The sequence below is a fragment of the Amaranthus tricolor genome, chromosome 3, assembly GCF_026212465.1.
Source record: "Amaranthus tricolor cultivar Red isolate AtriRed21 chromosome 3, ASM2621246v1, whole genome shotgun sequence".
NCBI classification, from domain to species: Eukaryota; Viridiplantae; Streptophyta; class Magnoliopsida; order Caryophyllales; family Amaranthaceae; genus Amaranthus; species Amaranthus tricolor.
Genome location: NC_080049.1, coordinates 25,354,831 through 25,487,205, shown reverse-complemented (window position 1 = coordinate 25,487,205; position 132,375 = coordinate 25,354,831). Strand labels below are relative to the sequence as shown.

Sequence of the window (132,375 nt, the reverse complement as noted above, 5' to 3'; positions counted from 1 at the left end):
CAAAATAAGAGGGGTACACGAAGTACTTTTTTCGTTCAGAAATATTGACATCCGATTGTGACATATTGCATGGGAAAATATCACTATCAGTAGCAAGTATAATGAAACAAAATAGTACTTCCTCCATTCTGAAATATGTGCTACATTTCGGTTATGGGTACTATTTATCCTTCAAACTTATTTTATATATTGCGGCTTATGTGCAAGTAAAAATATAGTCAAGTGGGATCTTATTTGAATCTACTGATCGTATATTTTTATAATATTAAGTTTTTATAATTTTTAGATGCGAATAAATTAATATATATACATAAATAAAATTACATATTAAATTACATAAAATATCAAATACAATAACTATAAATTATGGTGAAGCCTTGTGAGACAATGTATGTTTCACAAATTTGAAATAAACCATCGCTATTGAATTAGGCTGTAAAATAACTTTAAAAATTTTGTTTTTTTGTTTGTTGGTGTGTTGTTATGATTTAGGCTGTTTTCACAAATTTCAATTAAAGCTGCATTGGCTTGCATGTTGTGGTCCTTTTACTCCTCACTCCCTACTTCTTACTGACACTACTTGTCATCATTTTTGCTTAACACTTTGGAACCCAGAAAACACTCTTTTATTAAAGGATACTCTTTTTTCTCTATTATTACAATTTCCACCTCTATAATCCTCTCAATTTACAACACATTAATTATCATATTAATTACAACATGTTTTATTAATTTGTATTTGATTCTAATATTAAGAAACAAAATTAATTTTTAAATGAGATTGTAATTAGAAAAATATGATCATAATATCAAGTAAAGTAAATAAATAAGTAAAATAAACTCTAAAATAGAAAGAGGTGTAAAATCATAAACATGGGGTAAACTATTAATTTAAAATTCAAATTTATCACAATAAAGAAAGTATAAGGTTTTTACTTGCAACACTTTGACTTAACACTCTTTAAAAGCTTTATTTTGATTTTTTTGAAGAATTATGTTCAATATAAAATATATTTATGTGGAATTTTTAATATCTAGTACTCTATAGTTTAATTTTTTTAAAAATTTTTACATATATGCAATTTTACAATAATCTTATTAATTATTTTTACATATATGTAATTTTTACATTTGTATTTTGAAAGTATAACAAGTAAAAAGAAGCATAAAGTAGGTTTATAATCTAATTTGAGCTAGACATATATGTGTAACAATTAAATAGGTTTATAATCTAATTGTAATTTTGTGAAAAGGGTATTTAAGACATTTTGTTAAGCTGGTAAAAAAATTTTATTGGAGAGTTAAAAGTGAATAAAAATAAAATAAAAGCCATTGTCAGAAAAAACTAGGTAATAACTGGTAGCAAGTAATCTAAAATCAGTGTAATAGGCCATTAAATAGGTCACATGAAATTTAGAATTTGTTGCAGTACTTCAATTTGCATGACGTTTCTGTGCGACTTTGTATTAGTAATTCCTCAGTTTCAATTTTTATTTATTGGCGCAACTCTAATTTACTAATTTAATTTTTAATATCTTTAATTATATATTATATAATAAAAAATTATAAAAATTTGATATTAATGATTTTTGCAATGAGACGAATCAAATAAGATTTCACTTGGCTATGTTAAAAATTAATTACAAATTAAGAGTGATTAATGAATAGTGTAATTTTTTGTAATGTTGCAATTAATTTGAAACGGAGGAAGTATTAGATATTAATATAATAATTGTACTTCCAACAATAACCTTAACTTCCCATTTGGTAGTTGGTAATAAACAGTGATAATAAAAATGAAAAATTAGTATAATAAAAATCTCTTGGTTACCTTAATGGCTATGCTTGTCCAACTTCAATCATCTCATTTTTTCTTCATAAAATATATTCCAATGCGTTACCATTGGGAGAGGTGGTATTAGGTGGTAATAAAAATTTATAAACAAAAAATCTTTTTTATGATCAAAGTTTCATTACCATGAAAATAATATGGAACTTTTGATAAAATTTTACACTATAAACCTTTTCGATGTGATTCAAGTTTTGAGGTTTAATCTATGATTCTCCTTTCATTTTGCATTTTAAGTGGTTCTTATTTAACTTGGTAGTTGATCTTCTTCTTGTTGAGTGCCATTTGGAATAGGGCATATCACAAATTGTCATCCCCAATTCTTTTGACATTAAAAATTTTTCATATGTTTGGATTATATTTATTAAATTTTCTTAACAATCTCCCCCATTCTTAACCTTTGCTCGTCCTCGAGTAAATTAAGAATTGACATTGAAAAATAAAGGTTAAGACACAGTCTCTAAATCTAGTCTACTTCTTATGCCTCCCTTTCCTATACTCCTCTAATCCTCTAGTGTGACCAAGTGTTCCAAGAAACTCATACCACTTCCCTCCATACTTGTCACACTACAAACACAACAACAAATAATAGTACAAACAGAAAGTACCCAAGTCACTACGTTTCATCTTCCTTATAACTCCTAGAGAACATGGAAAATGAAAGAAATTTTACACTTATTCCTCCAATGTGGCCTATCCAAATACCCACCTTATAGCTCCCGCTTCTTATGTTGCTGGCTTTAAGAACAAATGAGATGCAAAAATTCAGAATCTTTCTTTATTTCACATTTTGCCCAGGAACTCATTTTTTGGTTCTCGTCCTAGCTACTCATTAACCTTTTCATTTCTCACTTGCTCACCCACTCATGTCGCTCTTTGCCTAGGTTGCCCTTTCGGGTTTTCAACCTAGCTAGATTTTTCTCTTTTCAAGTATGTTTTCCTTTTTCAATGAACAACATGTACAAACTTAGCTGTGAAAATCAAAGATACAATACAAATGCAGTGCTAAGATTGTACAAAAAATATACAAGACAAAACACATAGGTAGCAAGAGGGTATTCAGCAACCCTTATAGAAAATAGGGTCTTTAGAAACCTTGGATAAAGCAAATCAAAGCACATAAAGAGAACGCAAAGCTAACTAAAATACTTCAATGATGAACTGGGATAGCACCATCAGTTGCATCATTACCACTTATGACATGAAACATCGGCTCTCCTTATGGCTCCCCAAAAGAAAGAGACTTCCTATCTTAATCTTCTTTTCTCTCATAAAATAGTCTCACTTTAAGCCCATAAAAACCTCAAACCCCTGGTTAACCTCATACCCATCCCAACACAACATCATCACAACCACAACATAATGAAACCAAACAATCACCCAAACTCCAAACAATGTGGCTCAAATAATGGAGCTCTTGAATCTCGCAATCCAAGAACTATTTCGGACAAAAGAAGATGGGGGCTTTATGTTGGATAAAAATTTGTAGCTCAGATTACATGCAATGGTTGATAGAAGGTGATATGCGAGAATCTAAGTGAGGATGGTTAGGTGGGTTAAGGTGTGACAGTTTAGTAGAGCTAGAATTATAGAGAAGATGGAGATAGGAATAGAAGTATACCCGCGGATGCCGTAGCAAAGGATGAAGATCAATAGCAGCTTATGAACACTCACTCTCCTTTTGCCTAGACCTCCTTAACAGGTTATTGGCTAGCACTCTCAATTTATTTATTTATTTATTTTTGAATAAGGGTAACAAAAGTATAAACTAAAAACTTGATGTGCAAATTTTATTTAACCGCAAGCGCACGGTGTATGTGTAGTCGCGAGTCAAAGACAAGGAAATTTGGACAAGGAACTTGCTAATTTCTACTAATTATATTGCTCAAAGAGAAAAAAAATGTTTGATTGGTTGTTTTGTAACAAACTAAAAATGCAATAAGAAAATGTGATTGAAACTATATAATGAAAGATCTAGGGTGTCGGGAATCCCCTAAATTCTTGTATGATCAAACTCTCATTAGTGTCTATGAAATGTCGGATTAATTGTGTGATTAAATATGATCTTGTTAATCTCAAACTCTCGCTCTATTGATTAACTATTAGATTTAGACCCTACTAATTCAATTCTCACGCACTAGTTTTGTTGAATGAATTAATAAGAATTTAACTAAAATTTACCATAATGCAAAGTTGATCCTAATCTCACACACTAGTTCTATTAACTAGTTCAACAAAGCATATTTAATTTAGGGTTATTGGCACAATTTAACTACTTTAATCCTAATTTCATAGACACTTTCAATAATCAAATCATACTTGAATTGTAGGTTCAAATCCTAACCCTAGAAAATAAATCTACTCACTATTCATGATGGAAACAATGCATACATATCCTAAGATGTTACTAAACATGATAAAAGATGAGAATGATGAAGTTTGCAAGGTAAAAACAATAATTAAACTATGAGATAAACAATTAAAGATTCAAGAGACAAAAATAAGAAAAATAATACTACTTTTATCAATTGAAAATTTCTTAGAAAAACAATTAAAGTTTGACAAGGAAATACTAAACTAATACAAATTTGATAAAGAAAGATTAGACTAATATAATGAGAAAGTAAATCAAATACAACAAATTAAAAACTTACAAGAATTAAAATGGTGTTCAAATGGAGAGGAAGATGAAGGAGGAAGAAGGATAAGAGGTTTTTAGTCTCCCTCCTTGTGCTCCTCTAAAGGAGGCTTAACCTAAATGCTCCTCATTAACCCCTAAGAAGTTAATTAAAATAAAGTTAAAAATAAACAATATAAAATTAAAGTATTGAAAAATGGGTTGCACGGATTTCAGAAGAAAAAGCCTATTCGGCGTCCACTTCCACGACCAGGAAGCCGAGTCGGCGTTTTTGGCTGACAGTTACTGCAAACTTCAAACAGTCGTCATTTCTTACTTGGCTATCGTAATTGGACATATAATACCGTTGGAAAGCTCTTGAAGTCTAGTTTCTAATGCCGCAAACCTTGCATTAATGCGATCTTCCTATCAAAAGTTATGACCAAAAGAGTAGAAAAGTATCAAATTTCACCTCAAAACTTTTGCCTTATAAACACACTTTTACTCTTTTCTCATTTTCTTTGTAGAACATTCTCACCCGAACTAAAATCCCCTTAGTAAAATCCGTGATCATTAAAACCATAAGAATTATGCTTAAAATAATCAAAACCACTCAAAATCAACATGAATAACCAAAATGAGTAAAGTAGCATAAATCTTCAAAATAAGCACGAAATTACTAAAAACGACCATCATTAAGGAGTATAAAAGGATATAAATAAGTGCAAATAATTGCACTTATCATAGACATGACTGAAATAGTATTACATAATTCGCAAGCTGATTTTTTCAATTTGCAATTTGCGAGAAGATTAATGAATTATATGATACTAGACTAGAAAATTATTCTGACAAATTTAAGACTCTATTTTGTTCACCAAAAACATGTAATATACATTTTTTATAATTTAATATTAAAAATTCAATGTACGAAAAAAAAGGTCACTAAAACGATACGTGACTGAGATTAAACACAATATTTGTCGATGTGTTTTGAACTTAAGACATATTCTTTATAGAAAGCAATGTGATGTTTATTATTTTGAGAATGATTGCAACTAAATATAAATGATAGTACAAAGTATTTGTAGAAAGCAAGAAAGCAAGATCAAGATAAGCTTATAAAAACTAGGCAGAGGCGGTTAAGGAGGATTAGTTTCTGACATGTGAGAGACACGTGTAATATTATTAACCCCCCTTGTGAAGCAAATCTTGAAACTTAGATGCCGACAGTATCTTAGTGAACACATCGGCTAGCTGACTCGAAGTGGGGAGATAAGTTAGTTGTATTAGGCCTTCCATGACCTTCTCCCAAGTAAAATGACAGTCAATTTCAATGTGTTTAGTTCGATCATAAGGCACGGGATTACGAGCTATTTGAAGTGTCGATTGACTGTCACAATGGAGAGTCACAGGCTTGAGATCATGCATACCCAACTCTTCAAGTAAACGAACTAGCCAAGTAACGTCGGATGAGGCAGTACGATATTACACCTCAGAGGACGATCTGGATACAGTCCCTTGTTTCTTGAACTTCTAGCAAACAGGAGAGGAACCAAGAAGGATGGGATAGCCGGTGATGGATTGTCTAGAGTCCAGACACGCACCCCATTCAGAGTCCGAATACGCTTGAAGAGTTAATTTATCAGCAGCTTGTAATAAAATTCCCTGACCAACAGTTGAATGCACATAATGTAACGTGTGACGAAGAGCCTGGTAGTGACATTCAGTAGGAGACTTCATGAATTGGCTAAGGGTTTGCGAGGTCTAGGCGAGTATTAGTTAAGAAGTTAAGCTCCCCAACCAGAGATCTATATAATGTTGGGATGGGAAAGGTGGGGAAGAATCATGAAAAAGTTTGGTGTTGAGAGGTAAGGGAGTGACGACATGCTTGAAAGTTTGTCTACCACAATCATGAAGAAGGTCATGAGCAAATTTTGTTTGGGTGAGGACTATACCATAAGGTAAGTGATTAACCTCAAAGTCAAGAAAGAAACCAAGTTGACCAAGATCCTTGATGCTGAAGGAGGTGTGCAAATGAGACTTGAGAGCAGTAACTTCATGGATGTTATTATCAGTGACAATTATGTTATCAACGTATACCACGACAATGGTGATAGAGGATGTAGCTTTCTTGATGAATAAAGAGTAATCGTGCTTTGATTGTGTAAAACCCAAGTGTAGAAACTCATATGTTAACCGTGCAAACCATTGGCATGATGCTTGTTTGAGGCCATAAATGGACTTGTTCAATTTGCAAACCACAGATGAAGGGTAGCAGAGACCAGTAGGAGGAGACATGTACACCTCTTCAATAAGATCGTCGTTTAAAAATGCATTAATAGCGTCCAATTGAAACAAAGATCTATGGTTGGAGGCGGCAAGAGTAATAATGCAGCGGATGGTTGGCATTTTAACTATCAAGGAGAAGTTCTTATGATAGTCAATGCCATGTTGTTGAGTGTAGCCCTTTGCAACGAGACGGGCTTTAATCCTTTCCAAGGATCCATTGGCCCTCAATTTCACCTTGAAGATCCTCTTGCAACCAATAGTCTTTTTATCTGGAGGTAAAGGGACAATGTCCCAATTATGATTTATATGTAAAGCATCCAATTCTTTATCCATGGCTTGAACCCAAAGAGGAACTTTCAATGCTTGGGAGTATGTAGAAGACTCACGCCAAGAAATATTAGAATCCATTATTGATTTTTGCTGAGAGGAAAAGGATGAAGAGTTGATTAAGTTGCACCGATGTTGTTGAGTTGTTGTGGAATAACAGTGATAGTCTTGCAAGTATGAGGGTGGGTTGTGACATCTTGTGGACTTGCGTGGAGGATGGAAAATGACAGCAGTTAAGTCTTGAAGTTGAGCTGGATCATTATGTATGAAACAAAAAAGCGGAACAGAGAATTAGGGTTTTGAATACTTTTTTATTAATTATGAACAATGACTAAGCCAGAATATATACAGCAGCTAGGAGACTAAGTATGGTAACAAAATAAATGACAAAATAAATACAGAATAAAGAATATCCCTAAATATGTTAACTTTCCTACACTCCCCCTCAAGTTAGGTCTTCGGGTCACCGATACCTAACTTGCATAGTGTCTGTTCGAACACCTCAGAACTAACAGCCTTTGTAAGAATATCAGCAAGCTGGTCCTTTGATCTGACAAAAGGAAGGCTGATGATGTTATTCTCTAATTTTTCCTTAATAAAATGTCTGTCAAACTCCACATGTTTGGTTCTATCATGCTGAACTGGATTCTAGGAGATGCTAATAGCAGCTTTGTTATCGCAAAAAAGTCTGCAAGTTCGTCTTCTCGGAAAGTCTAACTCACTTAGGAGCTTCTTTAACCATATTACTTCAGTTATTCCCTTTGCAATGCCCCAGAATTCTGCTTCTGCACTTGAAAGAGCAACTACTTTCTGTTCCTTACTCTTCCATGTAACTAGATTGCCTCCAATAAGAGTAAAGTATCCAGATGTAGACCTCCTATCATCCCTGTCTCCCGCCCAATCAGCATCTGTGTAGGCAATAAGATCTAAGTGCCCATTCTTCTTATAAAATATCCCTCTGCCACTGGTACCTTTAAGATACCTTAGTTACCTCATAACAGCTGCCATATGGTGAATTTGGGGTTGGTGCATAAATCTGCTTACAACACTAACTGCATATGCAATATCTAGTCTCGTGTGAGCAAGGTAAATAAGTTTCCCGACCAACCTCTGGTATTGTCCTCTATCTACAAGTTTCTCTCCTTCGATCATCTGTAACCCGTGATGAGTAACAATAGGAGTTTCTGGTGGTTTACAATCAATCATACCAGTCTCTGTAAGTAAATCCAAAATATATTTCCGTTGGCTTATAAAGATACCTCCTTTTGCCTCAGAACCTCAATGCCAAGGAAATATTTTAGCTGCCCCAAATCTTTCATTTCGAATTCTCTAAAAAGTTGCTTCTTCAAAGTATCAATCTCATGTTTGTCATTTCCAGTAATAATCATATCATCTACATAAATGATTAAACATGTGATCTTTCCTTGTCGCCGTTTGAGAAACAAAGTGTGATCTGAGTTACTTTGTTTGTACCCAAACTTCCTCATGGCTGCTGTGAACCTTCTAAACCACGCCCTAGGAGACTGCTTCAATCCATAGAGAGCCTTTTTTAGCTTACACCCTTCTCCTGGCTTGTAGTCACTTGAGAACCCTGGAGGATCTCTCATGTATACTTCTTCTTCTATTCTCCCATGGAGAAATGCATTCTTCACATCGAATTGATGCAAGGGCCAATCCTTATTTGCAGCAACAGAAAAAAGGACTCGGATAGTATTAAGTTTTGCAACCGGAGAGAAGGTTTCTGAGTAATCAACTCCATAAGTTTGTGTGTACCCTTGAGCTATCAATCTGGCTTTAAACCTTTCAATCGTACCATCTTCTTGATAATTTATAGTGTACACCCATCTGCAACCTACCATTCTCTTTCCTTCTGGTAGTTCACATTTTTCCCAAGTTTCATTCTTGTTCAGGGCAGAAATTTCTTCTTCCATTGCTTTCTTCCATCTAGGATTCTGTAGAGCTTCTTCAACATTTTTTGGTATGTCATTGGAGTAAAGAGCAGCATTAAAGGCAATAGCTGAGAGAGAGAGATTGTCATTGTTTTCTTTATCAAGAGGATATTTCGATCTCTGTGCTTTAAACTATGGATCATACCTCTTAGGAGGTATACCTCTCGTACTCCTAGGCGGCAACTCATACCTGTGTGGCAACTCCACATCTGCAATATTGTTATCAGAAATGCTTTCAACAATTTCAGGAACATCAGAATTTACCTCCTGTAACTCCTCTGGATGCTCAGTGGGTTGGACAGAATCAATCCGAAGATCGGTATGAAGAGGAGATACTATGTTTTCAGTGACAACGTCAGTGATTTCACCTACTTGTTCTTTTGGTTCCTGATCAATAGTAACTGGATATAATAACCAGCTCAAGTCATCACTAGTATTCTCCCCCTGAGGACGAGGCTGGGTATAATAATAAGACTGTTCAAAGAAATCACAGTCCATGGTAGTATACATCCGATTATGTATTGGGTCATAACACCTGTATCCCTTCTAATGCATCCCATATCCCACAAATACGCACTTAAGAGCCCGGGGTTCAAGTTTGGTTCGGGTGTGTGGAGGAAGATGAACATAAACCACACATCCAAAGACACGAGGTTGAAGAGAATGAGAGGGAGGTATAGGAACAAAAGAGGCTAGGGTTGCAAGGGGGGTTTTATAGTGGAGAGGTTTGGAGGGTAGACGGTTAGTAAGATAGGTGGCAGTGGCAACAGCTTCAGGCCAAAAAGAGGCAGGGGTATTAGAATCAAGGAGTATAGCGCGAGTAATATCAAGAAGAGTACGATTTTTACGCTCGGCCACTCCATTTTGTTGAGGGGTATATGGGCAAGAAGTTTGATGTATCATGCTATGATCAGAAAAAAAAACGTTTCATAGAGGAGTTAACAAATTCTCCTCCATTATCAGAACGTATAATTTTCGGGGCGGGTCGAAATTGGGTGTGAAGCATATTATAAAAAGTAACAAACACAGAAAAAACTTCAGATTTGTGTTTAAGAAAATAAACCCAGCTCATACGAGTGCAATCATCAACAAACAGAACATAATAAGAATAAGTACTAGTAGCAAAACAGGGGCTGGCCCCCAAACATCAGAATGTATCAAAGAAAAAGGGGTACTAGTACGAGAAACACTCGGTAAGTAAGAATGTCTACGACTCTTAGCTAAAACACAAGTTTCACAATCAAGAGTCAACATATTGTTCTTAACTGAAGGGAACAAAAAATTTAAATAAGCTAGGGAAGGATGACCAAGACGTCGATGCCATAACCAGAAGAGCTGATCAGATGAACCACGAGCAAGCAGAGCTTGACCTTTTGGAGTCGTCTCATCAACATAGTATAATCCTCCTCGTTCAGTACTATGTCCAATGACCGTCCCGGTCTAAGCATCCTGCACAACACAACCAGTGGAAGTCATAAGAATAGTACAATTAAGTTATCGAGTAAGTTGACTAACAGAAAGCAATTTATGTGATAAACTCGGGACCAATAAACAATTTTTTAAATGCATAGAGGGAGACACATGAACAGAACCGGCACTTTGAACTTGGACACACTCTCCATTAGCAGTTTTAATATGAGATCGATGAATGGGTTTATGATGGGTAAAATCTTGTGGGTCGAAGGTCATGGTGTCGGTGGCTCCACAATCAAAAATCCAAGGTGAATTATTAATTATGGAGTTATGTGGGTTTGGGGAATGTATTTGGGCTTGTGGAGTAAAGGTGGGCCGGTTTTTAAGGGTTAAACAGGAAAAATTTTTGTTTTAATTTTCTTTACAAATGGGTCGTAGGTTTGAGGTGGGGTTAGTGTTCTTAGGTTTAGGATGTGTGTCACTATAAAAAAACCCAAAAAGGAAGGTTTTCACTCCCTCCCTCTCTTATGGTCGGTTTTTCCTTTCTCTCTCTAGATTGTGGGTCTCTCTCTTCTTCCTCATTTCTGGTTCCTTTTTCATGAGTATTTTCATGAGCATACTCCATTATTTCCTCCCCATACAAACCTCCATGGTTGAGATCCTCTTCGCCGGTGACCTCTACTGCACTGAGAAGGGCTTTGCCGCCCGCCCGGTGTACGGTGCCTTGGTGGCAGCCCTTTTCTTTTGTAGATCTTCCCACCAATCCAGATAGCCTACGAGCTTGAAACAAGTGTCCTTGGTGTGTCTTGAACCACCACAGTAACTACATTTTAAGTTTGTTCTATCCTCTCGCCGGAGTGATGATTTTTCCGACTGGAGATGTGCGATGAGGACACAACCAATTTCTGAGGGGTTATGCCCCAATGATGATGTGTGGACCATGATTCCACACCTTGAAATCTCCCTTCGAACCGCCGCATAGGCCATGTCTAAAGTTGGAAGAGGCACTTGATTTATCAAATCTCACCTCTCCTTATCAAGAGATTCATCTAGACCGGCCAAAAACTGATACAATCTCTGAGTTTGAATGAATTTGTTGAAAATGGTAATGTCCTCATCGCTTTTCATAGGATTCGGTTGCCTCCGATCTATTTCTTTCCAAATGGTATTTATTTTACTAAAGTAAATCTCAATAGTGTCATTATTCTGTTTTATTGCTCTTGCCCTTGTACTGAGATCAAAAATTTGAAGCTCGTCTCTTCCACTGCCAAGAAGAGTTTCAATACCCTTCCATAAATCCCATGCTGTATTGTAATCTAAAAATTGATTGACTAAATCAGACTCAATATTTGTGATAATCTATGAAAGGACTATCGGATCTCTTTGTCTCCATTGTTTGTAACTCAGATCTGCAGGTGCAGGAGGGGCGGCGATGATGTGTTTGAGCCGTCCCCTGCTGTCTAAGGCTATGTGCATTAGCTTGCACCATTTTGTATAGTTGTGGTAGGTTAATTTTTCGGATACTTTCAGATCTGGTGTTGAATGTTCGAGTTCTGGTTCTGGTTCAGGTTTGTTGGTTTTGTTCATCTGTTGAAATAAACGAAGCACATGCTCCATTTGTGCCATGATTAGAGTTTGGTTTTCTGGAATTTCAGAATCAGCCATAGGTAAGGTAAGGTTTGGAATAACAAAGGTAAATGATGAAGCCCCAAAAAAGGTGTTCGACAGCCCCGAAATCACCTTTCGGCTCTGATACCATGAAACAAAAAAGCGGAACAGAGAATTAGGATTTTGAATACTTTTTTATTAATTATGAACAATGGCTAAGCCAGAATATATACAGCAGCTAGGAGACTAAGTATGGTAACAAAATAAATGACAAAATAAATACAGAATAAAGAATATCCCTAAATATGTTAACTTTCCTACAATGTCAATTCGAGGAAGGAGGAGAAACAGTGGGAGTAATATGGTAACAGTCAATAAAGGAGGTATAAGAAGGTAAGGGAGTGTGAGCAGGGAGGTAAAAACGTGAAAAAGGAGAGGAAAAATCAGATGAGATATGGTAAGGAAAGTGATGTTCATGAAAAATAATGTCCCTGAAAGTGACAACTTTTTGTGTGACAAGATTGAAAGCTTTATAAGCCTTCTAACCATGAGGGTAACCAAGGAAGACTGCCGGTTGTGCTCTTACATCAAGTTCTGTTCTACCCTGTTTAACAATTGATACCATGTTAGAGAGAGCAATGAAAGTATAATGCCATAAAAGAAGAAAAGCAATGTGATGTTTATTATTTCCAGAAAGAATGCAACTAAATACAAATAATAGTACAAAGAATTTATAGAAAGCAAGAAAACAAGATCAAGATAAGCTTATAACAACTAGGCAGAGGTGGTTAAGAAGGATTAGTTTCTGACATGTGAGAGGCACGTGTAATATTATTAACAGTATTAGTAGTCCTAAAGGGATTACTAGTACGTAAAGTGATAATTATATACTACATGTGAATGTGTATTTAGTTGTCTAGCTAGAAGACCTTGGCAGTTTGATTATGATTCGAATCATAAGTTAGATCTAATTTATATATAGTAACTACTAAATTGGTAAAAAAAAAAAAAAAAAAGAAAGAAAGAGTTTAATTTTGCACTAACCTCATAAAGTTATTGTGAATAAAGAAAAATAGAAAAGCAATTATATTGTAACTTATAATGAATTGGCGAAGGTAGTGGAAATTAAAGGTTATGCATTGGTTTTTAGGGATAAGGATGATACACTACAAGGAAATGTGACGAAAACTGCAACGGTTTTGGCGATGGAATCAATACAATCAGTATAAATCAAATCAGTTTTAATCAGTTATAGATGGATTGCAATCAAAAATCAGTAAAATCAGGTAAATTAAAAATCAATTTAAATCATGAACTCGTGGGAGTCGTAGCACTAGATTCCATATACCATTTATATTTTTGGTTGTATATTTCATTTTGCTACAATTTATTATTTCAATTATTACATATCATTTTCTAATTTGGAATTAAACTCATCATTTTCTTTTAATTTTATTCATATATACAAAATTATTTTTGATATCCTCTATACATAATTTAATGTGTCTCTCAATTAAAATTAAATTTATCTTTTTTTTTCTTTCAGTTTGAGGTAACCATAAAGTGCCTCTATGATAGAGGGACATAGGAAGTATTAGAGGTGTTTTTAAAGAAATTTAAAACACAAATTCTTATGAAAGACAGTTTTTTTGAGAGATTATTCTTAATTTGATAGACCTATTATCATTTTTTAGTTTAAATTAAGCTTTAATAAAATAAATCTAAAAGACCTCTTTCACGAGACGGACTGAAATTGAAGTCAATAATGAAATTGAAACTACTCCTTTGGAAGTGTAATGTCAAGTGATTGCATTGGCTATTGCCTATGATTACTAGACCCATCATATTTTTGGACAAAATGTCAACCCCTTTGAATGAAGGGACATTTGAAGCACAGTACAAAAAGCAATATTTCTACGTAAATATATTTCCTCCCTTTCAATTTACGTTTAATATTTGCTTTTTTATGCAGTTTAATATACTAATTTAATTTTTAATATCTTAAATTATATATAATAAAAAATTATAAAAATTGGATATTAATAATCTTTGCATTGAGACGAATCAAATAAGATGCCATTTGACTATATTTTAACTTATAGATTAAACACTAATCACAAACAAAGAATGATAAATAAATAGTGTAATATTCCTAATGTTGCGAATAATTCAGAAAAGAGAAAGTATTTCATCAATGTTAAAAGTGAGCCATCTTGTATATCTAAATAAAGTAGTCACTCTATTTCTATTATTTTGTTACATTTTATTTTTTAATACTCAATTTATCTCTTTTAAGAGTTTTATTTATTTTTAGTCTTATTCATCAATTATTCTTAATTTATATTTTATTTTTAATTTATATGTTAAAACATAGTTAAATGAGATTTTATTTAATTTGTTTCAATATTAGGATTATTAATATCTATTTTTATTATTTTAACATTAAAAAGAATCAAACAAAATTGCAATAGATTATACTTTGACAAATAAATTAAAAATAAAATACAAATTAATATTAATGCCCTAGAAGTAGGTTTTTCATCCCGATTCTTATTTGTCGCCACCCTTTTCATTTTATCGCCACCCCCCTCCTAATGAAATTACGAATTTGCCCCTGAACTTTAAAAATTTACAAATATGCCATTGGAGTTAATAACTTTTCATTTTCATTTTTTTATTTTTTTTTATTATTTTTATTTATATTATTATTGTTATTATAATTATTATTATTATTTTTGTTATTATTATTATTATTATTATTATTAAACCACAATAATAATACTAATAATAATAATAATAACAAAAATAGTAATAATTATAATAACAATAATAATAATAATTTTATAAAAAACAAAAATAAAATTAAAAAAAAAAAGGTCGCACAAAACGTGCGACTCCAGTCGCACGGTCGACTCCAGTCTGGTTTTCCTTTTTTTTTTTTAATAAAAAAAAAAAATTTTTTTTTTTTGGACTTATAAAATTTCTTTTGTTTAATTAATTCATTTTGTAAGTTATTATTATTATTATTATTATTATTATTATTATTATTATTATTATTATTGTGGTTGTTATTATTATTATTATTAAATTATTATTTTTGTTTTAATTATTATATTTAATTTATATTTTTAAATGTTATTATTATTATTTTTGTTATTATTATTATTATTATTATTATTATTATTATTATTATTATTATTATTATTATTATTATTATTATTATTATTATTGTGGTTGTTATTATTATTATTATTATTATTAAATTATCATTTTTGTTTTAATTATTATATTTAATTTATATTTTTAAATGTTATTAACCCAAATGAATATGGCGGTAATATTGTTTACGGCCCCAGTAAGATTGATGACTTCAAGCCGACCACACCGTCCTACGTGGACAACTATTCCACCTCATTTAAATTTTTATTTTTTTTTTAAATTTTTATTATTTTTGTTATTATAATAATAATAATAATTATTATTATTAAACCACAATAATAATAATAATAATAATAATAATAATAATAATAATAATAATAATAATAATAATAATAATAATAATAATAATAATAATAATAACATTTAAAAATATAAATTAAATATAATAATTAAAACAAAAATAATAATTTAATAATAATAATAATAATAACAACCAGAATAATAATAATAATAATAATAATAATAATAATAATAATAATAATAATAATAATAATAATAACTTAAAAAATGAATTAATTAAACAAAAGAAATTTTATAAGTCGAAATTAAAAAAAAAAAAAAATTAAAAAAAAAAAAAAAAAAACCAGTCGCACAGAACGTGCGACTCAACCGTGCGACTGGAGTCGCACGTTTTGTGCGACTATTTTTTTTTTTAATTTTATTTTTGTTTTTTAAAAAATTTTTATTATTATTGTTATTATAATTATTATTATTTTTGTTATTATTATTATTATTATTATTATTATTATTATTGTGGTTTAACCGTTTAATTATATTTATAATAATAATAATAACAAAAATAATAATAATTATAATAACAATAATAATATAAATAAAAATTATAAAAAAAATTTAAAAAAATGAAAATGAAAAGTTATTAACTCCAATGACATATTTGTAAATTTTTAAAGTTCAGGGGCAAATTCGTAATTTCATTAGGAGGGGGTGGCGATAAAATGAAAAGGGTGGCGACAAATAGTAATGCCCCTTTTCGTTTGTTTTTGTTGAAGGACATAAAAGTTTGTACTCCCTTTGACATATGAATGCTTTCAATCATCTCATTCTATGGCCTTTTTACCTACTAGGGTTTTTATGTCCACGAATGTTTTAATTGATAATGTGTTTTTTATTGATAAAATTAATTATTTATTAAATAAGTAAATATATCAATTCATAAATAATGGAACCGAATATTGGCTTGTAAAGGATATTTTTGAACATAAGACGAAAGTTATAGAAATGCAAATGCATATGTTGAGGTGGATGTGTGGGCATATATTGATGGATCGAATTATTAACCAAGAGTTTAGAGACAAACTAGGGGTAGCCCCTATTTCTTAAAAAATGCGCGAAAAATAGATTGAGGTGGTTTGGACATGTGCAGGAAAAGACTTTCGACGTCCCTGAGAGGAGAGTAGAAAGCATTATAGTAGAGGGTAAGAAGAGTCGAGGAAGATCCAAGAGAACTTGGGATGAGCAAATAAAAGTTGATTTGAATGAGTCTCTAAGGCCCTGACTAAGGATAGGGGTAGTTGGAGGCACCATATCCATATGTTTAGACTACTGTTGTCCTCTTAAATTACCTTTTGGTGCTTTTGCACTCTTGCTTCTCTTGTTTCTTTTATTATTAGTTTTTGTTTTCTTTTATTTGGTAGTTGGTTCTACTTATTTATTTTATTTATAGGCTTTTAATTTATTTTTCCCATATAGTTACGTTTATTTATCTTTCTCGAATTGGGGGACTCCTTTTGCCGCGTTCTCCTTTATGAATATGAGTTGCCGCCGTCCTTCCCTCTCCAGATCCTATCCATAATTTTTCTATGAGTGAATACACCGAATAAGTTGATAATAATGATAGAAATAATGCTTAAAACTAACTGTTCTACGGTGTACGTAGCAATAATAAGAAAACACCTTTCCTGAACCATCTTTCGTCCTTAATATTTCATGTGAAAAAATTAGATGAATGAAAACAAATTAGAAGTCAAAGATTAAATAATTATGATTCATGCATGTGATAATTCATTTTACATTACCCAGAAATACTGCAGGTTTCGGTTACCTTTTGAGCCCGAGCCAACTCGGAAAAATTGTGGTAAAAGTTTTTATTATTAGATTATTTAATTTAAGTATAATTTGTGTTTTACTGAGACCGTTTTATGTAAATAATTTATAAAAAATTAAAGGGATCAGTGAAAAACTAAATAGTATTAATAATATATAATTAAAAATTTATAGAGGTCGAACTAAAATATAGTGCGCCAAAATAGATGGTAAAAGTACCCCTACATTACCGTCATTACAACAAATTTTACTTTTCGAGACATTAGATTTAGTGGCATAAAAAAAATACTATTGATTTATTTTTTTAGTGTAAAAATTATTAGTTTTTATTTTAAGTTTCATTATAAAGTGATTTAGCGACACCTTATTTGGTCTTTAGTGGCATATATAATTTTTACTATAGTTTATAGTGGCATTTATGAGAAATTTCACTAGATTTTATGTTGTAAAAAGCTATATATATACTATTAGAAATTTGAAATGTCACTAGATTCTTTAGTATAATCTGTTATTTTGCTGCTAAAGAGTTTAGTAAATGTCATTAAATTCTATATATATACCATTAGAAATTTGAAATAACGACATTTAAATTAAATGTCGTTAAATATATCCCACTAAAATCAAATTATATCATAGTGCGTGATGGTACATAAAACACTAAATATTAGGGAATTGACTATTGAGTCTTGTTTCATTTTACCATTAATATATATATATATATATATATATATATATATATATATATATATATATATATATATATATATATATATATATATATATATATATATATATATATATATATATATATATATATATATAAGGACTTGAAATATCTTTAGCAATTTTAAATTAGACATGATTATAAACTGTACACAATTGGACAAGTTTCTTTGAGCTAGGATTTTAAAAAGTTTTCATATAAACAATTAAAAATAGGAAAATTCAAAAAAAATGAAAAACTTCTAAGTATAGCGTAAATACGCTAAGATCAATCAACAATCACAAGTTACCATGAGTGTTTTTGAAAATTATTACAGAAATCCATGATTTTTTTTGACAAATAATTGTTGATATGTCCATTTGTCATTTGATTAAATGATTATTGTATTGATTATTTTTAGTAGATTTCAAAACTAATCGTAAAAGTTTATCGTTTATGAATATACAAAATTATAAGTTGACAATTTGTTAGGCATAATATTTGTGTAAACAAGTTAAAAGACATACAATAAAATAAATTGCTCAATGCAACATATTTACACAAGTTCAGAGTTTTCAACCAGTTTAGAGGGTCATTTTAATTATACATATCTTAAATTATAGAATTAATTACGAATTATAACTTTCAAGTTTAAAGTTTTTGTGAAATACAATCTTAATATTTGTTTTTTGAATTACAGGCTCGAAAGTATCAAAGTGTACACCATTTAAGCAAAGTGACCGCTGACCAACCCACATGACTTTTGACCAGCCTGAATGACGGTTAACCATTACTAATCACCTTTGACTTTTGTTGATCTCCCTTAATCACCTTTGACTTTCCTAATTACTAATTGTACTCTTGTGTTTTAATACTTTAATGTCATTTTTATCCATCAAGGATTTTTTTTTTCATTTAACAAATGTCGTGATTATTCTTATGGGGTAACTCTTTCGAAAATTCAGTCGAAACAATTATTTATTTGCCTATTTTTCAGCACGTACACCAAAAAAGATATTTAACGTCGTTTTTTTACCCATCAAAACGAATTGTGGTTATAGAGCATACCTGTTGAGGCAATAAATAAAGGTATTTATAGTGTAGTGAATAATTTAATTTGAGCCATCCAGGGATATTATGGTAAATTCACATCTAAAGGTGGGCTTGGGATTTGGGAAGGTCCCAATTAACCTTTCTAAATTTTAAACTTATTGACTTAGCCCATCAGATTGGGGCCCTTTAAACCCATAAAAAATTCAATTGAGTTCAATTTTGATTTTTTAAATCCATTGCCTTAGCATGTTGCTTTTCACTCGATATTTTTTTGTTTATTATACAAAAGTTTATGCAAGATATTGTGCGAGTATTGTTCAATGATGAAGAATGAATAGATTTGATTGGAAACAAGTTCCCTTGTGTTAGGGATGGCATTTGAGTCTTAATTCAGTTCCTAGAAAAATAATTTAATTTGATTGTATAATCCTTCTTCAAATTACAGGGAAATCTCAAATAGATTCCAATGCAACAGTTCCATTGGAATTCGATTTGTCCAATTATTTGATTTCCAGATTATTTTACATATATATATACATGTGTTTATTTTAATTGTTTTATTTGCATTTAATTATATATATTAATAGACATATAAATTTGCCTATTTCAACTGTTATCATTGATTATAGAATTATTGGTTCTCATCACAAAATACTTTGCTCATTCCTAAGACATTAATATTACCAGTTTGCATATTGCTATTAAAGGAAAAATCACCTTAATTAATATAAATTTTTGTTTATTTTCCTATAATAATCCCAACTTTTGATTAATCACGAATAATACCAACTTATAAGTGTGGTTTTATTAAATAATACCAAATTTTGTTTAATCATTAATTTAACTTTATTTATTTGTCAAATAGCCTACTATAAATAAGAGTTGGTATTCCTTTTAAGTTGGTATTATTCATAGTTAATTAAAAGTTTATATTATTGTAGAAAAATCAATAAAAATTTATATTATTTACGGTAATTTTTCCTAAATAGAATTAGGACAAATCATATAGTTTATAAAAGTTCTTAAGCTATATTACCTGGACTATTTCATGTGTCGAGTTTTATTTAAACAAAAGTCAAAAAGTATAAATTCCAATGAAAGTCCGATCTCTTGTCCATCCGTACCTTATACTATAGGAATCATCTTGTATCGAACGGGGGAGTAATAAAGGTATTTTTAAAGATCGCCACCTTTTTCATTTTATCATCACCCCTATATTAATAAAATGATAAAAATGCCTCTGGACTTAAAATAACAACAACAATAATAATAATAATAATAATAATAATAATAATAATAATAATAAATATTTTTAAAAAATTAATAATAATAATAATAATGATAGTAAAAAATAAAAATAATATTTAAAAAAAAAAAAAAATAATAATAATAATAATAATAATACTTGTCCAAGATTCTCAAAGTAGAAAGGGAAGCCGAAGGCTTCTCCTTCCACCCTCGGTGCCTCAAAATGAAGCTCAACCACTTTGTCTTTGCTGATGACTTAATGTTGTTCTACAAAAAGGATATGAAGTCTATAATGATTCTCAAGCAAGGAGTGGAAACATTTTCGGCAAGTTCGAGTCTATGCGCCAATAACTCCAAATCAGGGACATACCTTGCCGGGGTTGATCAGGAGTTTAGAAATCAAGCAGCTCAAAGCCTGGAGTTCACCTCTGAAAACTTTCCTGTTCGCTACCTAGGGATGCCCCTCACCTCCAAACGGTACACAATTGCAGACTGTGAATATCTAGTGGAAAAGATGACAAACCGGAACAGGTCTTGGTATGCTAGGTATCTTTCCTACACAGCTCGTCTTCAGCTTGTCAACTCTATACTCATGAGTATCTCCAACTATTGGAGCCAGACTATCATACACCCCAAGAAAGTCCTACACCAGATTAACAATATTTGTCGCTCCTATTTATGGCATGGTGTTGCAGACAGTAGTGCGCCCGGGAACGTTAAATGGGAAAAAGTGTGTAGGCCCAAAAAGGAAAGTGGCCTAGGAGTGCGCAACCTTTATTTCTGGAATCTTGCTGCAGTTGGCAAAATTGCGTGGCACATTAGCACGAATTTAGACTCCCTGTGGATGAAGTAGGTACACGAAATATATGAAAGGTCGCAGGTGGGACCTCTTTAACACCCCAGCTACTGCAAGTTGGGTGATCAAAAAACTCTGCAAAGTAAAAGAGACTCTAAACCAGTGGATGAAATCCCCCAACTACTCCATAGCAGAAGTCTACAAAGATATGATGGCTAATCAAGCTAAAGTCGAGTAGGCGAACACAACGTGGAATAGAGCTACAACACCCAGGAGCCGATTCATAATGTGGCTAGCGTACCAAGACAGACTGAAAACAAAGCAAAAACTCCTGAACATGGGGATGATTGAGGATAACATATGCCCCATCTGTTGCACCCAGACAGAAACGAAAGATCATTTTTTCTTCAGTTATGAATTTAGCAGACAATATATAGACATGTTGAGACAATGGCTTAAGGTGATGTGGAATGTCCGAAGCTTGAAAGACTTATACCGCAAATGTTGTATGCCTAGATCTAAGGTGAAAGTCATAGAAGCCATCCTTGGAAACCTAGTCTACGCCATATGGCGCGCAAGAAATGAGGTTGTGTGGCTCAAGCAAGTCATAACAGTTCGAAGAGTGTTTGTGACCGTTAAGCAGGAATCTAAACTGAGACTTAGTCACCTCTCGTGGAGCAGACCCATTCACAATTGGGTTAAGGAGCTATGAAGCTTTTGTGCTGGTTGCCCGTATTTCCAGCCCTTCTGCAGCTTCATGCACACCCCCCAGCAGCAGCCTTCACTGCAATGCAACCCCACACAGCTACACACACCATAGCAGCCCAAAGACTGCAGCTAGTGCTGGTGACTTGTGCAGCAAAAGAGCCGGCTATGCCTTCAGCAGCTCCCTCACCTTGCTTTTCCCATCAGCTACTTGGCGCAATCAGCCTTAAGGCAATGTTTCTGCTTTTGAGCACCTTTCTTTGTTGTTGTTCTTAGGAAACTAGGACTCATGCAAGGCTAGCTTCATCCTTGTCCTTTTGCACCTTGGGGGTATAGTATTGACCTGAATCATAGGTAGCTTTTTCTTGTATATCGCCGCATGTGGCACTTATTCTTTTGAGATATCCCAGTGTCCCCCGTGCACTTGAAGAGTGAGGTCGAGAAACCCTTCATTGAAGGTGGGCTCTTCTTTCACACTGATGCAATTGTAGAGAGACCCTTGGATATCTGGATTTATTTACCTCGTTTGTAAATTTTTTGATCTAGTGTTTAATAGAAAATCGTTTTGACAAAAAAAATAATAATAACAATAATAATAATAATAATAATAATAATAATAATAATTAAAAAAATAATAACAATAATAATAATAATAATAATAATAATAATAATAATAATAATAATAATAATAATAATAATAATAATATTTTTAAAAAATAATAACAATAATAATAATAATAATAATTATTATTATTATAATAAAATATATTTAAAAAAGTTTTTTTTTAAAAAAAAAATTAAGGGGTGAGTCGCACAAAACCCGCGACTCGGCCGCGGCTCAGTTGCACAAAACGTGCGACTAAGCCGCGGCCGAGTCGCGGGTTTTGTGCGACTCACTCCTTTAAATTTTTTAAAAATTTTTTAAATATTATTTATTATTATTATTATTATTATTGTTATTATTATTATTATTATTATTATTATTATTATTATTATTATTATTATTATTATTGTTATTATTATTATTATTATTTATTATTATTATTATTATTATTTTTATTATTGTTATTATTTTTTTAAAATATAATTTTTATTTTTATTATCATTATTATTATTGTTATTATTATTATAGTCCAGGGGCAATATCGTAAATTCATTAAAATAAGGGTGGTGATGTTTAACGATTGTGAGTAATAAACTTGTCCGGTGAATTGGAAGTACACATAGTTTGCAACATGCATACCCTTAAAAGCAATAAGACTACAAAATACTTTCTCCGTTCCGAAATAGTTATTATATAAGGATTATTGATATTATTTATCTTTCAAATTTATTTTATATAAAGTGGTTAATATGCCAGAAAAAATATAATTAAGTGAAATATTGTTTGAATCGTCTAATCGAATCATTTTATAATATCAAATTTTATAACTTTAAGTTAAACATATTTCAATATATAAATGATTAAAGTTACACATTAAATTGCATAAAAATAAAATATAGCAAGGAGAAATTACTAATAGATATTGCGTGTAAATCTGGTGAATGGAAAAAGAAAATAGAAACAGTATAATTGCAGGAGAAGAAGCCAAAGATTGTCCACTATACTTCCCAAGATTCGTCAACAAATTATGTCACTTTTGACAAAACTAAAAGAATTTTTGCAGTGCTCAGTAGGAAAAAAGAAGGGTGCAAAGTGACTAAAGAAAACCCAACAAAAAGCAAGCAAGAAAGCTACGAATTATTTTGCTTAGGCATTGCATTGAGTTGAGTTGGACATGGGCCGGTTTACCCAATGAGTGGATGGGACAAACCGTTTAAAAATCGTTCTTAATCATGCAAGTTGAATTAGGTTAAAAAAAAGAGTTAAACTGCTAAAAGAATAGAATTGAACCTGTTAGGTAATTTTTAATTATACGTAACTAGATTGAGATATTATAGACTAAATTAGAGTGTCGGTAAGTTTGCAAAACCAAGTGATATATTTGATTATCATAAAAGAAAGTAATCAATTAAAAAATCTAAATTAAAACATATATACATAAATAAATAAGTAATTAAAACGTATTTAATCACATAATTTTCAAGTCACAAGTCTAAAAGTCCATTACATGAAGCTTGTATATAAAGTTCAGCCCAACAAATTAAATTTTTAAGTACAAGTATGCAACCCAATAAACTCTATAGGCTAAGAATTCAACCTGTTAATTTTCCAAAAATATATCATATATATATATATATATATATATATATATATATATATATATATATATATATATATATATATATATATATATATATATATATATATATATATATATATATATATATAATTTATTAAAATCACCAAGGTGTTTCTATAAACAATTCATGTGTCTTTACGAAGTACTCAAAGGAATCTGATCATGTTCAACATGTTTTATCGCACAGGGTTTCAAAAAAATTGAAAGCTCTAATATTAAATTAAGTTGTATATATGTTAACTTGTTAAGTATTTAAAGATATAAAATGTTTAGAAAAATATTACTCCCTCCGATCTTATGAATTAGTCCCATTTGCTTGGGCACGGATATTAAGGATTGTGTGGGGTCCATTAAAAAGGGTAAATAGTAAAGGGTAAGTAGTGAAGAATAAGTAGTGAAGGGTAGTTGGGTAAGTAAGGTATATGGGGGTATATTCGTAATTACTTGTGTGAACTAAGGGTATTTAAGTAAAAAAAGATTGCCAAAAATAGAAATGAGACTAATTTAAAGATTTTGCCAAATAAGGAAATGAGACTAATTCATATGATCGGAGGGGATATAATTTTTAGATAGAGTACCTTCAAAAAAATTTTCTAATTATTGCTTCACTCTAAAAGTACTACCTATGTCCCTATAAGATTGATTTGATACAATGAAATAATACATAAAAATTTAGAAAGTAGGTTGATGTTTAATTGATTTGGATAATATATAAAGAGAGGAAAATAAAAACATAATCAAATTAAGGTAAGTGGTGAAACATCATCCAAAATAAAATTAACAAAGGAAAAAATTATCATTATATTTAGCGTATTTCACTCATAGGATTAACTTAAATAATGAAATGGTGGTTAATGGTTATAGAGCAAGTAACTGTTACGGCAGAGCCATCTTAGAAATTTTAAGAACTCTATACAAAATTTTTATTTTGCGACTTATTTATAATACATATATGTATATTTAATTAATAAACTTGATATGTTTCCTTTATTATTAATTTTTTCATACACGAAAAAAAGTTCTTATACGGTCCATCACCAAATATATTCTCAAAGACCCTCTGTCTTGTAGGCTGGTAGCGCTGCAGAGGACTTGCCAATCTGAATGAGTGGGGAAGGAAACTTAAAGCTTTGTGCCCAAAAGAAAGAAAAAGAAAAAGTGTATATGATCCCAAGAATCATAATGGACGCCCAGACATTCCTTTTGTCCTAACATGTTGGTCGTTGCGAGGTTCGAGACTCCACTACGGCTTCTTAATTCTTACTCCATAACAAGAGAGAGATATACTGTCAATTAAACCATACTAGTACTTTACAATAGGGCTCTCTTTTATTTTGTAGGACTAGATGTTGGATTCCTGGTGCCTCGTCTTAAAGCATTGCAACAAGGATCGTACACTTATGAATGATCATGGATTGGGTTTGGTTCGGTGTAATAAATTTGAATTTGGATAATTTATAATTTTTAGTGAATTTATATTTGAATTCTTATACTTTGAAAACTTTGGACACAATTACAGACTCGTCGTATTTAATGAGTCTAGGATTCGAAATGAGTTTTGATTTAAATAATTTTACTTAAATTTTTATAAATGTAAAAATAAATATAAAAATATGTTTATAACAAATGTAAATATGATGTTGAGTTATATAATTGGTCGGGTCTAGAGCGATTCTGACGGGTGTGGACAAATCTAGCAGATTTGGGTCTTAAATGGATTTTAAAAAGGTTTTGGTTTGGGTCATGGTCTAGACCCAAACTCAATTTAAAATTTTGATGTTTTAATTAATTTAGATAGACTAATTAATTCAATTTAAATGGTTCTATAATAAGACCGTTTTAGTGAGTACAAATTCTTGTGAGAGACGGTCTTTTTAAGAGATCATCTCTAATTGAACGGCCTATTATATATTTTGTAAAATATTGTAAGTAGGTATTAATATATATTTAAGATTTTGAAAGTAGGTATTAAAAATATGGAAAATAAACATTAAAAATAATGTAAATAGACATTAAAAATAAGATAAGTAAACGTTAATTTTAATGGGTTTGGCTTCAATTTTTTCATACATGAAATTTTTAGAGTGAATGGGCCTGACTTGGACCTACATAGATAGTAATACTTTTCCGCCCACATTAACTTTGTTTCTCCTAAATGTCCTATTATTTTTAGCACTATTTATAATTCATTAATTTATACAAGAAGTATTATGTAAAACTGTCTTATTGTGAAATGGGCTCATACAAGTAATCCACACACAATATAGTTGTCGTCGTTTTAAGAGAAAAAAATAATAAGCTATTTAAAAAACCTTTTTTTATAAATTGGAATTGGACCAGTCCTATTAAACCGTATCACAGTGAGAAGCTTTTAATAATGAATTTGTCTACATTTATGTTAAAACATAATTAAGTGAAATATTTTCTTTGTCTTAATGTAAATTTTCATCTAGAGCAACTTTTCTTAGAGATATTTAGGATTGAAATAGTGCATTGAAAAAAGTGCAAACCAAATGCAACATTCAATTAGAACATGAGCACAGGTGTTCAAAACAAACTTGATAACTTGACTTTATAATCGAAGCTAATTTCACCTGACTTTAAAAATGAATTTATAATTATATAAAAAGTAACATGGACATAAAATTCAACTTTAAATAGGCTAATAATCTGACTCAAAACTAACCCGAGAACACCTCTAAATATGAGGTGTATAACCTTTACCCGCCACCCTTTTCCCTTGATATGGGCTCTTCATCCTCCTCATTCCTAATTCAATTTTACAACCAACTTTTCAATTGAAAAACTTTGAAGTCAACATTTACAACCACCTTTATTTCTTAATTTTAATTTTGAAATATTGTATATGTAGCTTACATTGAGGGCTGACGCAACATGAAAATTGGAATGTAATACTCTTCTAGTTGATTAAATTCAGTTCAATTTAATTCATAACCTATTTTCACTTTCATATTTTCACTAAATTTTAGTTTAATTCAGTCAAATTTCATTTTTTTTAAAGAAACTTTTAGTGTATCAACAAAAATCCATTAAATGAGATTTGTATCACTCTCTCACACTTCATGTGATAAAGTATGATTACCCTGTGATTACCCTAAAGTTGCAATTGATCAAGTAAACACTTTTTAGGTGATTTCTCATTCAATGCTTACAAGTTAATGGATAGGTGGTGAATATGAAAATTATAGACGGGTAGGGATGGGGAAGGAGTATCTGCACCCGTCCACCCAATTTTGCCATCCCTATGCATAAGTAAAATATAGACATATTTTATGCAAGCGAAATGGGTAGAGGTATGCGGTAATTATAGAAAAATTTGTCGAATTAATCTTAGCTATCGTTCATTCACTCAAAATAATTTCAATTATATATTGTTTAAAAATTCATTAATTTTTATAATTGAAGTAACCTTCTCATAATAATCCAAATGTAGGTTTTTACCTAAAAGAATTAAAAGTATTTTGAGAAGGTTAGTAAAACCTAGAATTATTATGAGAAGGCTATTGCAATATTATGGATTATTTTGAGTTACACAATTGATATTATTTTGAACAAACGAGTTATATAGTTGAGATTCATTTTAACTAATTGTCCTTATATTTTGAGTTAATCAACAAAGACATGGACGCTCAAGTCATCGTTAACTCTTAGAGGAAAGAAAGATCATATATTTACCAACAACCTCAATATAATTAGGGAAAACAATAATGTTCTTCAACGAAATCCATACTCATACTCCTAAGTCATTTATGAAGGCTCTGTGCACTTTTAAAATTATAATATTTTTCTAAAATACTTAATATATACTATGTAATTTAAAATTGAAGCACCTAATTTTTCGAGACCCTTTGCTGTTGAATATGCTCTCAATATCTCCAATGCATCTAAAGTTCATTCTTATGCACCAAAGAGTAAGTTCAAGAAGGTATGCAAATGTCGTGAACAATCAAGATATAATACACAAAGTAATTTGTGTGTTGATATATGGAGTTGTAAGGAGGTTTGTGCTTGAATTGAAAAGGGCATCAAATGGTGGTTACCCAGTAGCTCGAGCAAACATGGGACGTATGTAACATAGCTCGGGCAAGTAACATTTTGAATGTAACTTTTGCGATAGTTGGAATTGATGCATATTGCTCTTGCGATAGTTGGAATTGATGCATATTGCTCTCACAAACAGCACTATGCTTGATATTAGATGATTTCGGACATTCTACATTTGCTTTATTATCGTCTTCATATTAATTATTGTCTTAGCTTTATTTATTAGTTTCATTTGCATTATTTTGATTTTTGTTCATAATAGTGTTAGATTCTAAAACCGATTATATTGTTTGTCCTTATCTCATAGTTATAAACTGAACAAATTTGTTAACTCGTTTTCCTGAGTTCGACGCGTATAACTACATGTACACCGTGCGCTTGCAGTTAGTTAACATTTGCACACATCATGCTCGCTCGAGCAAGAACAACATTTGTAAAGTCGTTTCCATCTCACTTGGGATGTTGTGCTCGGGTGAGCATTTAGACATTGCTCGCTCGAATACAATCTCTTGATCATGCTCTGTTTAACTAATTATAAATTTAATCCACTTTGTAACTCCTATATTTATTATCTCTTCATTAAGGCACCTTCAACTTCAAATTATATCAATGTCTTTTCCTTGAATAATAAATACTAGAACAATATTAACATTATATATTAACTTATTTCATAACTCATCATATCACATACATCATATAATAATGTAATAATGTAAGAGATTAGAAGCTTAAACCTTTCCAAACAAATAGTATTACGTAAATAATAACTTATAAAAAATAGTCATATAAAATTAAATTGTACATGAATAATTCTGACTCAAGACCGCATATAAAGGATTTACCCAATGTATCCTGCTCTTAAAAACTATGATTAGACTTTGAAGAAGAATAAAAAACGGCAATTCATATACCCATAAAGAAGAATGCCGGACAAAAGGTCCTCAAAGACCCATATGCATTTACCAAATACAAAAATAAATTTCAGCATAATATTAATTAAGAAACTCATTATAATATTGGGTATAAGTGTAACTTATTTAGAACCATATATTCTTATTATTTTGGGGTGATGGTGTAGATGATCTAAGACTATTAGCCCAATCAAATTTCTTTGTATTATTAGGAGTATTTATAAGATGTTGCTTAAGCATGGTATTATTTTTGATAATTTCTTTAACTTCAACTTTGGTCATTGACCCTCCATCCAATTTTATGGTAATGTTGAATCCTGAAACTTCCTTGTTGTTTTTGTAAGAATGGTTCCGAGCATGTGTTTGGTATTGATAAAGCCGATGAAGGCGAACCGCCAGACGACATATCTCCTCCTTGATCTCCACTTCTAATTCTCTTTTAATGTCCATCTCAAGCTCTCCCCTTATTTTCTCCTCTTCCTCTGATTTCTTCTTGTTCATTTTTTGTTTTTGTGATGAATATATGATGATCTCTAGCTTTATTCTACTTGCCTTTAATAATCCTTTAGCTGCATCATCAGTTACATTTCTTAATTACATTTCTTTATTATGTTCCCATTTATAATCTTCACGTGAGATACAATTATTAATTGTATATATAGAGAAAATTACATTTTATTTGTGTAACAATATGTTCTTAGTCATGTAAAGTTATCACTCTAATAAGACTATAAAAAGTGATCTTTTTATAACTATAAATGATCGCTTTAAGGTTATAAGTGATCAAGATAGTAAGTGTACATTGGAGTAGTTCAATAAAAATAGTCTTATCGTGAGACTGTCTCATTTGAGAAATTGTGTGACAAATTTGTGAAGGGGCCATGTACAAAAGGGCAAATCTAACTTGTATATTTAAGAGAGTACCAAAATTATGGGACCATTTTCAATATATGGATTATACATAAAAAAGAGAGCAAAGTTAGAAATTAAAATTAGAGGATCGTAAGAAAGCAAAATAATTCTAGTCGAATATTTAAAACACTAGTAATATATTTGTATAAAAATATTAAAATTCTTATAATTCTAAATGAAAATTTTTAAGAAACAAGTCTATGAATTTACAACAAAATATTATATTTAGTTTGTATAAAAATTCAACCCTAAAGTTGTGCGTATTTCTACTATTTTGATCAATAAACATTACTTAGCATTGTAATATTTAATTTGTTGTTGTATTATACTCTTTCAGAAAGAAGAAAGCCCAAACACTAGAAAACAATGTGACCCATAAATGCAAAAATGAACCAATTAAATATACTTATAGCAAAACAATAAGATAGTAGCAAAAAGAGAGACAAAAATGGAACCTATTGAGCCAAGATGAAGAAAAAAAGCCTGGTAAGCTCCATCAGCTTATGATGAGTGTATGTAATGTATGATTATTGTTCTACTCATAACTTTGTTTGATGGTCAACAACTTAAATACTTCTCCATTGGTTCGTCTTATTTTACATTATTTCTACTTCTGAAATTTGACCCATCACTTTCTTTTAACTGATCTATACATTCTAACTCTTTTAATATTATTTAATACAATTCAATTTCTATATTTATATATTATAAAATATCGATTTTTATCTTAAAAATAACTCACTTTCTCTTTAATTCTAATTCAAGGGGATGGAAGAGTACACCAATAGAATCAAGGATTGATGTGACTCCATGGCATGGGAAGGAAAAGGACATAAATCATGGCATAAGACACTATATTTACCTTTTACATTATGATAATTCAAATTTTAGGCGCCAAATATGTGTAGTTAAATAGTAAATTTAAGTGCAAAGTATGTGCAAGACACTAATTACTAAATGATGAGATAGTTGAGGAAACAAATCAAACATATATACTTCTACTTAACTTGTACTCTGCTTTGACTTTAGATTGAAGCATAATCTTTGTTCCATCACATGTACATGAACATGCACATGTTTTTGTATATGTCAACTTACATAATGTCATCTCTTTCAAACTTATTAATGTAATTGGCATTTTTTTTTTTGAGATGTTAATGTAATTGGCCTTGTAAATTGACATTATCTGTTTTCAGCCCACACTTATTGTTGGAATGGGGCTATGTTGATGGGCCTACTTTGCTGGATTTACTTTCTTTTCAACTTTTATTCTATTTAATTCATTTTACAGATTGGTGTATGAGGCGGTATCGCTATTAGGCGGTCTTATTATAAGAACATATAAGTTCTTTGTTTTAAGTCTATTTCATTGTGAGATAGTCTCTCACAAGAGTAGCTAAATTCATTTCTATTTGGGTTTTGTTTGATATTTATACGGAATCTTGATACTGTTTAATGTTAAATTTTGTCAGGTTCTCTAACGGTTGATTTTTAGCGTGGTAAAATATACTAATGAGGGAAAATATAATGTTAAATGACGTTTTGGCAATCACCTAATTCTACATGCATGGTTATCAGAATTCCAATTCTTATCTACGATTTACGACTCTACGATCCTTTGATCAAGAATATGGGTGATAGGATCATAACTCAATTCTACAATTCTATAATCTAATGATCCAATCCCACAAGAGTCAAGAGTAGTCTCAGTCATTAAAAAAATTCTTACATTCTAGCTTTTACTTACATAGAATTCATACAATTAATTAAAAAGATTGAAATTTTTATGTGGCATCCTTACAATGATTTGCCATATGTGATAATCAAATTGTTCAACTGCTATAATTATTAAACTAAATATCATACAATTACTGGAAAGAACTGTCGACGAAGATTTGCCGCATGAAATAATCAACATAGCTAATTGCTATATATATATATATATAAATATAAATATATATATATATATATATATATATATATATATATATATATATATATATATATATATATATATATATATATATATATATATATATATATATATATATATATATATATATATATATATATATAACTAAATGAGGTAAAGTTGATTTTATTCTATTACATGCCATAACTTATTACCATATTTGCACAAGAGAGGTCATCGTCGTCGTCATCATCATCATCATACCCAGTGTATCCCGCTCATAGAAAACTATGATAAGGGTCTGGGGAGGAAAGAACGACAACAGCTCATACCCATAGAGAAAAGTGCGATCAAAGAGTCCCTCGGCTCGAGAAAGGTCTTCAAAGAGAGAGAAACCTGCAACTTACAAATAGAATAAATAGAATACGTAGAAATAACTAAAAATAAAGATAAAAGTAATGAAGGAGGTAAAGAGTGATAATTAAAGGCAATGAACAATAATAAACGATGGGTAAAAGGGAGGGGTTTAGTAATTTAAGACGTGTATAAGGCGCCGCCAACTGTCCCTATCCCTGGTCGGGTCCTTGGAGAGGTGAAGTTCATGCATGTCACTTTTAATCTGTTCCTCCCACGTTCTCCTAGGTCTTCCTCGACTTCTCTTACCCTCCACTATAATGCATTCGATCCTTCTTACTGGGGCGTCATGTGTGTTTTCTCTCCACATGCCCAAACCATCTGAACCTGTTCTCTCGCATCTTTGCAGAGGGAGGTGCAACCCTTAACTTCTCCCTGAATTCCTGGTTTCTTATCCTATCCATCATATAATTACCTTCCACAAGAGAGGTCAAATACTCCTAAATATCACTCAAATTTTCTTTCCGAATAATTCAAAGGGGGAGATTGTATACTTTCGAGGGAAAGAAAAAAAATCATACAACTAACTTAAATGATTGGAAAATTCTATGTGATATTCCACAAGATTTGCCACATGTAAAAATCAAATTGATTAGTTGCTATATTTATTGAACTAAATATCATACAATTAACTAAAAGAATTTTTTTTTTTTTTACAAAGATTTGCCATATGGAATAATCTAAATAAATAATTGCTCTATTTATTAAGCCAAATAAGTTAAAGTTAATTTTATTCTATTATATAGCATAAAAAACATATATGAAATTTTCAATTAGTATAGTATAATATATCTATCATCAAAATAGTATAGTATGATTATATTTTAATTAATAATAATAATAATAATAATAATAATAATAATAATAATAATTTATTATTATTATTATTATTATTATTGTTATTATTATTATTATTATAACATTCTTAATATGAAAATTTCAATTTGATAACAAAAATATTTTTTTAAAATCATAATAATTCTATATCTTAATACTAATAACTCTGTGCATTGCACAAGATTCTATATTAGTATAGATTATAAAATACATTGTCAATACATTGATGCGAATTTATGTATTTACTAATTTACAATTTATAATTAATTATTATAATTATTTCTTTTAATTAATTAAAAAATTAAATTAAAAAATTTTTATTTACATCTCAAAACTTTAAAGATGAACTAAAATAAACAAATATAACTAGTAATTAATTATCCTACGACATTATCAAAATATAATTATGAATTTTATAATCTTACGATCTAATTTAGTAATATCTTACTCCTTATCATTTTTAGGTAAGATGATTCTGGTTTTAATAACTTTGCCTACATGTTTGCTAACTCATTCAAATCCATAACATAGAATACATGTCAAATTATATTTTGCCAATCACATAATTCATCATGTTTGCAAACTTATTTAAATCATAAAATATACATTCGGTCATAACCACATAATAATAAATGACATTTTATCAATCACATAATCCACATGTTTGCTAATTATTAAATAAATAATATAATATAATATTTGGCATTCCACATCAATCATAATTTTTAGCATTTAATCTTTTAATTAAAATTGTATGTATTAATATTAGGATTAATTCATTGTTGTAGATTTTGAAAGTCAGTTGATTTTGCTCTCCAAAGCTGCAAAACATTTTCTATATAATATAATTACACCATATTATGTTGTGCGAATCTAATTAAAAATTTAAGTTCTTTTAAATATAATACGACCTTGTTTAAATGATATATTCTCTTTGTCTCAATCATAGTTATCACATAATTTATCTAGATTGTTTCAATTTAATTATATTAATTAACATAATTTACATAATTTATCCGATTTACTCTCTATATAATCAAACCAGTTCCAACTCATAAATCCAAAGAAATGAGTTAAGACCCTCATGTATTAATTAAATTGAGCTATTTTTGTGAGATTGTATATCTTTAATGGGACGATAATAAAAGAGTCTATATCCTCACAATATTTATATATAAAATGTGCTATTTGACTCATATAGTAGCGGTCTGAGTAAACGATAAGCTTTAGAGCATGTCTTTACCTGAAGTTATGCCGCATATGCTCCAAATTGTATTTAGGCTCCCTTGTCAAGAATTTATAGAATTTAATGTGTCTTATATGACCTAGAAATATAGAATTTAATGTTTAGTTGTGGTATTAGGAGTTTGAGTTAAAACTTAATTTGGGTATACAAATTCTTTTGAGAGACGGTTTTTTGAAAGACCATTTTTAATTGGATTGGCTTATTATATTATTTATAAAATATTGTAATTAGACAATAAGAATGATGTAAGTAGACATTTAAGACATTGAAAGTAGATATTAAGGATACGATAAATAAGCATTAAGAATAACGTACGTAGGCATTAATTTTTAATGGGCTGGATTTGAGATACATCTCTCAAAGAGACGGTCTCTCTAGAGACTAGTTTATTTTGATATGAACTAAAGATTAAATGAATTGATTACGAGATGAGTGAATGAATACAATATACAAATGAGAATGTGAGGTTGTACTTAATTGGGTTTTTCACTTTGGGTTTTTCAGAGAATCTTTAGTTGTAGTGGGTATTATTTTAATTAAATAGTAGTATGAAGTAATGATTGTATTGAAAGTATAAAAGATAAAATAATTATAAATAAAAGAAAAAGGGTACATTAAAAGAAAACGGGGTTTTAAGGGGTAAAAGTAGGATAAAAACTTTCTAAAAATAAAAAATATTCTAAAATAGAAAAATTTATGAAACTACCCGTTATAATAAGTTGACCATAACTTAGATGGGTCGAATCCAATGTTGAAAGTGAAACATAAGTTGACCGTTTCCCGTCAGTTTAGAAGTTTACAAGTGGTAGGAGACCATAGGAGTCCGAGTAATATTCTTTTTTGTATTTGACTTTGAATTTTACTCCTATAATTTACGATATGTCTTTGGTTGTTTATGGCTTTTTCTCCCGACTTTTTCGATTTTCAGTTTCAGTTTTTGCTTTAAAACCCAGCTTCTCACATTCTCACCGGCTCTCTTCACTACCAATCCGTGCCCTTCTCTTCTCTCTCCTAATACCTTGTTTTCTCTCTCTAAAGTAGAATCAATGACTTCCAATTTAACCCCGCTTACTAATTCAGTTAACAATTTTACCGGAGATTTACGGTTTCCACATTGTTTTTCCAGAAATATGGCTAATTATGGAAATCGCACCAGAGTGTCAATGTCTTCTGAAGGTAGGAATTGGGGGAGTGAAGAAATTGATTTAAACGATCCACAATGGAGCATTAAATATCAACAGGATTTCGAACGAAGGTTTAATTTGCCCCATCTTAAAGATGTTTTTAAAGATCTCAAACCAATTCCTTCTACTTTTTGCCTAAGAATGCGGTAATTTTAATTTTATTTTGTATTGTTTGATTTTTTTTTTAGAGAAATAATTGTTTATTCAGTTGATTTATTGATTGCTTCATTAATTATCCTTTAATCTTTGTTTGTGATACTAGAATCGGGAGAATTATATTAGAATTTGTTGGTAATTTTAAGTTAATAGAAAATTATTTTAGGGTTTAAGCATCAATTAGAAGTCTTTTTAAGAATTAAGCGAGATTATGTTATTTGCGATTCGTTAATCAATGGGATTGTTTATGATTTGGTTTTTTGACGTATAATTTTCGCGGCTTAAGAGTTTGCTTTTAGTGATATTGATCATAATTTTGTCTATACCTAATTTTACAAAATATGTATTCAGGTGGTCCTTCAGAAAAATCCCTTTCGTTTTTTATTGATAATATCAATACTTAGAAATGCTCTCGGGTTGATTTTGGGTCGGTTCAGAATTGAATTTTGTGTCTACAAATAATTTTTTTATAATTATAAATCTATTTTGAAGTCGAGTCAAATTGGATTTTGGTTACAAATTCTGATAAATATCGGATCATCGATTTTGTTTTCTACCCCTCTACCTATGCTAAACCGCTTTTACTTGAGTTCATTTTGTCATACCGGCATTAACAAACTTCTAAATCAGAGTGGGAGTTATAGCCTTGTAGAAACCATTTACGCCGCTAATTTTAGATAGGTTCTAACTTCGTACATGAAATAAAATTGGGTCTTATTGGAATTTTGATTTAACTTTTAGATGGGCATAGTCTTGCAAGTAAAAAAGTTGTTGTTGAAATTCATCAATTTGTTTTGTTCACCTCATACTCTTTTTTCTTGTTTAGCTCTCCGGTGAGCAGAGATTTTTCAGGTGGCTATCCGTCGGACGAAAAATGGGATGGATACATTAATAATAGTGACAGAGTTTTATTAAAGGTGCAAAATCAATTTCTTTGTGTTTGGTATAAATGTTTTACTAATACAAATTAGTAACCATAAACTTGAAAATTTGGTTTTGCATTTTAGGTTATAAACTATTCCTCTCCGACTTCTGCTGGTGCAGAATGTATTGATCCAGATTGTACCTGGGTGGAACAATGGTACGTGTTTTTTTTAACATTTGATAATCCAACATATAATTTAGGTGCTCGTGCTTAAATGTAGTGCGAGTCATCTGTATGTATTTGTAAGTCACCAATATCAACCATGTTGTTTGGTGTTATCTTTGCGTACACCTATATTACTTGGACTCTTTATTTTGCTTCACGTACCCGTGTCCAATGGACATTTGTATGGCACTTAGATACTTCATTTTAGGTGTAAAATTGAATATTTAGACGTATTTGACATTTGGACACGTACCAATACCCGACGTCAGTGCTCGAGTCCAAATAACATAGGCTTACTCTTGCATATGTTTCTCTCGACTGTATTTCTAAATGATTTTGGCTTACTTAATGTTCACCATGAGTTTTGTTAATTTTGATACGCAATATGTTTTAGGGTTCATCGTGCTGGGCCACGAGAAGAAATATATTTTAGACCAGAAGAAGTTAATGCCGCAATTGTTACATGTGGTGGTCTCTGTCCTGGCCTTAACGATGTCATTAGACAGGTGATTTTATCTCCAAATCTCAAGTCTCCAAAAAAGTAAAAGGATGTTTTATTTCCTTTTATCTCTTTTTCTTCATTAGATATGTGATCTGAAAAATTATCTTTAATTTATAGACATAGAGAATAACACCTAGTTTATGTGTTGGTTATGGCCTTATTGATGTAGTGGTTTTTATATAAATGTGACAGTATGACATTCTTGGTAGATTTATAAGATTTAACTTTAGATAGTAAATGAGCTCGGATGATGAAAAACTCTGGTTTATATTATTAATACTATCCAATGCGTTTCTGATTTTTCCTTTTGATGTAGATTGTAATCACACTAGACATATATGGGGTAAAGAACATTGTTGGTATTCCTTTTGGGTATCGTGGATTCACAGACAAAGGTTTAAATTTGATGCCTGTAAGTTTTATGATATGTTAATTTTTCAGACTTTATAAGTGAATTGTTTATTTGTCTATGCATCTTGAAGTTCTAACATATGTATGTTATTTTCAGCTTTCGCGGAAGGTTGTGCAAAACATTCACCTATCTGGAGGTAGTTTATTAGGAGTTTCACGTGGTGGACCAAGTGTAAGAGAAATCGTGGATAACATGGAGGTGAGTAAAGTTTATATTTGTTGATTCATTCTAATTTATACTTGTCTAGAGTATGCTATATTTGATATTTGTTGTCTTTGATGCTTGCTTGATTATAGGAAAGAGGAATCAATATGCTTTTTGTTTTAGGTGGAAATGGAACACATGCTGGTGCGGTAGCAATTCATGACGAGGTTTGAAACATATATCAATTTCTTTTCTATAATTTTTTAATGATTGTTTTAGTCAAGTTGTGCTATTTGTCGAACTTCAATCATTTATGTTATTTCTTTTCCTTTATTTCCTTCACTAATTAGAGGAAACTCATTCAAAGAGTACCTATGCCCTTTCTCCACCCTTTTGTGAGTTAACACCTTCAAATTTGTATTATAAATTTTTGACCTTAGTGAGACTTTTAGTTGTAAACATTTCCTTTAGCTAAAACAACTAAAAAAATTGACCCTTAAATCCTCAATCAACCCTAAATGGTTTTTGATGGTAAAAGACATCAATCTCAGTGTTTGATTGACAAATTGATGATCAATTGAAGGTTATATTATGCATTTTTGTGAACCTATTGGAAGTGATTTTCATAGAAAGAAATGTCGTATTTAAGCATCTTTATGGAAAGAAATAGATGTATATGGTACCTGCAAGAATAGGTTATCGATGGCATGTACATTGTTTTTTCTACAAGAAGTTTTACATTTGTTTCATTTCAATAGATCTTTGTCTAATCTTTTAACTTTTAGGAATATCTTTATAAATTCTTATGTTTTTCTAATGGATGGATTATGAAGAAGTAACATATCAACAAGATTTTTGTATTTCTTAATGCAAACCTCCACCAACTGATGAGTTTGACATCCTCACACTTCATGCTATTTGAGGATATTGAGGAGTTATATCCACATTCTCCACATTTTTTCATTGATCTGTGTACATAGAGCACACATTTCTCTAATAAAAAAATTATTCACGAGCCTAATTGTCTTCAGATATTGACTTAAGCATTTTTCTTTGATTTTCAAAAACCTATTAACAAATTCTATCTGTAGGCATTGTTGTTTCCTTATGTCTCGTAAGGAACTCACATTATTTATACTTACTTTGGTGCACAGTGTCGAAAGAGAAGATTGAAAGTGGCTGTTGTTGGCGTACCAAAAACTATAGATAATGATATTTTACTTATGGATAAAACCTTTGGTTTTGACACGGCAGTTGAGGAAGCACAAAGAGCTATTAACTCGGCCTACATTGAGGTAGAATTACTTAATTTAATCGCGTTCATGTTTGTTTTATCTCATGCACTTTCTTTGTGGTACAATCAGATACGTATCACCTTTTGAAATGTTTTGATAATGTATACTTTTTTTGTTACATTTTGTGGATCATATATAACAGGCACATAGTGCGTACCGTGGTGTTGGTCTTGTAAAATTGATGGGTCGAAGCAGTGGTTTTATAGCAATGCATGCTTCTCTGGCTAGTGGTCAAGTTGATATATGTTTGATACCAGAGGTATGTTTGTTGAAATTTAACAATAATAGATTTTATGTGCGGTAACTTTTTACTGAAGATATTATCTGTTTACTTGTATAAGGTACCATTCCATATACACGGTCCACATGGTATTTTAAGGCATCTCGAGTACCTACTTGAGACGAAGGGATCAGCTGTTATCTGTGTAGCCGAAGGGGCTGCACTGGTATGTTTTTGTTGGCTTCATTAGTCATTTAATGCTCTTGCATGCACTTGGACAACGTTATAGAGCCACTGATAATTTTGGCCTTTCTATTAATGTTACATGTAACTGAGGCTTATGAATAGGTGTTAACAAACAATAGAGAATGTGTAATTCAATAGTGAAAGAAAGCTACTAGTGTATGAAATACTGAAATATATAATTAGTACATCTCATTACCATTTTCATTTTGTGAAATTCAGAACCTTCTGGAGAATACTAACGCCACTGATGCATCTGGTAATGCTATTCTTGGAGATATTGGCGTGCATCTTCAACAAGAGGTTAGTGTTGTTTTATTTTCCTTTCAAGTGTCGTTAATGTTTCAAGTTTAACACTTCTATAATCCTCAATTATTGAAGAAGTCTGTTCGAATTTTGCTGTAATCGAATTCATAAAATGCAAGCTTATTTGTATGCTTAGGATTCTTTCAAAAGGTGATATATTGCATTATTCTTGTGAATTAAGAAATTTCTCGTGTTTAGATTAAGGCTGTAGTCGAAATACAAATTTATGTAGCATTTCTAGAGAATCATGGTGGCTTTGCAGAGGGGTCTTTGAGGTGTGCGAGGTGATCGACCGCATAGGGCCCCCTCTTTCTCTCGTATATGAAAAAGTTAATAAAAAAATAAATATGTTAAGTTTATTAATAAAATAAATATATTTACCATAAATAAGTCGCAAAATGAAAGTTTTGCACAGGGCCCAAATTTTTCAAGACGGCTCTACTGGCTCATACATGTAAAACTTCACCTCGTTCATTTAAAATAGGAAATTTTGTGGACACGTCTAATGTATGTGAGTTTTGGCACTGTTTGCCTAATATATGTATAGATTTTGGTTTTGAGTTTCAAATACTATTTGTATAGGAGTAAATTTTCAGAGTAAACCTTAATCATTTGGCAAATGGCTGCAGTATCTATTTAAATGTTGCCTGTTATTTTGATCACAATCTTTGACTGATCTTTTTTACTTGTTGACTTATTCGATGAACCTCAGATAAAGAAATATTTTAAGGAGCGTGGAACTTCAGCTGATGTCAAATACATTGATCCGACATACATGATTCGTGCAGTACGTGCAAATGCCTCAGACGGTATTCTGTGCACTGTTTTGGGGCAAAATGCTGTAAGTCTCTGTTTCCTCTGTTTACCTGGTTATTTATCCTGTTCATTTTTTGTTGGACGTTGGATGTATGTATGTTAGGTATCCAGACCTTATGGTTGGTAATGCTTCATGACTGGGTAATTGTCCTGTTTTGGGGCAAAGCTCGATGAAAGATGGTGTTAAGTGTTAACTGCCACCACCAAACTGCTGACTGTTTTAGCTTGCGATTCAGATGTGTGTCTAGATGTCGGACTTAAAGGAGTGAATGATTTTTGCAGGTTCATGGTGCATTCGCTGGATTCAGTGGTATCACTGTCGGCCTGTGCAACACTCATTATGCCTACTTTCCTATACCCGAAGTTATAAAATACCCAAGAGCTGTAGATCCTAAGAGTCGTATGTGGCATCGGTGCTTGACTTCAACTGGCCAACCCGATTTCATATGATAGTTGATCTTGTATATACGTACAGAACTTTCACGTATCAAAGGGAATTTAATTTGTTAGAAACAGCGGAAGTTGTTTCATATTCAGCAGCAGCTACCATTGGCTGTTTTGGATATTAATTTAGTAGAATAAGAATTGACAGTAATCTCAGTAATTCTTTTATGTATTGTTTGCCACGCCAAAAATTTTGAAGGCGATTGAGTAATTGTTTCATTGAACCAATTTGACCAATTTGGGCTCTTCCAAAATTGTATCTATACAATAAAATTTAATTATCTTGATGCATATATTTTATTCTTTATACTATGAGATTACTATCAAAGGTATTAGATTTGATTATTTTAAGCAATGTTACACAAGCATATCAATACAATTGACCTGTCTCATTGTGAGACGGTCTCATAATTTGTTGAATGAGACAGTCTCATTGTGAGACGCGTCTTATATATAGGCCAAATAGTCCAATACAAATTATTAATATATGAATTTCTAATTTTGAGGTCGTCTTGATAAACAGTCTCCCACAAGAGTAGCTCTACGACTATTTAATTGACCCGGCCAGTAAGCAATTGGGCTTGCACCGGCACCTGCACAGCAGCACAGGATTGTTCATGCAACCAATTTATAATCAGATTTGACCAAAGAATTTACATGGAATCAGTTCAAGACGAGTAGAAATATATGCAAGAAAAGTTAAAACATCAAAATGGTAATGACAAAGTAGAATCAAACTGATATAATCATGTGTAAATTTGCAGACTTCTAGAAGTGGGGAGCCTATGCGGTATTCACGTTACAATATAATTGTGAGACATCCCTTATCTTTGCTTCTGATTATTCATTCGTCTCATTCTCATACACACATTTTCACACAATGTATAATAATATGTAAAATGTATAATGTATAATACCATGACAGGTTCTAAGCATGTTCAACATCTTCAATCACACATAATCGTGTAAAATTAGGACCTCAATATTAAATTATGTAGTATATGTTAAGTGTTTTAAGATACAAAGTTGTTAAAAATTTTCATAATATTTGAAATTGCACAAGGCATTAAAAAAAGTTGTTCATTTTGTTCCGCCTAGAGGTGTTCAAAACAAACCCGACAACTCGAAATTTATTCGACCTCGTAACGGAACCCTATTTGACTCGACTTCAAAAATGATTTACAATTATGTAAAAAACAATATATAGACGCAAAACCTGATTTCAAACTGACCCAAAATATTTAACCTAAAATTAATCCAATGATCTAAATAAACACCTCTAATTCCCCATATCAACTATGATGTATGTATAATATATAATGCAGCTCTTATTTCATTGCATTGGGATCTCGAATAGCCGAGACTTCATTGTATTCCATATGACCATGCCTAGCTGTCTCTTTCCTTGGTCAAATTATGCAAAATGACCAAGTAATTTTTTACGGTTATCTTAATATGACAGCAGTAAATTTATGTATTGTAACGAGGAAATGTTACTGCTTGTTATAATGCTACTCGTATTATTTTTATTGTTTGTACCTAAACGCATCTCTAGCGCTTTGTCAGTAAAGCAATGCTTTACTACCGCTTAATGCTTATTTGGCTTGCAGCTCGTTCGAACAAGTAAAGTTAAGGGACTAAATTGAGCATGAGAGTGAGCATCATGCAGGGTCGTCTTAGTTATTTTTAAGATTCTGAGTTAAAAAATTAGAAGATCAAGACATACACTAAGAAATTAGCTAGTTATAAAAGTTTGACAATTCGTATAATGAGGTTAGGGTGAAATTGGTAGTAATTTTTTTAAAAGTTAATATGTGAGTAGGGGTTTAGAAAAAGAGCCCAAGATGGGACCCTACGCGATCGCTCATTGTGCTTCTCTATTGAGACCCCTCTTGCATCACAAAACATCAATAGCAAAACGACAATGAAAGCCGAGATCGTTTCTCGATGTAACGGTCAACTCATAAGCCTAGTTCATTACCATTCAATTAAAAAAACAACTTCCCCTTTATTTCTCTAATTATTGTTATAATCATTTAAAAAAATAACATGCACAAATATAAAAAAGCAAAGATTCAAAAAACTGAACTCGAGCTCAATTGATTTTCTCAAAAATTCACCCTTTTAGAGAGATACAAACACAAAAACATATTTTCAAATGAAACACCTACTTCAAGTCTTACAATATCCGTTTTAGTACTTATAACACTTACTTTTATATCTTAAAACACCTACTTTGGATTTTAAAACACCGATTTTGAATCTTATAATACATACTTCAGATATTAAAACGTCTACTTTGTAACTTAAAACTCCTACTTTTATCTTAAAACACACACTTTAAAATTTTAAAACCTCTATATAGGATCTTATAATATCTATTTGAGATGTTAAAATACCTACTTTGTAACTTAAAAACCTACTTTCATTACATATTGTAACTACTATCAAATATTCATCTGTCATTTGTGTTTGCTACTAAAAATAACATTAAATTATGAAGAAAAATGTAATTTTGAGTGGTAAACTCAAAGAAAAAGATGTAGTAAACACAAAATAAATACACAAAATTGTATTTTGTTTTAATTAATTTAGACTTTTTTTGGTTCCAATCTACATAATCTAATATAAGTACTTTAAGACAGAGAACAGAGTAATTTTAAAGTAGTGGAGATGAACTTTTGATATAAACCCTTTCCCTGTATTTTAACAGCAGCGAACAGCTTTACTTTCATTACATGATATATTACGTCAAGTAAATTAGTGTTAGTGCATGTGGTGATAAAATGAACAACTCTATCTCTATGTATGTGTTAAATAAATAGACTACTGATGAAGGGTAACTTCCCAAGGCTTAAGGCCTCAACTGTCTTCTAAAATATTACCTTCTGCTCTGTGCATTCTGGATAAAGCATTTCACAGCCAAGTTTAGATTTTGACCAGTCTCTTTGTCCTCATTATCACAATTTTAGAGTGCTCTAATACTACATTTCTTCCATTACTACCACAAACAATTGTTCAAAATTATCCCATCATTCTATATTTGCACCATTTTTTAATTGAGTCTGACTTTATATAAAAATCAATATGGGTGTAAGACTATTTTTGAACTAACCCTAAACACATGATTTAAAATTGATCCGATGACTCGATTAAACACCTCTACTGACACTCCCTTTAATTTTATTATAATAGAGGAAAGCTAGTTTATTGTGGATTCGATGCGATTTAAAGGAGGATATATTTATGTAAGATTAGAAGATAAATGTAAAAATCACAACCAAAATTACAAATATAATAAAATCGTCTAAAATAATAATTATAGCAAAAGAAAAGAACAAAATTAAAAGTATATCGTGTAGGACGGAGCGAAAATAATATAAAAGAATGTAATTTTTTTACATTCTTTTACAATAATTCACCAAAGAACAAAAAAAAGATAACTTGTAAATAAATTCAAAGATTGAAATAAAAAGAAGGTAATTAATCTCAAAATCATAGTATATGTTTTGTGCTTGAGTTTTCAATAAAACTAAAAGTCTTTTTTTTATTGAACTTGTATATTTGGTTTAGAAAAAATTTACAATTCATCTCTAATTTATGAATTTTGAAATTTTTTAACAGTAAATAATAAAACTAATTTTGAATCTCTCTATCTGGGGATATTCTGTAACAATTTCAATTGTAGAGTCTTAACAGTTATCCGACCATTGACTAATGCCATTGTTTTTTGAGATTATTAGATATGGTAGTAAAACATGTTAATTTGACTATACATGACAATTCATTAACCTAGGCTTAATTTAACTAATTATTCATCACTTTATATTTTCTAATTTAGTTGTTAATTTAGTGAGATTATCATTATCATTACCATTATCATCATATCTTTGGATAATATCTTTGGATACTTGAAATGTATCAACTGATAGGATTTAACTTACGTATAAAATTATATAACTAAGATACTTATATATATTGATTAAGTTGATAAAAATTTTATTATGTTCAATTGAAATAAAATACGATTATTCTCAATTAAAAATATAATCTTGATGCTATCATAGAGTAATTTTTTATGCTATCATAAGCAAAACTGAAATCCTTATTATTATCTTATGTAATATCCCTTAATAAAATTGGATGATCAAATAGCAAATTTTTAGATTTCAAGGTTTGATGTTACGATGATTGCAAAAGAATATAGAAAATAACCAATAATAAATATGCACAAGATAACTTAAATAAAAAACAAACCACATTTATTGAAAGGTGGATAAGATTACATTTGATATATTTTTATTTTTACCAAGTTCACCACATACAATCAAACATAAAGAGAGAAAAGGTGGATCATGTAAAATTTCACTACAATGACTATTGCCTATAATTATATATACCTACAAGACACTACTTCCACTTATACTTTACTATTTTTGTCATTTTTTTTTTCCAAATGAAAATTTTGAAAAAATTAAAACCCACTTCATAATTTTGTTTGTTCTTTTCCCTCATACAAAAAGATTTCAACAATAAATTTATAAAAAAAAAAAAAAAAAAAAAAGGACATTTGTATTTCTAAAAAATAAAATTGTGTCTAGTCATGAATAAGATCACAATTCAAGCATTCACCACCCCCTCATCCTCAAAAACAGCTGGTTGTGGATACATTTTGTTTGTCGTAGTACAAATAATTATCAATAGCCCATAATATCATCATCATCATCATCATCATCATCATCATCATCATGCATCTTGCATGAAACCTCTACCTTTCATTACTAAGTTTCATCCCTAATTTCTTAGTTCTCCACTCTTCTTTCTATCTATCTCTACTTTTTATATATCTATGTTTTATTTCTATTGTGGGCCCATTTCTACAAGGACCACCCCATAGCTCTCTTTCACACCAAAACCTTTTTTTTTTTTTTTTTATTTTTTTGAGGGGATCATACCAAAAACTAATACACAAATAAAAGTTTAATTTGTCATCAAAAAAAAAAAAAAAAACTCATTTGATTGATGATTAGGAGTCTAATTTTTTCCTTTTATTTGTAGGATTTTTTGTAGTAGTAATTTGTGAAGAATTTAGACATGACCCAAAAACAATAGATGATGTTAATTCGTCACTTTTATAGCTAAAACATCCTGCTTCCAACACCCCATTTGGGCTTTGTGGCACCATTCTATTACTCACTATGTTATTCTTGATCATTTCCATACATTTCAAAACCCTACCCTGCATATTATAGATTAAACTTTCAAAATTAGATAATGGTAATTAAAAGAGGATTAATTAATCCACTAATATAATTAAAGATGATTAAATTGAGATTACCTTCTCCAAAAAACTGAAACAAGAACTGGCCTTGTCAATATCCACAGCTTGAATTTCAGCTGTAACACACATGGCTACAGCAGCTGCAATTTCTGATGGCCTGAATTCCAAGAAGTCAATCCCTGCATTTAATTTCACAACCATCATATAACTCCTTTTGATCATTGCGGTGATCTGAAAAATAGTTTGTTGGATAATTTAAACTTATTTAGATACTGTATCTATTTTGTTTTTATTGATGCATTTGTATGGATACAGAAATTAAAAAAGGTGGCACAGACAATATACCCTTCATTTTAATTCTAAATTGAAAAGAAAAAAAAAAGAAAATAACTTTTATACTAAAAATAGGAGTAGAGTAGATATAAAAGTTAATAAGGTATAAAGTAGGATAAATTAGGAGTCAAGTAGATATTTTTATATGATTGTTTTATTACTAAAAATAGAAATGTAGCAATTAATATGAAATTGCCAAAAATAGAAAATGATTCAGAGGCGGATCTAGCGTGATGTCAAAATAAAATCAAAAATTATACTTACACATTAAAAAATTATAAAAAATTAATATTATGAAAGTATGCGATTAGACGATTTAGACAAAATCCCACTTAACTATATTTTTTCTTTCACATTAGCCGCAATATATAAAATAAGCTTAAAAGAACGTATACTGTATAGTGTCACATGTAGTAAGTATTTCAGAACGGAGGAAGTATGTAAATATATCCTAGATGAGTTGGGTAATGTATTGCCTTCCACATATATGACTAGTGATCAAAACCCAATAAGTGTGTTTTACTTAAATCGACATCACTTGTTTTTTTTCCTTGAATCCGCCACTGGTCCATACGAATAGCAGATTTGGTGGTATAACCATCTAATGGCAGTGTTTTGAAAACAGCTCCTTGTTTTCACTTGTTAAGCATTTGGTAAATCAGTCGATTGAATCAGCTCCTTGTTTTGAATCTATAATAAGTTGCTCCCACAACGTCAAATCCCTCCCAGGTGTCAACTATCAACCGTTTGCCTACGACTCTCTTATTTATCAATCCTAATTTCTAAATGAATAGAACAGTAAAATTTATGGAATCAAACCAACCAAAAAAAAGGTACCAACCAATACCATCATAAATACAAAATCAAATGTAAAAGTACCTCTAATTGTACATGAGATGAGCTGCATTGATCTTTTGAAAACAGTACTAGAGGAGGAGAGATAACTGGTATTATTATGAGCATCACACAATTTCTTGAGGGAATAATCTAACAAGGAACATGGTGTGACAGCATTCATTTTCCATTTTAAAGTGTCCAACACCAAAAGTTCCATTCTTTGTATTGTTTTGGCTTCAAACACAAATTTAGGATCCCCCACCTGCCATCATCACATCATAATATCCCACCAAACATTATTATTAATTATACATCAATTTTTTTTACCTCAAATTTCACAATTATTATACTAAAACCATTTAGCCATTAAATCAAATCATCAATCACATCAGCATATCTCGCTCGTAGAAGTTATGTTTATTTATATATAGCTATATTATTCGGATTATTCATTTTGCTGCACGTACCCGTGTTCGAGATCCTTTATGCTCAGATATTAGTATGACACTTAGACCCTTTTATTTTAGGCGTAAAAATTAAATATTTAAATATATCCGACGCTAAACATGTATTAGTATCCGACATAAATACCGAGTCTAAGTAACATAAATTCAAAGAAGTTACGATCAAGGTCGAGTCGATGAATAGAAGAGGTTACAGACAGTAAAACCCGACTCGAGAATATAAGGTAAAGAGACATAAATTAAGACTAACCTGAAATTCTACTGAATGAGGAACACTAGTTTCTTCTATTTTGGCTGCAATTGACAAACAGGCCACAGATAGTAATTGCACAGCCCATGCTTTACCAATCTAATTAAACAATTAATTGTAATTAGCATTAACAAAAACAGATCAATAAGATTCAAGCAATTAAACACAGATTAATGGGAAATCTTTAATTTTTTTGGTTCAGTGAACTTACTGGTAATTCTCTTGTTGATAAGAATCTGTCCAAATAATTCACAGCTAAGCAAAAAGTTAATGGTCCAAAGCTATAGAAAGAATGAGCCTGCATATTATCAAACAAAAAGCTCAGAAAAACCCAGAAAATAATAACAAATTTTTTTTTTTATAAAAAAATACTATTAATTCAATGAAAATTACCAAAATCTTACTAAAAATACAAAACGCACCTTAAAAATCCAATCAAAAGCTTCAAGACGAACACTCAAATCTAAATCCCCACATCTTAATCTCTTAAAGTAATCATCTTTAGGCAAATATTGAGTTTCTCTCTCAAAAATGGAAGTAAAAAGCTCATCACTTTGTTCAGGAAAATCAATCAACGGTTTATGAAAATGATGATGATGATCATTATCATCATGAATGAACCCAACAGCAGAAGCATCAATATCATGATCATCAAAGCATAAATCTTTACTCTCATCACATAGAAGTGGTGAGGAAGAAGATTCAGAAGGGTCAAAAATGTCGGCCATTTAATTAAACTTAAACACTTTTTTAAAACCCTGATTGAAATTGAAGGGTTTTTATCAGAAAACATCAATGGTAGAAGCCATTGATTTGGTAAAGATATTGACTTAGAGTGAGAAAAAGAGAGACTTTGAGACACAGGACAAAGGCTGATTGAGGATGAAGAAAAAAATAGGGAAAGACAGAGAAAGTAAATTGCAACATATATATATATATACAACTAATTAATGTCTTTTATTTTGTATTATGTTTTTATTTAAAATTGAACTTGCTATATTTTTATTCATATAGAGTATATTATATAAACTTATAATTCTTCTTTTGATTTTATTCATATTATATAATATCTTTCTTTATTTTTATTTATCACCAAACATTCACAATCCTTAAAAATTCTACTTCTTAAATACTAATTTAAAGAGATAAAATAATATTTACAAATTTGAATAACATTTGATAAATCTAAATATCTCATATATTGAAAAAAACCATTCAATTGACTTAATAAACATTTTTAACGTTTTTATGAGTCAATTTTATTTTGAGTTAAATTCGATCAATAAAGTTTGAATTCAAGTTATTTAGAATCAAGTCATTTTTGTTTGTGTAAACTTTGAATTAGGTAATTAAAGGTTTGTGTTGACACTATATTAAAAGTAGGCTCAAAATACATTGCCTTCAATTAATTTTAGGTCATGTACTCATAGTTATAAAAGTGTGCGTTGATATTAGATCAATTTAATAGAGAATATGTTAAATATTAAATTGAAGAGATTATAAATTATGTAGATTTCAAGTTATATCATTTGCCAAATAAGGTTGATGCTAGGTGTGGTTAGTTTTGGTATTATTATCAATTATGTTGAGTCTATTGTGAGTCTTAGGTCATATTGAGTCATTTTGTGGAATACCTAATAAGTTAAAGTCGGATTCGGGTAAAAATAGGTTGGATGTAAATGAAATTTAAGTCTTTTTTAAGTTAATCCCAATCAATTACCGATCCAAATATTTAATATATATCTATAGGATCCATTGAGATGTGTTTCGAGTGTATTATCTTAAGTCGGGTCAATCATACTCGATTTCAGTTAATCAAGACAATTTTAAAAAATTTGAGATTACGGGTTAACAATCAACAATAGGTGGATCTCCGTATCAGTTCTTATCACCTCTTCCTCTATTTTCATTATTTGGTATTTACCTTATCTAAATCTTTATGCTTTAGTATGGGTTGATTTGATCCGATTATCTACATTCTTTGTTAGATTGCCATCAACCATGCTTTACATTATGACATAACAAAATATAGTGTAATATCAAATTAAATTTGTCAACAATCATAAATGAAGTACTTTACGTCATTAAATTAAGAAAATAAAGAGAATATTACTCGAACTTAAAATAAAAATCTATTTTAATTTGATTTTAAAATTAGATTAATAAATATATAAAAACTTCACAAGAAACACCGAACTCAAAATATAGTTTTTTATCGCTGTAGAATAAAGGTATTTGTAACTCGTTAGTAATGTCTTTAACTGCTTATTTATAGATCAAACATACTTTTTTCTCACTATAGAATAAGTTTATTTTTTCTAATAAATAAAATATTAAATAACTCAAATTTAATTACCTTGTTGTCTTTGTTTTTGTAAGTTCATTCACATAGGACTTGAACAAGTAAAAGTCAAATAAGTTATCAAAAAATTCGAATGAAACTTAGCCATTATAGATTTATATACATTAAAGTGGGGAGAGTTGAATGGTTGAGAAGCATGATTGTATTACTTATGAGAGTATATGGTATTTATGGCTCGTCTAGTTTCGATATTAAATGGTGGGAAATGGAAATGATAATAAAAAGTTAGTATAATTTTAGTAGGAATATCTCTTGAATTTTGACAAATTTAATAGTCATATTTATCTTTCTTCAACAATCTCATTTTCTTTACAAAATTTATTTCAATGCATTACCATCTCAAAATATGATATTAGGTGTTAATAAAAAATGGTCAAATATTTTTAATTAAACTTTCATAACCATAGAAATGACATGTTGCACTACAAATCATTCTCGTTGCGTCTAATTAGTATTGATAATCAAACGGTGCCGTTATAGTAAAAGAGCATAATATAAAAGATACATTGCAATAATTAATAAATCAATATTATAGTAATTACTATTAATAAAAGATACTAAAAATTACGTTATCAATACTTATGGATAATATGAACATAAATAGTACAAATTAATATCAATGATATTCTCAATTGCAAATTTGTAATACAAACTAATTTAACATCATGGCTATCATTAAATTTCGCCACCCCTTTTCATTTTATCGCCACCCCTAGAAATTACGAATCTGCCCCCTGAAGTTTAAAAAATTGTCACTGGACTTAAAACTTAATTAACAAATATAAATCACACTTAATAACGCTATTAACATTTTAATCTCGAAGATTTGTCTATATATATTGAATTCTCAGACGCGTTCTTGTATGAAGTACGAATTCATACACGGTACTATCTCTCTAAAAACTCTCTAAAAACGTTGTTCGGTTTTAAACAAGCTGTTACTTGTAATTGATTAACTATGGCTAACGAAAGCGATTTTGAATCGGATCTGGTACGTAAATTTTTCAATTTGAATCGTTGTAATTTTTTTTAAAAAAAAAGTCACACAAAATTGATGGATTGAACCATGGTCCAGTCGCCTAGTTTTGTGCGATTGAACCATGGTTTAGTCGCCTAATTTTGTGCGATTTAATTTTTTTTTATTTTTTTATTTTTTTATTTACATTATTATTTTTTTATTTGTTATTATTATTATTAATTTTATTTTTCGTAATTTTTTTTATTCTTCTTCTTCTTATTAGTATTATTAATATTATTTTTGTTATTATTATTAATTTTTTTTAGTATTAGTATTTTTATTAATTTTTGTTATTATTATTATTATTATTTATATTTTCATTATTAATGTAATTAATTTATAGTATTTTTATTTCAAATTTGTAGGAATTTGAAAACTTCGGAGACAACGTAGATTACTCCGATAGCTTTGTTACGGATAGGAAATTTGCTTCCTTAAATAAGTTACATAGTTGGGCCGATGCAATAGCAATAACAATTGGTTTTCAATTTACACGTGCTTCTTATAAAAAAAAGAAGGACGTTCTAGAGTTAGTGTGTATTTAAGATATCACCGCTATGGTGATATTATGGGTGATTTACATAATTTAGATAATAATGTCCGACCTGGTTCTAAAAGTACAAGTTGCAGATGTGAATTTATGATTGTAGCAAGTAGTTGTAACCCAGAAGAAAGACCTTGGACGGTAAGGGTGTGTGCTGGTGAAAAAGGAAAACATAACCACCCGTTCTTAGTGTACAGAGCTGGTCATGTAAGGGCGAATAGGATCAATGTAGACATTCGGGAGCACATACGACAGCTTAGTGCAACCGGAATGCAACCGGCCTTTATATGAATTCTATTAGAGAAAAGTTTTCTAGTTTTTTTATGAGTATGAATCAGATATATAATATTAGGCAAGCAATAAGGAGAGAAGAGATGGAGGGTAGGACTCCCCTTCAACACTGTCTTCATATGGCTACAGAACTTAATTACGTGGTCTGGACAGACTTGGATAGCGAAGGGGAATTGAGCTGATTATTAGTTGCAAATCCTACCTCTATCCAAATGATACGTACGTGGCCGTATGATGTGCTGATAGACTAGGTTGCACTAAAACAGACACGGACACGGACACGAACACGACACGGGTACGGGAAAACGCCAACTTAAAAATAGCGGACACGGGGACACGAAAATGGTAATATAATAAATATATCAAATTAAAGATAATTTTACAATCTTTATTAATTTATTCCAGACAAAATCATTCAAATCCAAAAAATTCTCAGAAATACCCACATCAAATTTAGAAATCCCAGCTTTGCCAACAATTCATACTAAAATTTCCTTTCTAGAAAAAATTACCTCAAATTCCCCACAAAATTAAGTGATTCTTATTCTTCTCTAAATTTTGTTCTTCTAACATCAAAACTGCAAACCATTTTTTTCTGTGAAAATATCAGAAGATTTTGAAGATTATTCAAAATCAGAAAAGAAAAAAAATCCAGAAAAATAAAATTAAAATTGATTTCTTCTCCATTAAAGGAAATAAACCCAGAAATTACCAACAGATTAAGAAGAAAAAAGAAGGGATTAAGTAAGAGTTTATTTGACCTTGAATTTGAAGAACTTAAAGGGTTTATGGATTTGGGTTTTGTTTTTTCTGAAGAAGATAGAGATTCAAGGTTGGTTTCAATCATTCATGGGTTGCAAAAATTAGGAAAAAATGATGATAAAATTGAAAATAATGATAATAAATGTGGTAATAATTCATCAATATCAAGACCATATCTATCAGAAGCATGGGAAGTAACGGAGAAGAAAAGAAAGGAAAATAGTTTTTTTTAAAAAAACGTGTCCTTGACTGCTTGCCGTGTCCCTTTCGTGTCCTTGCCGTGTCCCTGCCGTGTCCTTGCCGTGTCCGCGTGTCCGAAAAAATATTAAAATATTGGACACTTCATTTGGTGTGTCGGACACGGATTTTCGCGTGTCCGTGTCCGACACGGGACACGCCAGTTCAGGGAAGTGTCCGTGTATTCCAGCTGATAGATACAACGTACAAAACAAACAAACAAAAGTGACCACTGTGTGAAGTGATCGGAATGACGCCAACGAATCACAACTTCCTGGTTGCGCTCTGTTTGATGCGAGATGAGGCAGCTGTGTCTTATTCTTGGGTGTTGCAGGGACTGAGAGATATTTTCGACATAGCTCAGACTCCTAGCGTCATTGTAACCGATCGAGACGAAGGTTTAGCTACAGCTATTCTGACGTCTTCCCAGGTAAAAAGGTTTCGTTGATTAATTATTGTCATTCTATCTATTTAATATGTCTTAATTACATTCAATGTTGTATTTAATGTAGATGTGCGGCATTTGTTATGCATTTGACATATTGCAAACGACGTGGAGAACATGGTGGACAAGTTGTGTGGCGGAAAAAAAAATCAACAAGGGCAAATATTCAGGAAAGGTAGATGGAACCCCTTGGTTGAAAGTTCTACAATCGGCGAATTTGAAGAGAGATGGCAAGCGATCGTGAATACTTGATCGGTTAGGAACAAAAAGGTCGTTCGGTATTTGGCAGGAACATGAATTCTACTTAGAGAGAAATTTGTGCGTGCGTAGACGAATGATTGTTTGCACATAGGTAACCAGACTACCAGCAAAGTTGAAAGCCAGCACTCGTCTTTCAAATATTACCTGGGTAGCGGTAATAGCTCATTCGATACCTTGTTTAAAAGGGCACACGCACAGATTACAAATCAGCAAGCCAGGATCCAACAAGCGCTACAGGAATCCATAAATTCTATATTAAGGTCGCTGCGACAGCAGTTCTTTAGACCTTTATATCGCCACGTTTCTAAATATGCCTTGGAGCAGCTGCGGCTTGAATATAACCGTATGTTAGAATTGGGTGATTTTGTATTAAACAAATGCGGTTGTGTACTTCAAAACACCCATGGATTATAACATTAATAATAATCATAACAATAATAACACAAACAATAATAATAATAATCATAACACTAATAACAAAAACAATAATTAAAATTAAAATTAAAGAAAAATTTAATAACATTACCAATAACAACAACAACAACAACAACATCACCAACAATAATAATAAAAATAATATTCAAAAGAATATAAAAAAGTTAATAATAATAATAATAATAATAATAATAATAATAATAATAATAATAATAATAATTATTATTATTATTATTATTATTATTATTATTATAACAAACATATTTAGAATAATAAATTAATAATCAAAACAAAAATAAAAATTTAATAATAAAAATAATAACAATCACAACAATAATAATAATAATAATAAAATTAATAATAATAACAGTAATTATAATAATAATAACAATAATAATATAATTAAAAATAATAATAATAATTCAAAAAGATACGAAAAACAATTTATAAAAAAAAAGTGAAGTGAATCGCACAGATCTGGGCAATTGGACCCCGGTTCAATCGCCCAAATCTGTGCGATTCACTTCACTTATTTTTTTAAAAAATTTTTTTTAATTAATTAGATTCGAAAAAAAATTATCTCGATTAATTATTTGCGGATTGAACTTAGTTTTTGCTCTAAAAATCTGCTTTTGTAAGTTTTTTTTAGTGTGATAAGAAAAATTTTGTGAGATTGTGGCATACATAGGAAATTTTAAGTCTAGTGGCAAAATCACAATTTTGAAAATCCAGGAATAAATTCGTAATTTCATCAGGAAGAAGATGGCGGCGATATTTAAGGATTGGGTAACATCGTTATATCTAATATGTACAATATGTATTACTTCAATTACAATCCTAGCAAGGAGAGTACTAAAATAAGTCTAGAAACATCCGTTAGATTATTGTTATTTGTTTCCACATGTGCATAGATTAATAAGGTTGTTACAATAATTGGAGTTTTAAAAAATGAGCCATTATGGAGACTGTCTTAATAAAATGACTTTAAACAAAAAGTTTATATTCCCATACTTAATATATATTAGATGAGATATTTAATTTATACTTAATATTCTCATATCATAGACGCTTGTAGCTTAATGGATAGAACATCTGCATGTTGATCAAGATGTTTGGGGTTTGATCCTTACTGGGCGCAGTATTAGCTGATGGGTTTCTTGACAGCGCACATCCTTTTTACTCCCTTCTTGAGGGGAATAGGTATGGTTTGTCCGCATCTTTCAAGAAAAAAATACCTCCACCCGAATCCTGCCTTGTGCGGATTTCTGAAAGTGTCATTTACATTTACCTATTTAATTTATATATAATGTACGTTTATTTATGAGACTGTCTCGTGCAAAAGACTTGTATCCAAAAATAAGAAAAACACGAATTCTTACTTAAGACCGTCTCTTGTAGAAAGTCCGCCAAATGAAATATGTTATAACACTCAAATATATGTTGGTATAACACCAAATGTAATATGTTATATAACCCAAATAAATGTTGTTATATCTCCAAATACACTACAACAAATTTAACTTTTTGCGACACTGGATTTAGTGGCATTAAAAAAATGTCACTGATTTATATTTTTAGTGTATAGATTATTGGTTTTTATTTTAAGTTTCAATATAAAATGATTTAGCAACACTTTATTTGTTCTTTAGAGGCATATGTAATTGTTACTATAGTCTTTGTGAGAAATGTCACTAATAAGTAATAACTATGTCGCAAAAAGTTTCAGTGTGATTTTTTATTATGCTGTTAAAGGTTTAATAAATGTCACTAAGTCTTCTGTATACTGATAGAAATTTAGAAGTAGCGATATTTAAATTAAATGTCACTAAATATATTCCACTAAAAGCAAATTATATTGTAGTGATATATTATGTGACTTTTTAATTCCACTTGACACACGCACTTTAAACTCAACAGCAGTTTTTTAATTAATATAAATTAAATTTGACTGGACTTTTAAAAATCATTTTTACAAAAGACGATGTCTCAGAAAATAAAAGGAGGTGATAATACTCCTATAGAACCGCACCCATGTCTTCCCACGTACTTCTCTGCCTCCATCCCGCTCCTCCCAGAAAATTGAAAAGCCAACAACTTCAACAATAAAAGGCATTTTTAATTATAATAAGAAAGAATATTGAATAAGAATACTAAATTAAAAACCAACAAAACAAAATGTGCACATTGTGTATTCATAATACGGCTTTGCACTAAAAAGATACGGACACTGCCAAAAACTTTATTTCTCTCTTTAGTATCATTATTTTATTATTACGTTTATTATAACATAATAACATGTAATAGCTTTAGAAAATATAATTAATAAATGCTTGAAGTTTCATTTAGAATATTCTCTACAATATTATTATATTTACCAGCTATTTTTTAAAAGATATCTTCTATTGAATTTAAAATAATTACCAAATTTATTATTTAAACCTATACACTTGGTAACTTGGTACATAAGTTAGAAAAAATATATTATCATTATTATTATTATTATTATTATTATTATTATTATTATTATTATTATTATTATATTATTATTATTATTATTATTATTATTATTATTATTATTATTATTTATAAGTTGTTTCAATCCGTTTTGTTTAATGATTTTTAATTAACTATTGATATATAGTTTGATGAGTATTACTAGTTTGTTATATATGAGTATTGGAGAAGTAGTAGTAATTAATTAAAGAGAACATGGCATTAGCAATAATTAAGCATTACTAGATTCCCAAGTAATTCAACACTCAATACAAGTACTTTTATATAATAAAACTCTGAAATCTGAATTCTGAAGTTAGTTATGGACTAAAATTCCTGTTGTGTATGATAAAATAATAATTTGCACCAAAATTGAGATAATCAAACTCCAAATACAAATGACAAAAAAACATGAGCTCCAATATAATGACTCTTTATGTGGAACAATCCATGTCTAAAGCTTGTAGAGCCTGTTTCATGGTAAGTACTAACAGTCGGTTTGGTTAATGTACTAATTCGTGGTAATCGTAATAATTTGTAGTGTAAATTTGTATGATATGTATCATGTCATTATCATGGTAATAATAAAAGTTTTATCATAAAAAAGTTTTTTTTGTTCACAGTTTTTCAATATCACATAATACCATATGTTCAAATGCTAATGCATTGGAATAAATTTTGTAAAGAAAATGAGCTTGTTGAAGGAGAATAACTATAGTCATTAAATTTAGCAAGTGATATCTTATCAAAATTACACTAACATTCCATTACCATTTCCACTATTTACTACCGGTTACCAAACGGGCCATAAATGTGGGAAATAGTAATGAAAAATTACTGTAATTTTAGTAGGAAAATCTATTGACAAATTAAATGATCATAGTTGTCTATTTCAATCGTCTCATATTCTTTACAAAAATGCATTACATATGAAAATATGGTAATAGATGCATGGTAATAGAAAATTGTGAAAAAATTATTTTTTATGATTAAATTTTCATTACCATTAGAATATCATAGTACATTTCATGATAAACTATACTACAAAGCATTCACATTACCACCGTTTACTACTATAAACATGTGTTAATAACAATGGGATTGAATTAAGTGTGACTTTCCTCATGTATTATGGCTTGTTGATTAAGAATAAGTTAAATTTTAGCTCATTATAATTTAAGAAATGGGCTTGAACGATTCAAACAGAGAGGAAATGATGTAACCAACTTAATAACTAAAGGAGGTTCACTATTAAAATCAATTGATACTAGTCAAATTTACTTTTTAATTTTATAAAGTAATATATTTTTTTCTCTTTCTTCAATGTAGAACAACTCATATGTATGTGAACAATAATGGACACGTTTTGAGTCAACTATGAATCTTTTAAATTGTTTCTTCAAGTGAGACTCCTTTCAACTTTTACTCCCTCCGTTTCTTAATGTTTTTCCCATTTACTTTTTGCACAGTTTTCAAAAGAAACTTTGAGTTTTAATATCTCTAAATACGCATCATAAAAAATTATATAAAATATATAATAAAAAAGTATATTTTAAGACGAATCTAACAAGATCTCACATGGATATATTTTATCATCTATATATGTCTTAAAAATCTTAATCAAATTTCTCTTTCCAAAATAAAATATTCTAAATGAAAAGAACATTAAAAAAACGGATGGAGTACTATGTTCAACTTTGAAATAGAGAAAAAATAGAAACCATAAAATATGAATAAAGAAAGACTTAGTTCGTAACTTTAAGGAAATTAATCCTTAAGGAAAGAGTTTCTCGTGCCTTTTATATAATCTAAACTCATCAACATCTTAATTCTCAAGTTTGTGTTTCCCTAAAGTTGGAAAAAATTTGTAGTAAAATATTTTCAACAATTACTAAATATCATTATCAAATTATGACTTAAGGGAAGATGTACAGATTTCAAGAAACAAACGTAATTTTTAACGAAAAAACATCTATTAAATTCACTTTTAGTGGAAAATGGCGCAATAATTTGCGCACAAGTAGACAACTCCACCAATGAAAAAAAAATAGAAAAAATGTAAAATTACATAAACACACCCTAAAAACAAAAAAACGTAAAACTAAAACTTAAAAAATGAAAATTCATCACAATTGCTTGGGTTGTCTTCCAAGTAGTGCTTTCTTAATGTCACTAGGTACCGCTCATTTTTCTTAATTTTCCTTTCCTTTAGCTAAACCTCATTTTTCTTAATTAATAAGTACATAATTTTTATAATTACATTTATTGTTGCCTATAAGTAATACCTTAATTAGTGCATGTAAATTTATATTGGAAAACTCAAAATGACACAAAAGACTCATAACTCATACTCATACCATACCATTACCACCCTTTTTCAATACTTTAAGAACATAAACTTCAAGCCATCTTTATTATCTTTTTCCCTTTCTTCTTTAGAGATGCTCTTTTTTGTAAGATTTTTGAAGGTAAGGTTATGTTTACCTTTCTTGTTTCTACCCCATTTCACCCTCTTTTCTTTTACTCCCTCCTATTCATCTTAAGTGTCATATTTATTTTATGCACTCTATCCATTGCACTTATTCAATCCTTAATATATCGAGTTATATATAATTAAAAATTATAAAAAGTTGATATTAATAATCTTTACATCAAAACGAATCAAATAAGATCCTACATGACTATGTTTTAACTTATAGATTAATAATAAAATGCAATTTAAGAGTAATAAATAAATAGTGTCTCAAAAGTAAATGGGACACTTAAGATGAATAGGAGGAAGTATTAACCATTAGCATACCATTTTTTAAATAGAAGTTATGTAATCTCCCGAAAAATTCTTCCATACCTTTATACTTATTCTACTAGTGTCACGTTCGCATAAGGGTTAGTCAAAACTAGAGGCATTTAATATTTTCGATAATGCTATATTTGAAAACGATGATTTTATTTAGAAATTTAAAATTGGTTTAAATTTAATATTTGACAAATTAATGAAATTTAATTGAGGATTTGAGCCAATTCCTCTATTATTTTATAAATAGGTAAAATTAAGAATTTAAGAATGTCTTCTCAAATCTTGTTATTCTCAAATTCTTCCTTTATGATTTCATTATTCAAATCTACAATTTAAAATTATTTATTTATTTTCAAATACAACCTTAATAATTGGGTTTTATCTCAATTATAGCCATTGCCACTTTCTCTAAGTAATGTCTAGGGTTTAATTCATGATGTCTCACATTGTCTTTCCTCAGCCTATTTGTATTGAAAAAAAATTAGTGATGTTCAAATTAGGTTATAAGTTTGATATTGTATGTCAATTCCTTTATAAGGTTTTCTTATAATCAATATTTCAATTATATATTTGTAATCATGTATATTTTACGTTTCTTATTTTCAAAACACGCATATCAATGCACGTTTATAACTGCTAATATTTATAATTATTATATATAAGTAAAAAGTTAATTATTTACCAGCTTTTTGAAAAACACTATTAATAAGTTTTGATTTGGCATTATTTAGTGAATTATTTTTTTGATGAAAATAATTCACTAAACAATGCCAAAGCAAAACTTATTATTAAGTGAAAGTAAAAGTTTTGTAAATATATGACATTGTCAAAAAATAAAAACGGGAAAAATACATGACATTGTCGAAAAAAGTTAGCTAATACTCAAATTTGGTGATATTATCAAAACAACAAATATGAAAAATTAAAAACTCAAGTCAAAACCATTTTAACGGTCAACTCCATTAAACAATGGAACGTGAAAATTTTAATTAAAATAGATCAGGCTCAAATTTAGATCCTTCGAATCAAAACGACTAAATCTAATCAAAATCATTTTATGTGTCATTTTCATTTAACGTTATATACATAAGTACTTAAAAAAATTATATAGGAGTGTTTGACAATTATTTTTTAGATGTAGGTTGTTACTTCTTTTAGTTGGCTTGTTTGAATAACTGAAAATATTAATTGTAATTGTTAAACTAGCTGAAAAAGTCAGTTATTAATAGAGATGTTAGGTAAATAGGTATTTCTTGTTAGCTGTTTATTAGAAAAAGAGTCTGTCAACGAGCTAAAAACCAACAAAAAAACTAACTAGTATCGCCTTTTTATTTTGGCTTAATTATCAACCAACAAGCCAAAAGTCAAAAGTCAACAAAAAAAGTCAATGTAAAAGCCAACATCTAAAGTAGTACATTATAGAATGGGCGGGTGGGTATGTAGCAAGACGAGTGAATATAGGACAGGATGGATAAAGGCAAATACATACCCATCTAATCCAGCACAAGAGTCTCATTTGTTTTTTTATACTATTTATCGATCACTCTTAATTTGTATATTATTGTTAATTTGTAAATTAAAAAATAATAAAGTGTGATCATTAGAAATATATTAATATTAATAATTAAATAAATGCATTCAAAAAGTGTCTGAACTAATTGGAATACATGTGCCGCAAGAGACCAATTATTTACCGATATCAGTTATCTCACCATTGTTAAAAAAGTAAGAGATAGTAACGTCCCACATGTACATACACAAACACACCAGGACGAAAACTTATAGTGACGAGAAAACCAAGCAAGGGCTACTCATAATCACTAGAGAATGAAGTAGCACATGCCATATAGCTTTGTATACGCCTCATCAAATTTACATCCCTAATTTTCCGATGTGAACTCAGACTTAGACTCATACTCAGTCATGATGGTGATCATTAGCTATGTTTTGGGTGTTCGGATCCTGTCAATGAATCAATCAAATCAAAAGCTTAAGTAATAGTTAAGGTCCCAAGATATGTTATGTAGTCTAATACGTTCCCTTACATCAGAGCCATGTGGGCTAGAAGTGTGGATACAACACAAACCCTTCTTATACCTGATGCGAAATATTCCACTTGAATTTGAAGGGTAATTGAAAATTAAACCTATGACCTCTTATCACGTTGAAATCTAATACCATATCAAGAAATTAACTCAATTTAAAAGTTTAAGTTAATAGTTGAAATCTGAGGATATATTATATATTCCAACAGATTTTTAGATTGTCATGGATCAACATATGGTTAGTATATACATATCCTTTCTCAGCTGAGCAATAAACTCACAAGGAAATACAAAATCTATGTCCATGATAACTACATTAAGCAATACTATAACAGAGAACAAAATCTTGTCTTTCACATGTCCAAACTATTCGTTCGATTATCATCAAAATAATGATCCATCTACTCTTGTAGGAAACCAATCATGTATTAATCTAATCTTAACTGCGAGGAATATATGCATGTTTTCCTTAGGGGCTTACTTAAAGAAAAAATTTGTATCTGTATGTATAAATAGTGTGTATAAGTTGAATCAAAACGAATGATCCGAAAAGTGGCTTCACTAGAGATTTTAGGTCGACGTGTTGTTCTACATCGTTTGTAGTAAAACGTAGTATTGCAGATTCGATTGCGAATGCAATGCATAATCCTGTAGTGAGAAAGAATCAGTTGACATTCTAAAAAGGCTCACAAACTCAGTTTCTAGAAAAGAGTTTCTCTCTAGGTTGAAACAAGTTACAAGTATGCCCAATGAAGTATTCTCTTCGGACAACACTTTATTATCTCGATGCTGTTAAATGAATCTCATCTAGGTTCCAATCAAGGAGGTTTGGCAAGTCAAATGTACTCAACCTTATTATTCATGATCGACCCTTATGAAAACATGGCCAGCAGCTTTACATAAATAGGGCATTCTTCATTATCTTCATTCCAATGAGTCCCACCCAAGGTAGCTCTAGGAAGGGTGGAAAAGAAGGCGGACCAATACCCTCATTACGAAGAGGTTTATCATTCCAATGAGTCCCGCCAAGGCAGGGTCTAGGAAGGGTGGAAAAGAAGGCAGACCAATACCCTCATTACGAGGAGGTTCATCATTCCATTGAGTCTCGCCAAGCAGGGTCTGAGAAAGGTGGGAAAGAAGGCAAACCAATATCTTTATTACGAGGAGATCATAATCGAAGAGAGCCATGAATAGGACATTGATCATATTAGTAAAGATATAACTTCTTACCCATATAAAGCCTGCACCTCACAGAATAAGTTTGCTTTGTGCTTGTTAACAAGTACAGAACAAGGATTAAAACGGAGTAAACAAAGAAAACCTTAATAAGCCTTGATTCGAGCAACATGGCATTTTATAAAGCAAAGAGCTTATCAATTGCAGCAAACATGTTGGTTTGTTTCGACTCAAATGCTTCCTGATAGAAATAAACAACACGCACAGAGTTCAGAAACAAGTCCTTGTAAATTCTCAAAACTATAATAAAAAAAACAATGACCTGAGCTGCTAATATAGATTTTGAATTGTTAGCCAGGTGATCATTAGCTTGTAGAAGTTGTTTTTGTTGCTTCAATAATTCTTCATGTTGCCCATTTGCAAAGTCTACTAATTGTTCCAAATTAACCCTGACAAAAAGAAAAAAATAAAATATCTATGAGGAATCATCGTCATACACGGTGTACCTCGCCGGCCCGCCCATAGAAAACTATGATCAGGGTCCTAGGAGGGAAGGAAGGCGACAAATCCAGACCAAAGAGGATGCAGAAATTCAATTAATAATAGTTTATGGGTTTTTGGTTGCATGGTCCGTCAAACCATCTAATGCTAGTGTTTGATAAATTAGCCGGTTGAAACAACTAGATGTTATGAATGAACAAATTTCCAATAAGTTGCTTCCGCCGGCATCTTCAAAACCAGTCTAGTCAAATCAACTACCCCAATCAATTATCAGCAGTTTGCCAAACACGGATTTATTTTAAGCGATTTTCAAACTTTTTTACTACCAAAGACTTCACCTGCTCTCCTGAAGGGCTTGGGATAGAAACGTTGCAAGAGATTGAAGACCTTTAATGGCTTTAGATTGACCTTGAAGAAGCTCTTGTTGCTTATCTACAGAAATTTTGGCCATTTCAGTAATATCATCGGTTTTCCCTTGAAGATTTTGAACCTGTAAAAACATTTCTTCTCTAACTTTGTTCAATCCTTGCTTTACATCAACAGTTTTCTTCTGTAAATTACCTATTTCTTCACCTAAATTATTATAAGATTCTTGAACTTTTAATCATCCTCTAGTTTCTCTCTTAACCTCCCCTGTCCTTGTAGCAACTCTAACTTGAGATATCGCGATATCATTAGCCGTTTCATTTATCTCTTTCGAATGGTTTAACAAAACACCCATATATCCAAACATGTTCTTCAAAGTCTCCCAAACAACTTGGGATTGAGTATTGATGGATGTTATAGATTCTTGTATTTCGTTCGAATTATGTAAAAGATAATCAGATTTCTCCTCAATGATATTCAATTTGTCTTCTGCAAACTGTGCTGAATCTTTAAGATCATTCACTAAGCCTTCTAACTGAGACTTGAATGCTTTAGACCTGTAGTAATCATATTATAACTGTTATCAGATTTCACATTTCGTAGGAATCCGCAAAAGATATTATGTGTGAAAACAATAAATTCGAGGTTCTGTCAAAGATGTTCGATCAAGCCACTCACTTGCTCAATCGAGCCGGCTATCAAAATGCCACTGCCTACTGCTGACACTGACTGCTCGATCAAGCAGTCCTATTGCTTGGTTGAGCAGCCCTGTTTCTTTATGTTTTCCCACATTTTCTTGCATAAAGCTCTTGGCATGTGAGTCCCCTTATCTACTCAACATTGTCCTCATCAATACAAGCTAATACTTGCCCCATTAGATTGCCAAATGCATCATCATCATCAGTTAAATTGATTTTTCTCTCAACAAATAACAGAACACAAAACTTAATAACCATGAAAAAATGTATTAATTCATATAGAATCTGCGCTTATTCTAATAAAATTAAGTGATTAACTAGTATCTTACATCAACAAACACATTAGCATAAGTTAGAAAGAGAGCCAAATCAGCTCCTAAATTTGCAAATTGCCAATTAATGATAAAGCATTCAAAGTCATTGTTTTTTATTACAAACTAATTGCATTTCAACCAAAATGGTCCCTTATTTATATGACACCAAATGTTTATAGTGCCTTGGTTTAGGATTAGTAGAAAACGTAAAATGGCACATTAAAAACGTGCACATATAATTATAAAGTTGAGATCAATAAAAAACAACTTTCTAATTACTAACAAGGAAAAGATGGCGTACATCTAACTAATAAAATGTCATTACATCCAACCCTCATATATTAAACGACGTCTCGTACATTGAACCCATCTAGGTGGGAGCCAATACTTAATGATGTTATATTGAACCCATCTAGGTGGGAGCCAATACTTAATGATGTTAGGGTAATGAAATGGTGCTAAAGCAGATTTCATTTCAACCATTAAAATAAAAGCAAGGAAGCAAACTAAATGCAAGAAATCTGCTACTTAAATGTAACTGATGGCAAATAGAATTTGTCTGGAGATAAAACTCTAGGTAAGTTCTTAAGCAATCAACCATGGCAGATTTTCCACTACATGAAGGAAAAGAATTTCTTCCTGTATCCTTCTGAAAACAATCACTTAAATGCCAAGCAAGCCTTTTTCTGTTTTCTTCAGCAGCAAAAATCTCAGAAGAAGTGGAAAATAATTGTTGATATGATCTAAACCAACATGGATTGGTTCCCCTAAGCTTTCTCTTTGCATTTTCAACAAGTTGAGCAGCTTTTGGATCATTCATAGCATCTACAGAAAACTCTGCTACCAATCTGTTAGAATTAATATGCGGAAGTTAGTGGGTTATTGTTGCAAGTTAGGGGAGGAGTAAAGATGAGTTGGACAATATTTTTGAATTGTTAAGTGAATATAGCTTACATTACTTACTTTTCCAAAGTACAAGAAGTGGCTATTTATAGCCTTGGTAAGTCGGTGATTGTACCGACATTGCAAGCTCCTAGTTTCTAGGCTATTCTAGCCAAGCTTAGAGTGTTATACACGATCTAGCATATTATATTCATATCTAGATAAATCTTGAGATTATTCTAGGTTGCTAATTCTAGATTTTTACTAACAATATTCTAGAAACATGTTCTACAAGTTTCTTGTTTAGATTTTTTAGATAGATTTTTCTAGATTAACATCTAATACAATCTTTGTGATTTATCCTTATTTTTTGGTTGATTTTGATTCGAATGGGAGTTGGAAGAAGAAAATAAACCCCATGATTAACCTGTTTGTGAAATTGACAGGAAAATTAGTAGGAAGAGAAGGTTTTGATCCCACATTATCTTCAATTGTACCTGCAATTGAATAAATTAGTTTGCATTGTTATAAATATTACAACCTCTCATCTAATGCACAAATCTCATATTTTAATGTGTGTGCATGTTTTTCTATATATGCACGATTATGGTTTTTGGTCATAATACGGTTTGCGGTCTAGTATAGTTTGAAAAATAAAAAATCGAGATCAGACCGTAAACCATAATTTCTTTTGAAAAAAATCAGATCAGACCGTTTAGACCGTGGACAGACCAAAATACTAAAATTACGATTTAATCCAGTTTGATTTACAATTTAAACTAAACTTTGTTCAGCGCTAATTATACATACTGTAATTTGTTGGATATAAAAAGGAAAGATGGTAAGAAATAAAATCATTATATAATCCCAATTTCTTTGTAAAGACTTAAAACGACTGCCCTTCTCGCCTTACCTCAGATACGACTTTAATAATCAACAAAAGCAAGAATTCAATTACCTTTGAATAAGTTGAGAATGCTGAGAACAATTTTGTATATGATTATTTAATTTAGTGTTTACATATTATTTATATGTGGGTTGATTTGGAAAATTATGAAGACCACAAATGCTTAGCTAATTATGGATGATAAGTAGATAAGTAGGGGTGGTAAAATGGGCGGATAATGCGGTATGTCCTTCTCCATATTCATATTCAAGTGAAATTTTTCTCGCCACCTACCTACCACCCATTAATATAGCTATAGCCTTATGTTGTGTCGGTTCTTAGGCTATCAGTGGTATCCAACCACCTAGGGCCCCATAAATAAGGAGTCTCAAATATTAAATGGTGCCATTTAGGTTCGATTCTGAGCAATATTTTTTAAGTGATTTGTTTGTTTTATTTTTCATTTTAGTCAATTTAAATGAACTTATCTATTTTTACTATATATTTTCTCTCCTATTTTAATGATGATAATGGTAATTTCTTCTTAAAATTGAAAAGAACGATGATCATGTTAACACTGCTTTTTGGGTTCAATTTTTTTAATTAAACTAATTATGGATGATTAATAGTGATTTCGTATTAATTTAACCTATATTTTATTATTTTCTCTCCTATCTCGATAGTACAGTAATTGCTGGTACAATCATTATTTATAAATAATAGTAAATAAAAAAATAATTAAATTAAAACTTATACCATTATAATTATATTGTTGAAACAAGAGCCAATTCTCATAATATTAAAGATAACTTTGAGCATCTTGTAGCTCATACGACGTCTTGCCCACTTAAGAGTAGTGTAGGATGTGTAATGTGAAATGGATGCTAAGATTTAGATCACTTGGTGAAGTGATTAATATTGATGATTTGGAGTGATATGGGCAAGGCATGGAGTGTCTTGATAAAGGCATGGCTTGAGGAAGGCATCGCACGCCTAAGACAACACCACAGCACGAGGCAGCAGGCTGCTGACTGAGGCACTCGACCAGGTCAAGCATTGCAGCTCGGTCGAGGGAAGATCAGGTCCAAAACTCACAGACATTTCTATTTTGTGCAGGAAAGTTTAAGGACTTTGGTCCTAGGGTTTCTAATATATCTTAAACTATATATAAGCTAAGGGTCTTAGAACATACCTAGAATATTTGAAAGAGCCTAATACTTTGAATCAATTAGGGTTTCAACTAAGAGAGTTCATTCTACTACTTGTATTAGCATTTGAAGGAGATTGACATCAAATGTTCTATCTTTACTTTGAGTTAGTGTTCTCAAAGATTGTGAGGCTTGTCATTAATGTATTATTGAGTATATTAATGAAAGTAATCTTTAGGGTTTCTTTGTCAATTTGTTTGTTGATTGCTGTTCTCCAAACATCCAAATCCATTCACAACATTCATAAATAACACAGTCATTAAATTACACAAATGATAAATCACACAATGCCCAAATTAAATTCATTAAATTAACACTTATACAATTATAATTTATGAATGCAAATAACACAATTACACAAATCTGAATTGGATGATCTTATTTTTAATATAATAATTCATATTCAAAAAAGAATTAATGGATTATCCAATTTGGAATTACAGTTTATAAAATTAAATTACAGCTTTTGAATATGATCTTATTTTGAATTTTAATTCTGAAAATCTGAATTGGGGAGAAACTAGCAGATGGTGATGTGGCGGCCTGGCGGCTGGCGGTGGCGCAGTGCGTGAAGGTTTCAGGGATCCGGGGTCGGAAGACGGCGAACTCGATGGCCGTCGAATGCGGAATGTCGACGGCCGTTGAATCACACTCCTTCCATTTTAAGACGGTGAACTCGTGGGTGTTTAATTCAAAAAGGCGGAAAAGCAGAAGTAGAAGGAGAAAGGGTGTGAGTGTGTCGATAGAAATCCATTCCATACATGAGGAGCATGTAACGAAGCAAGTCAAATTAAATAAGGGGAAATATTCAATAATAAATCAACATTGACTCACTATGGTGTGATTAGTTTTGATTTAGAAGTGATAATTTTAATGTTAAAAGTGATTAGTTTTCACTTAAAGTATATATAACTTTAAATAGATTAGGCCTTTTAAAGTAATTAATTTTGATTTAAAAGTGATTAATTTTGTTAGAGCAAGAATCTACCAAATGTGAAGGTGTTATGAGCAATACAAGAGAGTCTTTGGTGTGTCATAGTGATGATTCAACAAAGGACACGAGTGTGGTGCATAAGAGATGCATTGATCAAGGCTTGAGGATGCACCAAAGGACTCTTAGAGTGTGTCTTGAACGAGGCAAGACACAAGGGAGGAAGAGCTGCAACAGGTGCACGAAGGCAAAAGTGCCTAGGATGAGCCGCTCATTTGAGCATGCTTGAAGCTCGTTCGAGCATGTGCAATAGGGCCAAATTGCGAGTTTCGTTCGTGGGCTGATTACTTTGGGATTAAGTCTTAAGTTGTCCTAGGGTTATTCTAAACATAAGGGGTATATATATGGCCTCTAATCAGGTTAAGAATGATATGAGAGGGATCGTAATACACTAGAGAAAGCTAGGTATTAGAATACCACAAGAGTTTGCTTTTTCATTGTGTTAGTTTATGGGTGATATTCATTGTTGAATGAATCACTATCTTGAGAGCTTGTTCTCAAGTGTATGTGGTTAGTCATTAGTGTATTCTTGAATATATTAATGAAAGTAATCATCTTTTGAGGGAGTGGTATTATTAGATACCTCATAAACGCATTGTATTTATTGTTTGTTGTGTCTCTTGTTCATTCTCTACTTTTCACTAAACTTCTACTTACTACTTTACCATTGTTGGTCCGAGCTATTCTCTATTAATTTTGACCTTAAAGTGATCAATTTCAATTTAAATTATACTCCATAACCAATCAATTATAACTTTTTAAAGTGATCAACCTATACTAATTATTTTTTCCAAAAGTTGACTTACCAGCTAGTTTAAAGCCCGAAAAAACAACGCAACGCCTCCGAGTTAGTTAAACAAGCTAACAGCCAACGCCAATTTACCGAGCACTCTGATGTTTACGAATAAAACTATTTTAAATAATTGTTACTCTACTATTTATTTATAAAACTTATTTTATAAACGTTTTACTTCTAAAATTGAAATTTTGACACGCTAAGTTTCCAAATCCGGGTTTACTAATTTATATTGGTTTTGTACCGCCACCATTTTCTGAAACTCATTTGAAGAATCATTTACTATCATCGGAAAAATGGTCGGAGAAGGCGGGTGGGAGAATGCCGCCGCAGGGTCCATTGCCGGTTTCGCAACTGTCGCAATTATGCATCCTCTCGACGTCGTCCGCACTCGTTTCCAAGGTCATATAACATTTCTCTTACTTTTTATCATATTTTGTTGTTTATTTGTTATTTTTGGTTTTGTATTGAATAAATGTGATTTGTTCTGCAGTTAATGATGGGCGAATTGCAAATCTTCCAACTTACAAGAACACTCCTCATGCTCTCTTCTCCATTGCTCGTTTGGAGGTTAATTTTAAGTTTGTTTTCTTCTCATTGCTTTGATTTTTCACGAAACCCTAAGTTTAGCTTATTGATGTATGCTGAAATGATTTTAGAGCCCTTTAGTTATGTTATTTGATTCGCATGATGTTACACTTTTTAATTTGTTTGATGAAATGATGGTAGAGCCCTTTGTAAAACCTTTATGGCTCATTTGGTTGATGGTACTAAATGTAAATTTCATTATGTGTACCATGTCATTTCATGGTGAGAAACTTTGATCATTAAACAATTTTTTTTTAAAATTTCCCAATGCTACCTGATGCCACCTCTATAAATGGTAATAAATGGGAATGTATTTGTGAGGAAAATGAGATGATTAAAGTTGAACAAATATGACCATTTAACTTATTAAGAGATTTATACAAGGCTGCACGTTCAATACATGTACTTTTTTTCCAGGGCCTGCGGGGGCTTTATGCTGGATTTTTTCCTGCAGTTCTTGGATCATCTGTTTCATGGGGACTGTTTTTCTTCTTGTAAGTAGATGCTTATTACCCTATAGTTATATGCTTTGACATGTTTGAGAAAGTGATTCATTCTGAGCTATCTCATTCACATACCGCTGTTACTTTTATTAAAAAAATTCTCAATGCATTTCTTTGTAAAATATATATTCAAAGTGAGAAAGGATCTCTTCTTTTTGACAGCTACAACAAAGCCAAGAATAGGTATTCTCGTGACATGGAGGAGAAGCTGAGTCCTGGACTTCATCTAGCAGCAGCTGCTGAGGCTGGAGCACTGGTAGGTTTTGCAGAATAACAATGAATAGTTGGATTGATGGAATTTGGTTCAACAGTTAGATTGTGAGTTTATTGCTTTCAGTTTTATTGGAAATAATAAATTATCAACTTGCTAAATACATAGCTCAGATGAACAATAATACAGTCTAATAGGACGCCTGTGTTGAAATTTTTTAATCAAAAAACATTTAGCGTAAGTAGCAGAGTTTTTCTTCTGAATTTGTAAATGAGCCACTTTATTTTAGAACAAAGAAAGATACCCTTGGAGGCTGGAGCACTTTGTTGTTGTTTTCTCTGTTAAGATCAATTTTCTTCTTTACTTTGGAGTGCTATTTTCAATTCAGAAAAACCAATTGGATTTTAAGGTACCTATATCCACATGTATCCATATTTTCATAGTTTTTCTCGTTGCATAGTATATGTTGTATACTTGTACGACTATCAACTAAAATAAAAAGATAGTGACAACTTACAGCCCGCTGTTCTCCTAATTTTATGTTGGAATTTTTAGGAACCGAAAAATAACAAACTCATCATGTGAATGACAAACTATTATGAAGCTTTTGAAACCATAAATTTCTTTTGGTCATATGTCTTTATGTCATGAGGGTTTCAATTTTTATTTCCGTTTTTTAACTGATGCTATCAATGTTCTGTTAATTGTTTTTTAGATGTCTATCTACTCAGTTTTGGATTCCTGCATTTTTGCATTAATGTATGAGAATAGGTTGCTTTATTCATCGTGACAGATTGTATTATATTTGGTAATGCATTTACTTGGAGTGGCATCTTTCTTACCGTAGAGGTGTAGAATGCTTGCTATCATTTTAGTGTCTTTGACGGTTTGACCCCTATGTTTATATAAGTGATGTCGAATTACTACATGTATATTCATTTCCAGGTTTCTTTTTGCACAAATCCTGTTTGGCTCATCAAAACAAGATTGCAACTTCAGAATCCTCTTCATCAAACTCGTCAGTATTCTGGTGTCTATGGTGAGCTTCATTTCTTAGTCAGCTTATGACCTGAAATCTGGGTGGTCTTTACGTGTTTTTACTTTTGAGTTGTCAAACCTGTGAATTACTTATGAACAGAATGGAAGATAACTAATTTGACTAGATATTTAGATATTTTTTATTTCTAGTCTATTGCAATAAGCAGTTATTAATCCCACGGAAAATTGTTTATTAGTACAATTGATAGTAATAAGTTTGAATATTCCCTGGTCAAGTGCAGCTAAATTCTTTTTTCTAATGTCTTAATGTGGCTCCCACTAAAGGTGTTTAATGGGCAGGGCGGGGTGAGTTAAAAGCTGGTCTGTAAAATTTATTTTATGGTGCAGTGTGGGTCATGAGGATCGTAGGGTGGGTGGTCCGTTGTTTCCATGCTAGTCTTTATCATAGTGACAAAATATGGTACAAGTCATAGTCACGGTAATGGTTGCTAAATGGATTTCACGGCTAATGCAGATATTTTCGCTGTCAATGTGGTGGTCGATGTAAACTCGAACGTCTTTACAATACGGCCGCGATGCGTTGATTCAACCTTATGTTTGCACTATGGTCACAATCACGTAAATGAACAAAACTCCAACAACTTTAAAACTTAATAGCAAGAAAATACCTTAAGGTATCCACACTAGTCACAAGTGAACCAAGGAACAAAAGCAACAATATGTCCTATATTATAAATTATAATCAACACAAATTCTTGCGATGAAGTTCCCATACAGCCTTGTTGTATAATACCTAAAATTCCAAGAAATTAAACCTAAATTATTGATCAATTCAACAATTTTAAAGAGATAATTAAAATCATCAGAAAAGATAGTCGTACCCGTTAGAAAGTAGATTGTCGAAGAGATTCATGCGAGCTTTGGAGGAACGTGTTTAGCTTGAAGATGAGGTAGTAGTTTAGCGTTAGGGACACTTCTAGAATTCAAAAGGAGATAGAGGCAATAGAAGGGATTGACTGTTAAAAAAGGAATACAAATGGAGATTTTGAAGAGAGAAAGGACTAGGGAGAGAGAAGCAAATGAGAAAATCAAAAATTTAAACCCCAATTACAACAAGCCCCATTAAGAAACCTTATTTTTATAACTTAGCCCTGGACCTAATGTATTGACCCACCCCATCAACCTTCTATCCCACAGTCCCACCTAGAGAATGTGTGGGGTGTCGGATGTATGCATCTTACCTTTTTCAAAACAAAGAGGTTGTAGTTGTACTATTAAAGATGTTGCACATGATTAGCAAGAAGTGTAAAATTAAATTAATTAATAAGATGTACAAATGATTAAATGAGTTATTTTACGTTAATCTATCATAATTTGAAACCAAATAACTACTACGATGTCCTCCTTTATTAGCATCATTGGAAAATGGAGTGTTTTAAGGAATAGGTGGATGTTCGGTTATAAATGTATTGACATGTTGAGTTGTGTGGATGAAATTAAAAGAATTTCAATTTATAGATGAGATTAACAGAGAGTGGTTGGTCCACTTTTAAATAAGGAAATAATGTAAAATGAATGGAACGATCCAAAATATAAAATGATTCAAATTGAGTGGGATAGAGGGAGTATAAATCTTTACCTCCATTAAAGTATAGGTTTTGTATTGAAAATCAAAAGTTTTGAAGTTAATGAAAGATGTGGTTTAGATGGAGTTCTGACTAATTTTTCAAGTGAGGCGAACAAGGTTTTGCTTACATGGTGGTTTATTTACTGATGCTTGTTTGTTTGTTATTTTGTGTTGATATATGAGAGAAAGGAGGCAATAGTTTTTTCCTGTATTTGATTGTACAGGATTTTCCATTAGTTGTCGAAGTTTGTGTCAATGAACCTCATGATGTCAGTTGACTGTGTAGAGTAATGCCTTTTCATAGTCCTTGACATGTTTAAATTAGATCAATTGTTTCTAAAAATGTTATTAAAATGTTCTTTCATCAGTTGAACGAGTGGAAGATTGTGATTGTTTTTCTTTTTTTGCCACTTCAGATGCTTTAAGAACCATATTGAAAGAGGAAGGTTGGACTGCACTCTATAAAGGAATTTGGCCAAGTCTTTTCCTGGTTAGACTCTACTTTTTTGGTCTTTTACCTTCCTAGACCCAATTCATTCGGTATTCTAGACCATTCAAAATTAAGCACGCCAAGTGCTTTTGTTGGAGATTGTTTATTGTTTATGTACATATATTCTCTTTGAATGCGCCTTTTCCCCTTTGTTTAGAAGGAGAAATACTTACTGGGGGACTTAGCCAACAATCTTGATCAGTTGCTTTTTGCTTAGCTTGCTGATCTTGGTTGCTCTCTGCTTAAATTGCAGCGTGCTCCTTATTATACTGAAGATTTGGAAATAAGACAAGGTGACTTTTGCAGTATGTATTTTCAATTGTTAACAATTATTTAGCTTGGAATTTATAGAGAATTGGTGGCAAAGGAATAGTTTGACCTTTGATATCTCCTATACTTGATCTCTGTCTCGAATCACCCAAAATATACGTTAGATCCAAATGAAAACTATGTTTTGTATAGTAGAAAAACTTCTCGAGAATCGGAGGTCTTTCATTTATCTGTTTTTATAATTTGAGGCTGGAGCTATATTCGTAGAAAGAAAATGTCATGAGATTCTCTTCCAAGTTACTCTCTTTAATTTTGCACCACTTTCTATTTTAGTTGTCCTACAGGTTTCGCACTCTTTTATTTTTGACAATAGTCTCACTTCCCTTTAATCTTATCTATAAACTTATATTCTCTCTTCATATTAACCACTACTTTCTATTATCAATTAGGTTTTTATCTCATTTTCCAACCCAATTTTCTTTTTCACTAAATTTCACCCATTTTGCATCTCGTGCAATATGAGAGGGATAGAGGGAGCATAAGTTTATTTTTAGCGGTGCTAACGTTGAGTCAAAGGAATTACAATAATACTTGCAACTTAATGGGACACACATGGCCCTCCTTTTCCCGGGACCATATTGACCTTGTTTTGGTTCTTAAGACTCTAGTTTTCTGTTCCCATTATTGCAGCCAATCTTCTTTTTTGGATGACCCAATGAGCATGCTTTTCTTGACTGTTTCTTTTTTGTGTATTTGCTCTTGCTGTAGCACATTGATCGATGTTTTAGATTGGATGAAGAATTATTGTGGGAATTACATTAGGAAGAAAGAGTTGGTGAATGTTTTCAACTTGATTTTTCTGAATTGTGTTGCAATGTTCTCTAATCTTCTATATCGCTTCTTCGTTATGTTGTATATACCTTTATCAGTTGAAATCATGTATTGATTTAAACCCTAACGGCCCGCTTAGTAGGTGGTAATAAATGATGATAATAGGAATGAAAACTAGTGAAATTTTAGTTGAAAAATCTCTTGGCTACCTTGATGGTCATGCGTGTCCAATTTCAATCATCTCATTTTCTTCATAAAATTCATTCCAATGCATTACCATTGGGAGAGGTGGTATTAGGTGGTTATGGAAATTTGTTAACAAAAAAACTTTTTCATGATCGAAGTTTCATGACCATGGGAATGACATGGAACTTTTGAAAAAAATTTACACTATAAATCATTCTCATTACCACCATTTAGTATCACTAACCAAACGGGTCGTAAGAGTAACGATCATCTAAAATATTCTTACTCTTTCCTGCTAAATAGTTAACAAAAGAGGGTCTGCCACTGGTGTTCATAGCTCTTGAACTCATAGTTATCAGAATCTCGATTCTGATCTACGATTCTACGATCTTACGATCCAAAAATAGGCGACCGATCCGGATCGTAGGTAGAATCTTAATGTGGTAGAATCGTGCGATCCTACTTATCTCGAGAATTTAAGTGGTAGGATCATAACACGATTCTACGATCCAACGATACGATTCTACATGGGTAGTTTTAAACGTAAAATATTTTCATATAATAGAGATATAAATTACGTATAAATATATATTTAAAATAATTATATCAATACCTTTATAAAATTCAAGTTTTTTTTTTATTTGCAGTTTAAAATGATTATTAAAAGTATTTTTTTTTCAAAACTAACTATATATAAAGTCAAAGAAGTTTTTGCTTACACCTTAAAACTTAAAAAGAGAACAAATATAATTGTTAATCAGTAATCCAAAGCACATTAATGCATATATGTAGGATCACACGATTCTACAATCCGATTCTACCGATTTCGATCCTACCCCTTTAACGATCCTAGGTAGAATCCCGATCCTAATAACCTTGCTTAAACTTCTTTCTCTGATATTATTGAGCATTGTGTATTACAGTATTAGTATTGTACTATAAAACTAAATCTTTAGGGTTAAACTCTGGAAAGTTTATTCATTGAATTTAATGTTTCCAGCAGGTCTCTCATGGTGCAATTCAGTTCACAGCTTATGAGGAACTGCGCAAACTTCTCGTGAATTTCAAATCCGAAAGGGCCAAAAGCAAAGATGTTGATGTATTGGTAGGTTTGCATTTGATACGTTCAATACGCAGTATCTTTCTGTACTTGAAGCTCAATTTCCAACTTGCAAGTCCTTTCCTCTTTTGTTTAATAATTCTAAAAACTTTGTGCTGATTTTAGAAACAAATGCCAAGTTGGTGGGGACTAGTTTTGACATAATTTTGTTTGAAATGATTATTGTGCAACTCTATTTGACTCTCATTTTCTGCATCCTGGAACAGAATTCACTAGATTATTCCATTTTAGGAGGTTCTTCAAAAATCTCTGCCATCCTCATTACATATCCATTTCAGGTAATGTTTACTTGTAATGGTTCTTCATCATGTAATACTCCTATCTCAAGTTGTCCAGAGATAAGTAATTTCTCCAGTGTTTTTGCAGGTCATCCGATCAAGATTACAGGTAAACTAACAAGGATTTATTTTATTTAGTTTTTGGTTTTGAGGAGAGAGGGAATGGCTTGTGCTACTTTTCTTTTAACATCATGTTTAATGCTTCATCTTTTCATCTGATTGATACTTATCAAATTTGTTTTTACTGATTGAAGTTGTTTTTCCTAATTCAAGCTCTTTTTTTTTTTACTTAAGGAATATATAGACCTAGTTATGACAACTTCTTTTTATGTTTGCTTAATTTTCTGTGTTTGATGAGTGATGACCTTTATGCTGTCTATTCCAGCAAAGACCGAATGCTGATGGAGTTCCAAGATATGCAGATAGCTTTCATGTGGTGAAAGAAACTGCACGGTAAGAATAATTCTGTATATATGATGATTTTAAGCCTGAATGTAACTGTTAAGTAATTGCATATTATGTTCTTGATGTGTAAAGTCGTAAGTAGTTGTGCTTTTTTCGGTACAAAGTAGGCTAAGGGAAGGGGCAGCAAGAATTGGACCCTTGTTTCTCCTAGGAAAAGTGATTCATGCTTCAATTGAGACAAGGCCTGATTTTAACCTTGTTTCTTTCACAATTTAAGGTGTTATGCCATTTTATGACTCTGCCCAACGCTAATTCTATGTTTTGAAAGAAAGGGGGGATTAAAAGGAATGTGTTTGCCTTTATTTGGATGATAAGTTTGGAGGGAAAGGATTTGAAAGGAAGGAATTTATAGGGATTTATTTTCTTAATTTTATTAATGGTCAAATCTTTCAAAAGTGGGAAGATTAGGAAGGAAAATGAGTTTTCTCTTCCCCTCCCTTTCTTTCCCTCCTAAAGAAACAAGAAAAATTTTGTCATTATAATCTTCTTTTCTTTTCTTTCCCCTCGTACATAGCTATCCAAACAGTGTAAATGGGTTGGAGAAGGAAATACTGTTATGTTTTCTTGAGAAAAGTTTGTCAGAATGGCACAATGCATCTAACCATGCATCATGTTCTCCGAACCTAAACAAGAGCTGTATTTCCAAGCACGAATTCTTGTGAGCTAATGCTTACTGAAAATTCACATTAATTTCGTATTACTCATCAAAAACTTCCAAAATCGGTTCATTGAAATGTGAGGAGTGAGAACAATTTTCTCATTCACTATACGGCCTCAAGTTTAATTATCTTATTGAACTTGTCATTTATATGCATCGAATTCATTGCAGGTTTGAAGGTCTTCATGGTTTCTACAAAGGTATTACTGCTAATCTATTGAAGAATGTACCTGCATCTGCTGTAACATTTGTTGTATACGAGAATGTAATAAAGTTGTTTAAATTGACTCGAAGAAAAGATTGATTCTAATTGCATTCGCTTATATATGTTAATTGTTTTTACTAATGCTACCATTGTTCTTTGATGTTTTCTTTACTTTATCCCCTTATCCTGGAACTTTTTCGAATCACCATTCTTCCATTAGTCGACTGTTATATACAGGATCGTCGAAGAATAGGCCAATAAGCATTAGCAGTATGAGCTCAGAGTTGTAATTCTGCTGGCAAAGTCATAAGCAATATAATAACTAAGATTGGTTCCTCCGCCTCCATGTTTTGTATTTCATGTATCATGAGTTCATGTAGCTTTTCTTATGTGTTCTTCATGTCTAAATTAACTTCCGTTGGTGCTTTTGGAATTATTGGTGCTTGACAAGGTCTTTACAACCCTATTAAACACAAAAACAATAATAATGTTTTCTAATTATTCTCTCTGTGTCTCGGGAATAGCACCATTTGACCCAAAAGCTCTCACATAATTGAGTCGAATGGTGCTATTCGCCAATAAGGACATGCTTGATGCTTGAGTTTACATGATATCCTCTGTACTGCCCTATATCAGATCAAGAGTGAAAAAATAATGGCCTTATGCAATAACCCAATAGAGATTGCTTTAAATTTTATTGATATGTAGAACAATGGGTATTGTGTGAGATTATCTTTTTGAGAAAATTTGAAAAAAGTAAGACGATTTAACAACTTTTTTTCCAAAATAAGCTCCGTAAAAACTTATTTCCCAAAATAAGCGTCCGTACATCCAAGCCTAGCCTCGGGAAGAGTCGCTGTTAGTGACAGCGAAAGTGAAAAAAAAAAATTAAAAGCCCAAAGTCGCTGTTACTAACAGCGACTTAAAAAAAATAAAAAAATAAAATATATAGTAACAGCAACATGTCCCGTTTGACATGACCAATTTTGTGCAGCAGCGTAACCTACATTTTAGAAAGGGAAATACTAAGATGGGGCCATTTGTACATGCTTGTATCGACATGAATGAACTTGTCCAATAGATAGAGTTTTAGGATTGCATATGGAGAGAATGAGATGTGTAATTCCTCCTTGAATAAAGTAAAAGGATCAGAGAAATCATAACCTTGGTACTAGAAACTTTTCAAAACTTACCACTATTTTCAATAAGCTTGGAAGTATTTAATCTCTTGGACGGCATAAAACTCAATAATCTCTGATATCTGAAAGCAACGACTGAAAGAACAATAATAAAAAGACATACAAAAAGAATTGTTGTCATCTTGAGGACCAAGTAGCCAATTCATCATAATTTTGCATATGTAAGAAAATCGTGCTTACTAACAATTAAATTCTGTAGCTATTTTAAAGAATTTGACTATAACATAAAACGACATCATACATAGAAAATATGTGATACCTTTGGAATTGAAGAAGTATTTCGGAGTTCTTCTGTCTTGTTAAGCTTCATACCAGCAAAGATTTCATATATCAGACAACCTGAAAGATAAAATGAACAATTTTAGAAATGCAGACATATATAAGCAATAAATTAAAATACAACAAAGAAATGCATGGTTTATTAGTGTACTAAAATAGTAAACATTTAATAAAAAATCTTAACCACCTAGTAACAGCGACTTTGAGGTGAGCTGAAAACTTAAAACGCATTAAGTCGCTGTTACTAACAGCAAAAAAAAAAAATTTTTTTTTAAGTCGCTGTTAGTAACAGCGACTTTGGGCTTTTAATTTTTTTTTTAAGTCGCTGTTACTAACAGCGACTTTGGGCTTTTAATTTTTTTTTTTTCACTTTTGCTGTTACTAACAGCGACTCTTCCCGAGGCTAGGCTTGGATGTACGGACGCTTAATTTGGGAAATAAGTTTTCACGGAACTTATTTTAGGAATTAAGTTGTTAAATAATCTTATTTTTTTCAAATTTCCTCTTTTTGAGAGATGACATTTATAAATGGTCCATTTATCTTTTGAAATAAAGCAAACATTTCCAAAACGGTCCTTTTCTTGCATAATTAAAGCGATATTTACTAATTAAGTACAACACACCTTGCTAAAACTGATCTCAATCAAGATTATCAACATTAAACTCTAATTTTACAGGAAATTTGCACAAAAACACATTAAAATCATGATAAACAATAATTAAATCGTCAAGGGTTCGTTATCATCATCTGGGTTCATCTTTATCATCTTTGTTCATCATCCCCAACAACAGTATTATTATCTACTTTGGATTAGCGTCATTGTCATTCATCATCCATAATAGGTTTGATTATAAAAAATTGAACCCAAAAATAGTGTTAACATGATCACCATTCTCTTCAATTTTAATAGGAAATCACTATCAACATCATCATCCAAAAAAAAAAATATAGAGTAAAAGTAATTGTGTTACTTATATCTAAAATAAAAATAGATAAGTTTTTTAAATGGACTAAAATGAAAAATAGAAAAATTGAGTAGAACATGAGAGTAATAATATTTTAGAACCACTCTTATGAAAGACCGTCTCTTGGTAAGATGATCTTAAAACAAGAAATCAATATACTAATACTTTGTATTAGCTGAACTATTTAACGTATATATGGGGTGCGTCTCACAATAAGACTTTCTCATACAAGATATTATGATATTATTTATACACATTGCTATATGAAACGTCTCAACAGTCACGCCTCATATATGGGTTAAATAACCCATCTCATAAGTATTATAAGAACACAAATTCTTGTGAGAGACGATCTCTTTGAGAGACCATCTCTAATTGGCCGATTATATATTTTTTAAAATATTATAAGCATTTATAATGATATAAGTAGACAATTAAGATATTGAAAGTAGGCATTAAGGATACGGTAAGTAAGCATTAAGAAAAATGAGCATTAAGAATACGATAAATAGGCATTAATATTTAACGGCTTGGGCTTGAAATGCATCTCTCAAGAGACTAGCTATTATGAGAATATACACTCCTTACTTGTGATTTAAAAAATAGTTGTTCTAACTAAAAGTCCTTTTTAGTAGGCCAAACTGGTCACAAACTAGCCCATTCTCTTATCCCATCATTTCGAGAAAATTTGAAAAGGTTAAGTGAAAAAATAAAAAAAATTAATAAAATAAACTAGTTATCAAAAAATTTTCAAAAGTAAGCGTGAAAATTCCAAATATGATGTTTGGAGCTGTTTGCAGTTACTAATTGTGAACAGTCAAATAGGACAAAATAGTTGTTCGCAGTTAGTAACTGCGAACAACTATTTGACTTGTTTTGACCTGTTCGCAGTTAGTAACTGCGAACAGATAGCTGCACAAATATACATATAGCTGTTCGAACAGGTCAAAAAAAAGTCAAAGTTGTTCCCAGTTATTAAGTGGGAACAACTATTTTTGTCTTTTTTAACTGCAAACAGTCCTAAACTTTAAATTTAAAAACGAATTTATTTTATTATTTTTTTTTATTTTTTCACTTAACCTTTTCAAATTTTCTCATTTGGAGAATATTCTCAAAATCCAATTGAAAGCCCAAGTAACTTCACATAAACAATCGCAGTTGAAACAGAAACCCTAATACGTTCTCTTTGCCACCTTCCTTAATATAATACCACCATTTCATTCTTCCTCCTCAAAAGCTTTCCAATTTCTCAGGTTTGCTTCTTTTCTCTTTTTATTTTATTTACTTTTCATTCTTAATATGTTCCACTTTATCTTATTATTATTGGAGCTTGCATTTTCATAAACTTGTTTTATTTTTATTTTTATGATTATGTATTTTGTATAATAAATATAAATATACTTTCTTGAGGATCTTGGGTGAAACAACTTTCAATTTTGAATGTAATGGGTATTTTTTAATTTCATTTCGTTGCTGAAATATTGTTGGTTAAAAGTTTTCTTTTCATGATTGTTTATGATGTTGGAATTATAAATTCACTTTGAATTTGATTTTTCATTTGCCAAATTTCCAAAATAATGCTATAATTGAAACTTGGATTTCAATTGAATTGAAAAAACTGAAAAAATTTACAATTTTATCGTAATGGGTTTATTTTTGAGGTTTTGTTTCTAATTAGCTTATTCAACTTTTTCTAGGCATCTTTTGCCATGATTTATCATAACATGAACATTTTACATACAACAGATCAGGTTACGTTCTGATTTTTGATCCAATTTACTAAACGGGTTATGTTCGGGTCAAGGTTTTTGTGATCCGTTTTTATATAACTCGAACATGAACCCGACCTGATCTGGCTATCTAGGTGGGAGCCACTAATGGCATTGTTGGACGGACATTGACATTGTCTTGTTTTGTTGATGCTGTCTGATGTTGTTGCCTATCTTTTTCTCTCGATTTTTCATTTGGATACTTTATTTTTTAGAAAATTGTCGAAAATAATCCTTTTTTTACTTATCCGCTATTGGTTATTTTCTATTAATCACTTCTTTAATATGTATTTGCTCTCAACATACTCTGTGGGCTAGGGTAGGGTGGTTGTGGTGGATGAGGGATGAGGTTATGGTGGTTCAGGCACTGGGTATGCTAGGAGAAAAAACATAGTAAAGGTTGGATTATTAGAAAATAATTTAAAGGTGATATTATTTGTAGCGGATGAGTTAAGGTTGGATTATTTTCGATACTTTCTTATTTTTTTAGTTTTTAATTCTTAGAAACTGTATTTTTAGCACTTTATCTCAATTATCATCTGCTACTGGTTTTTAACTTTCCTTCCTTCTTTTATTTACTTCTTTCATTTGCTAAGATGGTGTTGCCATGATGATAACGAAAGTAATGAAAAGCTTTGTACAAATGCTTCATGATAATTCGGCGTAAAAGGCCGACCTGAGCGGTTACCGGAGCATCATTATTGTTTATATATGAATAATTTGCGAATTACATATTTAAGTTTTTGATTTATACGAGTTAAAACCTTAATGTACACCAAAATATCAATGTTTATAGCGTTCAGGCCAAAACATAGAATTTCGACCACTTAACATAAAACTCTGACCACCAAAATGGTCGGAATTCTGTGATCTAGCCTGAACGCGATAGACTTTGAGACTTGAGTGGCTGTAGTTTGCAAAAATGCTAAACGTTGTAATTTACAAATTATTCTTTATATATTCTTATATTTAGAGAAGCAACATAATTCTCATGTGTATAGCTTTTATAATTTTAGCATATGCAGTTTCCTTGCTCTATTCTTTTTCAAACCTTTCTTTATTGTGATAGTTCATTACACACAGTTTTGTTGCTATGCTGTCTGCACAACTTATTGAGTGTTTTTCTTCCAAATCTGAGCGGTTACTTGAGCAAAATTGTGCCTTTTTTTAAAGTATTTTGTATCATGTGATCTTGTTTGTCTAAATCCTGTTTTCTTCATCATGTTGTATGAAAGTATGGGGGCATAAAGTTGATTATACACCCGTATTGATTTGGCTCTAATTATGGTGCCCATAAGGCTCTTTTTTCCTCAAAATTGATAATCACCTTTCTAATGAACAAATCTTCACATCCTTCCAAATTCAAAATGCTTGGTGTTACTTCTGATTTACTCTTTGTTTGGATCAAAGGGATATGAAGAGTGTGAAAGGAAGAGTATAAATAAATGGAGGCTTATGGATCCTTCCATCTCCTTCCCTTTCCTTTTTCCAACCCCGTATCTCCAATTCCTCTTAATCCAAGCAAAGCGTTGAGCTTTCTCATTCTTGAGTTAGATGCTGCTGTGATGAGATTCATTGATACATTAATGAAAGCAGCTAATGCTTGATGTTCGATTGACAATGATGTCAATCCTGAGCGGTTAACTGAGCAGCATAGGTGTAATTTTTCTTTGTCTGGGATGTGATTATTTCACGCCGTTTTCTACCGTATGCTTGGCACTTTGCCACTCTCCGTTTCATTCGGGCGAATTAGTCGATTTCGAGTCAGGTGTTATATATAATTTTTATTTTTATTTTTAATTTTTTTTTAATTTTTTTATTTTTACATAATTGTGAATCTATTTTGAAGTTGGTTCAAAGTCGAATTAGTTATAAGGTCGGGTAAATTTCGGATCGTTGCTTGGGTTTGTTTTGAATTCTGCAATGGCCAACTTTTAAGCATAAACATTGCTAAAACGTGTAGCATGAACTTGTGTTTTCTGATAATCAAGAAATTGTCCAAATTTTTTTGCTGTTTGATGTTGAAATACAGTCATTTCTTCTATATGGTGGTGGAGTGGTGGTACTTGTTTCTTTGTGGTTGCTTTCAGTAGAGAAATTTAAGTAGAGAAATTCAACTAAACTTAAATTGTGATTTTGATAATCAAAATTCTAAACTTTATTCAGGAAATTTTGATTATCTGTACTATAGGTGTTCATTTTGTTCATCAGGTTAATTTCGAGTCGTGTTTTGAAATTAGGATTTGCGTCTACATTGTTGTTTATATAGTTTTAACCTCATTTTGAAGTTGGGTCTTAAGTCATGTTGGTTACAAGGTCGGATAAACATCAGGACGTCGGATCTGTTTTGAACATTTCTATGTACATTGAAGATATTTGTACTAAAATCGAGGAAAACAAAGATTCAGCAACCAATAGGTGTGTGTAGAGGTGTTCATTTGGTTGATCGGGTCGGTTTCGGACGGGTGTTATTCGGTTCGGTTGCATTTCAAATCGGTTATTTTTCGGCTGTGTGTTACAACGGGTCACACGCGGGTCGAGTCGGTTAGTCACGGTTCGGTTGGAGATTGGTTATTCAAGCTACCGGGTTAGCATCAGTTCGATGTCGGTTGAAGTTCGTGTCGAGTGTCAATCGGTCTCGGGTTGTCATCGATTACTAATTGGTTCGGTTTTTTCGGGTACAGATCGGGTTCGAGCTTTATTTTTCGAGTAGTTATCGGTTACGGACAACTATCGATCGGGTCAATATCGAAATAAGTTAATAGTCGGGTTTTTAATTGATGTATGCTCATTTTATGGCAGATCAATTTATTTCAATTAGTTTATATATATATATATATATATATATATATATATATATATATATATATATATATATATATATATATATATATATGAGACTTTTATTTAATAATGCATCATGTTGCTACTTTTGATAATTGGTTGAATATTAAAACTCAATAATCGAAACTCGATTTGTTTGAATGAATAAGAATAATCTAAACTATCTCGTAGGCTATTAGTTACGTACTTAGACTTATTAGCGTTATTGACTTATTGTCTTATTGAGTACTCTAAAGTATAAACTAATAGTCTCTTCAATTCAGAGTAATTATCTCGATTTCTTTTTAGGCTTGTAATTAACCTATTAGAAATTTAGAATATATTACTAGAGGGGAATTTATGCAAATTCCAAATGAGACATTTGTTTTTTAATTAGAGGGAGTATAAGCTATTAGAATATACATTACTCTATTACACTAATAATCGATTGTATTTCTAAGTTTGATAATTGAAACTTATTATATATAATAAAGTGAATTAGATTAATAGTAATCATAACCATTTTATATGATATTATGTATTTATACTTATTAGTGACCATGAATACTTTAAAATAATAAATCTATTACACTAATAATTGATCGTATATTCGTATGTAATTTAAAGCTTAATAATGTTTGGAACTATATCTATTGGAGTGAATAAAACTAATACAAACTATCTTATAGAGTTATACTTTTAGAGTTATAGTTATAGACTTATAGACTATCATTGACATTTGACTGTTAACTCAATGTTATTACTTATTACTATTAGTTATTATTGATCTTGAATACTCTAAACTCTAAAGTAATTTATAGGCTATTATTAATAATCGATCGTAGATTCGTAATTCAAAGTTCACTTATCATAATTCGATCTATTATAGATTATAGTAAATGAAACTAGTGTAGTACTCCACCTTTTTTGTTACTTTGAATTAGATAGCCTAAATTATGTAATTTGACCAAATTCAATAATAAAAATATTTAATATTTGATATAAAATATTTATATTACTCAAATAAATTATTTTAGATATAATCATATAATTGTCCAATTTGATGATAAAATGTTATTGGTTATATTGATAGCACACGGGTTTAAGCCGTTGGATTTATAATGGTAATATCTTATCAGTGGTCAAGATTGTGCCACGTCGCCGGATAAAGAAGGGATTTGGTTCTTTTCCTCATCCTGAAAGTGAATCCTGAATTCCTGATACAATACTTCATTTCCCAAATCCCGCTCGACTAAACCCTAACCCAACTCTCTCTTCTTCATCCTCTCACTGAAACCGGCGGCCCTCTTTCAATCCCATCCGTTCTCCTCCAATCCGGCTGGTAGAACACGTTCATCTCCGGCAGTTTACACTTCACACTCTCACGGCCCAAATACCCAACAATCTTAAGGCAGTCGAAGAAACCCTAGTTTCTTCACCTTCACCGTCATAGCCGCACACACTGATTGAGTTTTGCTTTGAGTAAATTGCTTTGAGTAAATTGATGAGGAGGCTGTGAACTTGATTAAATTTGGTGAAGGAAGGTAAGGGCTTATGCTATTGTCTTTGAAAGTTATATTCATTGGGGTCATTTTTTACTTTCTTGGCATGCTTGAAGTCTGTATTTATGAAGATTTGGTTCAATTGTCTTCTGTATGCAACCTTATCTGCTTTGGAAGGAGCCCCATCGTGTAATTGAAGTCTGTATTTATGAAAGTTTAATTTCTGTATGCAATTCTCTTCTGTATGCAATCTAATCTGTATTGAACTTGTGTTCTTTCTTTTATTTTTTCCATAGAAGTGCCTTTTTATTTTGCAGTGTGAATTGTAGTTGTTATTCTTAATGGTAAGTACACACTTAGACATAGTTGATAGTTATGTATATCTTTATTCAGAATCATTTGTGTATAATGATGATGATGTCTGAGATTGGTTATAGTTGGTTAGGTTCACATAAGGATATAAACACTCAAATAAAATCTTAGATAGTAATGGATACTTCTAATAAGGATAACTGTGAATCTGTGATATAAATTCATAGAAAGGGGATTTGATATTATACTCTTAAAATGTATCTGACGTATATCTTGTGGCTTATTTCTAAAACTGACCTAAGGACTTGAAATTTACCCAACCAAATGTGTTGCTAATTATGAATAACATTGCAAGCTTCTTCCATGTACATGAACTTACTTTTTCCATATTATTACTTTTTAGGTTTTAGTCTGAATGTTTGATTATGCTTATGGGTTTTGAATTTCTTCTAGGTTTCATCTTGATGGGTTGAATTGCTTGTGAAAATATGCAAAACAATGGATGCTGAGGGAATGATCAATGTTTAGGATTGTACCTACGATTAGTTCATATTTTCTGGGCTTTTTTGTGTTGCAATTCTTTAGATTCACCTGCGATTGTACCTTTGTATATTACTTGTTTGATATATGGAGTATGAATGTAATTTGAGTGAGTACAGCAACGCATTACAAAGGGCAGTTGCAATCATAATTTATTCTGTGGCATGGGTATGAGTTAAGATTATTTGTAAACTTACAATGTTAAACTTACTTTTTCCATATTATTATAGCTTGGTTGAACAAACATTGTTTGTTGTTGCTGCACAGACCTGCTGAGCTGCTGCTGACTCTTGCTCTTTCGAGGTTGCTCATTCAGCCCACATCTACTAATACTAGTTAATAGCTGCAATTTTTTGTTCATGTAATTTTTTTTTCGTTCTTTATGTAAATTGTTTTTGAATATTATTGACTAAATTTTTTCTTTGTCACTCATTTTTAATAGCTTATTTATATATTTAAATTTTTGGTGGATGTATAAGTGATGGATGTAAATTTTTGGGGTTAAAAACTTAATATTTATATATTTAAATTTGGCGGATGTATAAGTGATGAATGTAAATTTTTGGGGCTTAAAGCTTGAAGAATTGGTGGAATCTTATTGGTTTATAGTTGATTTGCTAAAATATTTATATATAAACTTGTTTACAATCTTTCAATATTAGAAATTAGTTTTCAAATATTCAAAAAATCATAATTAGAAAACTGAAATTGGATTCGGATTTATAACAGTTCGATTAAGAATCGGTTCGAGTTGGTATCAGTTTGGGTTAAAAACAGTTCGATTAATAATCGATTTGGGTTTGTACCAGTTCGGGTTAAAAACAGTTCGATCTTAATCGGTTTTAGTCAGGTTGCATTCGGTTACGTGCATACTTCGGGTCGGATTTGAATCGGGTCGATCATTGTTCAGTTCGGGTAACATCGGTTAAGGTTTATATGTCGATTATAAAATTCGGTTGCAGTTCGAGTTCGATATTGGCCTTTTCGGTTATTAAACGGTTCGAGTGAAGTATCGGTTCGGGTAATTGCGGTTCGGTAAACCTAAAAAACTTACATTTTTTCGGGTCGGGTAATTATCGGTTCCGAGTCGGATTTCGGGTCGGGTTTGTTTTGAACATCTCTAGATGTGTGGGTGCCCGACCGGATAGAGGATGCGCATCTACAGAAATTTCCAAATCTTCTACTGTGCTAGGGCGCGCTCCTTCTGTTCTTAATGATGAATGTGCAGGCACGTTAACGATGCTTAAGTGTTCCTCTTGGTTCGCCTTTTGGACTAGAACTTCCAAAGGCCACCTCCGTTTTTCAAATCCTTAAAACGATTCAACTAGCAGAACGAAGAATTCTTCAAGGTATTTAGGAAATGTGAAGCGAACATACCGTTGCTTGATCTGATTAGGAGTATGCCTAGGACTTATTGGAGATGTTCTATTCATAAATTAGTTTTTCTTGTTGGTTTTTATGTGGTAAGAGTCTAAGAGATGCCTGATGATTGTGATGCACCTCTTATATATATATATATATATATATATATATATATATATATATATATATATATATATATATATATATATATATGTCAATAATAAGAATAATTTTATTCATTCTCAGTTGTACTGTCTCCATTTATAACATGTTGTCATTAGCCTAGCCAGATACTCCTTGAATCTGTCCCTGGAAAAACCATTCATCCAGCATATAGCCTAACCGAAAGATATGTTCGATTCAAAAACCTTGTAAGAAGTTAAAATCAAAATTTTTATGTTTCTAATATTCATGAATTCTTATCCTAAGAAAAAAATTTTGGTGAAGTTATTAAGAACCACACCTATCATTAGTTTATCATTTCGCATGTATGTTGAAAAAGTTAGTTGGATCATATTGAACTTCTTTGTATCAACTTTTAATATATACTCTGTTATTTCAAATTGTGAATTATTTGTCAATAATAATATATTATGAATTAATTTTAGGAAAAATTACTGTGAATAATACGATTTTATAAATTTTTCTATAATAATACGAGCTTTTGATTATTAATAAATAATACTAACTTTGGTCTCTAGCATCCTTAACTTGTTGGAAACCTACGATTGTAGATCAACTTGAAAAAATAATAATACAAAAAAAAGTAAATGCAATTTAAAAAAAGAAATAAGAAGTATGGTAATTGATTCCTCACCCCAGCTCCCAGCCCCTGTCCCTTGCCCAACCCACATCCCTCACCTCTGCCACCATACCCACTGCCACTGCCACCAATTCCCACCCATTTTCGGCCACACCACCACCTTCACCAAAGCCTACCACTAAACTTAACTCCCCCACCCTCATCTCGTGTGTGGCTGCGCACACAACTCTTCAAAGACAACAATTTGAAAATTTTCCTTATCACGACACGGCCTGCGGAATGCAGTTCATCAAGGAAAAATTAAAATACAAAATTGATTATTCTTATACAAATGTGAAAAATCAAACAAAGCCAACTGACAAATTGGTTTTAGATCACAGAGGTAATCTTGGTAGCATATAACTTATATTCAAAGGTGATACACAAAAAGAAGTACTCATAAATAACATGATATACAATTATCAATCACTAATTCACTATAGCTTCCATTATTTAAATATAGTTTGCAAATAATAATCTCTGGAACTAAATAGATCAAAAAGTTGCTATTTTTAGAAATACTTGTATTCAATAATATGGTGGAGGTTTAAAGGGGAGGAAATTCCAAGGGTGTTGATGAACCATATTGGTTCATGCAAGAGAAGCTAGCAGCAACGTCAGAACAAGAGAAATCCGACACTCAGCAAAAATTCCGCTGACCAGCCCACCTTGCAGCATGACCCAAGCCTTGACCATGGAGATATGGACCTAACCAATCATGAGGACGTCATCTCTATACATAGGCCTAGCCATAAAGGTCCAAGAACCATGCTAATAGTGCACACAGCTCTCTGAAATCCGTGCACAAGGTCCTCCAGTCAGCAGGTCGATGCTGAGATCAAAACTGGTGTTCTGACTTGGTGACCAGGTGACCTTGCAAGGTATTTCCAGAGCTAACCCACACACCTTGGGAGACATGGAGGATAAAAATGGAATCTCTATACTTGGACCTTTCCATCAAGACCTTAATCGCCTCTTATCCATCACGGGAAGACCCAAAGAAATGGAGGTGAAGGTCGAGCGTTCAGTTGAAAAATACTCAAGAAGAGCTGCTGTATTCTGTTATGTTTTGATATTTTAATTTGCACGTGTATTGCACATGAGCTATATGACCGTTATGGCCGTTAGTCCTTCATGTAATTAGCCTACTCCTTATTCCTAGCCTTATAAATAGTAGATAAATCAATGTAAAAAGACACGTTGTTGCTTAATAAAAGTTCTTCTCAAAAAATTCAGTGTTTGAATTTTTTCACAATTGCTTGCAATTGGGGTTACTAGGGCCAGTTTGCCCTTCGTGTTGGTGTGAATCCTTGATCAGTCTTCAAGGCCACACTACACCCTATCCAAGAACATTGAGTATTCCTTTGATTAATCGAAGGAAAGCACCGGTGTTGCATTGAAAAGAGGCTTGGTAGTCCAACTCTGATTCAAGGCATTGTTCATCAGTCTTCAACATTTTCGTATCAATTCCATTTCATTGCATTCACCACGCACACATACATCAGTTGAGCTGGTAGGTGGAAGTTTATGCGGGTTCCAGCTGATGGTGGTGTTCATAGCAACAATGATAGAAAGAGGGAGATGATGGCTGTGGTGATGAAGGAGGGAAAGAAATGGTGGGGTGGTAGTGGGAGGATAGGTGCTAGGGTATCGGTTAGGGTGGTGCACATGTGAGAAGAAAGGGAGGGGTGAGATTTTTAAATTTTATTTAATTTATTTTCTTTGGGTAAAATTGACCTATTATTCAGATAACGAGTTAAAATACATGTTAGTAGAAAACACACACTAAAGGTTGTATTATTCACGGTTAATCAAAAATTCGTATTATTATAGAAAAATCAATTAAAGATTGTATTATTCAAGATAATATTTCCATTATTTTAAAACGAAAATTATAAAAGGTTTTATACATCGGTAATTTTAATCATAAAAGTGAAATTGTCTAATTTAAACCTAACACCAGCCCCAAATTCAATTCGACTATATCATTAAAATTTTTGAGTGTCGGATTATCCAACATATATATTTAAATTATAGGAGACTATAATTTGCAAGGTGGAAGCAATCAACAAAATTCAAAGTTTTGATAAATCACATTACTTTTGATCCAACCTTAAAAAAAGAGACAAAATTCAGAGGGATGATAAGCCAAGTAGCCAACACGTTACACATTAAGCAATACTCTCATAGCTTTGGCCACAAGCAATATCCTAGTAAAAACCAAGATTTGTGAGGGGTCAATGGTGATACAAACCTGTTTCCTTCATTATCATCAGAAGGATAAAACAAAATGTTAATACCAGCAAAATTTAATATACATACTAATACAGAGGTTTAAAATCCTATTTCAAAGACTAACATTCCCCAAACCATACAAGTAATGTCAGGTGGAACAATTTATTTGTTTGTACAAGGAGCCAAACCACAATACTAGCATTAGTTTCCGCTAACCCCAGTCTTCCATCACATCAGTTGATTGTATCCTGCTTCAAGGCTCAGCAGCCTTATTGGAAGATGCAGATACCGAGCTACTACCGTTTTTCTTCGCACGTTTTCTTTCATAGTCTTTAACAGCTGCTTTGATTGCATCCTCGGCAAGCATACTGCAATGCAGTTTAACAGGCGGGAGCGACAAATGTTTTGCAATTTCCCTGTAATCATTAGAGGATAAAATTCATCAATGAATGACTCAGAATCCACACCTATATACACCTATATAGTAGAGTATATAATACTCTCAACATGAAAAGAGTATGTGAGTATAATACTCATAAACTCACATTAAGAATCAACATATTGAGACCAGAACCTCACATCCATGAAAATTAATGGATAATATCTAAACAAGAGCATACATAAAAAGCAAGCTTACGTGTTTTTAATGGTCAGCACCTCCTCCATTTGTTTCCCTTTCACCCACTCGGTAGCTGAAGAAAAACAAGACAATAATTTAGGAATTGAAGAAACATGCTGGAGTTTAAGAGAGATTTTTAAATGAACAACAGAAACCAATAGAGACAACAAGGCGCAAACAAAAATTCATGGGGATCTACAAGGCTCAAAGTTGTTCAAAATAAACATGCACTAAACTCAAAACCATCATTCACTAAACTAAAATGTAAATAAGCAATTAAATGTACACTGAACTGAAGAAAGTCATTTTTTTCAAACTAATACATAGGAACTCTCTAGTCTATATAATATTGCTCCATTTGCTTCAATTACTTTAGTCTCTTTGCCTCTTACAATGGATAACACTTGAGGAAGGAAAGTAAGGGTAAGGTAGGGGAGGGGAATACAAAGGGGGGAGGGGGGAGAGGAGGAGGGGAGAGAGTGATAAGTTCTCCTTCCAAAGTTTTGGAGTAATATGTCTTGTATAAAATAAAAAGTCTCCATCTCTCCAATTCCATTCTCCACATTTTTTGCCCTTCCTAATTGTTATCTAAGAAAAGGAAGCACCATCCTCCCATACCTTCCTTTTTGTTCACTCCATCTTCTCACATCCAAAACAATGCATTAACGAGGCAAGTGTACACGACTAGATCTAAAGGTCCCTTAGAACCTAGGCGCAAAGCACAAGGCAAACGTTCGAGCTTTTTGTAGGCAAGGCACAAATTTTTGCTAATAAGCTTTAAAATCAATTTCAAAACATGTATATTACTTGAAACAATATGACATTCATATTGAAATAGCAAAAAGCTTGAAAACATTCATTATCAACAAGTAAACACTACTCAAGCACATAACTTTTTACATGAGAAAATGAAGGATACCCAAAGTTTTTTTCTTCTTCACCAACTTTTTTATGGAAAAAACAGTTTCTCAAACTTCATATTCAAGTGAATTTGGTTTTCGAGTTTTATTTCCTTTTAAAACAAACAAGCTTTGGCTCAACCCAACGAGGAGGCATATCGCGTGCAAGGGGCGAAAAACATATAGAGGCGCACCGGACGCAAGGGGTGAAAAACATATAGAGGCACACTAGGACGCACACCTCTTATAGCGAACTTTACCTCACCTAGCCAAGATGCCTTCATCTGAGCCTAAGCTCGTGGCACACAAGACACAAATAGGCGTAAGGTATGCAAAATTTTAAAAGCTCTTCTAAAATACAATAAAGCTCTCTTACAGATAGCCTAAAATGGAAACTGAAGCAATCTTCTAGAGATCGAGTACCAAAGATATATGCATGGTTTTGGTCGATGCCAATCATCCAACTACACACTACACACTACACACTCATGGATTTTCATGATACATTAAAAATAATGATCAATATCCATTGATATGAAAGCAGTAGGCACAATGTGACTTAATATCACTAAAGGACTAGATCTATAGCAAAAGTCCTTGTTTCTTCAACAATCCAAGTACACCATACCAATAAGCAGTTCATGTTCCTCCAAGAAACTTGTGAATGGAAGCATATAACATGTAACAATTGAGGTATTTACATCCAACAGAAGACGGAAAGGAAGGAAAATATGGAACGGTGAAGTTGTTCTAACCATTTGCTATCAGCCAACAATTTCCACTAGCCCAAGCACCTACACAAGCAAAACCGCTTCTAGGATCTACTATCTCAAAGGGCGGATAACGCTATCTTTACTACTATCGAATTTTAAATTTTTAAATTAACCAAATAGAAAAAAAAATAGAGTAGACACGTACCAATCCACAAACAAAAAACCAAAAACCCTATTATATCTCGTAATTTTCACATTTATTCAAATATGCTCATCAAATTCTTGCTACTTTACTTAATTTTCAGTCTCATGCATATACCTCCAACTTTACTCCAATTATGCTTACTCGATAGTCAACAAGAACACTCGTGTCCTTGTTAGCATTAACTACATTACATTCTCTCTTTTCACGCAAGTATTTTTTTTAAAAAATTAAGCTATGGGGTGCATTCCAAGAGACGTAGGATACTTCTCAAGTTTATTATGTTAATCAAATCAAAGGCATGTCGATAAAATGTCACTTTGAGACCCTTGCTACTGGTATCCTATAAATAAAACCGTAAATTGTGACATGCAATAAACAAATACACATAAAATTTCCCTTTCTTGACAAGAAACATATAGGAACGTATATGTTCAGGAAATAATATTAATCTCTAATTATTCTATACTAGTATAAAACATGTGCAATGCACAGAGTTGTTAGTATAAAGATATATATAGATTAATGCAATTTTTATGATTTCTATTGATATATCTTCAAAAATTACAAACATGATAAACTGATTTTAAAAAGCAATGTTAAGATATTTATTTACTGCTACAAACACAATTTGCAAAAGATATTGCCTATATAATTTAGAAAAATTCTTTTACAACTAAAGATACTATTAATTAGGCATATTATTTGCAAAAAATCCTTTAATCATGAATCATGTCATTTATCATGTCAAATATTATGTTTTGATATTTATTACATGAATAAAATTGAATCTCATAAAAGACATTCCGTAATAAATTTTTAAAATAAACTATCATTTTTAGATGTAATTTATTTTTATTTCCTAGATTAATTCTCAAATTCTTGTATAGATAGGAACTATTATCTCTTTGATTAATTAATACAAAAACTAGCCAAATAACCCAATTTCCGCATTTATTTTCCATCATGTTATGATGGTGTTTTCCGGCGATCTATAACCGGTCTACCATATCAGTGTTCATCATCTACCTTAAACACCTCTTACATGCAATGGAAATCAAAATTTACCCGATGTCACCGACTCCTTTGTCGCAAAGACAATGGTTAAACACTAACAGAGGAGTCTCCATCATCAGGCTCCTGTATTGATAATCAAAGCCAAACCTAGAACCCCTAAAACCCAATTCAGACCATCGAAGAAACACGCATGATACTTATCGCATCCCTCTCCTCTCTTACTCCAACCTTTTTTCTTTTTTCTCCAGTCATTCCCACCATGACACTCGTCACTTGAGAACCGCCACCAAGAATCTGAAAATTCAGACTGGCGGCAAGGCTTTTTTTGTAACGACATCGTTCATCGATGAAAAATACAGGACTTCAGGGCTGTAAGGCTCGAAACCCGATTTCAAAGGAGTGAGAAATTGAAAGCTATAAGTAGTACAGTAAGGGAAAGGGAAGAAAGTGTACCAGCTGTGTGGATAAGGGAAGATCCACCGAAAATGAGGGAAAGGGAAGGAAGGGTTGTAGCCGTTTTTTTGTACATGGAAGCCAAAACACAAATCAAATCAGTAACCCAACACCCAAACAACCCAAACAAAAAACCCCAATGTAGAAGGATTGGGCCTTATTTGCAAACCACACTAACACTCTTTAATCGTTGATTGCGGGGCGACAAACAAAATGACGTTTGTCTCCTTTGATATTATTTCCGATGTTCCTACCACTCACACCCACATTCAAACTGCTAATGGGGAGTGTATTAGTGTAACTAAGACGGGAAGTATTAATTTTCCCCATCGATACACTAAAGATTTGTCCCCTCATCTCTAGCTTATCTAATAAACTTTTATCTGTTAGTCAGTTGACTAAAGAGCTTAATTGCACTGTTCTTATGTATTCTACTGTCTTCTGCTGATTGTGTTGTGCAAGTTGCTCAGACCGGGACAATCATTAGACGTGGTACTGAGAAAAGGGGCATATACTATGTGGACAAAGCGGTTCAAAAAGGTCACACTTCGTTTGCTCATGGGTCTCCTAATCATCAATTATGGATGTGGCACTGATGTCTAGGTCATCCTTAGAATACGTAAAACGTCTTTTTCCTTCTCTTTCTAATTGCTTGAATCCTTGATTTTTGAATCTTATGTCCAAGCCAAAAGCCATAAACACTCATATGCCCCCTAATTTGACTCATAGTATTAAACCCTTTGTTTTAAAATTCGGATGTTTGGAGTCCTGCTCTCGATTGTGATACACAGGGTTTTTCGTGTCTTGCTTGTGGAGGATTGTTTTTCGTGTTTTGCTTGTGGAGCATTATACTTGGATGAGTTGTGTCTATTTTTTGAAACACAAGTCTGAAGTCTTTAATGTGCTTGTCAAATTTTATCACATAATTCTTCTTCACTTTCAAACTCAACCACAAATACTCCGGTCTGACAATAGGTGTAAGTATGTTAACCTGAGCATAAAAAAATTTATTTCTTATAATAGCTTAATTCACCAAACCACTTGTTCTGATACCCCTCAACAAACGGGGTTGATGAACGGAAAAATCAGATCCTTCTCGAAATTACATGAGCTTTTTTGTTTAAATCACATGTTCTCTCTAATTTTTTGCCAGAAGCCATTGTTACTGCCACTTACTTGACCAACTGTCTTCCCACAAAAACTCTGAACTTCCAAACCCCTCTACATACTCTCTAAACTCACACCCTCATTTCTTCCACTCTTTACCTCCCCAAGTTTTTGGATGTGTTGTTTATGTTCATTTCCCCGACGAACTTGAACCTCGGGCTGTTAAATGTTTCTTTGTGGGATATGAGGTTACTCAAAAAGGACACCGTGTTTTGACCTGAACTATTTGTTAATGCTATGCCTTGTATTGTGTAAACTAGGGATGGTCATGGGTCCAGGACCCTGTCGGACCCGCCCCTTTTTTAAGGGTCTGGGTCTTAATTTGTGAGACCCATCGAATCCGGGTCGAATCTGGATCCAAAAAATATCTGACGGGTCCGGGTCCGGGTCCTAAGGTGAAGACCCGACCCTAAACTTTTAAATTTTATATTATGAATTTCTGATTTCTAAATTCTAATATTAATTTTTTTATTAATATATAATGCCTTGATCAGTTGATTGCCTTCTCATTCTCAATCCAGTAAGGCAGTAACCCTAACTTTTTTCTTTCTCCTCTTATCCTCTACTCCTCTGCGCTGCGCCTCTGCAATTTTAGTCGAGCACCTCCATCGCCAGCCATCATCATCGCCATCGCCGTCCTTCTTCTCCACTTCAGTCGACCTCCACGGGTAACCCTAACTTTTTAATTTTGAGCTGTTTAGAAAGTGAGATGGCAACCGTACACTTGTACCATTGGCAGACTATAGCTAGATGACTTGTAATCAAATATCCATGTTTTTCGGGATTACTTGTGATTTGTGAACAGGATGTCCACAGAAAATTCTAGTGATAAAACACTTGTGTCCTTGGCATGAGAGCATTTATCTTAACCATAGTTTTAATAGGCCTAACATGTATAAAGCCTAACTACTGCACTTGTAATGAAGACTCTTAACCTGAAGGCTCATCCACTTGCATTTTTTTGGTTTACAGACACCCATATGCTCTTTTCATATAAATTAATAAAGGGAAATGATTAATTTGACATTGACATAGCTGGCAGTAGGTGAGCACACCGTCCTAAAGAGGCTTTGTATAAGACCCATTAAGAACCCTAGACCCGTCAGATCCGTAGGGTCTGGGTCTGAAAATTTTGGACACTTAGGGTCCGGATCTATAAAAAATAAAAGGGTCCGGGTCCGGGTTTGGCCAGACCCGCCCCATGACCATCCCTAGTGTAAACTGATGAATTTCTGATGATGTGCTATTGATTAATGATGTGCTAAATGATATGCCCAATGTTGAGAAACAGAACAGATATGAGTTACCACCAAGAAGTACAAGGGGGATTCCTCCTAAGAGATAAGATCCTGAATTTGAGGCACAAAGGTCTAGATATCCAGTAAATAGAGAGAATATTGAGGCTCTTTAACAAACAATATTGGCCTTCAATAATTCTCTTTATTCCAGTGTTGTGTCTAATAATGTTGAAGAAGCTCTTAAGGATCCCAACTAGAAAAAGACAATGGAAGAGATCTCGACTCTTGACAAATGAAACATGGGAATATTGTATGTTGCCAAAGGGAAAGAAGACAGTTGGATGCAGATGGGTATACACCATCAAATATATAGGTGATGGTACTATTGAGCGGTACAAAGCCAGATTAGTAGCACAAGGATATGCTCAAACTTATAGGGTGAATTACTCTGAAACTTTCTTTTCAGTGACCAAAATTGACACAATTCGGATTCTATTCTCTATTGCTACAAACACGGATTGGTCACTACACTAATTTGATGTGAAGAACGCCTTCTTACATGGGACAATTGAAGAAGAAATGTATATGAAGGCTCCTTCAGGTTTCTCCAGTGATAATAATCCAGAAGAGGATGCAAGTTGAACAAAGCTCTCTATGGCCTAAAACAATCTTCAAGGGCATGGTTTAGAAGATTTACCGCATCAATGACAAAAATTGGCTACCAACAAAGCAACCCTGACCATACTTTGAACAGTTGTCTCGTGAATTTGAAATGAAAGAATTGGGACAACTTAAGTATTTTCTTGGCATTGAGGTTTTGAGGTCGAAAGGAGACATCTTCATTAGCCGAAGGAAGTATGTTCTTCAATGGCTAGCAGAAACAAACATAGTCGATTGTAAGCCTGCATAGACACCCATTGAGGACAATACAGAGAATTGTTGGTAGACTTTTTCTATTTCTCTCACACTCGTCCAGACATTGCATATGCAGTTGGAGTATGGAGCAGGTTTATGCATAAACCCCAGATATACCATATGATAGCAGTTACGAGGATTTTGAGGTACCTGAAGGATTCAAGAAAAATGATCACTTAGACTTTGTGGCTTATACAAATCCAGATTGGGCAGGAGATCGAGATGATATGAAATCTGGTTACATGGCAAAGCAAAAAGTGGTTACTCTATCAAGTGCAAAGGCACAGTTTCATGGTATTGCCAAAGGAAGAACTGCGATCATATGGATACACAAGCTCTTACTTGAACTACACTTCCTACAAAAGAAGGCTTGCAAATTCTTTAATGATAATGCAACAATCAGTATCTCTGAAAACCCAGTTCAACATGACCTCACCAAGCATGTTAAGATCGATAGACATTTTATAAAGGAAAAACTTGAGAAGAAGATCATTAGGATTCCCTTTGTAAGATCAAAAGATCAGTTGGCAAATATTCTTACGAAGGTGGTTACTTTGGAAGCCTTTAAACTTAGGTATTGGTGTTCCGAAGACCTAACTTGAGGGGAAGTGTAGGAAAGTATATATTTAGGAAATAATATTATTCTTTAATTATTCTATATTTGTTTTAACTCCTTGATTAGTTCTCTTATTCTTGTATAAATAGGAGCTATTGTTTCTTAAATTAATAAATAAAAAATAAGTACTCACTGGCAAAATAACCCAATTTCACATTATTATTTTCTATCAAAACAACCATAGGACACGTCATTAGAACAACAGCATTAGCTTAAGATATGTTACCAAGTTTTCAAACCAAAAGGGTATGCTGACCACCAGATTGCTAAAACAATTATAGTATCAAGTCCACCTCCAATCCACAATGCAAAAGCAAGCAAGTACACAAGCCATATACTAGTGAGCTAAGGCATATACTAGTGAGCGAAACCAAAGTACATATGTGTTCCATTATATACTTGGATTGATCATAAATGCTTCAAAGAACATCATCAAAGAACAATAATCAAGATAAATATAAGTACTTTTGACAAAAATAAAAAAAAAATATGAGTACCTAAACCATTTTAGACCAATAATATTATCTTCGTACCCAAATATACAGCTCCATAACTAAAATAGTGTTGTGTAAGAGCAACACGTCAATATCCCCTAATAACATGTACTTTCTCAACAGCTCTAAACAACGCCAAAAAATTCTCCTTAAATATGAGGTTGTTCTATAGTTTACACCAAAAAGTAATATAGATCTTCAAAATCTCTATAAGCTCAAGAATCTCATTTCACACACCTAAAATCCAATCCTGACTTCCACATTCTTTATCTTAACAATCAAAATTTTCAATTAAAATCTCTACTAGTTTTAAGGAAACTACTAAGTCCTCAAAAGCCATGTCTTAACAAATGTAACATTTCATCACTAAACACCTATTGTTACTCAAAACCAAGGTCACATAGAAGCAACCATACCTAATGATAGCCGAAGAAAAAACTCTGCAACAACACCACAAGCCAAGTGCTTAGTAGTTATACAATTTGCCAATCTTTGCATTAAATAACCTCACAAACATAAATTCTTGTAGCCATAATAGTTCCATATTAAACCTGATAATGCTAATCAAAGTATTGGAATCTCACAAAAAGTCTAAGCCACCATCAAAAGCTAGTATTACCTAATTTGTAGTATGAATTCAAAATAAAGTACACAAATGTTCCAAAATTAGCTAAAAATATCACATTTCAATTAGGGAATTAGGAGATTTTAATATAACCCCAATCTGAAAAATAGAAATGATAGCCAAACAAAAACCAATTTCCAACAATTTCACACAAGCTGCATGAGCTAAAAAATATATAAAATCTCAAAACCAACCATCAACCCATTAAAAATTTATAAGAAAAAAAAAAATCAACTACATCCAGAAGAAGCAAACCTAATCAACGAAACTCAAAAGCCAAAACACACAATAATAAAAGAGAAAAAAAAAGATTAACTTACCAACAGAAGAAGAAGCAATAGCAGAACCACAACCAAAGGTTTTAAAACGAGCATCAACAATCTTTCCAGTTTTATCATCAACTTTAATCTGAAGTTTCATCACATCCCCACAAGCTGGAGCACCTACAAGCCCCGTTCCCACATCCGGATCATTCTTATCAAAAGAGCCCACATTTCTTGGGTTATCATAATGGTCTACTACCCTCTCGTGGTAAAGACGAGTCAGTGATCCTTGCAATTGAAATTGGGTTTGACCGATTAACTTCTTACAGCTTTGACGCAACATTGTTGTCAATCAGATAGATGTATGGAGAAAAGACGAGTACTTCTAGCAGGGGTGAAACCATAAAAATAATAAGTTATGTCGAAAAAATACATTCAAGTGCGTGAAAAAATTACATTTACCCTAAAAAGAATTTGGATAATACAGATATAATACTGCTTTTGAACCATCAAACCAATTAATCACCATTCAAACATTAATTGAATATTATTTAATCATTACATCATCTAATATATATTCTCTATCTATAATCATCAAAATAACACAAAATTCAAACGCCCTAATTTAAAAAAAAAAAAAAAAAAAAAAAAAAAAAAAAAAAAACAACAACAAGAAAAACTAATTTATGAATAGAACATCTTCAATAAGTCCTAGGCATACTCCTAATCAGATCAAGCAATGGTATGTTCGCTTCACATTTCCTAAATACCTCGAAGAATTCTTCGTTCTGCTAGTTGAATCGTTTTAAGGATTCGAAAAACGGAGGTGGCTTTGGAAGTTCTAGTCCAAAAGGCGAACCAAGAGGAACGCTTAAGCATCGTTAACGTGCCTGCACATTCATCATTAAGAACAGAAGGTGCGCGCCCTAGCACAGTAGAAGGGAAGAAGAAAGGAGAACAAAATAAACATACCTGATGCCTAGCGGTTGACGGCAGAGAAGGAGGCTGGCGGAGAGCAGGGTTGATGGCGGCGAGCACTCGGTATTTAGCAGTAATACCCGTAACGATGGGGCAAGATGAAAATGGCGAGCAAGAGAGAACCTCACCTTCGAAAGTTTCTAGGGTTCGTGTACATAAAGAAATTAGAAATTGGGAAATGGGAAACGGGAAAAGAGTCTTGCAAGTTGTAAGTCGGTTTATGGATATGGAAGACAACAGGATAGAAATTTTGCACATGTCATTGTGTTGCCCATATAATCGGAACTACATAGGTTCTCGTGTCATACACGAAGATTAAAAAAAAGTTTTTGAGTTAATTTTATAGTTGTATAATATTTATTTTAAAGATTATATAAACTTTAAAGATTATAAAGATTGTTATTTGTTAGTGTTTTAAAGAAGGTTATGTTTATTTTTTTCATAAATATATTTTTTATGAATAAATTTTCTTTAAAGTTTTTTATAAATAAATATAAATTTATTTTTTTATATTAAAGCTTAATTTTATTGAATAACTGAATGTGTTTTTGAATTTTTTTTAAAAAAGAGTTTAAAATATTACAAATTTGGTCTCATTTTAAAGATTTTGAAAAAATATTACTATGCGTCTAATTATTTTCTTAAAAAAATTAATTTTATAGGTGAAAAGACCCATTTATAAATAAAAGTAATTTGTTAAGCAAATAGAATTATGAAGTTGATAAGTAGCATTTACATGAAATTTGCGTGTCAGTATAATTATGAGGATATAATTATTCTACAGCTGGTAAATAATCTTGATTAATAATTTTCCTATATCAAGATATTATTCTCTTTTATTATGGAAGTAATATTAGAAATAACATTGGAAAATAATGTTGGTTTACAAATTTAGTCATGTTTCATTTTGTCATATCAAGAAGTTATTCTCTTTTACCAAGGTAAATACTTTGGAAATAATACTACTTACCAAATCTTCTTATGCACGTTAAATTGTACTATATTAGGAAATGGTTTTCACTACAAATTCACCTATTACGTCAATACAAAAATGAGCGGGAAAATTTTCACAGAGAGTCTGACACATGTCAGTCCTGTTTTTTCGTTAGTAATTTTTATAGATTATAGATAGAAATTTTTTTATTATTATTACTTTTTTTGGCTATAGCATAGAAAATCAGTTGATAACAACTATTAAACTCAAATTTCTTCTACCTTTTATTGGGAGATAATTAATTTATTTTAAATCATAGATTATAAATTTTAATTAAAAAATAATAATAAATAAAGAATTTAAAAATACAAGGTTTAAATAGTTGTTTTTGATTCTCAACTATAACTAGGTAAAGATGAAATTGGTTCAAATTTAAATTTGAATTTTTATTTATTTATCAAACACTAAATTTGCCAATTTTAAATATCCAAATAAAATCTTAGTTTCCAAATACAACATTAAAGAATATAGTACATGTTGTCACTGAGGTTAAATTTGCTTCTTTAAATGGATTTTTAAATTTAAATAACGTGGTAAATTGTTTCTTATTGTTTATTATTTCCTCTGTTTCATATTACTTGTTACATTTTTTATTTTTGTCAATTTCATATTGCTTGCTACATTTTTATTTTTAGCAATAAAACAATCATATAAATGTCTATTTTACCCTTATTTTTATCTTACTTTATGCTTCATTAACTTTTATGTCTACAATCATTTAATCTTTATATATTCCCAACTAAAATTAATAATCCCTTTATATTTATTTTTCTTTTCTAACTAATATTCCTTCCAAACCATTTTAATTATCTCATTTGCTTGGGCACAATTATTAATGGTGGTGTTGGGTCTAGTTGGGTAAGTAGTGAAGGGTAAATAGTGAAGCATTATTTAATTAATTAGTTTGGGTAAGTAGGATATATGGGGGTATATTCGTAGTTACGTGTGTGAAATAAGGGTATTTAGGTAAAAAAAGATTGACAAAAATAGAAATGTGACAATTGATATGGTTTTGCCAAATAAGGAAATGTGACAATTAAAATGGTTTGGAGGGAGTATAATTTTACACTTCCAACTAACTAAAATGAAGAAATATCCTACATGGTAGCGACGAACTTTTATAAAAGGCTAGTGTTAGCTAATCTTGAAATAAGTTCCATAAAAGAGTATTGTACTTTGGGAATTTAAACTGCCGTAACACTAATGCCTAAAAAACGTTAAATTATACGTTAAGTTATGAAATTTCGTTTTAACCCTTGTCTTCATTCCATCTTTTTTTTTCATCCATGGCTTAAATCTCTAAATTTAACCCATGACAATAACTAAATTAATATATATAATATATGGAAAAAGGGAAAAAAATACAACAATAGAGAGAGAAAAATGCAGGAAACAACTTCAAAACACCTAAATCACTAAAGAAAAATTAAACCTTTAGTTTAATTAAAGAAAAACTAAATTGAGATATCAAGATAGAGTTTTCTCAAGAAATAAAGTTTCCACGGGCATCTAGTTCTCTTAAAACAATGGGTAAACTGAAAAATAGAACTTAATTTATTAGAATTTGCAGAAGAACAAAGAAAGGGAATCTTAGAATCTGAGAATGTTTGCAACTTATTGTTCAATTCATTATGTCGGATTTTGCAATCTATTGTTCAATTCATTATCTAAGATGAAATATTGGTGAAAGAAGATGGATAGAAGAAGATGGAAAGAAGACAAGGGTAACAAGTTAACGTATAATCTTAACAGTTTTTGGACATTAATGTTACGACAACTTAAATTCCGAAAGTACAATGCTGTTTTGTGAAATATTTTTATAATTTGCTACCACTAGCATTTCGCAAAAGTTCATTGCTACCATGTAAAATATCCCTAAAATTAATCTCCCTATTTACTCTTCCAACTAACTTCATTTCCAACAAACTCTATTAATTCTGAGAGCAACCTGAACTATCATTACGTTTTGATATTTGATCTACACCGTCCATTGCTACCCTTAAAAATCACCCCCCCCCCTCTTATAACCTCCATCCATCATCAACTTGATACCCACCCTTCTTCATTCATCTTTTTAAGCTTTTTTGACAATTATTCGCTTAAAGTAGTTCAAACTTGGTTTTTTTGGCATAAAACTTGGCACAAAAACTATTTGGTATATATTATTTTTTGAAATTATTAGAATTAAAAACAATAGTTATATACTTGAAATTATGTGCGTAGTTGCGTTTATTAGCCTTTTCAAATTTTTTTAGCATTTACTCGCTTAAAGTAAACTTAGTTTTTTTGGCATTAAACTTGGCACAGAACATTATTTGGTATATATTATTGTTTTGAAATGCTTAAAATTGAAAACAATAGTCATATGCTTGAAATTACGTACAAAATTGCGTTTTTAACGTTCTTTAAGCTTTTTTGGCCATTACTCGCTTTAAGTAGTTCAAATAAAGAAAACAATTTAAATCATTTAACAAATCACACCCAAGTAGTTCAACCAAATATCTTTCCATAAATAAAAATAAAGGTGTACTTAAATTACTTCTAAAAAAAGTTTCTAAACACAAAACATCTCTTAAAACACTCCAAATAAAATGAATACACTCTTTAATCAAATCTAAATTTTCTAAGTTTATTATAAATAATCCAATTTCCCAAATTAAATTAAAAAACTTTTATTTAAACCAAATTATTCTTTATAAAAACATATATACTTAAATAGCCTTAGTATATAAAAAAATAATTTGTATAGAATAAACTCAAAAGTATGTAACTAATAACTATAAATCATTTTCAAGACATATATTTTAAAACATAAAGAGTCTTTAATTACATCTTTAAGTTTTGGATTTTTACGAGTTAAAACCTTAAATGTCCACCAAAATATCAAAGCCTATAGCGTTCAGATCAAATCACAGAATTTCGACCACTTAACATAAAACTTTGACCACCAAAATTGTTGGAATTCTGTAATTTAGTCTGAACGCTGTAGACTTTAATACACTGGGTATTCTTTTTTAGTTATTTGTACGTATTATATTTATTCTATTTGTAAGTTGCAAGTTTCTCTCTCTTTGAAGATCTTTCTCGAGCCGAAGGACTCTTTGACCACACTCTCCTTTATGGGTATGAGTTGTCTTCTTTCTTCCCTCCCCAGACCCTGACCATAGTTTTCTATGAGCGGGATACACTGGGTATGATGATGATGAGTCTTTAAATACAACGTTTTAACAATATATAGTTATTTTCTTAAACATTGACACATTGTAAATAAAAACAACCCTTATATTAACCCAACTTAATGTTGAAGTTAATGTAAACCATTAGTAGTAGTTGTTATTAGGCTAGGAAACAAGTATTAAGTCTCGGGAAAAGGAAGGTGGCCATGTCTCAAATGCCATATCTCTAATTGTTGTAAAGTACTTGGCATTCATTAGTAATTAGTAGTGAACCAAATTTTGCAATCTTTATTTGCTACTAAATTATGTACAAAAATAAGATTAAAGTGCAATTTTGTAGCATACAACACATTTTGCAAAACTAAACCAATATCAAATTAACAGCAAATCTTGTATGAAACCATTTCATCGTGAAACGAGTCCATACAGGCAACTCATTAACAAAAAAAAAAAAAAAAAAAATCAAAGACAATGAAATTTGAATTCTACATAGAGTAGTTTTATTTAAAAAAAACTTTGGGCTAACCCAATTAAAACCGTCTCATGGTGAGACGGTTTCAATAAAGAATTAGTAAATTAAAAAATACCAATATATTCTACGTTATTTTTTCTACCATCTAGGACAATTATATAATCCGACTTACCAATTACAATGTAAAGCTTTATAACTATAAAGCAAATCAAGATTATAATATATAGTCAGTTTCACTTGTATCAATAATCCTACTAAACCCACAAAATTTGTTGATGTAGAGGTGTTAGGATCCTTATGTTTCAAGACAGAATATTGTTGTTTACTCAGCAGACTCAAAATCTATTAAATTTCTCAATTAGGTCCTTGAATTAACCCCCTCATCGGTGACAAAATTAACCATGCTAGATCGTCCTTCATCCTTCTTCCGAGTGTTAGACTTGAAGTTAGCGTAACGCATTAGTAGTAGTTGGTTGCCTACCATCAGGAATGGCGAAAATAAGCATCGGCTTGGAGTATTGGGAAAACCGAACATCACATCTGAAGTAGCCCTTCCTCTCCAACTGTATGATATCACCACATTTCAAACTCTTCATGTTTGAATCCCCAAATGCAAAAGTTTCCTTTTTGGTAACAGGATTATATTCAAGAAATCTTCCTCCTTTTGCGTCTTATCTGTCTTTCCCTTGTCTTTGTTATTAGGCTGAGAGCATGAGAAAACAATTCAATCAACAAATTGAATGAATGAAAGAATACAAATACAAATACAGTATTTAGTATCTAGTCTAGCCATTAGGAATGTTCAATGGGCCGGGCCCCATTTTGAGCCCTTAACCGGCTTCTTTTTAGAAGGGCTTTGTAAGTACTGGGCCGAAAACGAGCTCTACTATAATTAAAATGAAGTGGGCTATAAAAGGGCCAAATAAGGGTCGGAAATGAGCCTATGTAAATAACATAATTAATATATAATTTAAATATTATAAATGACAATGTCAATGGAGATTATTAATATTTTTTCAATTTAATTATCATAAATGATAGTTTAATCGGTATAAATTAATAAATAAGAGATTAAAATAAGTTTTAATAATAAAAATTAGTCGGGTTGGGCGGGGCTTTCCCATTTAAAGCCCATATTATGTTTAAAAGGCCTTTATTCGATCCGGCCCATTGAACACCCCTACCAGCATACATACCAGCTTTTTTGACGTAATCAAATAATCAAAGTACACGAGTCAACAAGCTCGTCTGTCTCAGGAAGCAATGTCAGTTTCAGCTTGGTTGTCTTGACTGACCCTTCAAGATGCAAGACACCCGATAATTGCACAAGACGACCCATCTTATCCTTTTTTATTTCTTGGATGATAGCATTTCCCCAATCCATTAAAGTCACTTCTTCATTTATAGATATACTTTGGCCATCTAAGTAATCAATCTGTATATTTTTGGTATACACTGTGTACTTATTCCCTGCTTCTTTACACTTTTTATGTCGAGGTATTTCCCGCACATAAGGCTATACTGGACCGTTGATTAGAGTTACTGAAACGCGGTTGAGCTCATACACAGCAGTATGTCTAGGACAAATAGGATCGATCATTCTTTTATTGATAGACCACAGTTTATCCCATTCCATAAGGTTTTGATTTTGTCGATGCCCCCTGAATTAGAGAGAACAAATGGGTATTATAAAGAGCAAAGAATTACTACAATTACCAACAAAAGAGACCTTTTTGTTTAAAAACTCCTAAAATAGCACGCGTAATGCAAAAATAGAAAGAAGGGATGGAAAATATAGCACATACCTGCTCTAGAATAAATTGTTTTAAAGCCTCAATCTTTAAACCTCTACGCACCATCCCTTGTATGATTGGCATACGAGGATCATCCCATCCATCTACTCTTCCATTTTGCACGAACCATAAAAGCTTACGCTTACTTAAAAGGGTATAGACCATATTCAATCTGCTAAACTCATAAAAGATAACTTTTTTGACTCCCATATGATCTTGGATCCAATGAAACTGGGCATCCCGATCACCATACTCATTTGAACGAAGAACATGTGTTATTCCTTCCAAATCATCTACATAAGGACTTGCAAAGTCATATGTGGGATAGATCTTATACTTTGATCCAACCCGATGATGTGGACCGAATTATATCTATAGTAAACAGTCTCTCAAACATTTATTTGGGCTTTCAAAGTCTAATTTTCCTCTAACGCAACAAATCATGCCCCTTTCAGATCCCATGCTCCAAGTTCTTCTCCACACTATTGTTCCTACACTTTGATTCAATCCCACCATCCCTTTCAATCCTCATTTGCTCCACCGGAGTATCATCCACATAGGCTTTATAATCAAGGATCAACATCTCAGCCATTTCCATAAGCTTAGGAAAGTAGTCAGATGTATAAGTTATTGCATCATAACAAATGCCCAAACTATCAATGTCTTTGAGAAGACCCGCCACAAACTCGTTGCTTTCTTTAGCTGGGTTTGTGTCATCCAAGCGTATGGTTAGTCGACCATTATACTTAGCTTTAAATGTTGATTTAGCAAGGCTGCTATTGAATGCCCTATATGAAGGTATCCACTGGGCTCAGGAGCAAACCACAAACAAACTTTTCCATATTCAGCATTAGGAAGATCAAGTTCATTGCAGTTAAACCCAGGTGCTTTTGTCTTCTCATGAATGTCGGCATTTGCATGAATCATCGTAGAGTTCAAATCTCTTGAGATTTTTGGGAAAGGCTTTGTTTACACAGAAACCATTCTCAAGAAACGATCAAAGGATGAATTGTACTCATATGTCAAAGAGTTGTACCAGCGCACAAGATTCTTGTACTTTATAGAGCTCCTCAAACTTTTCCACCTTTGACTAGTTCCTACAGGTAGTCAAAAATAGTTCATACATATAGTCCAGAATTGAGTAATGCATAGAAAAAAGATGCACATATCTTCAACTGATTTACAGAATAAGAAAATGGCTACAGCATTCATAACACAAACTAGCAGCAGAATTTGATCGGTACATTGGACAGAGAACATATAAGGTAACAGTACTGCCCTAAGTACTGTACTTAAGCTAAATGTACGAAATTCAGACAAGTACACAAATGAAAGTTGTTAAGTGTAGAATCTTACGTGCAAGAGCTGACCATAAGGCTATATCTGCAATAGACAAGTCCTGATCAACCAAAAAGGTACATGTAGACAGGTAACTATCTGCGTGTAGCTAGAAGCCTCTTCAAATTTAGATCCTTGATACAAGATGGGAATATAATCTAGCCACTCATCAATCTAGATGTAAAATGCAAAAACAGAAGTGATGTTAACCAGAAACAACATTAACAGCAGCAAATTTTACAGGGAAACAATGAAAATTACCTGTCCAGATTGAACAGCATCCTCCCCAAAAAGCTTCAAGCGAGTAATTGTGCGTCCAATGTATTGGAGAAGAGTGTACATGCTTTCCAACTTCGATCTACAATAATTTAAAAAGTTTTGCGCTCGTGAAGAATAATTGAACACTCCAAAGGAGATGAAATGAAAGTCAAGAACTAACAACGTGGACAAATCCAAAGTTTCAAGCGTTTAATCATATTCTTAGATCAATATAATCTTTAAACAAACATAAAAAACAGGAACTGTACTGATCCTACTAGGATAACAAATTCAAAAGATGTTAAACTGTTCATATTAGATGTAGGAATACCAAGAAAATTAAAGATAAGACCCCTAAGAATTCAAATAATCTATGTTATCAAATGTTGGACTTGATTTTAGATGATGATCTAGACTTTGGTCTATTTTTATTAAAATTTTAGCTAGATTAATAAAATGAAAACACAAAAGCCAACAAAGTATAAGAGAAAAGACCACCAGCAATCAGCCACACATAATCCACAATATATACATATAATCTTAGTTTTAAGCGTGAATTGCACTTAGGCGCAAAAGGTCCTTAGAGCCTAGGCACAAAGCACAAGACGAAGACGTGAGCTTTTTGTAGGTGAGGTGCTCTTTTTCACTAAAGCATAAAAATAAATATCGAAGACATAATACTTCAAGCAACAGGATAAATCCTTGAAATAAACACCATTTTCGCACAAAACTATTATAATGAGAATATGAAGAATTCCAATAGTTATTTTATTCTTCGTATGCTTTTTGTTTTTTTTTTTAAAATAATTGTTTTTTGAACTTCATATTCAAGTAAGTTTGGATTTCGAGTTTAATTCGTTTTTCAAAAAAGCAAGCATAAGTTAGTTATCCAGGCAGCCCAACAAGGAGGCGCACAAGGCATGAGCCGTGAAGCGCATCGAGGCGCCCAAGGTACACACCTCTTGTAGTGGGTTAAGCTGGTGTACAAGGTGCAAAGTGAGGTACGTTTTTTAAAACTAAGCATATAATAACTTATGAGATGCACCTGAACAATTTGCTACAAACATTTTTAAAAAGGAAAACTTAATTCTAAAGGTATGACATTTCTCTCTTCCGCTTTTAAAGATTCCGACTTTACATTATTCTCGCTTTTTAAGGTGTTCCAGTTTCCTTTAACCTAAAATAATCGGTTGTCTAATTTTAAAAATAAAAAAAGTTGAAATTAAATGAATTCTCCATTTTTAATCCTTTTTCTTCTCTTTTATCCTCACTTTCTTCCTCTCTGATTTCTTCCCCTAAATGATCTGTATTACTACATACATGCTTAAAAGGGGTATATATTTGCATGGCATTTCTGTAAATAATATGAACTTTCTTTCACAAAAATATATACACCCTATAAGATAGTATGTAAACGTTTCGCCAAAATATATATATCTCATCCTAATTTTCAAATTAGTTTTCACCTCTTTAATTGTTTTCATTTGATACTGCTTTTATATATATATATATATATATATATATATATATATATATATATATATATATATATATATATAAAAGAACTTATAAAGAAAAACCCATAAAAAAATTCAATTACATAATGACGAATACAAGGACAAAGTCGAAATCTTTATGATATGACCCAACAAAATATCACACTGAAATTACAACACACCAAAAACAAAACAAAAAATGTAAAATTTAAGATCATAATAATAAGTGAAAAAAAGAAGTACCCAAGCCAAGGAGGTAAATGCGTAGAAAAGTAACAGAATCAAAACCAGCAAGTTGAATGAGTTGATTTTCAGACATTTGAAGAGTTTGAGCCGTTGAGGCATCCCATTGAGGAATGTGAAATAAGTTTTGAAATCAAGATTAACTAATTTACCCGCAAAATTAGTAGACGCAAAATTAGTAGAAGCAGGGTTTTTGGCCTTTGAAGTATCATTTAGGGAAGTAAACTCTGTCATTAACGGGTTGAATTCTGAGAAGTGCAAATGCAAGCAAGAAAAAGCAGCAAGTATGCTTATGAATGTTGAAGCTACTATATCTAAAAGTGTAGCCATTTTTGTTAAGCTTCTAGAAGAATGAAGTTTATAGAGAGAGAAAGGATGGTGAAGAATGAAAATGTAGAAGATGGTGTGAAGTGTAAAAAGAAAAAGTCCTCTTTTCAGAGGGATACATAAATAAAAAACAAAATTAGCTTTCAACCGATAACAGATAAAATACACATTTTAAAACAGAAATGATAGAGCCTTTATAAAGACAAAGCAAAGGTACCATTAGAAAAATGTGAAAGCAACTTCTAAAGTTATAAATTAAGTGAGCAGAAGCATAAGTTACCCATCACAAAAAAAAAAGAGGGCGCAGAACCCAATGGGAGCGAATCATCCAATGACACGGTAATGCCTCCAACATCACAAGCAATGATAACCGGTAGTGGAGGATTATTGGCCGCAAATCGTAACTGCTTGATCACCATATTCCTACCAAAACGATCAAAAGTATGTAAAATGGATGTCATTGTGTATATTTCAAGAAAAATACGTGCAAATTTTCTTTCTCATCTTTTTTGTACAGCGAATTCAAAGAAGTAGAACTGTAGAAGGAAAAGAAATTCAAACAAATTACCTAAACAAAAGTGTGGGCATGACTTATACAATCATCATAGAATTAAATTACTAATCCACCAGTTGAAAATGTATAAACATCAATTATGAATGAACAAACCCTAAATTGAATATACAATGTTTAAGGTATTGTATAATCATCAATCATGAATGAACAAACAATGTTTAACAATTAACATTCAAAGAAATGAAATATCTATTAACAATAGCACAAATTTAAAACTTTTATGGAGAGAAAGAAAAAGAAAAAAATACATACTTTGGTGGCTGGATGGTGGCGGGTGCGGAAGTGCGGAAGTGCGGAAGTTTCGGTGGGTGGGTTTCCGGACGTCGGTGAAGGAGGTCTGGGCCGGGCGGCTGGCTCGGTTGCAGTTAATCTTTTAAGAATTTTGAAGGATGAAGGTTTAGGTTAGAAATATGGAGAGGAGAAGTGTGAGGATGAAGAGAATATCGCATGCTACTGTTGTTAACATTGAGGGTGTTTTTGGCACAGGAGAATAGGATTTATGAGATTATTAAATGAGTAGCCGGTTTTCAAGAGAAAGTGTACTTATTGTAATTTTAATATATATTATCCTTAAATATCTATTTATAATATATACTTAATGCATATTGAAAAAATACTTAAAATGTCTATTTATAATATTTTTAATGTCTATCGAGAAACTTAGTTTACTAGCCTATTTACCATATCCGTAATGCCTACTTATAATATCTTTAATGCCTACTGACAATATGCTTGATGTCTACCGAGTAAATACTTAAGTATTTACAATATTATAAATGTCTACTTACAATATTTTTAATATCTACTGAAAAACTTACTCTATATTTTTCTTTTTAGGTCAATCCAATTCGAGACAATCTCTCAAAGAGACCGTCTCTCACAAAAATTTATGTTAAACGGATCTTTTTTTACCCCTTATTTATCATGTTAAGGACTTTCTTATTTTTTTAATCTCATTCTCTATTCTTATTTTCTTTAAATAAATAAATAAAATTTGGCTTTTATTAGGCCAAGGTCTCATTCTATCCTTCAAATCTCATGTGCCAAAAGACCCCTAAAAAAAATCAGTATCAAAATGTATTTGTTGGGGATTAAACTCAAGTGACTAGTGTCAAACATTAAAATCTCTTCCAAGTGAGCCATCTAACTTTATAGTTTTTTTTTCAAATGTTTCAATTGCTTTTAGGTTATCATTTATTAATCATTTTAAATTTGTATTTTATTCATGCATTAAAACATAGTCAAATAAGATCTTGTTTTATTCGTCTCAATACAAGTTTATTGATATCTAGTTTTTATAATTATCAATTATACACAATAATCGCTATTAAGTATTGAATTAGTGCATAGGCAAACGTGCAAAAAGTAAATTAGACATTTAAAATGAAACAGAAAGAGCATCAATAAACATAGGTTTGTACATAAAACAAATGCTATCGGCTAATAGTATTGACTTATTGTACATTCGGCCTTGAATTTATTTTAATTAAAATTTGTCAATTTCAAATTATTCTTTATATAGTACAGAAAACTAAATTTAGAATTAAATGAATTTATTAAGGCACACACAAGCACACAACAATAGCATCATCTACTGAGTCAGTAGTGGGTTATAACTTATAAGTAACAAGTAGTGAATAATGGGTTATTTGACCCCATATAAATTTTAAAAATTAATATTTTGAATTAAATAAATATCAAATTTACTAATGTAAGAAGATGTAAAATGGTCTCAGTAATTTTCTAACAATTGTAATTTCACTCCACTTAACAAATTTTTAAATTGGCTATTGAGCGGATATTCCTTCGGTTATCTCATTTTGCATAATTTTTTATTTTACTTTGTTTCAATATTTTGCATCTTTTTCTTTTAAATTGGCTATTGAGTGGATATTCCTTCAGTTCTCTCATTTTGCATAATTTTTTATTTTACTTTGTTTCAATATTTTGCATCTTTTTCTTTTTTGACATCGGTGCTACTCTCATTGTTTTAATATTATTCACAAATTTATACTCTCTTAATTTTAACCACTTTTTTATTTTCTTCTTTCATTCGTTCTCCAACTAATTTTTCTTTTCACTTAGTTGCTCTAGGTGCAAATTAAAAGAAACAAAAAGAGTATACGTAATATGTTGCATGTTGTTAAAACTTAAAATGATGGAAATCTCGAAGTTTTAAGCAGCCATGAATATATACGCATGGCTATGTATTTTTATTTCTGTAAAAATTGAATGCCAATGTAGAAAAGTACAGTACGCCCTATTTATAGACTAACTAAACAAAGTTTATACTTCCTCCATTCTATATTATTTGAACTAAATGAATTTTTTGAACTATGCATTATGTTATGATAATTTATAAATTTCGGCTATTATACAAGACATAAACATAGTTATGTGAGATTTCGTTCTATACGTTTTGTCGCATATTTTTATAATATCAAATTTTCATAAATTTTAATTATGTATAACCTTAGATATAAACAATCCGACAAACATATTAAAATGTGCAAAAATATATTTGGTACAAGTTTTTTGAAATGTAAACTTGTTTCGGATATGAAACGAGGAAGTGGGAAACACTTGAAATACCGGTAGCAGAAGCGTTATCAAGAGCAGCGACTCGTGGAAGGAAGTGACTTGAATTCCTGCAAAACAACACGTTAGCCTTGTCCGGAGGTGATCTCCCGGAAAACCCCTCCGACGCTCAAGTTAGAACGTGGATATGAGAATATGGAGTAGATGATTATGAACCGAATGCAAGAAGATGCGGGGGATGATGTTACTGGAGTTTTGGTAGGCTAATGAAGTAGAGAATAAGTAAGGATACTTAAGAGAATTTTTTTTTAGCTGCCTCCTTCCTCTCTAATGGTTGTCCCTATTTATAATGGTGAAAGAGGAAGTTACATCAGAGAGGGGAAGTTGAAGATCATGGGAGCCATGGGCAGTTGTTACCCATGGAAGAAGGATAACCAAGCATTTGACGGAAAGGGGAGAGTTAGGTCAAACAGGAGGTTATTTTGCTGGAGGGAGGTTAAGGTATTTGGAGGTAATTAACCTCTGGGCCTCTCAAGGAAGGAGGGAATTCAGGCAAAAGGCCCATTGACCGAAAGTCAAAGTCAATCCGGAAAGTCAAAGTCAATCCGAAAAGTCAAAGGTTATTAAGGTAAAATGACATTAATAATTTAAACAAATAAATAAGTTAGATAAGTGATACCATGACAAAACTAATTAACAAATTGTTGATGACGTTTACAAAGCTAACAAATTTTTTATAACAGAAAGATCCCTTTTGCTATGTTATGTAACTGATTCGTTCGGACCAGCAGGGGCAGCAGCTTGAGAATTAGTATTTGGCGTAGAATGCTCAACACATGGCGTAAAAAAAAAATTTAATCACCAATCTTTCTGTATATTTTCCTTTATTCACATTATTTTTTTAGAAAATTTTGCTATCCAAGTTTTTTTCATTCATGAGTAAAAAAAAAATTTCCTTACCACTTTCTCCTATATTATTATTTATCTCACCTCATTTTGTCTTTCTATTCTAAAATATTATTAAGACAAAAAAATAATTTATAAAATATTATTAAGGCAAAATACTAATACCACAAAAAAATTAAAAATAATCAGACTAAACTAATAATATAAACATTAAACCACTTAAATACTAACTTTACGAAATTACAGAAAAAAGAGAATTTATAAAGTGTGTTAAAAAAAAATAAAAAAAATAGATGTTTATTTATAGAGATTTTTTTTATGAATGTTGATATATTTTAATATAATTCTGAAATTTTGGGTCAAAAATAGAAAAATGAATGTATATAATTTTATTAGTGGTGGGGCCACTATGATAAAATCCAAAAATTTCCCCCTATTGGGTGATTTTTTTTAGAAACATTTGAGTGTTTTTCTAGGTATTCATTTTTTTTATTAGTGGTGGGAATTAAGCCTTACAATTTAGTACTTATAATGGATCTCTTTAATTATTATTATTATTATTATTATTATTATTATTATTATTATTATTATGGAAGCATTGAACTCATCAAGCCGCCTACTTAACTCCATATAATACAACTCTTTAGAACAATTGTAATGTACTTCTACATTTTTCAACTTCATTTATTTTCGATTTCACATTAAGAAAATATGTACTTCTAGTTGTTATAGTACGTTGTAATATATTAAATCTAACAATATCCATATTAGTAAAACAACAAGTTTTTTTCATTTATTTTCTATATTCCTAAACAACCGGTCTCTTAACAGACATATTTCAAGCCCAACCCATTAAAGATTAATATCTACTTATCGTATTCTTAATGCCTTTTTACATTATCCTTAATGCTTACTTACTATATCTTTAACGCCTACTTTCAATATCTTAAATGCCTACTTACAATATTTTAAAAAATATATAATAGGCCAGCCGAATTAGAGATGATCTCTCAAAAAAACTGCGCCTCACAAAAATGTGTGATTCCCAAATTAAGTAGTTAGTACTAGAATTGTTTGGTTGCCTCCTAATTCTCTTGGAATTTCTATTTCTAGAAATTGCATTTTTACATAGTTATTTAATTGACAGTTTTCGGATAAGCTTAGGAATCAAAAATTGCCTTGAAAGGGCAAACAAATTCCCACAAAATGAAGCAATTTAATTACAAATGAAAGTGTCGATAACTCTAAATCCACGTATCAATTATAAATTCATGTTTAAACCAAATAAAAAAAATAATTCTAGTAAATTAAAAAAAGAAAATACAAATTTCAATTGTGTCAACCAAACGAGATCTTAGTGTACATCATACATATACAAGCGTAATAATTAAAAAATGGCATTATTTTTAACTAACTAGCAAAAAATTTTTAAAAAAAGTGAAAAGCTTAACTCCAAAAATGGATACCGTTGATAATCCAAAAGTAGAATAGAAGAGATTAATCCTGTTTGTTATCTGGAGAATGAGAAGGCTTTAATCGAGACTCAGAAAGAAAGCGCTTAGTGCTCTCAAGAACACCAAAGAATATAGAACCACCAATACCAATCCACAAAACTCTTGGTCCAATACCCTGTTTATTTTAAACCATTTTTAAGCATAAGCAATATACCAAAATGTAATTCAGACGAACATACGAAAACATTGTATATGGATCAAGACTTATGAGTATAGTCTACATTGTGTTTGGATTACAAATTAGGAGAGAAAAGAAAGGAAGGAAAGGAAGGGGAGGGGTAAGAAAGAAGAGTACACTTTATTTGTTTAGAAGGGAAGGGAAGGGAACAGAAAGAAAAATGAGTGTTTTCGCTACAAATATTTCTAAGTCGTCATCATCATCATCATACTCAGTGTATTCTGCTCATAGAAAACTATGGTCAGGGTCTGGGGAGGGAAGAAAGACGGCAGCTCATACCCATAAATGAGTATGCGGTCAAAGAGTCCCTCGGCTCAAGAAAAAAGTCTTCAAAGATAGAGAAACCTACAACTTACAAATAGAACAAATATTTCCAAGTAACCGACAATAATCTCAAATTCTAAAATGAAAGTTGGATAAATTAGTATTTCATTAAATTTACAGCTCCTCTTGTATAAGACCTCTCATTGTGAGACGAGTCCATAAACAGGTTTATTATGCTAAAAGTTTCTATTATTGGGCAATATAACCCAAGTATGGGGCGCATCTCACAGTGAGACCGTCTCATACAAAAATTTGTGTTAAACTTATTAGTGGCTGGCTATAAAACCCAACCACTGTAGAATTATTCCGAAAGATAAGAGCCCCTTTCATATCAAAAAAGAGGAAAGGCAAGACAATTCCAACTTCCTACTCCAATTCACTTCCTAGAAAAGGATCAAGTGGAAAAGGGGGTGTACATGTACCATGTTCAGGTAATATAGGCTTGTGAACTCAAGTGAAAATTCTCTAGAAAGCATCTTTACAGCTTCATTATGAAAAGTTCCTAGATAAGAGTTTAAATTTAACATTTTACGTTGTTTCTTCTCATTCTACATAATCTCATCCCAAACAGTAAAACCGATCGCTTTCCTCTAGTACTCTCTGTGAAGGGAGTATGGGTATGAATTGTCCGTCACCTCCCCTCACCCAGACCCAGCTTCCGAGCGGGACATTGGGTAAATATGATGAGGATGATGATGCCAAATTGAAAGATATGTTAAGAAGCAAAATACTGATATAGCGAATAATCATCTTAAATCTACTAAGTGCAGTATTTGCAGCATCCTTACCTTTAATAGGGCAGGGGGTCCCTCTTCCCTAACAATAGTCTTGACACAATTGACAATCCCTTTATACTGGTTTGCAGATCCCTGAGAGAGAACGCACAAGAAACAAACAACGCAAAACAAGAATGGGAGAATTAGACAAGTTGCACAAAGTATAAACGAGATAAGGAATAACAAGTATCTCACTGAAGATACCTGGATCATTAGCCTTGTCTTAATGACATCGAGAGGGGTTGTAATAGCACCAGTTAATGCACCTAAAAGAATTGATAGATGAGATCCGAAATATGCGTATGAAATGAAGATGACAAAAAAATTTGTACCCATCTATGTGCCAAAGGGATCATTTCAATGAGTCAGTAGTAGATATACGTATTACAAAAAGCTAACTTCTACGTCTTAGTTGGATAAACTTATAGTTGAGATCGGAAATATACTATACTTGCACACTGACACTCTCATTTGTCATTAGTTTAACGGCCCGTTTGGTTAGTGGTACTAAATGGTGGTAATGGAAATGATTTATAGTGTAAAGTTTCATCAAAAGTTCCATATCATTCCCATAGTAATGAAACTTTGATCACAATAAAGTTTTTTTTTTTTACAAATTTTCGTTACCACCTAATACCACATCTCCTAATGGTAATAAATTGGAATGAATTTTATGAAGAAAATGAGATGATTGAAATTGGACAAGCATAGCCATAAAGGTAGCCAAGAGATTTTCAACTAAAATTACACTAATTTTTCATTCTCATTACCACCGTTTATTACCACCTACGAAACGGACCGTAAAAAGCATACTGCATGCGAGAACAAAGCTAGGGTGCAAGTCAAAAAATAATGCGTCCTAATGTCACTAGATAAGCAAAACCAGAGAATTTATTCATTACCTGCAAAAGCACCTATGACTGCGTTCTCAGGATCATTTAGTTCTCTTTTGGCCTGTAAAAACCAGAGACTCGAGAGCATCATTGAAAAAATATTTGATGTTATATTTATTTCACAAACAAAAGGATAACGAAATACAAGTGTACAATCCATGAAATCCTAATGGAACGATTTGATTATAAGTGAAATACAACCAAGAGTGACTTGAAAAGTGGAAACGATTGGGTAGGGAATATATCATGGAATTTTAATTTTTAGTCTTAAGCAAAATTTAAATTTTTAAGCTTATCACCTATATTTTCCTTCTCTGTCCTTTAATCTGTCAACGCAGGCCAAAAAATCTTTCAACAATATTACTTATAAATCTGCTAAACCAAGACGACACACTGAGCGACTTGGGTTGTGTTTCTCTGGTGTTCTTGGAGGTTCTGGGGTCACAAAATTGGGCTACATCCCACGTTACCGATTTTTCTGATATTAGTACATGTTTTCCAATTCCCAATCAGGAAAAAGAATAAGGATATAAGAAAAGTCGCTACTATAATTGTAGAAAAACAACAAAGCGATAATCCCATCATCATTTTGATAGCATGAATATTATGACGATAGAAGTACAGATGTATAGGACCATGAGATTTTTATGTCCCCCACGTAGAATATTCTTGGCAGAATGAAAACCCTTATAGTTTTCTTATCAAGTTCTATAAGTCATTAACTATCAAAAGTTATTGATCCACACTTCATAATAGTAGACGACTAGACACCATAGCTACTATGAGCAGGATATACTAGGTATGATGTTGATGATGACGCTGAGGATGATAGTATACTGGAGCACTTTGAGATTTTATACTAAGATGTTGAGATTTTCAATATTTTTATGATAGTGCAATATACAATTACTTTACGAGCAGAGGAAAAGCACAATAATAATGCAAACCAAGAGATAATAATTGGACATTGAAGAGTATGAAGTTATGAGCCCATGATGAGATGGACATATGTTTACTTTGTCATTAACATGCATAAGGCTTGTCCATATATGATATATCCCTTGTATCCTTAATTACCAAGCCCAAATTCCTCGATTTTTTTCTTTATGCTAACAGTTGACAATTATTTGTTTGGATAAGAATATTTGAGGGTAAAAGAAGAGTGATAATGATTCGTTTTTCTTATTATTATAAACAAAAACGCTGAAGCCTTAATCTTATCCCAATACGTGGGGTAGGCTCAATGTGAAAGGTCATGCCATACATGATACATGAAACAAAACAATTCATTATTATTAAAAATACAGAAAGGAGAATATGGAAATAATCATTTTAACATCCTTTATAATAAACCAATCCTTTTACAGCTGGAAAATCTTTGAGGGAAAACACAAGCACTCTCTCTTAGCTCACCCCATCCCTCTCTTTCCCTCAAGATAGGCTACTTAGGGAAAGTCTATTAGAAGTAAAAGTTAAAACTTTCTATTTTGGAAAGTGTCTTGTACTATTAGTGAGTCCAATATCAGTCCGAGTTAGTCAAGCTAAGCCCAAGGTGGACATTAGTAAATGTTGCAATTTTCATGATTGGCGCCCAAATTCAAAAATTGAGATTTTGATATCTGAATTGAGAGACAACAGGCAATTTGTTGCTTTCAATCTTGAGATGAAACATTTAAAGCTATAATTGCTCCTAGATACATTGGAGATAGAATTCCGAGAGAATTAAAAGTTCATGCGGATTATTGTACTGAGGAATCTTAGTTAGACTAAAAGTCCAACTGGACCAGAACTCCAAATCTAAACATGTGACTCACGTCTAGCCTAGATAGTCAGTTAAAAAGTTTCTCTTTCCCTTTTTATATAGGTTAAGTCAAATTGTTAGTTATTTAAAAAAAAAAAAAAGCATTTTGTTTTTCAGTTGAAAAACCAATCTTGATGTATTAAAAATATTCAGTCTGATAGAATGAAAAGCATAGTGGATTATGATCAAAACTTTGAGAGCCTGTAGTTCTTGTTGGCTTGAAACTCTTAAGAGGATTGAGGAGTGACAAGTCGTCCATGGTCTTCATATCCTGAGCAAGTTAAAATGTGTTCTTCGAAACCTTGAATCTAAGTTTGAATTGATTATTTAAGATTAAGTTTTGCTGTTATATCCCTTCACTACAAACACCATTCATCTCTCATCCCTCCAATCTCACGCCATTCCCTTCTATTCTTCATCAGTCATATGCCAATCCCTAAATACAAAGCCCACATCCAACGTCCATAACCTTCTATACTCCTATCTTTTTATCTCTTGGATCCTTAAGTCATCTCCGAATCCCAAGTCCATCTCACAAACCCAAACTCCTTTAATGTTCTCAACCAGACGTCCCTCTCCAACAAAACCTACTAAAGGTTCAATCTTTGAACAATTCACACGCCCACACACAACCCAAAACCCAACTCTAAAAATCAGATCATTGACTAATTTTTCTCAATGTTTCTAACTTCCATTCTCTTCGCTGATTTCTTTCCCTCTCATCTCCCTCTCTATCCCCTATCTCAAAACCACAAGAATTCCCCCCTTTCCCTCTAAAAAACTTAATTTCAAATTTCTCTAACCTCTAACCCCAATCTTAGTCCTACTCCAATTAGGGTTTAACTAAATTTTCAAAGATCACTTGCTGCTTGTAAACCCAAAGAAACAGTCATTACGTAAATGCAAAAAAAACTCACTGCTAGTTTGTAACCGATCCGAAGTTGCTCATAGAGGCAGAACTGTATAGCATCAAAGGGCAAATCTCGTAGTAGAAATGATCGATATCCCTGAAATGTGCACATAAGACTGTATCAAACTTTGCCAAAATAAAAAAGCTAAAAGAAGTAAGAACTGCTGGATCAGATAAGAAAGGTAAAGCTCCATATAATGGAGAGGGAAGCTTAGTATTACATACCGCATAAAGACCTTTGAATCCCTCCTTTGCAACAATTAATCGCACAGCATCAGGAGCTGAGGCAAATTGCCCAGTTTGCATTCTCTGTTTGACAACCTGTGACAGATTTTCATTAGCCGTATCCTAGAATAGGAATTAAGAACCTAATGCTTTCACAGAAAGAGAATTATTACTTCTGTAGGAACACGAATAAAAGAAGCAGCGACTCCACCAACAGCACCTGCGGTCTGCACAAGATTTGATAAAAACATGGATGAACAATAAGACAATGGAGGCCAAACATGTAACAATTTAGAATGAATTCTCTTGACTTTGCAAATAAGTTTTCAGGAATGACCAGGATTGATCAGATTGACCATGATTGACCAGGTTTAACAGAATCAGTAAGGCTCGATGATTTAAATAATTGACTTTGAACGGGAATGAACAGGTTTAGGCAGGAATAATAAGTTTGAAGGAGAATAATAAGGTGTAGTTAACATAACTCTATGGGTAAGGAAACGGGATATTACTTCCTATTCAAAGAGACAAAAATAGATTTAGATAAAGTTATTTTTTCCTTACCAAATGTGCAACTGCACTTAGGTTCTCAGGAAGAAGCCTCAATAACTTTTGCTTTGTTGGTTCATAAACTCCCAAAAATGCTGCGGAAGCTCTGTGACGAAAAAGAAACATAGACCACTTTAAGATCATAAATGGGTTATGAGAATAAATTTTTTTTCCTATCTTTATAGAGAGATCAACATCAAAAAACAGGAAAATTGAATCATTATCTGAAGTACCCGACCACAGGTATCCATAACTAAGACAGTCCATATGTATTACTTCCACATCAAGCCATCCTTTTTATAATGTGCCAAACCAATCTTCATGCTAAATGCTCCTTCATATTGATAAATTTATTTAATGTTACTGAAAACACATTTAAAGATGAGTCTAATGGTACTGTTTTTATAAATGTGTGTTACGAAAAGTCTACTAATCGAGGGTCATAGTTATCCTCAAAATCCGTGGTTATAAAATGAAAAATCTCATAGGATGGAAATGAAATGCATAATTATCACTTCATAAGCAGTAATATGATATTTACACTAAAAAGAATTCTTACCCAAACTGCATTATAATACATTTCACATAGCAGTCATTCATAATTAATCTTTAACTGGTAAAGCATAAATTGATTCATACGGAAGGACTCCAGCAAGATTTCCAGCCAATCCAGAGTAAAGCCCTTTCAAGACAATTTGCCCTCCACCACGTGCTGCCTATCATAAATTTCAAATCCTTTTCAAATTTATAGACACAAAAAAGAAACAGTAATACAACTGTTCCGATTTATTTCATAAAATAATTAAAAACAAGAATTAAAAATCATTAAGGTTTTTAAAATGAACCAAAAAGGCAATCTAACAATTTAAACAAAGAACCAAATGAAAATCATAAGTCGTGCTCCATTGACCTGCCTGCAATCGAGTTTTTATTGTATCAATTGGATATAAAGCAGTCTCCACAACGACACCAGCCGTACCTCCGGAAATGATACCATCTACAAGAACAGAAATTAAGAGTGGAGTCAAACTCCCATAACACAGCACAACTAAAACAGAAGCAACAAATCAAATTCATCAGGTATACATCTTTTCTGGTATTTAGACAACTCAACATTGACAGAGAAACGGTTAAGATAGTCTCCGAGAGTTGGTTGATGCAAAGTAAAGACAGAACTTTCTAAACACTCTATTTGCAATACCATCAAACCAGGGAAGTACAAAATACACATTTCCTAGAGGCGCAAAAGCGTAGCAAACTGAAACCACTAGAAAGAATATAATCAAATTTTACAGAAGAACATGAAAACAGATCAACCAGCGTGAAAATGACAGTCTGTAAGTATCAGTTATCTCACTCGTTCTTCTAATGAACAAGTCAGTACAGCAAGCTGTAATAAGTGTAATACTGGGGAAATGGTTTCTTACATAACATAACATTACAAAAATCAAACATACATATTAAACCAACACTTGAACACATACATACAGTTCAAGTTCCTTGGAAATTTCTTATAAGCAAGCTAAATTTTCCTTGTTATCAGTCCAAGAACATTAAAATGTACTCAAAGTGCATACCTAATAGTGTACGGAGAAAATCAAAGGGCTTTTCTTCTTCCACGCTAACTGACGCAAAGGATGCTCTCCTTGGCATCAGTTGATGCTGCACTTTTTGCACTGACATGTCTACAAAATGCAAGTATCAAATAGAAATGATCATTGATTATGCCCTTCTCATGAAATGGTTAAGACGAAACTCAAACCCTACTATATGCATATCTATTAGTCAAATTTGTGCTACGTCTATACTCAAGTCGAAATTCAACCATCTTGAGGTCAAGATCATACTACTACTAATAAAAAATGCATAATCCTTTGTCACACCCAAGTATGAGAAGGTATGATAGACCCACATAAGAAACTATGCGCATTATGCACAAGCTATTGAATTCTACAATTATATTATAAATCTAAACCATGGACGCATTACTGTGAGATTAGGCCGTATAACATTACCCTCATTTTAATTTTTGACCTAGCACTAAGCAAAGCAACACTACTGGAATTCTCTCAACTCTAGGCATCACCGGGCTGTGTTACACCGTAAACCCAAGGGCATTTTCCTATTTGAGTTATCCCATTGGCCATTATGCTTGTTGCACATTAGAGTGTTAATTCAACAAAAAAACTAAGCTTTGGGCGTAGCATGAGTATAATACAAGCAATTAAATGTCAACTAATCTCTTGGCATGAATATTTCTTTACTTAACAATCGATAAATTCCTCATTGACATCCGACATTGTCAATCTCCTCACATAAATAGTAAAAATCTAAAAAGAAATCAGTCGTTTGCATCAATGTTATCAAACTGTAAGCCTCAAACCCTAAGAACATTTAAAATAATAAAAATTATAGGAACAACAATCAATTAAAAGCAGTAACTGAAGAATTTATAATAACATTGACATTATACAATTAAACCCAAAAAAATGTACCTGATTGTTCCATTGAAGAGTTCTTGCCATTTATTGCAAGCGTTAAAGGTCCCATCTTTAGTAGTAAGAACCTCCTATATCCCAAAAAAATATATAAATAAAAAGCTAATCATCTAGCCATTAAACATTAAAACAAGAATGATGCGTATGAACAAAAATTAAAATCAAGCACCTAAACAATTGGAAATGTAACAAATATTTAATTAAAAGTGAAAGGTTTTCAGTTATTAATGGGTGGAAGAGAATGAAAAGAGAATACCAATGGAAAAAGGACTATGGAGAGTAGCAGGACAAACGAGTTGGGGGAAGGAAGATATATTTAATATGGAGACTGTAGAGAAGATAATAACTACGCAAAATTCCAAGTTACTCTTAGCTTTGGGTTACACTTACCGATATATAGGGCTGCACACGGTCCGGTCTGGTCTGGTTTGACAGAAAAATCAGACCAGACCAGAAATTCCGGTCTGGAAATTTTTCAGACCAGTTAAGAGACCAGACCGTTCTAGAACGGTCTGGTCTGGTCTGGTCTGGTCTACGGTTTTTTTTTTTTATTTTTTTAATTGAGTGAGAATCTAAGATAAACGACAATCTGTAAACAACATACATCATCAAATCCGAAACATCATAAATTTTCAATAGTTAAGTACTCACAAGATACTCCATTGGAGTCACGAAAACATAATAAATAAGCAATGAAGATACTAAAACAATTAGCTGAACGAAAACTTACAGTCAAAATCAAAAACAATACTATTCACTCAAATACACAATTACAATATTATCCACTCAAATATTCAAAGAAAATGAAAATAATGATGAAAATCAAAATCAAAAAACAATACTAGCTATTCACTCAAATATTCTAAGAAAACAGAAGATAGAAGATATTATTCAAAGAAAACTTACAATTATAAATCAAAAACAATAGTATTTACTCAAAACACAATTACAATACTATTCAAAGAAAACGAAAATAATGATGAAAACAAAAATCAAAAACAATACTATTCACTCAAATATTCAAATAAAACGAAAATTAAAAAAAATGAAAATAATAATCTTAAAAAAAATTACCTGGAATTGAAAGATTTGGGAGATTATGAATAGCTAAGTGAAAAATGATGAAGAATTTAGTAGAGAGGGTGTGAAACGGCAACTTTAGGGCAGAATTGGGTATATGAGGTTAACAGGGGAAGATAGGCGAGGGAGATGAAGCGTTTTACCATGTCTAACAATTGTAAATCCAACTCCACCAAACCAAAACGCAAAAGCACTAATATATAGGAGCTGGATTCTATCTATCCATCTCTTATAGACACAATTTGATTACAAACTTTTCAATCACTTCACAGGCATGAACAATTGCAACACACAAAAGCCCAGAAAATACGAACTAATCGTAGGTACAATCCTAAACATTGATCATTCCCTCAGCATCCATTGTTTTGCATATTTTCACAAGCAATTCAACCCATCAAGATGAAACCCAGAAGAAATTCAAAACCCATAAGCATAATCAAACATTCAGACTAAACCCTAAAAAGTAAAAACAAATCTATCATCATCTGAAAAATTTAATTTCTATCATTCATAATTCTAACAAAGAATTCCATCAAACAAAAACGAAAATGCACAAATAAACATTATCTAAGTTCGAAAGTATCAAATGAGAGAAAGAAAGTATAATAGAAACAAAATCAATACCAAATTAATTGACCGATTAATTGAAGAAAGCTCGAAGAGTTGAAGCCTCGAAGGAGGCGAGGAATTAGAGAGGAGGCGACGAAGGAATCAGAGAGGAGAATGTCACGAGTTGGGAAATGGAGATGAGGCAGCCAGCAGGTTTTCACGAGTAGTTGCCCTAATCTCCTAAAATTTGATTTTATTATGGTTTTCCGGTCCGGTTTGGTTTAAACATTTTAAAACCGGGACCGGACCATAAAACGTTTAAAAAAAAAAAACTGGACCAGACCATTTAGACCGTAGACCAGACCAAATATTTAAATTACGGTTTGGTTTACGGTTTAGACCAAACCGTGTTCAGCCCTACCGATATACCCGGTCTGGCGCGTTCACCGGTTTCACTAGTCTGTTCCTAAGACTCTAAATAAAATAACCCGATTCTTATTTGTCGCCACCTTTTTCATTTTATCGCCACCCCTCGAATGAAATTACGAATTTGCCCCTGAAATTTAAAAAATTACGAAAATGCTACTAACCTTAAAATCTCTATAAAAACACTTCAAATTCACTCAATAACACTCTCATCACTTTTATAAATTCAAATTCTTCACATAAAAGTAATCGGAGCTAAAGCTTTGAAATCGAAGTCGTCAAAAAAATTCGAGGTAATTTTTATTTTAATTCATTCGAAGAAAAAACAAAAAATTTATGTTCTTCACAGTCGCACAAAAAGTGCGACTGTACCTAGGTACAGTCGCACTTTTTGTGCGACTGTGATGAACATATATTTTTTTTTTTTTTTAAATTTCGATGAGTTTGTTGTGTTTAATTAATTTATTTTCTTAGTTAATGTTATTTAGTAAATGTTGTAATAGAATGTATTATGATTATGTTATGTTAAGAAGTAGTTTTTAATTTAGATTTGAGAAAAAGAAAAAAAAAATTTAATTCTTCGCAGTCGTACATATCAATCGCACAAAAAGTACGACTGCACCTAGGTGGAGTCGCACTTTTTGTACGACTGGGATGAACATTTGATATTTTTTTTATTTTTTTAAATTTCAAATGAGTTTGTTGTGTTTAATTAATTTATTTTCTTAGTTATTGTTATTTAATAAATGTTGTAATAGATAGTATTATGATAATGTTATTGTAAGAAGTAGTTTTTAATTTAAATATGAGAAAAATTTTATTTAAAAAAAAAATTTCAAACCCCAGTCGCACAAAAAGTGCGACTGTACCTAGGTGTAGTAGAACTTTTTGTGCGACTGGAAATTTTATTTTATTTTTTTATTTCGAATCAGAATTTTGAATTAATTTTTTTTTTTTTAATTTGGAATGAATTTATTTTGTGTAATTAATTTATTAAATTTTAGTTGTTTAAATATTTATGAATATAATAATTGTTTATTTGTTTGTAATTGTGAATTATTTTTGTTGTTACTTGTTTGTAATTTATATGATTCTAAGTGTTTATTAAATTAAATGTCGTCTTAATTTAAAATATGAAAATTGTAGTAAATGGCTGGAAATCAAGGTAAGGGAAAAGGGCTTTTTAGAGGGTTATTAAGCGGCAATAGATCTAGGCCAACTTTACTGAGAGGGGGGTTACGGGATCTGCAAGGCGAGCAAGGCAAGAACAGGTGGTCATACATAGTCAGGCCCAACGTTCAAGTACCCTAGAGCAAGTGCGTAGTCGCTTTGAGTGCCAGAGTAGCCTAAATAGTCATACGGTCGGCTCAGGTGACGATGATACTGATTACGACGAGTCTCTTAGTCGGGAAGAGTCTCTCGATCAAGATGAGTCTGCATGTCATCCTGTTGATTGGACGATCGTAAGAGGGCATGCTTGTCAGTTCAGGATTAGAGGGCATGGCTCGGGTGGCACTTCTGATCAGGCAGGAGTAAGCCAGGTTGAGGATGCGGCTCCACGGGGGAGGAGGCGCTCGCAATCGGTGGACACGAACTGGTTGATCATATCACCCCAGCCCGGGGGCCCTGTTGATACCACTTTAATACCCAGCTACGGTGGGCACGTAGCAAAGGTTATATTTGAGGGATCGGAGCGCACCCCTCCGATTTTGGAATGTCGTGCTCGGAAGAAGACGTTGGATTCAATCATCAGACTTCAGGACATCTCTGATGAATTGTACAGGGGGTTACCTGGCAGTCCCCTTGGTCGTCTGCCGTATATAATGCACCAGCACATTGACAGTGCTCTCATTACGACATTTGTGGAAAGGTGGCAGCCTGACACCAACACCTTCCACATGCCGTGGGGGGGAGATGACCATAATGTTGCACGACGTGCAACGCATCTTAGGAATTGGCATTGACGGTTCACTTCTCGTGGAACCGTCTGATGGTGACTGGTAGCTTGGCCTGGCCGGCCTTGTTGGGGAGCCATTGTCGGAGCTGCGTGGGAAGGGGCACTTCACTAGCGGCAGCATTAACGTTGGTACACTGTTGCAGCTATGCCACCGTTCTCAGTATATGGATACTCAAGCTACGGCATACTACATGGCTATAGTGGGTTCCACGTTGCTCGTGGATAAGACTAGAGTTGGGATGCGTCCTCACCCTGTTGTTGCTGTCACCGCTGATCAGGCTGACATTGCTTGGGGTGCATTGACGCTAGCTCACTTGTATCGCCAACTGGGTATGGCGACAAGGACTGGGTGCAAGACTATTGCTGGTTGTCTGACACTGTTGCAGACATGGATTTACGAGTACTTCCCAGCCTTCCGCCCCCATCCGCGTCAAGCTGACATGCCGAACAAGACAAGGGCAGAGATGTGGTCCCCGCAGAAGCCAATCCGTGAGCTGAGCAGACTGAGAGACTGTAGGAGCATACTGGACGCCATGACAGAGACACAGGTTTTGTACATGACCTCACACATCATTATGCTTATTATTTTAATTTTATGTTATGTTGATTATGTTTATTTTCTTTGTGAGCAGGTGGAGTGGACTCCGTACATGACTTCTGCTAGGGCTTTATTGAACGAGCACCCACGTACCGCCTATATCGGTGGTATCACCTGTTTCGATATCGTGGAGGTCTATTTGTCTGAGAGGACAGTGAGACAGCTCGGTTTTGCACAGGACATTCCCCCCGCTCCGCTGAGACCTACCCAAGTTGTGTGACCAGCACAGGGCTCCTACTCAGTGACATTCGCTTCTTCTTGTATGTTTACGGAGATGTGGAGTAGGTTCCCTTACTGTGCCCGCGTAGTTGAGCAGGCATTGCGTCGGGCATCGGTTCCATCAGAGGTTGCCCCTGATTACGTTGACTGATTTAGAGTGTCTTCCCACTGTTTTCTCATCCCAGGTGAAGGACCTGCTGCTGCATTTGGTGTAGCGGATAACAGAGTCGAATACGTTAGTGTTTGTAATTATGTATTTCATTTTTATGTTTCATAACCGGAATTGACTTTGTAATTTTTTGACAATGCAATTGTCTGGTTTTTACAGTTTGCTGCTGAATTTCCAACTCGACTTGCGCCATTGCTCAGGATGCCAGCTATTGCTCAAATGACGCCTCGGGAAAGAGATGCTGCTGATATGTATTTAGATGATCTTAGAGAGTTGTTTGCCGAATGGCAAGAGTGTAGAGGGCGCAGCCCTTAATAGACATTTGCGGATTTTGTAATGAATGAACAAATTTTTTTTTAATCTGTATAGATGAACAACTTTTTGTGTTACGTGTTGCGTTTGAATCACTTACTCATTTATTGACTAAATTAATCATGCAATGAATACTATAAATATAATTCATACAATGCATAGAATTATAAAAATGATAACACTATATATAAACAGTACAATAAACACTATGGAGTATCTAAATTGACCGCGTCTTCGGCGGTTTTATTATGCTGTTGTCGTTGTACGCCGCACATTCTATTCCAAAGTGATATCCTATTACGATACTGTCTTTCCAAATCTGCACGTGAATTATAAAAATGATAACACTATATAATATATAGATCGACGATAATTAATAATTAAAACCTGTTTACCTAGAAAGACAGCATGAATAGCTGCAGACAAACCCTCATCCCGATCCGTTACGATTACATCGGGGGTCTGGACTCTACCGTAAATATCCCTCAACCTCTCCAACACCCAAGAATAAGACACAGCCGCCTCATCTTGCATCAAACAGAACGCAACCAAGAAATTATGATTCGTTGGCGTCATTCCAATGATTTCGCAAAGGGGCCACTTTTGCTTATTCGTTTGTACGTTGTGTCTATCAACATAACATGGGGCCACGAACATAGCATCTGGATAGATGTTGGATTCGCAATCAATAATCTAGTCAACTGACCCTCACTATCCAAGTCTGTCCAAACTACATAATTATGCTCCGTGGCCATATACAGACAGTGTTGAAGAGGAGTCCTACCATCCATCTCTTCTCTCCTGATTGACTGTCTCACATTGTAAATTTGATTCATACTAGCATAAAAACGTGGAAAATTTCTTCTAATTGAAGACTTTCTAAATGCTGGTTGCATGCCAGTTGCACTTAGATCTCGTATGTGCTGCCTGATATCCACAGTCATCCTATTTACTCTTATTTGACCATCTCTGTACATGAAGAACGGGTGGTTATG

At 32.0% G+C, this 132,375-nt stretch overlaps 6 protein-coding genes, 1 long non-coding RNA gene, 2 other non-coding genes and 2 pseudogenes across 14 annotated transcripts; 6 read left to right on the top strand and 5 right to left on the bottom strand.

Annotated features, from left to right (window-relative positions):
- The first annotated feature begins 21,424 nt into the window (after positions 1 to 21,424).
- Positions 21,425 to 21,850, top strand: LOC130808493 (uncharacterized). The gene has a single exon (XM_057673962.1). It carries the CDS (start codon positions 21,425 to 21,427, stop codon positions 21,848 to 21,850), a length of 426 nt encoding a protein of 141 aa, XP_057529945.1.
- A 13,397-nt stretch (positions 21,851 to 35,247) lies between these two features.
- On the top strand, positions 35,248 to 41,502 carry LOC130807748 (ATP-dependent 6-phosphofructokinase 5, chloroplastic). Its single transcript, XM_057673069.1, has 13 exons — positions 35,248 to 35,713; positions 36,550 to 36,640; positions 36,731 to 36,804; positions 37,208 to 37,319; positions 37,632 to 37,727; positions 37,824 to 37,925; positions 38,024 to 38,098; positions 39,026 to 39,166; positions 39,309 to 39,425; positions 39,508 to 39,612; positions 39,852 to 39,932; positions 40,648 to 40,776; positions 41,034 to 41,502. The coding sequence occupies exons 1-13, from the start codon at positions 35,430 to 35,432 to the stop codon at positions 41,199 to 41,201; spliced, it is 1,575 nt and encodes a 524-aa protein (XP_057529052.1). The 5' UTR covers positions 35,248 to 35,429; the 3' UTR covers positions 41,202 to 41,502.
- A 3,936-nt stretch (positions 41,503 to 45,438) lies between these two features.
- On the bottom strand, positions 45,439 to 49,274 carry LOC130808830 (cyclin-D4-1-like). The gene is made up of 6 exons (XM_057674344.1): positions 48,783 to 49,274; positions 48,572 to 48,658; positions 48,361 to 48,459; positions 47,689 to 47,908; positions 46,534 to 46,655; positions 45,439 to 46,434 (listed from the first exon to the last, which is right to left on the bottom strand). Exons 1-6 carry the CDS (start codon positions 49,086 to 49,088, stop codon positions 46,222 to 46,224), a joined length of 1,047 nt encoding a protein of 348 aa, XP_057530327.1. The 5' UTR covers positions 49,089 to 49,274; the 3' UTR covers positions 45,439 to 46,221.
- Positions 49,275 to 62,531: 13,257 nt separating this feature from the next.
- Positions 62,532 to 67,046, bottom strand: LOC130808492 (protein GAMETE EXPRESSED 1-like; annotated as a pseudogene).
- A 2,990-nt stretch (positions 67,047 to 70,036) lies between these two features.
- Positions 70,037 to 79,302, top strand: LOC130808756 (folate transporter 1, chloroplastic). Of its 5 annotated transcripts, none has more exons than XM_057674238.1 (11): positions 70,037 to 70,270; positions 70,362 to 70,438; positions 70,874 to 70,950; positions 71,122 to 71,215; positions 72,116 to 72,209; positions 74,213 to 74,286; positions 76,574 to 76,678; positions 76,900 to 76,971; positions 77,049 to 77,080; positions 77,362 to 77,424; positions 78,266 to 79,302. In XM_057674238.1, exons 1-11 carry the CDS (start codon positions 70,165 to 70,167, stop codon positions 78,396 to 78,398), a joined length of 927 nt encoding a protein of 308 aa, XP_057530221.1. In that variant the 5' UTR covers positions 70,037 to 70,164; the 3' UTR covers positions 78,399 to 79,302. The 5 variants fall into 5 exon arrangements, with proteins under 5 accessions (XP_057530221.1, XP_057530222.1, XP_057530223.1 ...); XM_057674239.1 differs by having other exon boundaries at positions 76,577 to 76,678; positions 78,266 to 79,297; XM_057674240.1 differs by having other exon boundaries at positions 77,060 to 77,080; positions 77,357 to 77,424; positions 78,266 to 79,297.
- Positions 79,303 to 81,860: 2,558 nt separating this feature from the next.
- On the top strand, positions 81,861 to 83,504 carry LOC130807670 (uncharacterized). Its single transcript, XR_009040642.1, has 2 exons — positions 81,861 to 81,996; positions 83,109 to 83,504. It is a non-coding gene; the product is annotated as an uncharacterized LOC130807670 (long non-coding RNA).
- LOC130809523 (small nucleolar RNA snoR128) lies at positions 83,115 to 83,208 on the top strand. The gene has a single exon (XR_009040827.1). It is a non-coding gene; the product is annotated as a small nucleolar RNA snoR128 (small nucleolar RNA).
- Positions 83,505 to 84,069: 565 nt separating the features above from the next.
- Positions 84,070 to 84,164, top strand: LOC130809522 (small nucleolar RNA snoR128). Its single transcript, XR_009040826.1, has one exon. It is a non-coding gene; the product is annotated as a small nucleolar RNA snoR128 (small nucleolar RNA).
- A 7,853-nt stretch (positions 84,165 to 92,017) lies between these two features.
- LOC130807669 (iron-sulfur cluster assembly protein 1-like) lies at positions 92,018 to 102,626 on the bottom strand. 2 transcript variants are annotated; one of them, XM_057672972.1, is made up of 4 exons: positions 102,282 to 102,626; positions 101,367 to 101,694; positions 92,726 to 92,780; positions 92,018 to 92,504 (listed from the first exon to the last, which is right to left on the bottom strand). In XM_057672972.1, exons 2-4 carry the CDS (start codon positions 101,650 to 101,652, stop codon positions 92,342 to 92,344), a joined length of 504 nt encoding a protein of 167 aa, XP_057528955.1. In that variant the 5' UTR covers positions 101,653 to 101,694; positions 102,282 to 102,626; the 3' UTR covers positions 92,018 to 92,341. The 2 variants fall into 2 exon arrangements, with proteins under 2 accessions (XP_057528955.1, XP_057528954.1); XM_057672971.1 differs by having other exon boundaries at positions 101,367 to 101,691; positions 102,282 to 102,519.
- Positions 102,627 to 107,100: 4,474 nt separating this feature from the next.
- LOC130808491 (glutamate--tRNA ligase, cytoplasmic-like) lies at positions 107,101 to 113,459 on the bottom strand (annotated as a pseudogene).
- Positions 113,460 to 117,603: 4,144 nt separating this feature from the next.
- On the bottom strand, positions 117,604 to 127,918 carry LOC130807836 (S-adenosylmethionine carrier 1, chloroplastic/mitochondrial). Its single transcript, XM_057673184.1, has 13 exons — positions 127,775 to 127,918; positions 126,068 to 126,141; positions 125,150 to 125,257; positions 124,483 to 124,569; positions 124,212 to 124,284; positions 123,588 to 123,678; positions 123,197 to 123,250; positions 123,024 to 123,119; positions 122,806 to 122,895; positions 120,097 to 120,148; positions 119,399 to 119,460; positions 119,207 to 119,287; positions 117,604 to 118,031 (listed from the first exon to the last, which is right to left on the bottom strand). The coding sequence occupies exons 2-13, from the start codon at positions 126,120 to 126,122 to the stop codon at positions 117,900 to 117,902; spliced, it is 981 nt and encodes a 326-aa protein (XP_057529167.1). The 5' UTR covers positions 126,123 to 126,141; positions 127,775 to 127,918; the 3' UTR covers positions 117,604 to 117,899.
- Between the last annotated feature and the right edge of the window lie 4,457 nt (positions 127,919 to 132,375).

Excerpts from the sequence above, each read along its gene's own strand:
- LOC130808493 (XM_057673962.1), top strand. The coding sequence starts at position 21,425 with ATGTGGCTAGCGTACCAAGACAGACTGAAAACAAAGCAAAAACTCCTG.
- LOC130808756 (XM_057674238.1), top strand. The coding sequence starts at position 70,165 with ATGGTCGGAGAAGGCGGGTGGGAGAATGCCGCCGCAGGGTCCATTGCC. Across the intron at positions 70,271-70,361 it reads CGTCCGCACTCGTTTCCAAG|TTAATGATGGGCGAATTGCA; the intron begins GTCATATAACAT and ends TTTGTTCTGCAG. Across the intron at positions 77,425-78,265 it reads GTGGTGAAAGAAACTGCACG|GTTTGAAGGTCTTCATGGTT; the intron begins GTAAGAATAATT and ends AATTCATTGCAG.
- LOC130807748 (XM_057673069.1), top strand. The coding sequence starts at position 35,430 with ATGACTTCCAATTTAACCCCGCTTACTAATTCAGTTAACAATTTTACC. Across the intron at positions 37,320-37,631 it reads TTAACGATGTCATTAGACAG|ATTGTAATCACACTAGACAT; the intron begins GTGATTTTATCT and ends CTTTTGATGTAG. Across the intron at positions 37,728-37,823 it reads AAGGTTTAAATTTGATGCCT|CTTTCGCGGAAGGTTGTGCA; the intron begins GTAAGTTTTATG and ends TGTTATTTTCAG.
- LOC130807669 (XM_057672972.1), bottom strand. The coding sequence starts at position 101,652 with ATGTTGCGTCAAAGCTGTAAGAAGTTAATCGGTCAAACCCAATTTCAA. Across the intron at positions 92,781-101,366 it reads TATTGCTTCTTCTTCTGTTG|CTACCGAGTGGGTGAAAGGG; the intron begins GTAAGTTAATCT and ends GTTTTTCTTCAG. Across the intron at positions 92,505-92,725 it reads GTGCTGACCATTAAAAACAC|GGAAATTGCAAAACATTTGT; the intron begins GTAAGCTTGCTT and ends TAATGATTACAG.
- LOC130808830 (XM_057674344.1), bottom strand. The coding sequence starts at position 49,088 with ATGGCCGACATTTTTGACCCTTCTGAATCTTCTTCCTCACCACTTCTA. Across the intron at positions 48,460-48,571 it reads TATCAACAAGAGAATTACCA|ATTGGTAAAGCATGGGCTGT; the intron begins GTAAGTTCACTG and ends TTGTTTAATTAG. Across the intron at positions 47,909-48,360 it reads CTCATTCAGTAGAATTTCAG|GTGGGGGATCCTAAATTTGT; the intron begins GTTAGTCTTAAT and ends TGATGATGGCAG.
- LOC130807836 (XM_057673184.1), bottom strand. The coding sequence starts at position 126,122 with ATGGGACCTTTAACGCTTGCAATAAATGGCAAGAACTCTTCAATGGAA. Across the intron at positions 124,285-124,482 it reads AAAAACTCGATTGCAGGCAG|CACGTGGTGGAGGGCAAATT; the intron begins GTCAATGGAGCA and ends TATGATAGGCAG. Across the intron at positions 119,461-120,096 it reads AGTCATAGGTGCTTTTGCAG|GTGCATTAACTGGTGCTATT; the intron begins GTAATGAATAAA and ends CAATTCTTTTAG.